At 45.6% G+C, this 143554-nt stretch overlaps 6 protein-coding genes and 2 pseudogenes across 6 annotated transcripts; 5 read left to right on the forward strand and 3 right to left on the reverse strand.

Moving 5' to 3' along the window:
• The first annotated feature begins 10984 nt into the window (after nt 1–10984).
• On the forward strand, nt 10985–37346 carry LOC144134295 (neprilysin-3-like). The gene is made up of 11 exons (XM_077667240.1): nt 10985–11303; nt 13353–13523; nt 18147–18378; nt 20752–20893; nt 23723–23872; nt 31194–31454; nt 31701–31985; nt 33023–33310; nt 35335–35342; nt 36126–36462; nt 37128–37346. Exons 1-11 carry the CDS (start codon nt 10985–10987, stop codon nt 37344–37346), a joined length of 2412 nt encoding a protein of 803 aa, XP_077523366.1.
• A 7236-nt stretch (nt 37347–44582) lies between these two features.
• On the forward strand, nt 44583–59239 carry LOC144134296 (iris-like). Its single transcript, XM_077667242.1, has 4 exons — nt 44583–44594; nt 54877–55164; nt 58788–58928; nt 58970–59239. The coding sequence occupies exons 1-4, from the start codon at nt 44583–44585 to the stop codon at nt 59237–59239; spliced, it is 711 nt and encodes a 236-aa protein (XP_077523368.1).
• A 1415-nt stretch (nt 59240–60654) lies between these two features.
• LOC144132885 (iris pseudogene) lies at nt 60655–61320 on the forward strand (annotated as a pseudogene).
• Nucleotides 61321–62790: 1470 nt separating this feature from the next.
• Nucleotides 62791–63934, reverse strand: LOC144132883 (iris pseudogene; annotated as a pseudogene).
• Nucleotides 63935–65182: 1248 nt separating this feature from the next.
• On the forward strand, nt 65183–80942 carry LOC144132884 (uncharacterized). Its single transcript, XM_077665600.1, has 8 exons — nt 65183–65457; nt 65563–65651; nt 65959–66308; nt 68047–68105; nt 69795–69895; nt 75404–75458; nt 78073–78254; nt 80870–80942. Exons 1-8 carry the CDS (start codon nt 65352–65354, stop codon nt 80921–80923), a joined length of 996 nt encoding a protein of 331 aa, XP_077521726.1. The 5' UTR covers nt 65183–65351; the 3' UTR covers nt 80924–80942.
• Nucleotides 80943–89134: 8192 nt separating this feature from the next.
• mRpL4 (mitochondrial ribosomal protein L4) lies at nt 89135–106787 on the reverse strand. Its single transcript, XM_077665601.1, has 10 exons — nt 106704–106787; nt 106395–106491; nt 105963–106134; nt 104195–104246; nt 103519–103636; nt 99286–99392; nt 97400–97450; nt 94065–94123; nt 91912–91985; nt 89135–89356 (listed from the first exon to the last, which is right to left on the reverse strand). The coding sequence occupies exons 1-10, from the start codon at nt 106749–106751 to the stop codon at nt 89205–89207; spliced, it is 930 nt and encodes a 309-aa protein (XP_077521727.1). The 5' UTR covers nt 106752–106787; the 3' UTR covers nt 89135–89204.
• Nucleotides 106788–111285: 4498 nt separating this feature from the next.
• On the forward strand, nt 111286–113283 carry LOC144134297 (neprilysin-1-like). Its single transcript, XM_077667243.1, has one exon. It carries the CDS (start codon nt 111286–111288, stop codon nt 113281–113283), a length of 1998 nt encoding a protein of 665 aa, XP_077523369.1.
• A 12812-nt stretch (nt 113284–126095) lies between these two features.
• Nucleotides 126096–130561, reverse strand: LOC144135214 (uncharacterized). Its single transcript, XM_077667955.1, has 3 exons — nt 130175–130561; nt 128942–129187; nt 126096–126572 (listed from the first exon to the last, which is right to left on the reverse strand). Exons 1-3 carry the CDS (start codon nt 130394–130396, stop codon nt 126357–126359), a joined length of 684 nt encoding a protein of 227 aa, XP_077524081.1. The 5' UTR covers nt 130397–130561; the 3' UTR covers nt 126096–126356.
• Nucleotides 130562–143554: the final 12993 nt, after the last annotated feature.

The raw sequence follows: 143554 nt of genomic DNA on the forward strand, positions 1-143554 counted from the left end.
TGGGAAAATCTATCACTGCAGACAACGATGAAGAAGAATCTATAAGGGCTTGTGGCATATCAGTAGCTAGCTTCCTTGAATTACTGTCATTTTTTGTAAAGGCTACATACATTGAATGGGAAGGTAAACTTTTCACGCAAAAAGCGGGTGTTTGCATTGGTTTCAGGGTGGCACCGGTATTAAGTGGCATCTTTTTATCCTTCGTAGATCGGGGTATTCAAGAAAACTTGGCCGGGATAGCGTCGCGGATTTTTCGTTACGTTGACGACGTCTTAATCTACGTTGATAAAACTAACTTTTCCAGACATATCACTGATGTTCTGAAAGTGTTTGAATAAAATGCTCAAGGTCTGCAATTCACCACAGAGGTCACGGCCGACAACAAGCTGCAGTTTTTAGATATGAGCCTGGAAGTTCAGACAGGACATATTTGTTGGGAATACTTGCCAAGAGCCGGCAAGCCGTTGTTGAACTTCAAGTCACTTCATTCTAAAACAGTAAAAACCGGAATTGTTGTCTCAACGTTGTTTTCTGCTTTGTCCAAATCTTGTGACCATTTGATTAATAAGAGCTTCAATGAACAGGCTAAAAGATTAAGAGAAGCGGGTTACCGGAATGATGCCATCTTGTTGGGCTGCAGCAAGATCGCCAAAAAAACTTCGGCAAAAAGACTTCGTCTGCTGTGCCTGGGTCATACAGAGTGAAGGAAGGGAATGAGGTTACAGTTCTCCCGTATGTACACCGCCTTTCGCGCAACCCGAAAAAAGTGGCGAACAGGTACAAAATAGGGGTTGTCTTTTCAGCTCATAAAAGACATAAAAGGTTGTGTGCTATGGTGGAAAGACAGGCTGAGAAACAAAATGAATCCCAAAGTATCTGTAGAAATAAACATAAAGCTAAGTATGTTCCTTGCTCTGAAGGAGTTGTTAACAAAATTCCTTTTATACCGAGACAGACAAGTCGTTGTAATAACACGCCCATAACTGAGCATGCTAGTACATTGGAGGCTAATAAACCTACTAATCGAATCGGTCATGTTAGAGGCTGCAAATCTTGCATCCCTACTTTTCATCACAGTGATGTACTGTACAGTCACCCAACGCAGTTAACTAGGAAGATTGTGGAGGCTTTCTACATAAATAAAAAATCTAGATTGTGCGTTAAAAGCCCGTCGGTTTGCCTGCATGACAGTGAAGTTCATTTCCTCGATTCCACGTAGCTACACGTTTGTTTGCTTTGTTATCTTGTTTGTTTGCACTCTTTATATTCCTTGCTTCCTGTGAATAAACCTTCAGTTGTGAGATAGCACTGGTCCTGCTGTTTTCCTTCCTTGTGCTCGTCTTTAGCGCTATTTTTGCTTAAATATGTAACGATCTTGATAGGATTCGAACCTAAGCTATGGATAACATACAGGGACCCTGCTCTTGTCTAATAGAATTATTTGCACCTTAATGAAAGTGGAGTGACTTGTTATCAGTGGTGCTTCCGACTGCTACGAGAGTCTCGATTCAGAAAAACTGCAGCTTTTTGTTAAGTCTCGGGTAAGTGTATCGAATCATTAATGTAGAGCGCCGTTGGTGCTTCGACGCGATTCGTGGCGAAGTTGACCTCGCCGTAAAAGACGAAGCGGTAGCCAGAACTACTCCTTGGCCAATCCCCCCGCGTGGGTATGTGCCATATACCTAGGGTTAAGAAGAAGAAGAAGAAGAAGAAGAAGAAGAAGAAGAAGAAGAAGAAGAAGAAGAAGAAGAAGAAGAAGAAGAAGAAGAAGAAGAAGAAGAAGAAGAAGAAGAAGAAGAAGAAGAAGAAGAAGGTGCACAGTCCGGCTCTCGCTACGCAAAAGAGAAGTTTCAGCTTTGGTCACTCTTGATGTAGCAAAGGCCTATGACAGTGTAGAACATACTATTTTACTTAACAGACTTGCTCAGTTACATCCTCCAACCTACATTTATGCGTGGATATCTGAATTTCTGAAGGACAGATTCTTTTACTGCGTCGAGGGAACCCTATGTTCAAATACATATTATCAATCAAGAGGTGTGTCGCAAGGATCGGTGCTATCCCCTCTGCTTTTTAATATTTTGGTCAGTGGCATCCCCATTCGTCCTGATATAACAGTTTTTGCGTATGCAGATGACATAGCTTTTTTCGCCTCGGCCAGGGATATCCACTTCCTTTACCACATTCTGCAGGGATATTTGGATGCTCTTGGAGTATGGTTGCAGGGTATTAATTTATCCCTGAATGTAGACAAATGCGGAGTTTTGGTATTTCCTCCAGACAGGCCTTTGCACATTTCATTAGTCCATCGCTCTCTCCAGATTCCACAAGTGGAATCCGTGAAATATCTGGGTGTTACTTATCACCCAGCATTAGATTGGAGCCTTCATATAAAGAACAATGCGTTTAAAGGAGAACGCGCTCTAGGCCGGCTGACAAGAATCGCCAATAAAAAGTTTGGGATGCGCCGCGACACGTTATTGTTACTATACAAAGCCTACGTAAGACCTATACTTAAATTTGGTTGCATTCTGTTCTCTGGTAGCGCAAGCTACAAGGTTCAACCCTTAATCTTTCTGGAAAAGCGCGCTCTCCGGCTCAGCTTTGGTCTCCCAAAATCAGTTTCAAACGCCCTGCTTTATCTGGAAGCCCGTATCCCTGATCTAACTTCCCGTTTTCAAATACTCACGGTGCGAACTTTCCTCAGGTCGATGGACCCAGTGACTGATGTCAGTACTCCTATTTTTGTGTCTCAGCCGGCCTTATTCTTTTCTCATCATTAGCCACGGTATCAAATGCCACAAATTTTGGTAACGCAGAACCTTTTAACACCGATTGGTGTTGACCTCAGTTCTTTGCAGTGGGTTGATGACACGCCGGCATCAGTGGAATTCCATTTCGACCACATTTTCCCATCTCATGCGAAACACATGCCAGCAAACATTTTAAACGGTATTCTCTCGGATCACATAGAGAAATACCCCCATCATACGGTGCTTGCTACCGATGCCTCCGTCAACTGCCAAAAAGCTGCAGTTGGCATCTTTTCGCAGGATTTGGCATGGAGCTATTCCGTCCGCATCCCAGATTATATTCCTATTTTCTTTGCGGAATTTTTGGCTATTGGTATGGCCCTTCGCAAAATTTCATGCCATGTGTCTCATGTTATTATTCTCGCTGATTGTTTGTCAGTGTTAGTCTCTCTTGACACTTCACAAGAAGATTTTTTGAGCCGTATCCTGCGATTTTTGTCCCATGCACTTTGAAGGTGGTCCGTTTTGTCTGGTTCCCTGGCCATGCAGGTATTCATTCAAATGAGGTGGCTGATTACTTAGCAAGGTCGGCTCTTGACGGGTCAGTGACACATCCCGTCCCGAATTTCAGCCTGCTGGCGATTTCCAGGTTTCATCGGTTCCAACATATATCAGCCAGGTTACGAGATCCCTTACTAAATACCACTGACTATCAGCACTTAGCATATAATTGGAACGTCCGTTCGTGTAAATCCAGGCTTTGTGAGGTAACAATGACGCGGTTGCGGTGCAGGATTCCAAGTTTGAATTTATATCTATGCAGGTGTAGGTTGACACCGACGAACCTATGTGACGCATGTGGGAAAGTTGAATCTTTAGACCATTTTCTCCTCTACTGTCCAAAGTTCGCACTTCAGAGAAAGATTTACCTGGAAGCCCCTCTCTCCAGGTCAGGGCTCCCTTTATCTTTGCCAGTATTGTTATCGTTTGGTGCGAACGCCAAGGGATTTGCATTGGGTTCTATTTGTGGGTTTCTCCACGAATACATAATTTCAACTGGTAGGTTGATGTGCTAATTCTTTTCAAGTTCTACGAGCCCTTCTTTTTCTCCAAAATGCTGTCTGTTATTTAACTGTCAATATTGTTCTCTTGTTTTTATTCATTGATTTTTCAATACTCAGGATTGGTGCTACATTTTTGTCATCATCTTCCATGGAAACTTCTTTGTTTATTCAACTACACCTTGGCCAATCCCCCCGCGCGGGTATGTGTCATATACCTGGGGTGAAGAAGAAGAAAAAGAAAAAGAAAAAGAAGAAGAAGAAGAAGAAAAAGAAGAAGAAGAAGAAGAAGAAGAAGAGAAAGAAGAAAAGGAAGAAAAGGAAGAAAAGGAAGAAAAAGAAGGAAAAGAAGGAAAAGGAGAAAAAGAAGGAAAAGAAGAAAAAGAAGACGAAAAAGAAGAAGAAAAGAAAAAGAAGAAGAAAAAGAAAAAGGAGAAGAAGAAGAAGAAAAAAAGAAGAAGAAAAAGAAGAAGAAGAAGAAAAAGAAGGAAAAGAAGAAAAAGAAGAAGAAGAAGAAGTGGAAACACCGGTTCAGAGCTGTATTTACCCGCGCGAATTTTGTCCGAACCAGGCGGCGATTGCCAGCATTCAAATCTAATAATCTAATTGTAACGCTGGTCTAAAAAGAGTCCAAACTGTTGGTTAGAACCTCTGTAAAACAGGGTAATAGTTGTCCTCTAACAGCTATACCCAGTTTTTCATGGCACTTTAAAGCACAGAAAGTTCTTAACTGAGTTGGATGATGCTGGTAGGCAGGTCGTGAGTAGCCGCCTCTCTGCGCTCACGAATGAAGGTAGCGAGATGCTTCGGCCAGTCCAAATACATTGTCAAATGCGACCCGATTTATATTTTCTCATTGTCGAATACTGCGCGTAACAGAACGCATAGAATCAGTGATCTTTCGTCGGCCGGGTATTAAGATGATCTGGGACAGGGAAGAGACTTTACTGAATGGACAGCACTTGAGCGCTGATAGTACCGTGGGTTCCAGACTCATTGTCTCATTGATCCGAGGCATTCAGATGCACCAAAATGTATCAATGCAGGAGATTTGTTTGTTCGGTGGTGCCAGAATAATCTTTTTCTTCTTTTCTTCCCGCAAGTTTGTCGGCCGAACCTGCTGTTCTGGAATATTGGAAAAGAGGAAAATTAGCAGCAGGGTCGGCCTGGCGCTCAGCACGAGAAGCCTCTGCAATGTGGCGCATGTGTAAGCCGACCCGCATGGGTGACGTCGGTTGCGGAGAGGGCGGACGAATGCTGTGAAGCATGGAAATCAATTTAATATTTGAAATCTGCCGCTGGGAAACACTACATGCCAAGGGCTACGCCCATTAGAAAATAATGGTAGAAAAGGTGATAGCTCACACTGCTGGGCCACTCAGTGAACGATCATTTCAAAGAAACAATTGCGCAAAGCAGAGAGGCTGCGCTAGTCTGTGTTTTTTTTTCCTATGTGCAATCTGTTGTGTGCGAACTTTTCCTTGAACAGGTAGGAAAAAGGAACAAACTGAAAATATAGGTCCGAAAGCGGACACGTAACCCTGCTGTGCACCCCATGTGGCGTTGTCAGCCATTGTAAGCAAATTTCTTATCGAAGCGCCTTAAGCTAAAAATTCGTTACAGGCACTAAGATATCTCTTAACTGCGGGAAGGCGATAGCCGTTTGCGACTCATTGCACTGATTTGAATTTGCTGCGCTTGAATTCATTCCGCGACAGAGAAGAGCATCTGGCGCGAACAATGCAGAGGAAGTGGTGACGTCACGCTACGCATGCGCAGTGAGTCGCCAGTTTTAGCTTGGCGGCGTATCACACTTCTTCGTCTGATGTGACGTCATCATCGACGTTTCCTCGTTTTTGAGCAATTTTTACTCAAATTATAGATCTTTCGGTGTTCTTAAGGTCACGTGACTTGAAGATCACGTGGCATGACAATGTCACGTGACCTAGCTGGCGATGTAACAGACAGACAGACGGTCACCGCGAGTATGAGCCATTAAAGGCTATCGCCTTAATATACTTGGCGCAGTGAAGAACTGTGAACGTATAGGACTAGACAAGTTGAGGACTGAGTTAAACTGAAGTTATGTGCTCTACGTAGGATCATTCTTCGACAGTAAAACCCTACTAGGAAAAGTGTCCCCTCGGCATAACCGTTGAAGACAGGAACGCATGGCAAATAGAGATATCCAAGTGCCTTCAGGCTTACTTTTTCCCTCTTCTTGTCCCGGACACATGCATAAAATATTGCCTACTACAAGAACCGTGAACCTTCACCGTGGAAGTTGAATATATGTTTCACATAATTCCACACAATTCCGCGTTTTGGAGGCGACGAAACGCAGTACACACCCGTATTCCGTGCGAACTCGCAGCCCGTTAAATATCCCCAGATGGTCGAAATTATTCCGCAGGCCTCCAATACGGCACCTCTTTCTTCCTTTCTTCTTTCACTCACTCCTTCATCCCTTCTCTTACGGCGCGGTTGATGTGTTTGTCGAGATATGTGAGACTGTTAGTGCGTCAGCTCCTTTCCTCAAAAACCGCCAATGGCATAATAAGCACACATGCATCAGTCGCCATTATTTCATTGGAATGAGATACGCCAAAGACAGGATAAATCACAAAGGAGTCAGAAAAGCCCCTCCTCCCGTCGTTATGAAGTCTAGAAAGCACGCAACGTCGACATCACAAGAGTCTTTTTGAAAATGGCTAGATTTCTAGATTGGAAGGGACGGAGCACTTGCGGCAAATATGACGCTAGCCCTGTGCTCAACAAACACCTTCTTATCTAGCACATATAAAGGGGTTATATCTCAGGACATACTGGTCGGCTAATTGGTTACACATACCAACTGATTCCCGGCGCACAAAAAAGGCACGAATACTGACAGAAAACACCACAAAGCGTATGTGGTATGTGTATCCAACTAGCCCATCAGTTCGTACTGAGCAAATTCGTTACTAATTCTGCGAGCACAGCGGTTTGTTGGTAAACGGTTACAAGAATTAAGCCAACGGAATGGAGTCAGACAGAGTGAGAGCACAGGACGACGCGTCGTCCTGTAAAAGAATAGAGACCTTTCGGGTAATTGCAAAATTTGAGGCAGCATCTCATGGGCTGTCAAGGTGGAGGAACGTCAACGAATATGTGACAGACCAACGCCGTTTCCTGATATGCTGAAGAATCGAGGGCGTCTCACTTCCTGCTTTTCCTGGGGGAATGAAGGCACGGTATTTTCACAGTGATGACTAATTGGCAGGGATGTACACAACAAAGGTGATTGCTTCATGCGCTCTGCGTTGATTGAGGATCGATCAACAAAACGAGAAAACAGTGGCATCTCCTTATCGCCATTGACTTGAAGTGGCAGCGGTGGCGTGTGGAAGAGACATCATGTGCCGCGCGTACGCTAAAAAACATCGCTAATGAACACGTACAATGGGTCTTGCGATGGTCATATGACGAGATGTTTAAACCAACGTGGCGCAGTAAATTTTAATGCGGTAGCACTATGATGTTCAGGGAGGCGAAAACTGTCTGGTGTCGGTGTCTGTGGGAAGCCCCCACCTTCCAACTATGGCAGCTGGAAGGTGAAGAAAAGGAAACAGTGGCTCAGCAAAAATGAAAATTAAGAGGAAGAAGTGGTCTTGTGCAGAGCATGTAATGCGAAGGCAAGGTAATCTGTGCTCCTTAACGGTAACAGTCTGGATTCCAAGAGAACGCAAGCGTAGCAGGGGCCGGCAGAAGGTTGGGTGGGCGCATGACATTAAGAAGTTTGCGGGAATAGGGTGGCCGCAGTTGGCACTGGACAGGATTACTTGGTGAGATATGGGAGAGGCTTTTGCTCTGCACTTGGTGTAGTCAGGTTCATGATGATGATGAACTCAGCAAAAATGAATAAAAGAAGTGATTACGAATAGAAATAGATAAGGATAAAATCTGAAATTTAATCGAATCGCAGTAGAATCAGAGCTGGAAGAGATTAGCAAGGCAAAATATATGCTAGCGTATTTCCTCTGGGTCAAAGCAATTGGTCACAACTAATTTTTTTTAATGCTCTAAAGCTCTGAAACACGAACGTAGGCGCTCGCGACGCGCGAGAACAGGAAGCGAAAGCAGAAGAAGAGGAGGAATCCTGCGATCTAGTACGCCACGCTTTTCTTGCCTTGCTTCCCAGAGACGTGAATCACCACTGGTCAAGACAGACTTCAAGCCGCGGCTATCCTCGGGGCGAGCTTGCAGCCATTCCCGCCTAGACACGTGAGTGAATCGATTCTCAGTGGAGCTCTGCTTGCCAGCGCAGAGTCTCGTCCTGCACACAGTTCTGGGGCCCACCAGGGTTTTGTGTCGGTTGCCTGGTCTCGGCTTGTGTTACAGTTCTTAGTGTTTTTCTGAAATTCTATCTCGGTCACTGTTCTTTCTCTGTTTCCAACGTGCGTTTAAACAGTTACTTCAAAGGAACGAGACTTAGTGTTTTTTTCCTGAAATTCTAAGTCGCACCGCTTGGTCTAAGAACTGCCGGCTGAGAGAGAGAAACCTTTAATGAAACAAAAAACTGAGATTTTAGCCGGTGCTTAAAAATCATTGGCAGATTACTCTGCCTGGGGAAGGGAAGTTGGGAGATAAAGACGGAAGGGGAGTGGTGCGGTAAAGGCAAAATAAAATAAATAAAAGAGTGAGAAAATTAAATGTGGCCATTAAATGCGTACTAAGGTGTATCGCCGAGTAATAACGTAAGATATGAAATAATAAAGTGCATGGTCCGACACATCGACCGGCAAAGTTCACTGCGGGAAGAGTGCTTGAGGACAGCACGCAAAGTGAAATTAAAGCTTGTTAAGATGTTCAGTGTCATTTCAATATGCAAACAAATATGCCTTCACATGTCTGCGGCGTAAGACAGGCTAAGAGACCTCGAACACTGTTCATAGTTAGAAGCACCAGGGAGAGCTTCTCCATGCAATGTTCATCGTACGTACGCTCGTCAGCATACGCTGGACACTCACGCAGGATATCTTCCACAGTTTCGATCGAGTCGCAGCTGTCACAAAGCGTACTGTTCATTTGACCGAGAAAGTCTACGAAGAAAGTACGCGGCCATTTTCTTAACTTCACCGTACACGGCATACTTACGAGGAATAAAAATTCAGTGCTTCGAGCTTACCCCTACCATCTTGCAGATTCACAATGAGTTTCAATGAGCATTACTGATTTCTTGTAAAACCTATCATCATTCAGCATAAAATGTTTGGCATACGAGTCACCTTATTACGTTTTACCCAAAGAAATAATTTGATACCTTTTTGTGACATTTTCATACCCGGATACACTGAAATGGATCAGTTGAATTTCATTCGTAACTTGGGGCCAATTTGTTAAGTACGCTTAATAAAAATAGTGATTCTATTAATTCTCATTTGCTCTATTGCACAAGGTCACCTCTGTTTTTCCTCCCTTCGTCACTAAAAGCATTTATTGTCTTAGCGTATTTAAGTAAAGGCAGAATAATGGAACTTGTACGCTATTTCCAGGCTCTTTGACAACCGGTAACGGACTCTACTTAAGCCAATTAGCATGTGCAGCCTTCTGTTAGGAATAAATATTGGTCATTTACGCGACCTGAGAGTTCCATCACACATAGGATTTGTAACTACATTGCTGCATAGCCGCTGAATGCGGTTCGCAGCGGTTGTGGTAAGCAATGCCACTCGCTGAAAATTTCCAGGTCCCATGAAAACGATTGAACGAGGCAGCCGGAATACCGAGGTAGCCGAATGTGTGCATGATTTCCTAACCCGACGTCACAAAACTAATTAACGTAATGTTGCAGAGATGTGTGATATGAGGCCTACGTGTAAGATCAGGAAGGTGTATGATCATGTACATGGACAGAGCAATAATTGCGTACAGATTTATTTTTTTCAACGAGAAGTTCTTCGCGCCCAATGAAGCAGTTATATCTACTGAACGTTCGAGTCGGGAGAATGCCACCGCGCTACCGCGAAAACCTGGCAGCCATACTGTGTACCATTGCCGCTCTCCTGAGGAACGTTTTAGAGTGGTGTTATATAAAAGGCCAAATATATGAGGATCGTGAATTATAGAGCAGTTGCCTTGCTTCCTTTTGACAGAAACATCACAAAGTTGGCGGCTGAAAGAGGTCAGCCACTTTTCTGCACGAGACTTTAGCAGCCTAGGAACTTCCACCAGCAGAGATCAGCGGAGGCTGACGGAAAAGATACGTGCCTCTGGGATGTGGCTATCACCTGCCTTTGGACAAATTTTGTTTATGTACCCTGTGTCGTTACTTGGGCATGGTGAATCGCCACTGCGGTCTGCGGCGAGATCGATCGCCATTTCCATGTTAGCTGTAGCTTGGCAGCAAGGTCTGAGTTTGCAGATGTCTGCCCAACACAATCTATTCATTGTAAATGCCTGTGAGTTTCTGTGTAATCCTAAATTATAAATATGCGATCATCTCGCACCAGCGACCTTTACAAGCCTCCCACGCATTGCAACGCAGTATCAACAAGGTCAAGCTCTGGGCAGCGGAAGCAGCACCAACACTGCGGTGCCAAAGGCGGGGCATCCCAGTTCAGAGGCTGGAGGCAAGGGTCCAGCATCTGGAATCCTAGTACAGTCGCTAGTACAATGTCTTCATCCGCAACTCCTGGGACCAGCGTGGCTAAGTCAAAGGCAGTCTCGTCAAAACCGAAATCCGGCGTTCGTAGTCCGAAATCTGGAGTGCCGACTCCTACGGTCAGAATCGCGAGTCCTAAGACCGGAGCCGTAAGTCCAAGAACCGCCACCGCAAACTCTAAAACAAACCTGCCGAAGACGAAAGTTAGTGTTCCTAGTCCCAAACACGATGACTCGAGTCCCAGGGCCCACATCGCGAACCCTGAGACGGGAACCGTCAGTCCAAGAGACAGCACCGCGAAGTCTAAAACAAACTTGCCGAAGAAAAAATCCGGCGCCCTGAGTCCGAAACCTGACGACTCCAGTGCTGGGTTCGGGACCGCGAGTCCAAAGACCAGAGTGGCAAGTCCAAAGTCCGGCGCCGTGAGTCCGCGAAGTGGTGCCGCTAGTCCACGCGCTGGGATTGCTAGAAAAGGCGCAGGAGCCTCAAGCACGAAGGCCGCCATCGCCAGCCCCAAGTCCGGCGCCATGAGTCCAAAGGCCGGCGCCCGGAGTCCCATGTCTGGCACAGCGGGCACAAAAAGCCCTGACCGCGGTGCTGCTAGCCCCATCAAGGCTTCACCCACTGGCTCAGTCTCTCCCAAGATCAAGAAGGTCGCCAGTAAGGTGAAAATCGGGTCTCCATCCCGGTCTCCGGCCGCTGCCGGCGCCAAAGCCAAAGACGGGAAGAATGGCGAAGAGCCGCCCAAGGTCGCCAAGAGCCGTCCCCTTGATGCCGTCGGCCGGCGCAAGTCGTCCACTGCTGCGGCCATGTTCAAGATGGTCCGCAAGTCTCTCAGGCCTCAGTGTGAGTCTCACTCACAATTTGTCCCTGCTGCGAGGCTTCAGGAACGCTCATAGTGCTGGTGCCCTTACTGCGGGTGGGGGACCTCTCGTTAGCGATGAAAAGAACCTCATTGGGCTCGCTCCGCAGATAATAAAACTATACGTGCAACTGCCAGCGAACTTTTGTTAACGTTAGCTTGCCTGTATAGAGGCAGCAGTCCAACACGCAAAGGTCGCAGTCTTTGCGCAAACAGCCCAGCCCATTCCTTATCGGCAAGTTTGCCAGTGCGGCAGTGTTTGGATCCAAGTCTAAAGGGATTCATCTTCCTACTTAGACGAAGGAGTGTATCCTCTCCGTCCATCCATACATCAGACATTTAGTGAAAGAGCGAGGCTGATACTCTCGAACTGATACCTCGCATACAGCGCCCGAAACATCTGCAATACGCGAGCTAGCTTCCACAAAACTTGTCTATCCTTTCTTTAGAATTCACTACCATTTCACAGTGCTGTATTCTTTTCAATTTCATTGTTTTTGATATAAACGTATCTTCATACTTATACACTGAGGTTCTCACTGGCCATGATTAAAATAATTTATTTATAAGATTTTTTGCAGGAAGTCCTCTAAACCGTTAACGTTGGGTCCTTCTCCCGCAGTAGCATTATACCCAAACACGTTTCTGTCAGAGCATTCAATAAAACGGAAGGTTAAACAAAGTTATACAAGGTAGTCATTTGTGCGTGTTTGAGTTTCCAAGAATACGCTTACTAATTCCGTAAAAGCTATTCATGCCTAGACTATGTCTTCTGCGGCGCTGTAATAGGAAGTGATGTTCCTTTCTTCCGTTACGACATATATTTCGTGCGTCATTCAGGGGATGAAAACACACCTGACCCTAATGGTGATGCCGATATCCCTAGAAACTCCATGATCTTTGCCCAGGACTGCGTGACGGTTAGGTCTAACTTCGGAGATCCTCATGAGAAAAAAAAAACATAATCGGAGCTTAAGCTGTATTTCAGTATTTACTCTCAACGAATTTGCAAAAACTCTCTTTTGAGTGAAAGCAGCATATCTCATTAGAACGCGGTAATCGATGGATATAGGCCATCTTCAAGCTCCTTTAAAACGCTCGTTCATCTAGAGCAGCTGGGCTTCCTTCTTAAATAGGTATGACCTAAAGCGCTTAATTCTGGCACCAAACTTACATTTTCACGTTGCAATGATTGCGGCATGCTTGGCTTCTTCCTCAATTGGTCGGCTAGACATGCAATAAAGGGTACGACGCTCAAAAGTTACGACTGCGGCGCCGGACTTGGGTCTCTGGATTACAGGAGTGACTGGACTCGGACGTCACTGCCCGGGGAGCACTATTCCGGAATGCCCTCACCCATTTTTAGCAGTCTGCTGCTTGTCGAAGGCGTTAGATCGATAGTTGGCTCTAAGCACGAGCCGTGTATGCTAGACGTCTTAAGTATTCCCAGCAGCCTCGAATAGCATAATTTATGCATGCAACAGATACTTCCGCACCACAGTGACGGACCCCCAAAGGAAACGCACACTTTGCGATGCACAGGAATACGTGCAGCTGAACGAATTTGCCATAACAAGCGAGAAAGGAACAACAAAATAACCTTCTTGCGGGTTAGTTGGCTCATCTAAATAAAAGGTAGAACTACGCGAATAAGAGGGTACGACACATATATATATCAAAACGACACCATGGGCGTATTTATACAATTAAGCGCAGGAAAACACAATAACAGGACATGTCGCTTTTCTTTAAGAGTGCACGTTGTTGGTCGAGTCGGTCGTACATACTTAAACAAGAGAAATGTGCGAAAAAAAAAGCACGGACGATAAGGGCGCCCGTCCTTGTATGAGCGTGATCCGACATCTTTCAGAAGTGTTCTATTCCCACGGGACAATGATGCACTCCTGGATGCTGTATTACCTTCGCCCTCGTGGCCTCTGGTCCAACGCATGAAGTAGTGAAATGGAGTGGACAGTGTCCGCACTCTCAACTCTGACTTGTTCACGTCTTTCGCTTTGCCTCCTCTTCCTAAGCTGCCGCGGAAGGCAACACCGGGGAGAGCTCGTTGAGCAGTAAGGACCAGATGTCCCTGGTCATGGTGGTCACGATGGCCGGGTTCCTGTTCGTTTTTGTGATCACCGTCACCTTCTTCTACCTTATCAGCGGAGAGAGCATCCCGGAAGGCGTCGCCTGCATCACCGAAGGTGGGTTTGGGCGTTGCGTTTTCCAAGCGCTTGCCACGTTATCTGCGTGATTAAGGATAGTACTGTTTTGTTTTGGGTTGTTTCGTTTCGTTTCGTTTTAAGGGGGCTTAACGTCCCAAAGCGACTCAGGCTATGAGAGACGCCGTAGTGAAGGGCTCCGGAAATTTCGACCATCTGGGGTTCTTTAACGTGGCCTGACCTCGCACAGCACACGGGCCTCTAGAATTTCGCCTCCATCGAAATTCGACCACCGCGGCCGGGATCGAACCCTCGTCTTTCGGGCCAGCAGCCGAGCGCCATAACCACTAAGCCACCGCGGCGGCTTTTTGGGTTGTGGTACAAAAAAAGTAACCATTTACCAACGGGAATTCGCGGAAGCTTTTACAGCGATGACTTTCTGTGGTCGCCGTACCCGTCGTATTTCGAAACCAAAAACTTTAAAATGCTGTCCAAGGCCGCAACGAACTTGTGGTCTGGGCAGCGAGGGCCCCTTAGAATGTACCGATTTTGATCGCGTGGTCCGGAAAGGCTTTGAGACATGTAATATCCGTGCCACGCGAACAAAGAAATGACAGGTCCGCATTTAATGTTATCAAACAAAAGACACGATGATGATAACGCTTGCAAAGCAGTAAAAAGTTTCACACAAACTTAAATTCTGCTAGTAAGCACAATATCTCGTAAATGTTGTTTAAATGTAGTTTAAGATTATATTGCAGAAAATACCGGGTTTTTTCTTGACAATTTGTCTTAATAGCTATACATTCGCGTGTCAGCACACAAGCCGAGAGTACCGATCGGTCACAAGTGCTGGCAAAAATGGCCCTCTTCGCTTCAAAAATGCAGAAGAGGTGCCTCATCTGACTGAAAGTGATGAATTAACCATTTCCTACTGGTTAGGAAGTTCTTACTTACAAAGTTGCATTCGTTTCTGCGTGTAGAATGGGGACAAGAGTACTCATTGCTCGGGCGAAGGACTTGTGGCGAACTCAGTAGGTCGCGAATGGCAGTAAGGCTCATGCCATTAAATTTATGCGTGTGGCACTGCGTGAATGCCATTAAAACGTAAGGTAATAAACACTTAACTGCACTGAATTTGCCCGTGGGGCTCGGGTGTTATACTTTCTTCGGCAAATCATTTTCTTCGTTATTGTTATATTCAATTCATCTCAGCGCAAAACACACACCAGACAAAAGAAAGGACTTGAGTAAGAATGGCAAGCTGGACGAGTTGGACTATCACGGAGGCCAATGACGAGCTGAAGGTCAGAAGTGCTTCGGGGCCTTCCGTTGAAGCGTTTTTAGAGATTTTGACTTTTTATTTGAAATCGACCTTTGTGCGCTGAGGTGGTGCTGTTTATTTGCAGAGCTCGAGCGTGCGGATAGGCTCATGTGTCGCCCCATCCTGAGCAAAATTTTTCTTGCTAAGGTTGACCGCGCTCTTCAAAGTGGTCTCGATGGATTGGTTGCTCATATGTAAAGGCTTGTGGATGACTACTTGGTTCTTGTCAAAGATCAGAATGTGTCCTAAGCAGCGGAAAATGTGCTGAAGGCTTTCGAAGAAAGGGAATTGGGCCTTTAAGGTTCACTACGAAATTTCCAGAGGCTGGTGCGCTCCAGTACCTCGATGTCAGTCTGTTTTTTCATAATATCCACTTCTGATGGCGTTACAATTCCAGGTCAGTTAATCAAATGTTAAATTTTGAGGCCGGCCATACCAAATTGGTGAAGAGGGCAATAGCAGCGTGCTGCCTAGGCGCTTCCCTTTCGAGGTCATGCGCACATGAAATGAACAGTTTAATTAGGCAAGCATCTCGTCTCCGCCAAGCTGGTTTACCTGACCTGCTCCTACCGTCTGTTGGTTTGGTTTGGTTTATATGGGTTTAACGTCCCAAAGCGACTCAGGCTATGAGAGACGCCGTAGTGAAGGGCTCCGGAAATTTCGAGCACCTGGGGTTCTTTAACGTGCACTGACATCGCACAGTACACGGGCCTCTAGAATTTCGCCTCCATTGAAATTCCACCGCCGCGGCCGGGATCGAACCCGCGTCTTTCGGGCCAGCAGCCGAGCGCCATAACCACTCAGCGACCGCGGCGGCTGCTCCTACCGTCTGTGTGCCATTCCTTGGTAAGTAATTGTAAGAAGCCACACGTGGACAGTCAACAAAGCCATTTCCTACTGGTTAGGAAGTTCTTACTTACAAAGTTGCATTCGTTTCTGCGTGTAGAATGGGGACAAGAGTACTCATTGCTCGGGCGAAGGACTTGTGGCGAACTCAGTAGGTCGCGAATGGCAGTAAGGCTCATGCCATTAAATTTATGCGTGTGGCACTGCGTGAATGCCATTAAAACGTAAGGTAATAAACACTTAACTGCACTGAATTTGCCCGTGGGGCTCGGGTGTTATACTTTCTTCGGCAAATCATTTTCTTCGTTATTGTTATATTCAATTCATCTCAGCGCAAAACACACACCAGACAAAAGAAAGGACTTGAGTAAGAATGGCAAGCTGGACGAGTTGGACTATCACGGAGGCCAATGACGAGCTGAAGGTCAGAAGTGCTTCGGGGCCTTCCGTTGAAGCGTTTTTAGAGATTTTGACTTTTTATTTGAAATCGACCTTTGTGCGCTGAGGTGGTGCTGTTTATTTGCAGAGCTCGAGCGTGCGGATAGGCTCATGTGTCGCCCCATCCTGAGCAAAATTTTTCTTGCTAAGGTTGACCGCGCTCTTCAAAGTGGTCTCGATGGATTGGTTGCTCATATGTAAAGGCTTGTGGATGACTACTTGGTTCTTGTCAAAGATCAGAATGTGTCCTAAGCAGCGGAAAATGTGCTGAAGGCTTTCGAAGAAAGGGAATTGGGCCTTTAAGGTTCACTACGAAATTTCCAGAGGCTGGTGCGCTCCAGTACCTCGATGTCAGTCTGTTTTTCCATAATATCCACTTCTGATGGCGTTACAATTCCAGGTCAGTTAATCCAATGTTAAATTTTGAGGCCGGCCATACCAAATTGGTGAAGAGGGCAATAGCAGCGTGCTGCCTAGGCGCTTCCCTTTCGAGGTCATGCGCACATGAAATGAACAGTTTAATTAGGCAAGCATCTCGTCTCCGCCAAGCTGGTTTACCTGACCTGCTCCTACCGTCTGTTGGTTTGGTTTGGTTTATATGGGTTTAACGTCCCAAAGCGACTCAGGCTATGAGAGACGCCGTAGTGAAGGGCTCCGGAAATTTCGAGCACCTGGGGTTCTTTAACGTGCACTGACATCGCACAGTACACGGGCCTCTAGAATTTCGCCTCCATTGAAATTCCACCGCCGCGGCCGGGATCGAACCCGCGTCTTTCGGGCCAGCAGCCGAGCGCCATAACCACTCAGCGACCGCGGCGGCTGCTCCTACCGTCTGTGTGCCATTCCTTGGTTAGTAATTGTAAGAAGCCACACGTGGACAGTCAACAAAGCGAGAGAGTTTCTCTGGAAAAGTAATTGGCTGTTGTTCCGTACGTAGATATGTTCGCGCCTGGGCTTAAAATGTTGACTCTGGGCTTCATGTTAGGCTCCTTTTCAGCACTCCTAATAAATTCTAACATGTTTGCTCGATTGTACAAAGAAAAGCGCAAAATGAAGGCGCTAGATAATCTGGTTGCGGTGTAAGGCACAAACACATACTTGCCAAGTGCAAGGTTGGCGTTGTGTACATCATTCCGTTGTCTTGGATAAGGGTGTACCTGCTCAAATCTGCCAGTGCTTGAATGTGCGCTTACGAGAACATGAGAGGTGCATGAAAAATGGGTATGGGTCAAAATTGGTAGAATATTCTCGAGGATGTGAAGTGCCGAGCGATTTCTCACCAAGACTGCAAGACTCGCGTGTTGTTTTCAAGCACCGTGATAAGGTGTCTCGCGAAATTGTGGAAGCATTTCACATCGCGAAGTTAGACGACCAATGTGTGAGTAAGCCTTCTATTTTGCTGCATGAGAAGGAAATCACGTATCCTCTGGCATATCAGTTAAGTTTCGTCATTCCCATGTGCGGGTGTGTGTTCTGGTGTCTGTGAGTGTATCACGCCTGGGTGTGCGCAGAAAAAAAACGTTTTGTTTCTTCGATTCCTTTCCACCTTATGAACTTACAGCTGCAAGTCAGCACTTGTCCTGATATGTCTCCCTTGTCACTGTCTTTCGTGCTGTTCACTAGCCCTAGTAGTAAAAGAAAGAAACACAAAGGACAAAATACGCGCGCCTGCGCAGGTCAGCGCATATATACATGATTTGATCTTTCTTGGAATAAATCAATTGCGAGTAGCATCCATGTTTCGTCTTGTGTGCTCTTTTGCTTTGTCTGGTGTCGTATTCTGCGCTAAATGAGATGCATATAATAGGTGAAAACCAACAAGATCAACAGGTAATTCCTCTGAAGTACATTTTCCTCTCTTTCCAAGGTCACTTAAATAACTTGGGTAACATACCCCTTCCCCTACACTTGCATGTTCATTGTACGCTCACAAAGACGGGAGGTGTCTGTGCTGCATAATTTGCCTAGGGTGTTGGTTGCTACGTGGCTAACCTTCGGAGGGCGGGTTGCAGCGACGTGTTGGCTCATAACACTCTGAGCGAAAATCTTGCTTGCAGAGTGCCTAAAGGCCCGGAAGTACCTGGACGGGCTCCTGAACGAGACCAAGGACCCGTGCGTCGACTTCTACGGTTACGTGTGCGACTCGTGGCATCAAACGGGCATCAGTTTCCACACCGCGTCGGTGCTCAGTCAGCTGTTCCGGCTAAACCTCACGCTTTTCCACAAGCGGGAAGAATTCCGCAAGGACGAGCAACGTCAGGGCATGCACATACTGGGGCCCGTCTACAGGCAAGTCCCGTCCGTTTCATCCGGCCACGTTGAGGCGTCGAGTGCTCACCGGGCCGTTGGTCAAAAGGGGGAACTTCGAAAGCGCGCTCTACAATCACCATTTGAGACGGACTAGGCTGGCTCATTTCAGTCTCAAGCTACCGCGGCTGTTTAATGGTTATGGTGAACTGGTGATGATCGACTTTTATGGCGCAAAGGCATCTGTGGTCAAAGAGCGCCATGACACAAGGTATTCTTCTTCTACTCAAGGTGAGGTCGAAGACCCATTTTCCAAGCATTTAGCTCTAAATACGCAGAGCACTATACCAGGGAAAGCTTGTACTCATTGTATCACCGGTTGGTACCCGGCGGCACTGGGGATCGAACCCCGCACCTCCCGCATGAGGCGGATGCTCAGACCACTGGGCCGCCGCTGTGGTCAGGTTATGGTGAACTAAAAGACGCGGTTTCGATCGCGGCCGTGGCGGTCGCAATTCTATGGAGGCGACAGATAGAAGTGCGTGCACTGTTCGAAGTCAGTGCACGTTAAAGAACCTCACGTGCTAAAAATTATCCGGAGCTCTTCATTACGACATCTATTATGGCACGAGTCGATTTGGGGTGTTAAACCCGATGCCCCAAACAAAGCCATCATTTCAGCAACAACATTTATATTAACGCTGCTTACTGGAGTTAGCTGGCTTAACATCATCTTCGTGCCCACTGCTTCAAAGTAACAGAGAACTTACAATGCTTACGCCTGTTTTGTAGATTAACTGATTAATGAATACCTAGCGAGAAAATTGCAATATTCATGCGAAAGCATTATATGAGCCACAAGCAAAGAAATTGGGCGTTGTTGTCGTTTACCGCAAAAGTGGTCCAAAGAATCTTAGATGACGTATCCATGGAATCAGGTACAATTAAAATAGTTTCCTCACGACTGTTGGATGATGAGTGCGTGTGTCTTTAAAAGGTAAATAGAAATGAAAAAGTTAGTTAGGGTTTAACCATGGTTATAACCAAAGATCAAGCGATACCATTTTGGCAATGATTCGGGCCAAATTTGGAGGTCGTCGTCGTGTCTGGTGTGCTCAGTTGAGATTTACCATCGCTTTTGGTCCAAATCGGCCGAGGTCAAATATCGAAAGTGGCCCGGGCCATATTTTGCAATGACCTGGAACAACTATGGAGGTAGCATAACGTTCTTGCAGGCTACTCGGTTCACTTTGAATTGAAGGAAGGACTGTGGGACAGAAGACAGAAACGATGCCACCGCGGTGGCTCAGTGGTTATGGCGCTCATGCTGCTGACCCAGAAGTCGTGGGTTCGATCCCGGCCGTGGTGGTAGAATTTCGATGCAGGAGGCCAAATTCTAGAGGCCCGTGTACTGTGCGCTGTCAGTGCACGTTAAAGAACCCCAGGTGGTCGAAAGTTCTGGTGCCCTCCACTACGGCGTCCCTCATAGCCTGACTCGTCTTAAAAAGTTAAACCATCACAAATCAAATCAAATCAGAAAACACAAACGAAAACGACACCACGGGCGCAGACATCCAACTTTTTATTGATGTGGGAAAGTACATGCCTTCATGAGCGCGCAACCGAGGCTTCCAACCAACTTTCACAGTTTGCATACGTACTGATATAAGATAGCAGAGTAATCATATTTTTCTTTATTAGGCAAAACAGGGGTCAATAAACAAAATCGCGTCATTGGGGGGGGGGCCAGATGAAACAAGTGGGCAAGCCGACGTCAAGTCTCATAGAGCTTGATGCCAAAGCAAATGAAATAAGAGCCGACAGTACCAATCCGCAGGTAGAAAGGTGAGGAGAAAAAATACGACAGGAGGTGTCATTGTAGATGGCAGATGAAAAATAACAACACAAGCAAAGGCGATGATGGATAAAACATTCTATGAAGTATATAAATACAATCAGGACAGTATGGAAACAACAAGGAAGAAGTCTATGCGTTAACATTAAACCCAGATAAAAGAAGGCATTTGCGCGCCTCAAAAACAGTTGACATCCAAACATCGCGGTGGTGATAGGATATGAAGAAGGAAGAATTCGATGTAATATATCGAGCGATATGGCAGTCAAAACCTTGTTTAGAGCATTTGCAGGGTGCTCAAGCTTTTTTACCCTACCGGAAGAGGCCTGTAGTTCAAGTTCTTGTGGCTTTCGCTACGAGCTTTACAAAGATTCGAATAGTACAGTGTTACAGGTATTCGTCTTGACCAGGTCAGCGTATCTTTACATTTTGCTGATTTGGCCCCAGGTTCCTTGCCAGCAAGGTAGGCCAGCTTTTCATGATAGACCAGCCGTTGGTCGCCATGAATAAAAAGTTCCCTTCAATTGCTTCCGCCAACGCCTTTCCGCCTGTGCGTGCAGATCATGTTACCGGTACATGAGCACTCCAGTGGCACTGAAGGATGCCCTGCTCGAGGCGCAGACAGTGCTTCTCATTCAACAACTGATGCATGCTGCCACCTTCTTCGACGTGGTGCGCTACCTGGTGCGGCAGTCTCTGCAGGTATGCGTGCTGTTCTCACTACGTCGCCCTTGAGATGTGCAAATGACCTGGGATTTTTACGGCAGTGGTGTGTTAGAATCTTTGCTGGGGTAAACGATGCCCGCCGATGCAAATAAAATTTTTCAATGACAGCTAATATTGGCACTTCTCCTGCCACGCCAATCGGTCAACCTGCAGTGGCGTCAATAGTATGTCACTTCAATACTCTAAGGCAGCACGCTTCGCGAAGTGTCAGAACAACGCGACGTCAGGAGTGATAACAGAGTGACATAATAATAATAATAAAAATAATAATAATAATAATAATAATAATATTAATAATAATAATAATAATAATAATAATAATAACATGCTTATTTCCATCAATGATGGGGGAGACGGCGCATAAAAGCCGCTTGACAACAAGCGACTTGACTGAAGCCCGCAGCCTCCCTACAAAGCAGGCAGCGATAGGACAACAACAAAAAAAAAACTCGCAGAAAGCACAATATTCAAAATTAATGCACGCACACTTGATAGTCACATAATGCACGCCCTTCTAAAGAAAAAGACAAGTAACAAGGAATAAAGGATACTGTTTTCACCGCTGAAAATGGCTCTAGCTGAATCTTGCTTTACAGAGCGGTAACCGTACTATGAGATTTTTTTAGGAGGGTACAGAATGGAGGAGCCATTGCCTCACTCTTGTACGCCTGTGCCCATCATCATCAACATCATCATCATCAGCCTGACTACGCCCCCTGCAGGGCAGAGGCCTCTGCCAAGCCTCTCTAATTAACCCTGTCCTTCGCAATCGTAGATTGTATGGGCCTACGCCCATCGGGCCGCACTGACTGGGTGAACCCCTCAAGTGCGGAGAAGACTTTTTCATGACCGCAGTTTACCCTGGCTTTTCTTCTAAGTCACCTGGGCTCAGTCTCCACTTGCGGTCGCTTTACTAACTTCAATGGAAAAGTGAATGTGTAATACGCTTGTGTGCTAATAATTACAGAAGATTTAGCTTAAACGGTTTGAAACCACGAACAGGTGACATTGATTTTTTTTACTGAACAAACGCGATTAGAGACTGCGTTGGCGGAGGCAGCTTTTCGGTGTTCAGAACAAGAGAGTGCTCGCAGTTCTAATCGCGATCATTCAGGCATATTTACTCTGTTGACAGTCATTTAATTCATGGTTCTGACTGAGTTCAATAATTTTAGTCAAATTGCATAGTACGTGATCCACAGTCTTGCACTTCGCTGTTCTTTATAGTGTCCCTATGTCACAGAAGGCTTCCCGAACCATTATTCCGGTGCTTTTCTTTGACTTCAAGATGCGATGGTAGCTGGTCATTCTGTTAAAGGAAGTAGCGACGCTAAGAATTTACCTTTGTCTTCTTTCTTCGGAATGTTGTGCAAAACATTATTAAATACCGATCATCCCTGCCGCACAAATTATTTATACCGGATGTTCCCTTAAAATGACGCGCAGTTCTTAAAAAATAGGTTTTTTGAGCTAAAGGAGCTCTTTTTTGGATCTAGCGTTCTCCGGCAATGTAACGCGTCAGAATAAAGCTGGAGCATGCTACTTATTCCGCTGGTGAACTAATGCTGAATAGCTAACTTTTTAACTATTGCTGGTAGTCGTTTTATTTGTTGAAAGGCGTGTAGTTTACCGTAACTACAACTATATCTGTTTCTAGAATTTCGAAAATGCAGTAAACCTCGGCGCTGTGCCACAACGAATTTTGACTACATAGCGCCACAACGCGTCAGCTTTCGAGAAGCTTGAAGATAAAGAAACCCCTCCAGTGCACGTAACTAGTCCAAATGGTCAAAGTTTGTTGAGCCACAGCACCGAGGGTAACAGTGCCTGGTAATCATGTTTTTATTATTAAGCTCTGGCGTGGTAGTCTTTTGTTGCAACTTTACTCAGAATAAGCTTTTCGTTGTCCGGTGTGCTGTGCTTTCTGCCAGCTGCTGATAAGGTGTGATCCCTATCACCGGTCAGCGGTCGAAATCTTCCTTTTGCGCGAGGTGTGGAATAGTTTTTCACTCCGCCCTCTCTGAACTTACGAAGTGCACATCGATGGGAGGTTGGCCAGATTAATTACGGCAGTGTCTCTTCTACAGGTATCTCGGATATTTTTAAGGCTGAAATTCTCCTGGCACTCGAGTCTGTTTCGCTAATATGGCATTTTGAAAAGTTTGCTAAGTTATTCACAGCCCCGATTGTCCCTGCGCGGTTCATTTTTGACGCTGCCGGGGAAGCACCAGACTTATCTGGCTGTTGCCAGTGACCGGATGCAGCATGCTCGCAGCACCTCTGTTATAACCATAATGTTAGCACCATAATGGGTTCTGCCTCGACAGGGGGACGAACAATCAGCGTCAAATGAAACGCGAACACAAAAAACTGAAATGTGAACGCAGCAACTGGGAAGTATTAAGCGCTGCAGAAGAAAGGCGGGCTCGCTTCATAAACACTCCCGTGCAACGGCCATTAGGCAATCAAAGTGGAATGTAAGCGTAGTTGTTACGTCTGCTTAAACCTTCTCATTTTCTGTTTTCCTTTTCACTGCCTTGTCCGCGTTTATTCTGACGTCCTGTCTACATCCTTTTTGAGAATCAAGACTAATGGGTTTGATTCTGGACAATGATGTGCAACCTCTGGGAGGAAAAGAGAACTTTGTCGTAGCCCCTCAAAAACTTAAGACCTCGATGTATGCTGCAAAGACCCCAACTACACTGCTTAGAAGCGAATTCTTTGGGCATTAATTAGAGTTAATCACAAGGGCTGCATTCTGCCCCCTTATCCCAGTACTTCTTTCTCTCTTCCCATACATCGCAGCTTGGAGTCTACACGCTGTTCCACCTCAGGTTCATTTACGAAGCCGGTCGTCCCATGCTGTATATGCACGAAGGCTACACACTGGAGGGGAAACTAGGCCAATCCTTCGACACCGCAGACGCCCTCAATAACTTCGAGAACGTCCTACAGGTATGCCCGGCTTCCATTAAATGGGCGATGACACTGATGCATAGCGCGTATGAGCTTTAATGTATGTATACGGAGCTACTCATTCGACGCCAACAGCCGCGCTGCAAACGGTGCCATAGTTTGCGCCGTTGCAGTAGTAACCACTGGAAAACTGGTCTCTAGAGCTATGCACGCTCACACAACTGCACTTTGGACGAGAAAGGGTAGTAACAAAATTCACGGGCGATCAACACAACTCACCCGTACGCAATGCGTCAGCATGGGGGTTCAGATTTCAGGTGTGCTTTGTGTGGACGAACTAAATTCGTTCACACCAATTTTCACACACCATTTCACGTTATTTGTTGCTCCGCTCATAATCGTCATCATCAGCCTGACTACACCCAGTACAGGGCGAAGGCCTCTCGCATGTCTCTCCAATTAACCCTGTCCTTTGCCAGCTGCCCCCACCCTACGCCTGCAAACTTCCTAACCTCATCCGCCCACCTAACCTTCTGCCTCCCCTTGCTACGCTTGCCTTCTCTAGGAATCGACTACGTTGCCCTGAAGGAACAGCCGTTATCTTGCCTTGCCAGTATATGCCATACCCAAGCCCACTTCTTCCTCTTGGTTTCGACTAGGATGTCATTAACCCGCGTTTGTTCCCTCACCACTCTGCCCACTTGAGGTCTCTCACCATTACACCTATCATTTTCCTTTCCATGGCTCGCTGTCTTGTCCTTAACTTAATGCTGAACCCTTTTCTTTAGCATCCACGTTTCTGCCCCGTAGGTGAGTACCTGTAAGATACAGCTGTCGTGCACTTTTCTCTTGAGGGATATTGGCAAACTGCTATTCACGATCTGAGAGAACCTGCCACATACGCTCGACCCCAATCTTATCCTTCTTTTTACTTCCCTCTCATGATCCGGATCAGCTGTCACTACCTGCAATAAGTAGACGTATTCTTTTAACACTTCCAGCACCACGTTGCCAGTTGTGAACTGATGTTACCTTGCTAGAATGTTGAAGATTACTTTGCTTTTCTGCATGCTAATTTTTAGACCCACCGTACTGCTCTGTCTAACTCACTGATGATGATTTGCAGTTCATCTCCTGAGTGACTCAGCAAGGCAATGTCATGAACGAATCGCAGATTATTTAGGTATTCTTCATTAACTCTTATCCCCCAACTGTTCCCAATTCAGCCCTCGGAATACCTTCTGTAAACAGGCGGTGAATGGCATTAGCGAGATCGTGTCTCCTTGCCTGACGCTATTCCTTATTGCAATTTTATTGCTGAGTTTATGGAGGACTATGGTAGCTGTACAGTCCCTATATATATATATATATATATATATATATATATATATATTTAAGAGAAGTGGGCACTTCTACAAAGACACTTTTATTTATCAACGTTTCGACCGCGGTGCGGTCTTCTTCAGGACTGTAGTGGTCTCGCGTCAGATGGACGTTTTAAGTTTGTGAGCTCAAGAGGGAGAAAGGAGTGTAACACGCAAATAGCAACAACAGTTCAAAAATTTGAAAAAAAAATAAAAAATAAAGATGGGGTGCGGGGAGCAGACCGGGACAATATTGGGGGGAGGAAGCAAAAAAATAGAAATAAAAGAAAAAAGGGGAGAAACTAGTATAGTAAGGAAGGGTGGGGTACAAAAGGAGATGGCGAAACGAGAGAAAGGGAGAGGAAGACGGTGCGGGGGACATGGGCAGCACGGCAACCACAGGCGTAAGAAAGCAAAACGTCCAAACAAAACACACAAACAAAATGCACAAACACAAAGGGCGCCGCTGCAGATGCGTGGCCAAAGAGGAGCCGCTGCGCAAATGACACTGGCAGTTACGAACAGGCCAAACCAGGCGCCTTTTGGGGTCTCACTAATTTCCGTTGAGCCGAGGGCTACAACGTTAAGGAAGGAGTGGGCTACGTTAACGAGCACATGTGTAAGAACTTACTCACGGGGTCTGGGTTTCACTGAACGGTGCACCCCTCTCCCTGGGCGGGTCGTTGAACCGACCTCGCCGGGAATACTTGTTTGTAGGGGAGGAGGGCTGGGCTAGCTGTGTGCAAAGATTTCAAATTGTCGAAAAATGTAAGGAAAGAATGTCAAAAGCTTATCAATACTGCACGAGGCAGGATAGTGTAAGTAAGGAGGGGTATGATTGCCTGGGATATACACTAGGAGTTATGAAAGGTATATCTGAGTTAGCCAATTAACGAGAAGTGTAGTATTATTTTGTTTTGAGGTCGTGAATAAAAGAAAGGGTACCAGGCTTTTCGTTAAGACCTTCTTGAATAGTATTAAACTTGTGGATAAAATAGGATTCACGTTGTTCACGTTCTCGCCTGTTTTTGAAGCCCCCTTGAATAATTGTTACTTTTAGTTGGTCGAATGGGTGTCCTTCTGCGTTTACATGCTTGGATAGGGGAAGGTTTGGGAGAGACGGCGTGTGCGCGGTGATTGTTAAATCGAATGCGGAATGCAGTGTTTGTCTGTCCTATGTATTGCTGGTTACACACAGTGCATTCAAGAAGGTAAATAATGTTTGATGAGTCGCAGTCAAAGTTACCGTTGATTGAATGCTGGAAAACTGACCTCGTACTAGTTGCGGAACACGTAGTCTGCATGTGCTTGCAAACTTTGCAGCGACCTTTACCACAGGGCTGGCACCCATATTTTGGGGTTTTGTGTTCCTTGGAGTGGACTAGATGGTTCTGAATGTTTTTGGCACGCCTGTAAATCACGCGGGGTGCGCATGTAAATATTTTCGATAGTCGTAGACTTTGCTGGAGAATGTTAATGTGCTTATTAAGAATTCTGTTTATGTTCGGTGCGTTACTGTTAAATGTGAGGATAAGGTTTGTAGTGTAATCATTTCGGTTATCTATTCGGTGCCCCTGGAGTATTTGACTACGGTTAAGATTTGAAGCTCTGCTTATGGCGTCATCAATAAGCGCTGTGATAAGAGCACGTTGCGCATGTGTTCGGAGTTTTCATGAAAGTCTAGGTCGTTAGAGCAGATTCTTCGAAAACGATGAGCCTGCGAATAAGGGATGCTGGTTTTGCAGTGACGGGGATGGACGCTTTGAAAATGTAGATATTTTTGTGAGTCGGTTGGTTTTCTATAAACGGTTGTACGAACTGACCCCTTGTCCACCAGAATGTCAACATCAAGAAAATTGATTTGACTGGCTGAGTAGGTGTGCGTAAACTTTATGTTTGGGTGCACGGAGTTGAAACTGTCAATGAAATGGATAAGTTGTTGTTCTGTGTTTGTCAATATTATAAAAATATCATCCAAATAGCGCTTGTAAAAGTACGGCTGAATTGGATAAGAAGAAAGAAATTTTGACTCTATATGATGCCCTTACGGCGCGGTTCAGGTGTCCAACGATATATGAGACAGATACTGCGCCATTTCCTTTCCACCAAAAACCAATTATTATTATTATTATATGATACATGAAGATATTGGCATAATTTGGGGCCATTCTTGTTCCCATAGCGTTGCCACTTACTTGCAGATAATATTATCTGCAACAATACTATTCAAGAAGAAGAAGGTCTTAACGAAAAGCCTGGTACCCTTTCTTTTATTCACGACCTCCAAACAAAATAATACTACACTTCTCGTTAATTGGCTAACTCAGATATACCTTTTATAACTCCTAGTGTATATCCCAGGCCATCGTACCCCTCCTTACTTACACTATCCTGCCTCGTGCAGTATTGATAAGCTTTTGACGTTCTTTCCTTACATTTTTCGACAATTTGAAATCTTTGCACACAGCTAGCCCAGCCCTCCTCCTCTACAAACAAGTATTCCCGGCGAGGTCGGTTCAACGACCCTCCCAGGGAGAGGGGTGCACCGTTCAGTGAAACCCAGACCCCGTGAGTGAGTTCTTAGACATGTGCTCGTTAACGTAGCCCACTCCTTCCTTAACGTTCTAGCCCTCGGCTCACCGGAAATTAGTGAGACCCCCAAAAGGCGCCTGGTTTGGCCTGCTCGTCACTGCCAGTGTCATTTGCGCAGCGGCTCCTCTTTGGCCACGCATCTGCAGCGGCGCCCTTTGTGTTTGTGCATTTTGTTTGTGTGTTTTGTTTGGACGTTTTGCTTTCTTACGCCTGTGGTTGCCGTGCTGCCCATGTCCCCCGCACCGTCTTCCTCTCCCTTTCTCTCGTTTCGCCATCTCCTTTTGTACCCCACCCTTCCTTACTATACTAGTTTCCCCCCCCCCTTTTTTCTTTTATTTCTATTTTTTTGCTTCCTCCCCCCAATATTGTCCCGGTCTGCTCCCCGCACCCCATCTTTATTTTTTATTTTTTTTTTCAAATTTTTGAACTGTTGTTGCTATTTGCGTGTTACACTCCTTTCTCCCTCTTGAGCTCACAAACTTAAAGCGTCCATCTGACGCGAGACCACTACAGTCCTGAAGAAGACCGCACCGCGGTCGAAACGTTGATAAATAAAAGTGTCTTTGTAGAAGTGCCCACTTCTCTTAAATCTTTATTCTGCGGAGCCAACGCAACCTATATATATATATTCCAGTATTTTCACATGAGGCTCCTCTACAGCCAGAAATTCTTGGCACCCTCCGCTGCTTCTCACGACTGACCGCCGCTTTGGTCAGTTGCTTCGCAGCTTTTGGGGACTGAGGGCCGGGGGTTAATTGGTTTGTTCATGGAAGGTTTTGGCTAAGTACTGCACCAGGGTGGCCAAATCCGGTTCAAGTGAGGAAGAATTGCGCAGCACTGGGATTCGAACCCCGGTCTTCTTGCACACGAGGCGGACGCTGTACCTCAACGCCATCGCTGCACCTGCTGCGCTGCGGTGGTTCAAATCTCCTACCATTTTGTGCGGATTCCACTGTTCTCGTCATATGGCTCTGGCGGTTCAGATCTCCCGGCATGCCGTGTAACTTGATGCATGCTGCGTTTAAGCGCATTAATGCTTATTAAGACGATGATATCCAAGTCACAACGCAATAGGCTAGCGGAATATCATGCGGGCCGGATGGATGCACTGATGGCCGAATGGTTTAAAGCAGAGGTCGGCGAAGCTGATCTGACCACGCCGCTGCAGGTTCGAATCCTGTCTGAGGTCTTAAATTTATCTGATTCCTCGGAAGTTAGTCACTGACAGACAGCCACTGCAGGCTCTACAGCGAAAGCATTACTTAACGAGGCCTAACCGGCTCACCGAGCTTGTGTGACGGTGCACCTTGAGGGTGACCTTGGCCAGACCTAGTATAGCAACAGCCTATGAAGAAATCAAAACATACTGCCGCTACTGGTATTCGGTCCCGCGGCGGCACGACCAGATCCGCTTCCCTGGCCACTGTTCGAAAGCACTACGCTACTGCCGTAGCTGACCTCGCTTCGTGTTAAACAGCAACACACTGTCCCGCTGTGCATTTCACATCGTCGCCTTCATCAACTAATACGACTGTCGAACTAATATCGTCGCCAGACGAGCCGACGACCAAGCAAAGCAAGAACATGAGCCAATTAGGCTTAACACACGATTTCGCACGTCTACTCGGTTTAACTATGTTAAAACTCTACCACTTTTTTCGTTCCCATTAGGGCTATAATGCTAACGCATTAATGAGATAGCAACTATAGCCATTAACATCCACCCAAGCCAGGCCATACCGATACAGAAGAAAACTATGCAGCGTTCACAGAAACTTCGCAGTTAAATAAAAATTTATCCTCTTCCGGGGCTCGAGCCCGGAACCAACTCCTGCCCGGGGCAGTCGCTGTGTCAAAAGCGCTAACTGTATACGACGGCTAGCAGTTCGTAGGGCGAGTGCGAATTGATCAGTAACTAGAATTGGGAACCGAGTTAGTCAAATGTTTTGGAGGAATCCCCCACAGGTGGAGTAGGTTTGAATTACAAGAATAGTTTATCAGTGCTCTTATTATTACAATTATATTTTACTAACATATTTACTCTTACTACTAATCTACTGCACCTTGGAAGATTCCCCTAAAACACTGGACCGAAAATATGATCTTACAGATGACAGCACACTCAAAGCATGCGGAAAACGCACGTCTAGGCATTGTTTGACTAGCATACCAGAAAACACTACGTTCCTGCCAGTGTGCTTTTCAAGCGCGAGAAGAAAAGTCCTGACAACCACACTCCGAACTAGATATGGCTAAACTCGGGATAAATGCGTGGTCATAGCGCATGGAGAGATTAAAAACGTGACTGACGTCATTTTGCAATGAACTTCTAAAGAAGCAAAATCTGTTTACAGGGACTGCCGGCCGCTGCAGCATACTGGCAAACGCTTTTGAGCGGAAGAGTCCGTGGACGCGGGTTTGAATGCGCGCTTCGAGACCCGCATTATGCAAAAACGCCCGTCCGCTATGGGGTTCCAGCACAAGTTAAAGAACCACAAATGGTCGTAAATAATCCGCAGCCCAGCGTCTACGGCGTCTCTTATAGTTCATGAGTAGATTTGGGGCGTTGATCTCTCAGACACCGTACCATGTCATATCATACCGAACCATATTTTAAAAGACAACTGGTTCCGGCAACGCAAACCCATTAGCCCTTTCAGTCATATCGGGCTAAACTGATGGTATACCAACTTTGTCATACTGTGTTTCAGATTGGCAATTGTCGGAGACACTGACACAAAGGCAATGCTGAGCCCTGAGGATGTTGTTATTAACGCGATAGCGTTAAGGGGCTCGTGTCGCCCAAAATCTTGCGCCGGCGTCGTCCGGTTCGTTGATCGTTAGCGAAAAATCTTAGAAAAATCCTGAGAGAACCAACCTACGAGCCAGGTGGGCCACTTAGGCCACTTGATCATGTGGCATCATCACAACCTGCCCACCTGATTGCGAGCAAACTGCCCACTGTGGCAGCTAGCAGTTAAATTAATGGTTGGTCGTTCGGGGAGTGCATCCTGGGTCGCACAAGACAGGCGCACCGATTGTAGCGCGTGGCTCCTTTCTTAACCGCTGAAACATTGCGCCAAAAGTGGTGTGAGGACTCCCAGGGATCTATGAATGCAGAGAGTGACCAATTCTTTATATATTTTACGGTACGCAGTCGCGAAGCGAACAAGGACAATGTTCTGTCGCTGGGCAGTTGACAACGACGAGGACGCTGCAGTTAGTGCTTGAGTGACCTGGTTTTTGGTGTGTCTTCTGTGTGCATCGTTCCTGCTGCTTAATTAACACCGTAATATTTGGTTGAGGTGCTGGGTAACTAAGCCACTACGCTATCGTGCCATGCCCATAAGGCGGAGCTCAAGCACCCCGTCCATTTTTTTGTTGTTTAATTTTTCTCCGCGCAGCTTTGGTTGGAGCGCGACAACGTGTCAGATGCCTTGCAACTGCTTGTGGACATAGATGCCGCCGTCAAGAAGTTCTTCGCTGGAAAGGAACCCATTGAAAAGCAGCAAACGCTGCTGGCAACAGTGAACGACATGGTGGTTAACGTGACAGCGAACGACTGGGTGGCCGCCGTAAGCGACTCGCACCGCCACACACTCGTCCTTGTGCCCACAGACGAGATCGTAGTCAAAGGTGCCGAAATCTTCAGGCCAGCCATGCAGGTGAGCGAACTAAGATGATCTTCCGGCCGAGCATGCTGGGGATCGACCATTTTTTGCGATCAACCATGACAACGTCGGGCTTGGTTGCTATAGTGAGCCATATAATATGTTCGCATTAAAAAGAGTTGAGGTTATATTTACCAATCTTGTAACACGAAGCTCAAAGCTATTTTTCAATTAACTATGAAAAAGCAGCTGTTCCATTTCTGCCGCTCTGCATTGATATGCGACTTAACATGCTCGCAGCTTGTGGTGAAACACGGCCTCGATGTCGCTACCTTCTACCTGGCCACCGTCTTCGAGGCGGACGTGGTGTACATACTGTCCAGCCGTGAGAGGATCGCTCAGAGCGAGGTTTACAAGGGGATGTACTGCCTCAGCTTCGCGCACAAGACGCTGGCTCTCACATGGGCTTACCTGGCCGCGCGACACCTCTCCCCGGCCGGCAGCACGGGCGTCATCTACAACATGCTCTCGTTCATGAAGAAAATGGCCGCGAAGGAAGGAAGTGAAGTCCTCGGCTGGATGTTGGTACGGCCAGTTGGGGACCAGTTGGGAACGATTGTTTTCAGGCGCCTCTATGTGCACACGCCGCAAAGGCTGCTTAGACCGAGGACAAGGTGTCAAATCATGGCACGGACCGGCCGTGATCATGGCCGCGGAGGCCTCGTTCGGATGGGGGCAAAGTGTAAAAGGCGTCCTGTGCTGTGCGATTTTTTATTATCATTGGTTCTTAGACAAAGGAAATGGCACAGTAACTGTCTCAGTTCGCGAAGGAAACCTCAAACACGTAGTGAGAGAAGGAAGGAAGCTGAGGTTCAAAGAAGAAAGAGAGGAAAAGTTGCCATAATGGATGACTTCGGAGCAATTTCGATCACTTGGCGATCTTTAAAGTGCACTGGCATCGCACAGTACACGAGAGCCTTGTGCGTTTCGCCTGCATTGCAACGCACATGTCGGGGCCCCAAGAGAAGGGAATTATTCAGGAGCCCTCCTCTATAGGCCCTCTTTCTCTGTTATTTCCTTCACTCCCTCTTGTGTCCGCTTCCTCCAGCTATAGCCGGAGTATCTGGGTCTGGACCTGGCTGCAGCGACCGTTTTGTGACAGAGCCGAAGCGCAAAAAGCGCCCGTGTGCTGTAGGATGTCAGTGGAGTTTAAAGATACTCATGTGACCGAAATCATTCCGGTGCCCTCCACTTCGGCACCTCTTTCTCTCTTTTACTCCTGCCTTTGTTCCTTCCCTTGCGGTGCGGTTGAGAGTAGAGTAGTCCTCAGGAAGGCGAGCTTCTTGTCGAAACGTTGATGCTAATGATCACGTACCAGTCACCCTTAGTGAGAGTATTCCCCAATGATCATTAACCATTCAACGAACTGTAATGTGGCCTTTGTTTGAAGCACGAATTTACGCTGCGGTTGTTAGCCACACCAAAAACGGGGCAAGACACGGACGGAGCGCGCTTCGTCCATGTTGACTCCCTTCATGCCTTCCCGTACGGTGATAAGTTTCTTACGTAATGCTTGATTCCACTTGTCAAAACAGCGTGGTCGTATTTTTTGGCGCGTGTAGGATACCACGCGGTCACAAGCGACCGAAACGATCTCCAAGACGGCACTTGACGTAATAGCGGGCGAGGCTTTCAATGTCTCCCGCGTCGACTACACGGGCCCGGAACCACCGCTGGACGAGTCGGCCTCATTCCTGAATATGCTCGCCACGGCGCTGCGTCACCACCACAACGTCATGGCCGCGAACCCACCCACGCGCATGGAGATGCACATCTCAGATCTCGAGTTCGGAAACACCCTTTCGTACATCTCCGCCAGGAGGACCATACTCGTTCCCACGGTGTATCAGGTGTGTATGTGTAAAGAAAAGTGTACAACATTTGTATCTTACCGCTACTTACATACGGAGCAGAAACGGGGAGGCTAACGAAAAGAATTCCGCTTAAGTTCAGGACAACGCAGCAAGTCATGGAAAGAAAAATGATAGGTGTAACGTTAAAAGACCGCAAAGTAGGTAAGGGAACAAACGCGTGTTAATGACATCCTAGTAGAAATCAAGAGGAAGAAATGGGCTTGGGCAGGGCATGTAATGCGAAGGCAAGACAACCGCTGGTCCTTAAGGGTAACGGAGTCGATCCCAAGAGAAGGCAAGCGTAGCAAGGGGTGGCAGAAGGTCAGGTGGGCGGATGAGATTAGGAAGTTTTCGGGCATAGGGTGGGCGCAGCTGGTAAATGACAGGGTTAATTGGAGAGACATGGAAGAGGCATTTGCCCTGCACTGGGTGTAGTCAGACTGATGATGATGATGATGATGATGATGATGATGATGATGATGATGATGATGATGTGTATATCTTTGTCATTAGGGTGAAGTAACCGTAATAGTTGTAAAAACCGGGTTGTACTCTACGTCTTCCCGAAACCCCGTTTCTGGACTCTAAAGCTCTTGAATGCAGACTGTGGTAGGTACAATCTTTACCGAAATTAACCGGACTGATATGACCGCGGCGGGAAAGGGCTCGCGAGGTTGCGGCGGCACTGTGGTCGCCAGCCCTCTGCGGCTGCGAGCGTAACATCTTGTTACGTGAACTGGTGCATTGGCTGTCGTCCTATGAATAATAAGTCTACCGAGAGTATGAGAAGCGGTAACGGCAGCCTGGTTACTTTCGGAAAACACAGCACCGCCCAAGGATAAAAACAAGTAAGGCGTGAAGTCTGCCTTACGTAGAAAAGCCAGCGAAAACTCAACGAACCAACCTTGCTGATATACCTTGAGCTATGGTTGAGGATTGACATCAGCCTTCCAGCGGCCGACTCTGTCGGCCCGGCGCGTTTTGCCAGCTTCCCGACGTGTAGGAGCCTATCCACAACCGAGCACGAACTTTAATTGTTTGATAAGTGGCCTGAGATCATGTGCCAGTGCCATCCAATAACTTTGAGACCTCTGTCCAAACATCCACCGTCACTGCGCCGTTAACATATTGCAAGCTATAGCAATGCAGTTTTCTCTTGTGTCCCTTTCCTTTGTTTTCTCTTATACTCCGCCGAGCTTCGCGGGGACTATTAAGCAGTTTCTACGCCCCCTCGTCCAATGGCCTGCAGCTAGCACATTGCCTTTTCGATATTGATTGAATGAAGTGATTTAATCACCCTGTATACTTTAATAAAATAAGAGGGCAATGATTTCGTGTTTAGTTAGCTCATGGCGGGCATAGAATATTTGTAAATAAGCTTTTTGTGAACACAAGCGATCTCTTTCCTTGCATCCATCAGACCGAATTAAACTGGCACGCGTGTCACAACTGAAAAGTAAACGAGAAAAACAAATGCTTGCAAAGAGATCCCGATACCAGGCGATGATGGAAGCCAAAAAGGCAATACTCACTACGTCAACGCTGGATGCTTACAGGGGACGTAGGAAACAAGATAATAAACGTTTCTTCAGCAACAATATAACTACCGTTGTGCCCCGCAAATACATTAGATGAAAACATTGAACAGCACGAGTGCTTTTCTGCAGTCTGGCAATCTATGCGTAGCACGAATTAGAGCGGTAGTTCTTGACGCAGAAATACTTTTACAAGCTACGTTTCCGTATCTTTTCAATTTTATGTTCTTTTTTTCTTTGCGTTTAGCTCCTTTCTGCTTCACAGCATCGGTAATGATACAATGTAGAAATACAATGTCTTTGCAATGCTGCCTGCCACTTCCGGCCGGCTCAAACCTATGCCGCCACTAAGCAAGGGGAGGTGGAAGGGGCGCGCGCTGAAGTCAACATGGCAGAACCTCTTTACAAACGGTTGTGAAAAGCAACCACCGCGTATCGCCCGAAGTCGTGTTGATGGTACCGTATTCTTATTTTGCTTTACGACAGTGCCTGGCGTAAGCACGCGATGAAAGAAGAAAACCGTGGCTACGTTTTTTATTGAAGAAGCGTGAATGCACACAATGCGGCTGTTTTCAAACAATAAAGCATTAGAATGAGATATTATTAGACTGCACTCAGCTCTCTTCGAAAGCTTTCCTTGTTCACTCTCGTCATGTTCTGCAGTCTGATGTCGGCTAACAAGCATATATGTTAGCCCACGCTGCAGTTGAGTTGAGTTGAGTTGAGTGGTTGTAAACTATCGGTGCGATTAGCCTTGCAGTTGCTGCCGGCAATTGCTCCACCTTAGCGACACTTAAATAGAAATCACAGAAACACTGTCCGCAAAAACCCAAATAGACACTCCTGAGGTCACCATGAGGGATGCTTCTCGCCTTCTTCTACTTTACCTGCAGGACACGGATTTAGCCCACGCTGCACACAGGACGCGTTGTATGCGATCCAAACGTGCACTATGCAATTCGCGCACTCGAAGCTATAGCCAAATACCTGAACACAGACTGCCTGGCAGAACTGCGATGGTGCACAAAAGGGGAGACTAAACAATAATTATCGCTGGTTTTGTGCTCAAACCATATGACTACGGGTGTGCCATCAGATTTAAACGAAACATGAACACAAAATCGCCGAAATTTTAAATGTTGCAGAAGCCGTGCAGGTGAGGTATATTAACATTTTGGAAGAGTTATCTTCACGCCTCCGAAGGGAACTTCAAATGTGGTAGTATTGTCTCCCTCAGCTAAGGTCTTTGTGTTGCTTTTTTGGCTTTATGTATTTAGGCTGATTGTGTACGAACAAACTATGCAGAACGACCCGTACCTGTACCCTTTCCGGGTGCCGGATTACTTCAACTACGGCACCCTGGGCGCATTTATCGCGGTCAAACTGGCCGAGGTCGTGGGGATCGGTGTCAAGCACCCGAGTCAGTCCAGCTGGGACCAAGACACGCAGGCAAACCACGCCAAGCTGCTTAGCTGTCTGGCAGAGCGACGCAAGAACATGGGCTTCGGGGACCTCGACTCCGGCACGGCTGGCGCGCAGCAGACGCTCATGGTGACCCTCTCGCTCGGCGTCCGACTGGCCTACATTTCCCTTACGGATGCCTTCCGAAAGAAGGTGTGTCTAAGGCCCCGCAGAGCGCTAAAGATGCTGCAAATCCTCTTGCTGCACGTGTTTTTGGCGCCTTTACTGACTCTAAGCCGCTCTTCTCACCGGAATAGAAGTGCTTGTGGCATTGAGCTGCAGCCATCAAGACGCGATAACCCCAGACAAGGGTTGTATGGAGGCATTGCCTGGAAACAGTGAGATTGTAATATGACAGATTCCTCCGTAGAACGCCTCTGTGGCCTAAACAGACGGAAAGCATGCCATGCGGGTGGAAACGACATGGCATGAGATATAACGCAAATTAGAGAAGTCATGAGCTTACAAAAACTGGGCAAGGCATAACAGGGCAAGGCAAAATAGGGCAAGGCAGGGCAAAGCAAATTAGAGAACTCATGAGCTTAACAAAGCTGGGCAAGGCATAATATGGCAAGCAGGCCTGCCCTCTACTCTGCAGTAGATGGATTATCGATAGATCACGGTTCTGGTCAATAGGGAACGTAAAAGGCTTTGACAGCGAATCAAAAACAACGCGCTTGTCAGACCAGCGCAAGGCCTTCTTCGGCCATCGTAATGTATTTGCATATTCGTAAAGTACGATTGATGAAGAGGCTGTTTCGAATGTTTGTTGCTGCGTTGCCTGTTTTGTTGTGTCAGCTTCGTGCAATTGTGTGCAGGCCGGAACGAGGAAGGTGTTCAACGACTACCTGCCCGAGGCGCAGCACGTGTTTTTCTCGCGTTTCTGCCTGCTCTGGTGCAATGCCGCTGAAACCCCCGGCACTCTCACTGCACGCGAAAAGTGCATGCTGCCGCTGTACAACATGGAGGAGTTTGCCGAACGCTACAACTGCAAAGGCCACGCCAACTTCACCACCGCCGCGTTCTGCCAGGCTTGACTTTCCGGACAGTATGATCACTGCGAGCACACGGTGCTGCGCGATAATATGCTAATCTATGCGGCGCTATTCGTATACCCGGCTACACTAGACACTTCTATTTGACATTGCCATTCAACTTTACAGCCATTAGATATTAGTAGCAATATCGAATAGGTGCTATACACCACTGCAATATGAAGAGCATATTGTCTACACTGTACTTGACACCTACACTACAGTAAGCTACACTGTGTAATTACACTCAAAATTACTTGATTTGTACACTGAACTTGGCCTTTGCATTATTACACTAGACTAATTCATACTGTTCACATCTACACTGCACTAAAATATGCACTATGCACAGCCGAGATACAATACTAAGCGAACACAAGTTAAACCATGCGACACTGCCCAAGCACCAGATCAGACTTCGCTACTTCAGGACTAGTAGTGACTAGTGGCAGTAGTGATTAGTCATTATTAACAAAAACCGTCAGAAACTGAAATGATGTGCATTAGAGAAAGGTATCTATGTTAATTGATGTCTACGCAACACACGACACCGGCACAGCTTGAGCCACGATATTGTTAATTTGTGTATTGCACTGAACAGAGCAAAATGCATCTCACTGTCGTGGCATGAGTTTCCAGAGAATTCTGAAGCCTGCAATTATATGTTTATAGCTTCCGGTAGAGACATGACGCCTGATGTTTCATCCTTTCTTGTCTGATGTGCCGTATCTACTGTGGCTAATGGGCTATGCTTCGCCGTCACCGCTGGTGTAATTGACTGTTATCAGTATTGTGTTTCGGATCAAATAGCGAAGACAGGCTAAAGTTGAATGTGATCTTATTCGTAGCCTGTTAAGTTCATGCGATCGCACTGTTGTTTCCAAAAAGTGGCGACATTGCAGTATGCATTCATAGTTACATCGTTACGATTTCTAATTAAACCTGTATACCGTGTTCTAACGTGCAAGATCTTCACATGAACAAACTTTGCAATAACATCAAACAAGAGTGCAGCGCCGGTACCACGTACACATTGGAAGGCCCACGCGCATGATATGTCCAAACACAGTGTGTTAGTGTCTTCTTAAGGTGAAAAAGGTCATTGAGCTGCAATTATATCTGAAGTACCAAACTTGCCCAAAAACTAAGTTGAAAGAAACTCTGAAGTTCGATTTTGCTGAATACAATGCCATGCATCAGTCTCGGTTAAGTTCCTGCGGTTCTACTATGCCAAGCATCTGCCGGTCATCTACCCTAATAAGGGCTGCGCTAACACTAATCCATTTATGCAGGCAGGAAAACTGTGCCGAAGCGTGTGATTACGGTACTGGAACGTTCCTCATGTGCGTAACGACAGCGCTCTAATGAACTGTGATGCGGTGCATTTCTCAAGTATTTAGTTGCAATTAGCAAAGTTCACTCAGTACAACTTAAAGCTGGAAGCAAGCGGCACGTCTTCAAAAGGAGATTAAGCAACTTTAACCTTGTTGTTTGATATGGCTAGGAAATACATCACGTGTTCGCACATGACTTGAGTTTGAGGACCAGTCATTTCCCTAACAAAAACGAGTGCATTGCTCTAAGTTTTTTTTGTTCAGTTAGTGTAAACGCTTTATTCACGCACGTTGAGAAAAGCAATCATTAATAATCTAGCATGCGGAGCAGGCATTACAACAAGGATGCGTCCCATTGGAGACAACTCAGCCTACATTTAACTGCCTTTTCAAAGTCAACTTCCGGTAGGCAGTCCTAATTGCTTACGAATGTTGCTGAAAAATTGTGCACGCATCGCCTAGGTTGAGCAGTGTTGGTCGCCCTTCCAGCCACACGAAGGCATGGTGACGTCAAATTAAAGAAGGCACTGCGATCATTCAGTAGTCTATACTACAGAATGTGCATAGATGGGAGTTCTTCTTTATCAACGCTTCTCGGGAAAAAAAATCATTGCCCGCGGCGCATCTAAGCCAACCCCGCGCTGTTATGCACAGCGGGTGTTCAGCGCTTTTGCAACGTTTATTAGTCGACCAGGGCCGAGACTCTTATGTTCACGAGGAACTTACCTGCCCCACCATCTCTGCCCCGAAATTCTGTCATAAATAACACGATGAATCGGATCGGAAATTCAGCTGTCCGCCTAAGCCAGCATCAGTGCCTTGGACATATTTAAGTGTATTAGCACCCCCTTAATCTAAATAACCATCAGGACTTTGGTTCTTTCTGTTTGCTTTTTCAGTATGTGTGCTGTGTATGTGTCTTATAAAGTGCGCCAATTTCCTGACTGTAGTCCTTACTCGGTATATATTCCGCAAGGCTGAATTTGAGCTATGAAGCCCGATTCTTTTGATTGTCCGCACACACTACAGAGCCTACAGGCTGCGTGTGTCACGACTGCCAGCCCATGCAGGCGCTGAACAATTCATGAATTTCCACGCGTTTCTATGGACTTCCTTCGACTGTACATTCGTTTTAAAACACTACACAAAATTAAACACTTCCAGAATCCATCGTAACCAGCATTGCCCAGGCTGTTGCAGCAGAAAGGTCTATTATTTTTATATAAAAAAAAACTGGTCTTCACTGTCGACTCAGCATCCTTGGAAACAAAGGACAATAATACCTGCTGCAAACTTGTCCGGCTTACCTCGATGTCGAGACCCTTAAGGCATATTATCCGTATTATTTACGCCAAAAAATATCGGCAGTGCATAATTTGAAGGACGTAATGGTTAAATGAATTCAAATATTTGTTTCTTGATATTTTTTGCTAAAAGCCGCGGGCACCCGGCCGTGTCACTTTCATTTTTTTTATTTTTTTTGGGGGGGGGGAGGTGATTGCAGCAACCAAATAGCATTGCACTTCGATGCTCAAGATCGGCAACGGGGTGTAGGCGCCTTATCACAAAAGATTGTACTCGCGTTTAATATTAGTGTGGCACCGCCATGCTGGCTCAATGGTTAGAGTGCTCGGCTGCTGACCCGAAACACGCGGGTTCGATACCGGCCACAGAGTCCGCATTTTGATGGAGGCGAACTCCTGGAGGCCCAACACACTGTGTGAAGTCAGAGCACGTGAAAGAACGCCATGTGGTCCAAATTATCTGTAGCCCTCTATTAAGGCGTCCCTCATATCCTGAGTTGCATTAATAAAAAATGAATAATTTATTTGCATAGGAATAAAAATGACTTTGGGACATCAAACCCCATAAAACCGAAAATAAGTACTGTCTCGACCGACCAAGATTCTTTAATTCGTCGAGCGCCTATATAACACACCTTCCGGTATCCTCACTATTTATAGTTCAGTCAATTACTACTCCTCGAGTTTGACACAAGGCCGGCTCTCTTCCATGCTAACGGCCTGCGTGAACCACTATACGTCACAGTACTTCTACGAGCGTTTTTGTCTCTGTGTTAAGACTGCGTTTAGAGGCGCGCCGCTCGATCGTTTTTACGAGCAGTCGCCTAAACAGGCAGAGGGAAGCAAAGCAGTGAAGCAGACATTTCTGTTTCTTAGCTCGTCGATATCTGCCGACACAAGAGGTTGCAATTTTTAATACATAATTTCCTGCTGTCTATCAACTGCAAGCACACTTCTTCCCGATGGCAGCAAAGAATAAGAAGGTTTTGAGACGCGATCACCAGTATTATAGCACCGGACAGCTGACCAATCTCTGTAGTTTTGTGCTAACAATGCACGTCTGCATAACACGCTACGCTAGTGTCGCGTATAAAAATTGAACGATGATTTGGGAGATAAAAGCAGTGGAGGTCGCTTGGGTGAAGTTCTGTCCTGTGTATACACATTGCCAACCGAAGCAGTGGAATTGTGGTTGAGCATCCGTCTTGTATTCGGGAGGTAGTAGTAGTTGTTGTAAGTGGTTTTTATGGTTGAGCGTCCGACTTGTATTAAGGAGGTCTTGAGTTTGATTCCTGGACCACCAGTAACCCGGCCGGTTTACTTTGAAGGGTGCGGGCTTCCCTTTGGAATGGTGCTATACCAATAAACGGTGAAAGATTAGACAGTACACCATTGTAGGCAGGGAAGAAGGTATCTGTGAAAGATGGACTCCGATCTCTAGTCATTTCAACAACAAATTCCGCAAATCAAACAGATGCAGTGGTGTAGCACTGCCGCTTCCTTAGCTGATGGGGAAGATCTTTGTACGAATTATCTGGAGGACAACACGGTCTGCGCGGACTAGGACACCACACATACTGAAGATCTTTGCGCCCATCTGTCTGTACCTCTTCTTCCATCCTCATTCCTTTCCTTCAAAACTCACTGATTACGCATTGCCGGCTCAGGAAGAGTTGGAATGTCGATCATAATGCGTGTCGAAGATATGACGAACGTCCCTCTGCTGGCTGTCGCTTAGAGAGGCGTCTATTTTTGATGAAACGTTATCTCAGCGATCCATCGAACACAAATGCTTCTGCTGGGCGCAGCATGCCGAAATTTGTTAATTGCAGAGTATTTCTTTATAATGCTTCACCTATAGCTTCTTGACGAGAAACCCGCATCAATGAGCATTTATTCACGGGAAATTTCCTCTCCAATTATACTGGGATTCTATGCAGTTTGATCTTAATGTACACCGATGCATCCATGTGATCTCATGAATAACGCAAAATCGTTACTTTAGGCAAGGGCACAAACTTTACAGTCTATCAGGATCCTCGTTATTCTTATTAGAATGTGCATCAACTTGTAAGGCGTCGTGGTCACATTGGAGAAGCACCTTTCAAGAAAAAATAAGCGCCGTTCAATAATTTTTGTGGAATAATATAATCCACCACGAGTCGATTTCCCAGCGCCATGTTTCTTCGGAACATATGATATATGTACCAAGATATAATGCAGTCTGTCTTTTGCAGTGCAACACGCATGCATTGCTTGATGCTCCATCACTATCACAGCGTTGCGGTGTTTTTTTGCAGAGAGGACAGCAAAAAACGCTAGATTATTGGTAAGGATGTAAATCCATGTTTACAGCAGCTTCTTTGTTAATCTTAATTACAAAATCAATATAACGACGTTTGAAAAGGCTGTCAGGATCTCCTTGAGGCATGTGCTCTACGCCGTGGCCACCATTACGAGAGATGTCTACCTTACCGTGGTTGCATTTACCCTCGGCAAACACCGACTCCGCCGATATCCCTTTTAACTGCGTGTTGATTGCTCCACTGCATTTGCTAATGCTGCAGCCATTTTTTCAGTAAATATCTGCAAGAAAAAATTTATTGTCAAAAGGTGTGACCTACAGCCAACGTTGCATTTGGGACTTGAGAGCTTTCAATCAAAGCGTAACATCAATTTTGGATATTTTGGGAAGGGAAGCTGTTGCTGTAAACAATGAAGTACGGTCCTAAATAAACAGGAACATGGTATGACCTGGTAAACTGAGGATGGTGTGCTGCATTGATCTGTTATGATAGGAATAACTTTATTAAAATGCCAGCAATCAAAGGTTTAACGCAACAGAAAAAATAACGGACCATCAGCACGCCAGAAGAAAGTCCTTTCTTCTCAGAAGGGTAGATACTTGGGCTTGTTGGCTCATTTTAAGGGTAGAATTCATAGCGACTGCTTCTCTTCGTCTGCATGGTCTGTCCCCTTGGTTCTATGTGCCATTCTCCAAAACCAGAAAAACATCTGACTTCTCACTGCTCGCTGCGCACTGTGAGAATACCTAGTTCTCTATCACAGTGCCTTAGCGTGATTACTTCAATTGAGATTGCCTTTTAAAGCCCTACACCTGAATGTACTCATTCATAGAATCGTTTAAAGAAGCTTGTGCGTGGGACACAGAGCTGTTGTGTTTTACGTTCGTGGGTTTCAGACTTTATGCTGTTAGTTTTTATAGGTATTCTTTACTTAACGTTTGCATTCTGCTAAGTCACAAAAAGAAAACCTGTATTTGCTGTACCTGCGATGAATGGAGCTTTGTGGCTAAGTCCTGAAGAGTGCGCGGGTAACACGAAATTTTCTATAGCGTATAGCATTTGAGGATAAACGGAGCTTCTAAAATAAAGAAAATGATTCTAAAGCTTAACGTCGGACTTACAGTCGTTATCTTCCTTTAGCATGCAAACAGGGCTTTCTTTTATATTCATAAATACATACGGAGCATTCTTTACCAGTATCCTTATTCATACGAGGGGCGTTTCATGTTTTTCTACTGTTCGCAGTTACCGTTTCTGACCCTTTAATGTAAAGCAATATTTGGCCAAATCTGCCAGAAGAGCGTGTTAAGCTTACCCGTACGCGTGTCACCTGGACTGAATGCAGTAAATCAGCAGCCTTTGCTCTTACCCATCCTCAAATATTCGCCATTAGCAACTGCACATTTACGCATGGAAAACTGCGCGGAAATGCACTAGCCATATATTGACCCCAATAACTCTTGCTAATAGTGGAGTATTACCGCGTTCTTGCTTTATACCTGCTCCTCGGTATATTTACGGGAGTCCCAAAAAACGTTCGGGCAGTGTATCAAGGCTGCGGCTCTGATAGTCCATTACCTCAGTTGTTCTCAAATGTGCACAAGCTTTCGTTCGGCGAAAAGCTGGCTTTCTGATAATAAAATCATTTGTTCAGAACAAAAGACCGATAACGGAAGCGAAACGCCGCTATAACCGATCCCATTGCCAAAAAAAGTTTATGGACTCCCTGCCGAAACGGGTGCCATTGTGCATAGATAAGAATTCTACTAGGTAAAAGACTGATTTTCCTTTTTTATTCAGTCAACTAAATTCAATATTATGTAAAATTTTGTAAAACATACGTTTATAAATGTTTCTGTCAGCCCGCTTACTCAAGTGGGCCTATCAATAAGGGCTTCACAACCATATCTTATAGCTGTTCCAAATATTATGCTCTGCGCTAGATTTGTATTAATATTGTCATCAGTTTTGTTTATTTCGTAGATCCAAAACGACTAAACAAATATAAAAAAGAAACAGCCATGAGGCAGGCGGTACATGACCTTTTAGCTGCATTAAGATATTCATATTGATTGTCTGGAGCAACAGGCTTGTCAAGCCACAAGCACTTTTTGTTTTGGCAGTCAGGTTGTCATGAAACACATCTTCCGCATGTTGCTTAAGGCCGCCACGTTTAGCCATCCAGTATGTTTTGCTTGATTTTTCTCGAAGATGATTACTACAGCAGAGCGGAGAACTTCCCAACCGGAGGATCATTACGGTAGGAGGATCATTGCATTATGGGAAGAGCGTGAGATGGCGCAACTGGTACGTGGTTGCCATAGAAACCAACCAGAGGCTAGTACCCCATGAATGAGAAAGACGATTGTCTTGGAAGGAGGGCACGGCGAGAGGAGGAGGTTATGGAGAAAGTAGAGGAACGCGTACCACGGTACCCATCTGGAACGCGGTTACCTGCGAAACGCGCCGCCTGAGGAGAGAGGGGAAGAGAGAGAGAGAGAGAGATATGAATGGACCCTAGGATAGGATCGGCTGCGCTGTGCTTCTAGAGCGGTGAACTGGAGAGCAGACCTTGACGAAAGACTGTGTGGAAGACAAAAAATTTCTCCAGAACTGTATAGAAGTCATGTCGCTCTCGTGTTCTCTAACACAACATATCGTAAAGTACAAATACCTTAGCAGCTGCCGCTCAGACTCTAACCAATGTAAACCGTAATGTCTATGTTATTTTTGCATTCCAGACGATGAATCTTTTCCGGGAAGGCATTGTCGGCACCATAAAACATTGGGGCCTTGAACACTGACCTGCTGAAGGAGACAAACCACAGCAATCGTATCAACGTCGTTTTATCGAGGTTTCATCACTCGACCAACGAAGACTACCATCATATAAGCAGTCCGATCATTTGTCCTCTGGACAAATTACTCCATTTTTAATTTGTTTTTTCACACTAACAAAATTTTTAGTCTGTGCTCTAAAGTCCCATTAGCGGTTACACTACACGCTGAAAGTTTCTCACGACTGCCACGACGTACTTTATTAGCAGAACTCGAGGTAAACACTGTACAGTACCCTTGAACAAAACGTTACATCTTCTACAGCAGACGTCAACAACTTCTCTTGATATAATTTCCTGAGCAATACAAAACCAAGCCTCTTGTGAAACTGAGTTTTGTAATCAGTGTTGTTTTTTTCTGAAGTGCAATCTCTTTCTTGCAAAATAGGACCACTGTTATCAACTTTTAATTCGAGCTAGTTAGATTCCTGTGATCTTCACCAAGACATAACTGCACTTGACGCAAACAAATTGGGTTCTATTTTTGATGCACAAACAGTATTCTAGAGACAAGACACATGCAAAAATGTTCAGCGCGTGTTAAAGTTTGTGCGTGGATTTTTCTGCACAAAATCTGAACAGGCAGCGGTTTGCAGAGGTTTCGAGTGTTCGACATCTGACGCATAAAAACGGCGAGATTTAAAAAGTGGCAGGAGCAACAACCAAAAAGCCCTATGACGAAGCTTCAGGCTTGGATATGTATGCTAGTGGTCATAGTCGTGCCAGTCAACACACAAGATGCAGCGAATAAGTCGTGGCGCGGACACCATCTTCAGCCGCACTTCTCCATACAACTCGCTAGAAAGGCCTCCACATTTCTCGAGGGAATGATCCGCCCTAATGACGTGGTTGCTTTTCTTACGTGTGGGAAACGGACTACTGCTTTAGACGATTATTTGATGCGCGCCTTTCCGAAAAAGGCTACACGGTGGTCTCAATACGGGAAAGGATTCGCAGATGCTATTCGGAGGAACAGATTTTTGAACGTGCGAAGCCTCGTTGTGGTTGTGGGCACCCACACGGGGAAGGCGTCGTGCGTTCGACGATATCTGGCCGACTTTTTGTCAGCTTATCTGACAGAATGGGTCGTGTTTCACAAGGGTCCCGATTTTCTAAATGCCAAAGGAATAGACGCTCTGAATTCTGGCTTCTCCCTGTGCGCTGGGAGTGCACGCTACTTGAGCTCAGTAGGTTGGAAAAGAAGCCGTCAAGCCGGGTGGGCAGCGTCTGTGTTCTATCGAATGTGTTCTCTCCGAGGCAGCAGAAGGGGGAGACGTTTTAGGCTCCCGCTTGAATTGAAAGAGATCAGGTTGTCCTGTTACCCAGTTGAAAATTATCGAGGAGTCACAACAAACTCGTGCCAATTACAGAAGTACGACATCTTATACACGGCGCTTCGAGCTAAAAACGCTACGATACGGTACAAGATGTATCCAGATGTTCGTGCCACAGTCAGAGGAATACATCGTGGCGAAGCTGATGCTGTAATGGCACTATTGTCAGCTACAGAAAATGCCTTCACTGACTACTATTTTTCGCCTGTTCTGGAGCACAGCCGCGAGTTGTTCTACACGTGGGGAGGCTCGTACAACCACTGAATTTCTTTCTTTGGCGTCTTGACAAACTCACGCTGGCTCTTTATGCTAATTTCCGCCAGTATGCTTGCCTCGTTGCTTGTCACGATCAGCGGCAATTTGTTCGAATCTGGCGAGAACTCTTTCGACCTCTGACTCGGTGCTCTTTCTCGTAGCCTCGTTTCTTTCCACGTCTGCGCCGATTGATAACGGCCGCCGAGGAAGGACTCTGCGCCGCACGTGGTCATCTCGGAAAGCGTTTCTAGCTGTTTGGCTCTTAACAATAATGCCCGTTTCTGTTTTTCTCCGGGGAGAACTGACCTCTCGCCTGACGGCTGTCATGCCGCCAGATTTTATAGACACTTTGGACCAGCTGGAAACTGCACTGGACGACGATCAACTCACGCCTTGCCTTTACTTGGACAACCTCGTGTATCTGGGCTATCACAGAAACGTCACGATCTTTCGCCACTCTATATACATGAAACTTTTCAATACATTCATAACCGGGAACCATTACCACCCGCGTCTTATATTTGGTACCTTTGCGGATTGTTTGCAATGTGCACGACGGCCGGGCTTCGCGTGTTTTATTCCGGGACTGGACGAATGCATGCGCGCACGCTACAGGCGAGAGTACGTAGAATCCCGCGAGCCGATGAGTCTCGTGATGGAGGTAGTAGGAATCCGCAAAGATTACGCCTACGCAGCAGACTACAATTATATTTTACTTCGCTTGCTCGAGACTTCTCTGTACCCTCCTCACACGTTGTGGAAGAATTGCCCCTTTCGCAAAGAACTTATTGAAAATCCGGCGGAAGATTACCTGAAGTCGGATTTGACCCATATTCACGAACTGTCTGTATTTCTCGCTTGCTTTAGCGGTCTCCTTGCGCTCTCTTTTGCTGTGTTTTTCGTGGAGCTGAAATTAGAAAGGCACGGCCCCGGCGCGTCTGAAATTTGTCTTTAAAATTAATTGGAATACAAATTATTTGTTTGATTCACTCGAGTAGAAAAAGATACATTGTCAAGCACTTCTGAACTTGACTTCTCAGCTCGACATGGACCCATGCACTGAGCTCAAACATTAATTATATTTGCCTCCTATAATAGGAAATATGTTCACTTTATATACAACAGTTCTACGACAGGTACAAAGAGGAGAGCAGTAGTGCAGTATATGAAAGTAAAAAAATTGGCGGTGATTTAGCTCTAGTTAAACCTGGAGTGACGCGATAGCTACAGGTGGCCGAGTGTAACTTGGTCACGTGACCAACCACGTGACGGACCACGTGATCAGCCACGCCGCCGGCAGCTGCTCCGCACCACGTGAACAACCACGTGACAGCGTTGCGGCACCGCCACAGGGTGGCAGCGCCGCCACGCTGAAGGCTCGAAATGCTACCGTAATGTAGCTATCGCTACAAAACATCGGTACATGAAGCTGACGCGTTGCGTGCACTTTGGTACAGCTCTTTAATGTACGGATATAGAAAAGCCGGTTTTTAGGCTTAAAAGTAGCGCGGTCGAAGTTATAGCAGTGTGCAACTTCTTCACCAAGGTATTTTCCAGAAAAATTTGCATCATCTGAAGTTTTGAAATGCGTTTTTTTTGCAAATTACATTTTAATGACAAATAAAAAGCTGCTGCCATTTGATTTTATTATTGATAACGCTTGCACCTGCAGCTGGAAGTTTTGATTTGATTGTTGCAGTGAATCATAAATAAAAAAATAAACGCTCAAGCCTAACTTGTATGACAACATAACTCTCGAATCTGCGCTTTGATGTGCACAGATATTTACGCTGAACATAGAGCACCTGGCTAATGTTTAATGTTTGCGATAGTTTGGCCTGTATGTACGCGTAAGACGGCGATAAAACAGTGCTGAAATGTGACGTTATTCTATATAAATGTATATAATTGAAAAAATGTTATCCGCTTATATTTCAGTTTGCTTTAGGGAGTATGAAAGTGTGCTGCTTTAGACATAACAGAGAAGGTGTATGTGCATGAGTGAGGGTGATAATCGGACGGATTGATGCCCATCTGCGATCAAGACAAACTGTAAGTTCATTTCAAAGAGGCTTTTCTATTTGTCCGTGTAAAGTACAATCCCCTCAAGCAACTGCTCAATTAATGAGAGCTGAAATTTGGGCTCTTGCTGGTTTCTGTGGGCAAAAGAGGCATTTCTCAGCGCAAAAAGTAGTCAAAAAATGAACAGATGACAAGGACACAAACGCTGATCATCGATTAAGTTTTGGTGAATGCACGTCGGTAGGCTTGAAAAGTGCATGAGCTGACATTGTTTCTTCGTTACTTTTCGAGTGTAAAGTTGTAAATCAGTGACACTCGTGAACACAAAACTTGGCGTTTTTAACGCACTAAGACGTGTCATTATTTTTTTTCCTGATTTCGCACTTCTTTTTGTTTAGATTTATATATAGGTATCAAAGCCGTGTTCAAGTAAGAATCGCCGATGTGGTAAATGACGAAAACTTTCAACATTTCACGCTTAGCGTCTTGTCAGAACCTTTTAGTCACGGTTTATTGCTGCAATCCTGTCTCAGAATGATGTCACCGACAATTGTATAGTACAGATGTCCTCCTACGTTTGTAAAAAAAAAAGAAAGAAAAACTGCCCTGAATTGGGGCCTGTCGTGATGCTGCATGTGCACAACGCGTCACACAGCGTGAGAGAAGCATAGGAAAGCCGTGATGTTCGCGTGGTATTCACAGCCCCTGGTAAACTGTCCCGCATGTGCCCTGCTGCGGACAGACAACGTAAAACACTACAATTTGAAAAAAGAAACGCCACAAGTCTTGTCGAATGTACTTCGGGCGTTCTCTACAGTATCCCGTTGAGCTGCAGGAGACGCTATAGGGATACAGGACGGTACTTCAATGACTGATTTGAAGAGCATCATGTTGTGATTAGGGCTAGAGTTGAGGAGGACATCTGGCTAATAGCTGCAGGCGACAAGATTGTAAGCTAGTCTTTGATAATTCAAATGTGATAAGAATGTTCAGGAAAATTATCACATGAAAATCTTCGAAACTTTCTGCATTGACGTTTTGGGTAATTCCTGAGAAAGCACTGTTATATGGTTTCGAATCATAAGTCGAGTTACAAGAGAATGTCCGTACACATGTGCATTTCTTGAGATAAAAGGTAATCTGTGCACTCGTATTGCTTGCAAAGGAACGTGTTTCCTAATTTTGGTACTGAAACTTATGTTGGTATTTGTAAATTATAGCTCTGTTACTTATAACATGTCAGGTGGCTAAAATTGTTCTTCAGTTGTTAATGGCATTGCGCTCTGTAGTAAATTAAACATATAGAATACGCTGAGTGAATAAGTTCGTACATGTTTCGGCGTCATACCGAAACCTTGCCCAGATGATAATGATGATAGCAAAGAGAAAACGCATGCGCATTCTCTCGCAGTCCTGCAAGCACCCACAAGGGAATGACAAGAATGGCGGGTTTCTTTAACTGCTCCCAATCGTTGTTCACCGGCGGGTCATATTGTGAATTCCTGCTGCGTAGCACGTAAACTGAATGGTGCTATAAAGTCGTGGGAGAGCTCTGATTTTTCAGAGCCTTCAAAAACAGGCATGCCAGGTTCCAATTGTGATCTCTTATCGCTTTAAACAAGTTGACTTCGGCGGAAGCGCACTGGTGGGTGACGCCACGCACAAGAAAATCTTTCGATAGCCCATTGGTGGGTCATGGCTCAAAACGATTAGGACCGAAAATCACTGTAAAACACGCGTAAGGCCCACTAAGAAAAGGATTTGGGTCTTATTTCTCTTTTTTAGATGTGAACAGACATAACAAATGGGTCAAAGATGACGACGCTTTCCTCCACCTAACAAAACTTATCCTCTCTTGTAAAAACCCGGAGGAGGAGTTCTGATCGACTACAACCGCTTAGGACAACACAGAGCATTATGAAGCAATAAGTGCAAAGGTAAATAAAAATAAAACTCGTACAGGGTGCTTGGTTGTTGTCGGTTCCTCATGCTGCTCAGTGTTCATATCATTGCATAACAAGGTCGTCATTCTGGCTGTTCTACTTTTGCATGTGTTCGGGTTTTTGAGTGAGTGAGGGATGCAAACAAAAGAACATTAAAGGACTCAAGCGCAGCCTCTACTACTTATCTTCCTCCAGTCAAGATTACTTCTGTATATATAAGAACAGAGAGAATAAAAAATTTATGTTAAAACACCTGACTAGTCAGTTCGTACATGCCTTCGATTCTGAAGTTTATAACTAGGTTTCAGTTTAATGAAGGATTAGACATGCGGTTTTGAACAATGGTGTCAATTTGGCTCGATAGGCTGGTTCGCTAGAATTCGTAGCGACGATTTGTTGTGAAGCTCTCTTGCAATACCTCAAATGCACATGCATGGCTGACACGCGTGGATTTGCAATGCACTGATTCGTGAGTGCCCTTTTGTAGTGCATTGATGAAGCAGCTCGTGTTCTCATGTTTACACTGTATATCATGCAGCACACTGTTTATTGCGTGTGGAAAGTAAGACTGCTTTCCAATGAGCTGCATGTCTAAATTGAATATTTCTTCATTTAACGGGCAGAATTTTGCAATTCTTTTTTGTTATTGGCATTATTGTTCTTGTTGTGCAGCTACATTCAATAAACGTTCTCTTTGGATGTACTGTGTGCCGTCGGTTCTGAATCTCTTCCTTCTGCAAATATACGTAGAGAGGTCCTTGCCCAACCTACGCTCAGGTAGGTGTTCCCTTCTGTAATCTATACAGCATAGAAATATTTCACGTTTTCAAACAAACAGCTTCTTTAGACGGAAGATTACTAGTTGAAGGTAAATTTATTTTGTAAAAATGTTCGAATGGCTCCTAGCGGTTGTCACCATTGCACAGACATAGCAGTGAGTTTTTTTTTTTTTGCCTTCTCCGGTGGACATGAAGCCTATCTCTATTTTTGGCCCGTTGACGTTAAAACCTTTAAAAGCATATACGCAAATTGCGTGAGAATAGAATTGGCTGGATTCAGTGTATGCCAGGTGCTGCAGGGAAGATTTTGAGTAATTTCCAAAAATGCCCAGGTGGCCGAAATTACTATGGAGCCCTCCAATACAGCACCACTTTCTACATTCCTTCCCTCCTTTATCTCTTCCCTCACTGCGCGATTGAAGTGCCCACCGAGATGTGAAACCATTACTACGCCATTTCCTTTTTTGAAAAACCACACATTTCCAATTAGATTGGACCGCTCGGTTAATCGCGCGCAGACTGTTCATTTCCACTGCACGACTCGCCAGCAAGAAGGCCATACGGCCTTCGGTAATTCCTAACCTCTGGGTTCCAGAATCGAAGCTCGGATAGTGGTCGCTGAAAGCAGAGCTTCTGCGAAACTGGAGGGCCGCATAAGAGAAGCATGCGCCAATGCAAGCGTTGAGCAAAGGACACCTCTCTCGAGCGAGCTATAGTTTGAGCAGTATCACTTAAGAGAGCTCGTCGGCTGGACAGCGCTCAAACACGAGGTCAGGCGAGTACAGTACCTTAGCAGTATCGCTACGGGAGGCGACGGCAAGTAAGCCGAAACAGAAACAGAAAGATGACAGTGAGCCGCTGTCTCTGTTGTTGTCGACACCTTGCCCCGTCTTTCGCAAGACCAAACCAAACGCCTATAGGGTCGTCGATCATCTCAGCAGGCAGCAGTTTTAGCGAATGCCTAATGAACACTTAGCACCGGGGCAAAGCGCCCTGTTCTGTGTTGAATTCTGATTTGCATAGCCACCGTGCCTCCGTAGGGGGGGGGACACACGTGGTGTGCGCTACTGGGAGCTCGTAGTTGGCGACCTAGACGTGAACGGAGGTTCAAAGTCCTCAGGTGCTAGTAACAACCCCCAAGAGGAAACTAACCTGCGACCAACCTTCATCGTTACGCCTATCCTAACCTATACTATTTAAAAACCTTACACCCAACACCTTACGAAGACAAATGTCCATGGTGTGGCGACACCCCAACCTTAACACATATCACATGTACATGTCCCCACAAACCTCACCATCTAAAGCCGCATAATGCGACTCCGGATCTGTGTGAGGTGTAGCTGACGATCGCACGCCTCAGTGACCAGGCACCGCTCCTTGTCATCGCAGGAAGGTCGGCAGAAGCCTCAGGAGCACTGGACTCAGGGCCATCTGCATGCGTTCAAGCCACCATCCTCTTCAATAAACGTTTATTCACTCACTCGTTACGTCTGTTTCTCGACCAGCGAGGAACGCGAAAACGCAGTTACCCACGCACATCAGGAAACCTCTTTTGATTAAGCCCCTACCCAAGAACATGCACCCCGCGCACTACGAAGGCCGACGCACCTCGAGGGCTCGCGTTCTACACATCAAATACGGCCGAAATGACAACGTGGCGTACGTGAACGCAGCCGAATACCGGCAAACCCCGAGAAAAGCGTTTGCACTGGTCGCGGTGAACGGGAACGGCGCCCCGTTGGCGGCCGCGTAGACAGAAACCACCACCTCCGAGACGGCGGAGGAAGCGGCAATAGCCTTAGCTATAGCAAACACGCGTGCTGATATTATATTCAGAGACTCCAAAACAACCATTCGCAATTTCGCGAGGGGACAACGTATCACATCTACCTCACTCCGCATCCTTCAAGACACCCCCCCCCCCCCCCCCCTTCCGATTACAGAAGTTGAATTGATCTGTGTCCAGGCCCACTCGTCTGATCCAGGGAACGAGGCGGCTCACGCACAAGCCCGAGGTTTCGTCGACCGGGCGGTTAGCGCGCCCTCCGACCCGAATTTCACGAGGGGCGAGTTGATCTCATTTCATGACATCACCCATAACTTTAGGCTGGAGAGGCGCGCATATCCCCCTCCCCACAAATCGTTAACAAAAGCACAGGAAGTTACCTGGCGCCGACTGCAAACACGCTCCCTTCCGAATCTGGCAGTGCTTGCCCTCATGTACCCTGGCCAGTACGGCCCAAACTGCCATAAATGTGGTGAAAGGGCCACATACCACCAGATTCTCTGGAACTGCGCAAATGATTCGCCTCCAGTGGAGTTGATACAGCTCCCTCCTCCCGAGCGGTGGGAGGCCGTGCTGGCCAGCTGGGACACTAAGATTCAAGGACGGGCAATCTAGCGGGCCACTAAGGTCGCCGCCAGCCATGGTCTAGCGGCCGTCTAGTATGTGTCTCCTGCAATCTGCTCTCGACGCAATAAATGTTTTACAATCAATCACTCGACCAGCTCGCGCCGCGCCATACTGCGGGCGTTCGTTTACTACTGTACGGCAATCGTGCGCAGCTGCTAATGGCCGAATATTCGATGCACGCCGGTCCCAAGCTGCAGTCTGAACGCAACACGCCAAGAAAAAACATGATTGCGATGCAGGAGTTCTGCTGCACGCACCGCAAGCATAGCGGCCGGCGCGGCTGTGCGTCAATACATGCACGTCTTATAGACTAGCGTATTCACTGCCTGTGAATACGCATCGTCTCAGTGCGCAGCGCACGTGCATCTGCCAGCAACCCGCACGTGCCAATTCGAACGGGGAAGAAGATAATAATAATAATAATGAGTTTATTTTTTCCCTCGGTACAAGGAAAAGGAGCAGCCGCAAAAAGCTGCTGCGAATAGCAGCTTGACGGGGCAAACTGCAAAAAAAAAAAAAACGGAACGAAATAGTCCAGACAAATTCAAGGCAATCCTACAGAGAAACATTGAAAGAAAACAGTGTACACTTGACAGGACTTCTCATAGGACGGAATGAAGATTTTCATTGATAATACGGCATCTAATACATCATCAATAAGGTTGGGAGGGTGTTATTGTTCTTGTGGAATAGTGTGAGTAGTAATTTATGATTGTAATAGTCAGAAAGTATAAAACCGGCGCAAAAGCACCGAGAAAACATGCGTTTATATTCACAGAAACATTTCGCGGATAGCTTTGAAGGAAAGTGAGAAAGCTTGACCACTATAGAATGTGTGTTGGTTTAGTAGAATGGGAAGTCTGAAGCGAAGCATCTGGTGGCCATAGTTAGTACGGCAGCCAGTAACGTGCCAGATGAAGTAGAACGCCGGCAGTGTCGCCATTCACGTTCGCTCAAATCTACAAAATGAGTCATTTTCGCGCTAGTATCTCGGCCGAACCAGAATCCGCCGGCCCATGGCCAGCCATCCGCTTCTCCCGACTACTCCCAGCTGTCGACCGGGACCCCTGGTGCAGCCGGCGTGCATTCGCACTCGCTGGGCAACTGCCTTATCTGCTTCGCCGTGGACCTCTTCAAGCAGCTGGCACCGGCCTGCACCGTCAAAGACGGCAGCCTGGGCGCCAGCTCCGGAACCAGCTGTGCTGCTCGGGGCAACCTGGTGTTTTCGCCGTTCGGTGTTGCCGCTGCCCTACCAATGACCTTGGCCGGTGCCCTCAGCGATACGGCTGGGGTATGCCCTTGACGTCGTGTTTGGGTGCTGTCTAGCCCTCTAAAGTAATACTGCTGGTTTAGCAGGTTTGTGATGTTTTGTTAAAAGCAGTACAGGCGAGGTTTAGGAACAGTGCTAGAAGTTTCTGCCCCGCCGCGGTGGCTCGATGGATGGGCGCTCTGCTGATGAGCCTGAGGCAGTGTTGCCTCATTGGCCAGTTGGTTTTTCTCAGTTGTCAACGAAAAATTTCCCATTTTTTCCCACAAATGTATTTTTTCAAAATATAGTCATTTTAGAGTGAATAGAGCCAAGGTAATAAATATAAGAATGAGTGAAATAAAATAAATACAAAGCCCATTAATAATGAACATCCGGGCTGGGTTGTTCTTGATCACATCAACGTCAATCACCACTTCGTTTTTATTAGTTTCATAGGGACGTGGACTAGCTCGGCTACTTCCATTTCCTTTCTAGCCTCTCCTGTATAGACCGTAGAAATTTTCGGGAATCCCTTTACAACAACATGCGTACATACTGTAATTAATGGAAAGGTCACTACCACTACAGCTGGAAGAAATCCAAGGACGCAGCACTCGAAGCCTGAATGGGCCAGGGCTCTGTATCCAAGGCTAGACAGCAAATTAAAAGGAAACATCGTCAAATTTCTTCTCGCGACACTAGTTAGGCAGCCATGATAACAGCATTTTCCCTTCATCTCTGTACGTTTCCCGAGAAAGCACATTTAGAACACCGGTCTTTAGCGAAACCAAAATTTCCCACATTTTCAATGGGTTATTAAACAAAATTCTCTTTTTGCCTCAGTGGCTTGATTTTCCCACGATATGGGAAATTTCCCACGATTCGGCAACATTGGCCTGAGGACGCGGTTTCTATCCAGGCCGTTGGGGCCGCGTTTCGATGGAGGCGAAACACAAAGCACCCGTGTACTGTGTGGTGACTATGCGCACTAAAAGGGACCATGAAATTATTTTGATGGTCATATTCTAATGCCACAAATCTGTACTGGTGGTCTTTGTCATCATCATCATTGGCCGGACTAAGCCCACTACACGGCAAAGGCCTTTCCCTATCTATCCAGTTAACCCTGTCCTTTGCCAGTTGCGGCTATCGTATCCCCGCAAAGCGCCTTAATCTCATCCGCCTACCTAACTTTCTGTCTGCCGCACCCTGCTATGCTTGCATATGGAATTTGGCCACGACCTTATGGAAGAAACCAATTAACTCTAGGTCTTTGTGACTATTTGAGTCAAACTGAAAGGCTCTGCATGGACTCTGTAACTTAAAAATAACTTTTTAAAGCTGCTGTTCGTCACCGATTAGGACTACACCTCGCCGCGCGTTCACTGCCGCCCCTTGTTGTGCCCGCGCTTCCTTCCTGCTGTGGAGTTCGGCGAAGTTGGGCATGGGGAGAATTCCCTGAGGACCTCCGCGAGGGTGGGTGAGCCCTCTGGGGGATACGTGGCTGCAGGAATGCCGGAAGCAGCAACGACAATAGCGTCCCCACGTGTTCGAACAGGAATGCCGGAAGCAGCAACGACCATAAGCGTATTCGTTCCGGTCCTCAGACGACGAAGTGCGGTATCAGTGTGGTCCCCTTCAGTCACGCTGGGGTTGAACAATTGCCCGAGTGCCGCACCTTCGACAGAGCTTCCGCGTTCCGGTCACCAGTACAAGATCTTTCAACCCCTGCTGGGAGACAGCCTGCATTCCTGTGTCATGCAGGCGCCTTACGGGTCAACATGGGCGCGGTCCGGACACACGTGCGCGCCCACCTGGAGGCAGCGTGGACGACAACGTGACCGGGTCCTGTTCCCTTTCCCTCGACCGAGCTGCGAGGAAACATCAGGACCGCCCTGCCGTGGGTGGTACCATCAGTGCCACCGTGTGGTTGGACATCATTCTTCGAACTGGGGAATACGAAGACTATTAAGGAGTTGCTGGTTTGGTACCAGAAGAGAGCCCCCTTCTTGAGAGATACCAGAGACTCCCGACTGCTAAGAAGCTCTCTTTACTGAGAAGCACTCTCAATTGCCCAACTTGTACATTATGTAAATAGTCCTTGCATAAAGATTTCCAAGTTTTCTTCCTCCGATCGTCCTCGTCTCTTCTCCGGCCCAGTCACGCTACCTGAATCCCAACACCCTGCACTGAGAAGCAAGACTTTTTATCGGGCGTGCCTAAATGAATCGAATAGAATGGGGCGCAGCAAGGTGCAGCTCGTTTAAAATGTTTGCGATATAGGGACGGATGCTGGCATATCGATAATTCAAGCGATTTTCTTAACCTCTGTAAATACCATTTTATGATCCCTTTATTGAACACTAGTTGGTTGAAATTAATCTGAAGCCCTCCACTACGGCGTCTCTCATAGCCCATGTCGCTTCTGGATGGTAAACTCCATCTACCATACCGATCCAGGGGTGTTCTTTGTTCTGCGCTGGCACTGGTCTTTTTGGTATGTCCACTCCACGGCCCAACAAGATGCGGTGCGTTCCGACAGGACTGGATTACGTAAACGGAAATCGTGCCCTTCCAGCTGGACACCATCCAATTCCAGCCGGAATGTCTACGGTTTTCAGCTGGAAAAGGGCAATTGAAGCTATGGCCTACTGTGATTGAATGTGTGCGTAGATGGTGTCTTCCGGAATGGACTACGTTATACTGCGAGTGAATGTGTGTATCGATCGTGGCACTACAATGGCCTATGTTCTACTGTGACTGAATATTTACATAGATGGTAACTTCTGGTGTGGACTGTGATGTGGACCGTGTGAATTGATTGTGTACATAGATTGTGACTGCGGGAGAGAATGTGTGCTATTATAAGAGACTGCGCATAGCGGGGTAGATGCGACAGGCTTTAGGACATTGTTAATACAGAAGGGACGCTACGGTGGAGCAATTGCCGGCAGATAAAGCAAGGCTAACCCCACCTGTAGCATTCAACACCTCAACTCAAGCAGGATTATGGAGCCGGAAGTTGCGTTCAGCTGGTATGTTGCTTGCTTTCAGCAGGAAAGTTTCCACTACCAGTTAGCTCCAGCAGGAAAATTTGCACTTCCAGCAAGGTGCACCTGGAATATCTTCCACTTCCAGTTAGAAGTGGAAATGAAACTGCCATTTCCAGCCACTCCCGCTTAAAAAGCAGCTGGAACAGTGCTTTCAAGCTGGAATTGGGGTCTCCATTTTTATTTTGGATGTTTGCCCTTACAAAAATTTCTTTAGACAGTCTTTAGACTGTACATAGACTTCTGTCTATAATGTCTATAGACTGTCTATAGACTAATCCTGGAGAATAGTCTATAGGCAATACAAATCCCATAGTTTACAGACAATCTATAGATTTATGGCCATACACTTTAGTGGACTTTTTTCTGTAGACAAAAAAAAATATCTACAGAAAGGGAACAGAGTTGATATGAGGTCTATAGACTGTCTACAGGCCATTTTTTATAAGGGTGGTACCGTATAGGATGCAGTTTCCGTCTGAAATAATAATTATAAAATCATTTATGTGTTTTAATGCAACACTTGGTAATGAAGGGTTAACAATTTTTTTGCTGAATTCCACGTAGACTGTGCACGAAGTAGCCGTGCCCTCAGCCTGAACACGCACCACGCAGGAGCTGGCGTCGGCGCTGCACTTTTGCGAAGGCAGCCAGATCCACGACCAGTTCACAGCCGAGTTGGCGCACATCGTGAGCGGGGTGCTGCGGGTAACCTTCGGGTTGAGCAACCGGCTGTACAGCGACCAGCGGTTTTCGGTAAACGAGGCCTACCTGTCCTTCCTGCGTGGCACATAAAGCGAAGATGCGATGCCGTGCGCGCGGTCGACTTTGCCGGCGGCCACGAGGCGGTACGCGCCGAGGCCAACCAGTGCGTGGAGCGCGAGACGGCCGACAGGGTGCGCGACCTGCTGAAAGAAGTCAGCGTGGGCCCCGCCATAGTTCTGGCACTCGTGAGTGCCGCCTATACTTCCTGGGATCGTGGGAGTCGCGCTGCAGGCATGCACCCTGTAATCGTGACAGACTCGCACACGCACATCATGGCCGCCCTGTTCCAAGACCACATGTAGCCATGGTCAAAATTCTTAAGGCCACAGCGTTCAGCTGCAGCGAAATGAGTGTTCCTCCGTGTAGCGAATCGTTCAGTACACAAGTCAAGCAGGAAGCTTCTCTACCGCAAGAAGAAACCTTCTGCCAGCATTTCAAGGTAATTTGGTTTTTAATAGTTTCCGTAATGGCTCTGTTATGCGGCTTAAGCGAAAGTCCTTCGGCATTAAGGCTTTTGAACAAGAGTGTACGTTGAATCACCTTTTGGAGCTAGAAGAGCGCTTTTTTCGGCACAGAATTGTGTCACCAGTGTAATGAATCACAACACAGCTAGACGTATAACTAGCAGGCTGGTTAACTGATATTGAATTGTCAACTTTCTAACTTTTACTCTTAATCTCCTTATTTAATGAGAGTGCTGTAGGCCACCGCAAGTGACAATGCAAGACAAGATACACACTCCTTATTAAAAGGCTACTCCTTAGCGCTCCACCCATTTATGGACTTGGCATGGTCGCCTTGTATCGGATATTTTCCCGCGTTTACAAACAATGACTGCATAATGCGGTTTGAGCATATACCAGCTAGGTGTTTCAGGGATGGTGATCACTCGTGTTTAAAAATAGGGTTTTTGAGGTAAACAGAAGCTTTTCCCGGCACAGTAATGCCAGCGTTGCCGGACGTCAGAAAACTGGCGAATCATCTTAACTAGCTAAGTGATGAACTAAATTTTAATAGTTAACTTTTTAACTATTACCAATAGGCACCTGATTGCAATTAAAGATTTGTAGCCGGCCGTTAATAATAGCCTTATAGGTTTTTAAAATTTCGAAAACGCCATTACTCCCGCCGCTGTGGCACGACAAAATTTGGCTGCATCGTGCTAAAATGCATGCACTTTCGAAAAGTAATCAGGCAAAACAACCCTTCCAGTGGTCGTAACTAGTCGAAATAGCCAAATTTTGTCGTGCCACAGAGGCGGGAGTAATGGCGTTTTCGAAATTCTAAAAACTAATATGGCTATTACTAATGAACGGCTACAAATATCTAATTGCAATCAGGTGCCTATTTGTATTAGTTAAAGAGTTAACTATTAGAATTTAGTTAATTACTTAGCTAGTTAAGACGATTCGCCTGTTTTTTGACATCCGCCAACACCTATATTACTATACCACAAATTGCTTCTCATTTATATAATAATGATAAACCTTATTTCAAAAATTAGTGATCACTTTCCCTGAAGCACCTGGTATATATAAGCCTTTATAACTCGCATCAGGAGGAAGAAAACAACGCGCTAAACGCCGGCGAGTAATAGAAGTTGATGCGAGCGGCAGGGATTTCGGTGAAGTGAAACTGCTTAAAGGTCCACAGCTGGGCGCGTTGGGCCATAAGGCGAGTACTGAAAGTGTCATTTGCCCTGCACAGGATACCGTTTAATGATGATTATAATGAGGGACAGACAAATAAACCCGTTCTCACGATGGACGCGCAGCCGGCCTTTACGAGGCCCGAAGAGTTCCATGTGGACGGCCAGACGGTGGTCATCGAGGACATGATGACCCAGATGCGGATCTTCACGCACGGGCCACAGCACCGAACTGCAGGCCACGGCCCTCGAGATGTCGCACGAGGGTGGGAAGACCTGCATGGTCGTGCTCCTGCCTGACGAGATGGGCGGACTGCCGCTGCTAGAGTAGAGGCTGACCACCAGGACCAGGAGGCTCTCAGACCTACTGCACAGTTAGCGCGAGAAGCCCAACGTCATGCTCAAGCTTCCCAAGTTCGTCATGCAGCAACGCTTCCGACTGCGCAAAGCCCTCAATACATTGGGCGTCCGCCATCTGTTCACGCCGCGGGCTAACCTGTCGGGGATCTTCGAGACCAGTAGCCCTGACCAGCAGACCTCTTTCATGGCGCCTTCCAGGAGGTCAAAGAGGAAGGCGCAGAGCCCGCTGTCCCTCTGGCTGATGACGTGGCCGGCGGTGGCCCCGGGATTGGGGACATCACGCGCTTTGTGGTGAACCGGCCCTTCATGTTCCTCGTCGGGCACTGCCGGTCGAACGCCGTCTTCCTGATGGGCTCCGTGCGAAGACCCTGAGCGCGTGTGCTTCCTCGTTCAGACGCTTGCGCTCCGCGGTACATAGAGAGGCTGCATTCGCCGACGTCTTCTTCGTCATTTCAAAAACCGAAAGACAACTTCTTGTGCTGAAAAAAATACACACGGTTTAACTCTGTTAATCACGGAATATCGTGCAGATAGCGCTTCCTTTTTACATGGTTATGCTTGATGTGTCCCAATGATTAAACATTGACCTAAGTTTCCAGGTCGCATTGATGTCATAGTGTTACACACACACACACAGCACAGAAACTTCAATGGCTTTTCCACAAACTCACGGGTGAAGATTTTCTTGCTCCAGCAATTTCAGAGATGTTCCTCCGATTTTCGCTTCCGGTAAGCAGCCATCTCATCCAGTCGCAACTGCCGTTCTTCATCAGTTTCTTGCTGACGTCTTCTCTGCACTTTCTGCCTGTGTGTACTGCGTTTGCAGTTCTTTCTCTTACTGTGGTAAGAGTGCGGGCTAGATAATAATCCATGATTAAAAGTACAGAGCGCAGCTTAAAACAGACAAGCACAAAGACGAGAGTGCTCGTGTGGCTGCTCTCGTCTTAGTGCTTGTCTGTTTTAAGCTGCGCTCTATATTTTTAATATTTCTCTTAGCCACGGCGTATGCTTCCGTTGATTCCCGCTGCCGCTGTAGTCTCGGCCGCAGTTGTTCCTGTCTTTGAACACGACGGCACTCTTCGACAGGCAACCCGGACGGCCCCTGTTAAGCCTCACGCTCACCCGAGAAGCAGCACCACGACAGAACGTGTTCATAACGCCTAGCTGCGAATGTGAAGCCAGGCGACATTTCTCTGTTTTGGGAATTTTGTGAGATTGCCGTCTACCCCTGGCGAGACAGCTGCGCTGAAGCAGCCTGTGACATCACCTGTGGGGCGAGTGCTCCGATTGGCTGCGCCGCCTGCGACGTCATGTATGGCGCGCCTCCTATTGACTCCTTCGTGCCGCAACTCTGCTCTTCCTCCTCTCTCCTGGTGGTGCGCGCAAGTGTGCAAGAGGCTTCAGGGACGTATATACGTAAGCCCGAAATTCGTAAAGTGGGGCTAGTAGTGCTACTGCACTAAATATTGAGTGGGCACACGTCTGGTGGTGAAAATGGCACTTACCATAACAGCGAAAGCCAGTTTGCCACTGGAACCGCTGTGCATATACATCTCTAATTACAATGCACGCTGTGGAATGAACCTATTGCTTCACTGGATCATTTCGGCCCAGCATGGATCAATCTTTAATGTTAAAAATATAGAAATGGGTCACCGATTTTACGAGTACAACAAAATGCGAGGTTTTGCACACAGATCGGAGTTCGTGGTGTGCGTTAATGGAATTTCGCAGGAGAAAAACAAGTCGCCGTTTACGACGAAGTTCATTACTTTATTAGTTTTTGCAGTAACTGCATATGGGCATGGTTCCACGTAACCGATAAAAAAAATTTAAACGAAAATATCATGGACGGCGCACTGAGCCAATGAACAAGACCACGTCGGACTTGCTCTTCAGAACAAGCAGCATGAACGGGTGGTCAACTAGGAACTCCGTCGTCTGCGCGGCTTCTGGTCCTGCAGGTGCGCTCGCCTCTCCAGCCGTCGCTGGGCCGGGCTCCGTTCCTCCTTCGTCGATCTGCAGGAACACCCTGTGGACCAGCTCGAAAACGGAGGGCCTGCCTGTCTTGAACATGCCGGAAAGGTCGCAGCTGGTCGAAAATAGGTCATTCAACCCCATGGCTGTCAATGTGCTCTTCAGGCTCAGGCCCTGCTGAAAGGAAAGCTTGGGCAAGCTGACCTGGACGTTCGGCGTCTCTTTGAGGTCCGCCAGGATTGTCGACAGCTTACAATGCGACAGGTGGTGCTCCAGGTGCGACAGCCCGTCGATGTCATCCGGGAGAAGTATGACCATGGAGGCCTTGCCGCCCTTGTAGGGCATCTCGATGGCCCTGGCCTTGAGCTCGTCGCTGCGAGCGATGGCGAATTCCTGCTTCTGGTGCATCATGTCGACCTCCACCTTGGTCTTGGAGTTCACGTTGAACTCGTGGCGGGACGTCGAACTCGTCGGGAAGGGCAACTCCCAAAGGCCCCTGAAGTAGATTGCGCTGACCAGAATCGCACCGGTGGAAGCGGTGACGATTCCGGGGCCGAGCATATCCACAATCTTGGACTCGGTCGTGACCTTGACCCAGTCGTTGATCTCGGCGCGAACACTCTCACTCTTTTCAAACTCAACGGACAGGATGGTCGAGACGTACGACGAATTCAGGAAGGCCACATAGTTCTCCACGACCGGGAACTTCTGGTCGCTGTAGATCCGGTTGGCCAGGTGGAACTGAAGCTTGTGGGAATGACTCGAGAGCTTTGGCAGAAACGCGGCGAAGTTCTCATGCACCTTGTCATCCTTGACGCGGAGCACACTCAAGAGTTCTTCGGCGGTTTTGCCACGCGCTCCAGCCAGCGTCATGGAAAGGACAGCCGCTATGCTGAATGGCGAAGAGATCACGGTATCTAGCTTCTCCTGCCTGGAGTGTAGCAGTTCTCTGTGGAGGTCCACGGCGAAATGCACGATCATGCGACCGAGAGACTTCGGCATGACAAGACGTTGATATCTGCGCATATAACAAGAAGATATGGTGTGGTTACTGTGGCTACACTACTGGTGCAATTGCTGACTCTGCTGAACAGAAGAATGCGCATACAGTGCGGAACCTAAGTTCAGGTATATCTTCACCGGCGTGTAATGCATTCTCGTGAAAATAAGCGAAGAGCTGAAAGCCTTGAGACTAGCGGGGACCTGTAGGTGCATGGCCGGAAGATTTATGCTACAATGTGACAGCATTTTGTCCTAATTGTTGTCATAGTTGTTGAGGTGTGAGACATACGGTAAGTGAAAATTAACCCACTCACGTGCATAGTCTGTAGGAAATATTCACGCGATGTCACGGGCGCCATTTTGTTGTCCAGGGTGCGGTGGCCGGAGCAGGACCGGAGGCGATAATCTCATTAGACACGCGCGCAGCAGTTCTTCAGAGGCAACAAAATGGCGGATGCTGTGACGTTACATGAGCGTGTTATATCCCTTCATTGTGAGAAGACTTAGAGCCATGTGCACATGATTAAGTCGGCATGCCTCATGTCAACTGTGAGGAGACCAAGTGCGGAAAGAAGCCGACGCCGTTTCTTAAACGCGCAATGCCATGTAACTCAGCCAGCTCTGTAGTGAATGCGTAATTCCCCCTAGCGTCCCAGAAAAAGTCGTCAGAGACTGTGCGCAAACGGAGCGCGAACAGGTCCCGTAATGATTACTTTTCTGACTGGTCAATACTGCGTTCTAAAAGCGCTACAAATCCTCCAGAAGCGGCATAGGGGAACACGAATATATCGTTAGCTTAACGCGACGTGCCCGGTGCGTAGGATTCTCGGTCCCTTTCCCAGCGCTCCCTACGTGTTAAAATGGGCAAAAATATTGCGGTTTTCGCTTTGAACGTACGTACAGGTTCAACTCAACCGATATTCGTTGACCTCTGAGGCTTTCGCACTTTTTTCACTTCGATCTCTGCACGTGCACGCTTCGTGCTCTCGCGTGCTTGTTACTTTTGCTTTTTATACAAGCATACACGCACACCTTTTACACGGAGTGCGCTGTTAGGTGTAAAAATTTAAGACTGACAGATAATATAATGGTGATTCTTTTTAAAGATACCCGCTCATCCAGCGCCTCCTCTATTTTTACAATAGAGGAGGCACTGGCTCAACCTAGCGTAACCGTAAAGTCGCGACTCCCGTGGGAATACCATTTCGTCAAACACAGCGCACTGTGTATGGAGCGGAGTGGAGTGTCTGGCCACAAAGGTGGCGGCTGTTTAAAAATGGACCCCTGTGCTGGCTGTTGGAGCCTTAGCGGTTACTACGGAATTTCTTTGGCTCTACAGTCTTTTGCTACATTCTGTAGGCTTGTAGGGCATTTCCAGTAACGACTAAGAAGCATACGTGTATTTCAACTGGCTCGAACAGGTCGTAATGTTCGAAGAAAGCGTCTACTTGTCCGACGACGAAGTCAGGAGCGAACTGCGAAAGCAAGGTTACGGCGAAGTTTCCTACTCTGTGCTCCAGCATTTCAAACGGGGTATGAGATGTTACGTTTTTACTTTTGCGATAAGAGTATTTGTGCGCGTTCGTGGCCTGGCCGACTGAATGAGAACGCTCGTGCTCTTTTTTTTTTGTTTATCAGATTTTCAAAAGCGCATCCGTGAAGAAATCGGCAAGAGAATCAACGTCACCACATCGACGCCTTTAGCCAGCAGTGAACAAAGCACCAGCGTAAGGGTACAACACATTGTCTTAGCCTAGAAATGGCTTGCATGTCGATGATTTTGCTGATTGAAGGTATTTAGCGAACCGTCATTTAATTTCATGCAGTGGCTGCGTTAACGTGTCGTAATGTTTCTGCAGTCGTAGCAGTGCTTTGAGATATGTAGTCGTCATCACTTACCAGCGGTTAGGGGTGACAGGTAGAGAAGCACAGTGCTGACGACAGTTGCAAGGCACAAAGCTTGGTGTGCCCACGAAAAAGCATTTCCGCACTTTTTAGGTCTGAATCCATCTTTTATTTGTGTTTTATATTTAGGTGCAAACAAATGCCTCCTATTTGAACGCAAAGCACCAACGCCTAGACTCATCATCGCTTCTCGAAGATGCAACTTATTCGTCCTGCTACTCCTCGCTGTACATTGAACACAAGCAAGCCGATGGTGGCAATAATTTGGCAAAGGATGATGACTTTGGCACAGCCAAGCCACCCAGAAAATTTGCTCCTGCTCCGCGAAATATCGCTAAACACGAGCCAAGTTCCTCCTGCTACTCCACACCATCCTGCTCCTCCTCCTCCTCTGAACGAGAAGCAACAAACGCCACCAAGAACAGCAGTCTTTCCACAGATGGCCTTGCTCCTCGGGTACTCCATCGAAAAGTGCTGAGGTAAGTTGTTATAGTAGAATACACATTGAAAAAAAAAAAAACAGCATTTGTTAACGTAGGCACGGACCGCGGCGCCCTGTATTACTCTTCTGACCATTCACAACAGTGAACAAAACCAGATTTTCAATGTTTGACTGTATCAAACAAGCCAGAGGACATCAAAATTCTGGAGCTTATAATTTTGTCTAGTGGTTAGCTTCTTTTTTAGGTAGCAAGGAATGCTTTAACAACAGCCTAATTTCAGTTGCAGAGGAACTCTGTTTGAAAATCCTGAATGTGGGCGGAGCTTCGCTGCATCCTTTAGTTGTATCCTAACCCTTTGTTTGGCTCATCATAGCCTTTGTTGCTTTTCTGCCATAAAACCCAGTTTAACTAACTAGCAAACTTAGTTGTATCCGACTATAGACAGCACGCAGAAAACTACGCCTCCCATAATTGTATTTGCATACGTGTTTGTTGTTTGCTTTAATTCTGTTTTAGCTGTTCCTTTGTATCCGACTATAGACAGCACGCAGAAAACTACGCCTCCCATAATTGTATTTGCATACGTGTTTGTTGTTTGCTTTAATTCTGTTTTAGCTGTTCCTTTGCAAGCCTCTTTCTGTGCACACATATTGAATCTTGCTGGCTGAGTGGATAAACTAGATTAGCCCATTTTTAATTGTTTATTCATGAATGAGAATAAAAACTAGGTCTACCTTGCACCAAGTTCTACTCTAGGATATGACCGCGGGGCACTGCTGTAATGCTACCCTGCACGAGGGTGACTGCAAAGACTACGTCTGTGCAATGTACAGTCTTTGAGCAAAAGTGAACCAGGCTGTATGGTTTGATTCGAGCTCACGTAGTGAAGCAATTATGCCATATGCCACTCCTCAAGCTGCAAGTCTCTGTGATACCTGGTAAGGAGAACCCTTGTCCTCACCTTTCATGACCTTTTGATCTTCAGCGAGGCTGGAAGGGCTCCACTGTTCATGTGAGAAGTAAATCATGCAGGTGGTTACTTTTGACAAGGACGATGCATGCACACAAGTGTTTTTTTTTTTGTGTTTGATAACCGCAAGTGCTGCTTATTGCAGTTCACAAAGCTGTGGAGAATTGATGCATCTGAATAGGTATAAATGATGTTCAGCGCAGCGTTTCACGGTGACATTACACAAGAGAAGAAGATGATATGGGAGCTGCATTCAAAGTGTTTTAAATTGATGCCCGCATCTGTGTGGTCCTTCTTTGCTTGTCTCGTGTGCAACATTGCACCAGAGCATTTTGCTGCACGATCACCAGCTTACCCAGTCTTGAGTACTGTTGAGAAATTGTCTTTCTTTGCTTAATTCAAGGTGGGACTTTGGTGTGGGGCTTGACCGACATCATCCGTTTATTCTGCATTTTTGTGTTTCTTGCCACTGTTGGTACAGGAATTTGAAATATTTTAGAAATGATGCACTTAGTTGCATGCCAAAGACACCATTTTCTTCTCTGGCTGTTTGTGTTATTTTACTGCGTCTTGTTATTGCTAAACTAGTGAAAAAATATTAACCTGCTACAAAGAGTACCTTTTCGACTGGAATTTCTGCTTGCACTATTCATGGACTCAGTTCGTCCTGTAGGTTTACAAATTTCTCTATCTTTTAATGAGCTTGTTAGGAGCAGTTGCGTTATTGATTCCATTATTTGGAAGATATTCTTGGGTTTTATTATGCTGATTCATGTCAATGTGAATTTCACTCGTCATCATCAGGTGCTGCAATGGTCACGCCTACATCACAGAGCGGTCGACTTTGAGCACCGACTCCCAAGGTTAGTGGCACTCGTCAGTGTGTGATTTTGTGAGATGGTGCTTTGTGTTTTTTGAGTGTTTTGCAGTGCCACATGTTACACTGGGTTTGCAATCATATCAGTTGATTATTTAGCAGCACAGAAAGACATGCACCACAGAAGACAGGATGACAAAGGAGCTGTCTTGCAACTTGGACACTGAGGGATTATCTTGTCAATGCTACTTTCATTGAAAACAGAGCTCTTATAAACTAAAAATAAACTTAAAGAAATGAAGTATAGGTGCTGCCATTGCCGGCAAATTTCCCAAGTAAGTTGCGTGCGTTGCCACGGTTTTTTTGGGGGGCTATCCTAAAGGCTAGGGCCCCCATGGGGGCTGATTGATTGTGGTGCTCGGCTGCTGACCCGAAAAGCATGAGTTTGATCCCGGCCGAGGCTGTCGCATTTCGATGGAGGCGAAGTGCTAGAGGCCCGCTTACTGTACAACGTTAGTGCTAGTTAAAGAACCCGAGGTAGTCGAAATTATCGGGAGCCTTCCCCCGCAATGTCCCTCATAGCCCGAGTCACTTCAGAATGTTAAAACCGTTATCCCAAATCAACCAAACCGAAAGGCTGGGCTGCACCACTGTTCTCTTCAACACTGTGTAGATGTCAGTAGTTTGAATAGAGCAGTGGGGAAGTCTTTGAGTGCAGTTTTCTCAGTAGTAAATGTATGTTTTTCATGCCAGACAAGCATCGTGCCCCAAGGAGCCATAAAATCAACCTTTACTGAGGGCAAGAATTGAATGGAGCTGTGTCCAGTGACCCGTCGAAGTTTATTGGAAAAATGTGGAATATATACAATGAAAGGTCGTCTACATATTTTTGTGCTGCTCAAGAGCGAACAGATTTACAACTTGCCCAACTCATGTTATTTTTGCAGCAATATACGTAACGGCTGCCTTCTGTCACTTGTTTTTGATTCACTTGCAAATTTTATCGTTAAATGTGTTTTGTTTCATATTCTGGGTGGACACCACCTCAGCTCTAGTGTCTTGTTTGGTTTGCACTGACTAAACAGTCAATTATGAAATGAGGCGTACTGGCTCGTATACCATTCCCAATTGAGTCATCCTGCTGAGTATCGGAAGGCGTTCAACTACCACACATTCCCTTCTTGCTGGCACTCTCAAGATTCAAAATAATCATGGAAGTGCCGTACCTGTTATGTGTCCTCCATTACTAGTGAATGTCCAGAGACGAAAAAAAAGAGCTGCAATATGAGAAGCTCTGAATATTGTTCCCAATATTCACTTTACTAATGAATATTACTTAATCCTTGCTTACATGATCTGTAAAAGACAGTCTATCAGGTTATGTATGGTGTTAATGGTGACACGACTTGCTGTTGCTTCAAAAGGCATTAAAGACATGTTAGCAGAACAAGTTGGACCATGTACAGTCATGGACAAAAGTTTGCAGCATGCTCATTCACGGAAAAAAATTTATTGCGGAGGAGTAAGGCACAACAGGTCAATGGAAAGTATAGAAGTGTGAGTAGGCATGCATGTTTCATCTGGTAGAAGAGTACCATCAGAATGGCCAGCGAGGCAACACAGAAATTAATTTTTTTCCGCGAATTTACATCCCGCAAACATCTGTCCATGACTGTACAGGTGACCAAGTGAAATATAGGTTCCTCAATTTTTCTTTCTTTGCATCTGCCGCAAGAACTCGCCGACAGTGTGCTAGACAGCTTCAAGGAGAACCCCAGTAACCTGGATGATACTGTGCCAAGGAAACCGAGGGTGGGCCCTTTACCTCCGTTCAAGGTATGTTGCAGCTGAAATAACTTCTTTCGGGGTTATTAACAGATAAAACGTTGATTGCATTGCCCTGAAATAACTGTGAGGCCTTTGTGTTAACTTGTGTCAAACAGAAACAGTACCGAACATGAACAATCCAGAGACTACAGCAGGGGTTTTCAATCTTTTTAGCCTTAGAGAAAACCCCAAGAGCCCTGAATAGGTGCTGAGAAACCTGTGTGTCTCGGCTTCCATCCCTCCCCTCCTGACATTTCTGCAAAAATGAGTGAAGACACGTGGCCTCTCAGAATTTGCCTAAAGTCATTTTATAATGACTGGCTGCAGAGTTTACCAGTCTGCTATGCACAATTAGAGTGTGGTCAGTCCCGAAACAAAAGTGGGTGAAGGAAAGGTGGGGGGGGGCTGAACATGCATGGATTAAGGTGCTTGGGGAAACCTAAAGGAAGCTTTCCCAAGGAACCCAAGGGTTCCATAGAACCGAGTTTGAAAGCCCCAGGTCTACTGAAAAAGAGCAGTTTTTAAGAACAGTCGGGATTAAGCGAGAAGAGACAAAGGCAGCTTCAGAAAAAAGAAGTGGGTGTTTTAAAGAAGGGTGCAGAGGTGAGTGTACTGCTTCACAGCAAAGTCATGTGTGCTACCGCAGAATGTCTCTAGAGAATTTTGTGCCACATCAACACGGTTGACCCCATCATTATACAGCTTGGGTGCCCCAAATTGTTGCTTGTATCGAAATTTTAAAATATCCTATTGTAAAAGCAGCTAGCTGGGGTGGCTAAAATGATTCAGGTGTGAAAAGCCGCTGCCAGAAGGTGCTCCCAAAGTTGCTCCGATGGCGTGGCCCGGTCAGAGTGAGCAACGCCCGCATCTTGCCTGTTTTACGTTAAACCTTGCTGACACTGTTCTGTGCCTATCGATTTTCGTAAAAAGGTTTTTACCTTTCATCTTTGCACTTTAAATAATGACCTAGCGGTTTGAGCATCAGCTGGTTCAATCCCCAGTGCAGCCGGGTACCCACCGGTGGTACATTGGGTACAAGCTTTGCCCTGGCCTTGTGCCTGGCTTCATTAGGGTGCAATACTTCACTTGAGTGGACAAAAACACGTTGTGCATGGCGCTCTTTGGCCACAGATGCCATTGTGCCATAAAAATTCACCATCGTGGATTTGTGGCGCTTGTGCTCAACACTAGGCTCTGTTTCACCCGTCTTTTGCATTCGAATTTCTTGAAGTGTGCGTGGGCTGCAGCGGATATAAGCAGTGCATGTGTGTCTAAGAAGAACTTCATTTTGAATTTAAAGCCTTTGTTACAAACAATTAAAACTTGCACTGCTACTACAGAGAAAATTTTGAAATGTGTAATAAATGCACCTGATTTTTTAGTTGCACTCCGATGAATACTTATGATCTTAATCTACTGCACTGTGTCATTCGGAACATTGTACTGTAACTCTCATAATAATAATGATAATAATAATAATAATGAGTTCTTATGACACTGTGAAAGAGGCTGTAAGGCGTGCCGTGGTGAAGGGCTTTTAGTTAATTTCAACTACTCGGATTGTGTAGCTCACATTAAAATCTCGATGAATGGGAAAACTGCAGGATGTACATGCGTCATGGTGGTCTGTGAAAAAAAAAAAATTTATATGCAAGTATCAATTTGTAAGTGCAGTGTAAAACACTGGAACTGGTTTTCTCTGGGCCGTGCCAGTTCTGTCTGTGAGATTCATTAATCTGAGTTTGGGCAAATATTACACAGAAAGGGTAGATATTTGAATGGCTCCCCGAGCATGAAAAAAAAAGGAAGATGGGGAACATCGCAGGGAGCAGCTAAGCATCACAGTTTATCTCATGTGAATGCGTCTTTGTTAAAGGGACTATGCAATGAATAAAAAGTCGCTTGTAAATGTTTTCAATGCTTAGAAATGATGCTAAGAAGCATTCACACCAAGTATGAGTCTTCTAAACTGAGCCTGCAATTTATTATGAATTTTTAAAAACCGCGTTTTTTATAATTCGCGGGCCGATTGGTGTGCTCGTAATGACTGATTTTGAAACTAAAATCGTGAAAAAAGACGTCACTATACCTATGACGTCGCCAGGCCACCACACGCTGTCACTCGCTGGAGCCACGGCAGCCACTACGTCACGGGCACACTTCCGGTAGCCGTGAAAATTGTCTGCTCGTGCCGCCGCGCAACCCTCTCGGGCAAGCGCGAGCTAGGGCATTGCCTTCGCGCATATGATTTCAATTTTCCTCTGCCGCCTCCTTCTGTCGGGAGTTCCGGAGCCACTCGCAGTGGCTCGCCGAGTCGCTACTGTCGTCGCTGGTGTTGAGCCGGTACGGCGTGAACGTATAGGGCTCGATGCCCATCGCGGCCGTAAGAGCGATCAGTCGCGCCTCGTGGTCCGGGTCCATTACTGCTAACTACAACAGACGACAAGCAAAGCAACCCGACGCGCGCCGCAATCACGCCGCTGCTGGGTGCTAGGAGCGACAACCGGAAGTTGCAAAAGGAACGTCAGCGGATGACGTATTCATGGGCGGGGCCCAGTTTCAGAGCTGTTTTCTTTATTTTTGTCTGGTGCCCCGCGTGTACGAGTTGAGCGGGGAGAGGAGGAGCGCAATTTTTAATCGTCTATATCTTCGTTGTTATTGATGCTAGCTTAAAAATTCTTGCATTGGGGTGACGAATGATGAAATGCATATCTCTCGTCTGCTTTACGTAATATCAATTAATTTATTGCATAGTCCCTTTCATATTACTAGTGTGAAGGGCTACCTGGAATCACGTGCAAGGTAGATTCTTGAAGCTTTCGTAATGAAGAAATTAAAAAAGGGCTCCTTTAATAGTGTTATTGGGATGCTAGCACAGGTCAAGAACCAGACCGAGAGCTGTGGCTGAGAGTGAGTTTATTCGTCTCCGCTTCTTGCACCTGGGGCCTCCTTGCCCTCCCTCGCGATGAGAGAGAGACACACACGCCGCCTGTGCAGCGGACGGACTTCGCCGCCCTATTACTACCCAAGCATGCCTTTTACCTTTTGTTGAGCGTCATGGCAGGAAGAAATTTCTTCATGGCAACAGATGTCTTGCCCCTCCCCTTCCTTCCTAATCTTCCAGCCTCTCGTACTTTCTGCACTGCCCCCTGTTTCCATTCCTTGTTTATGCCTATTCCTTGTTTATGTCTATTCGTTGTTTATGCCTGTTCCTTGTTTACCATGTGTTAAAAATGTTTCTTACTGTAGCCAGTGTGCTGTAGTCAGCATTGTTGACTGCATGTTAGCGAGCAGGAGTCTTCGCACAATTGGTGGTAAAAGGGGGCCTTTTACTACGGTTTGAAGCTTTGTGTTTTACACCAGTTTCACTGTTTGCATACTTTAAGGACCCCGCCGCGGTGGCTCAGTGGTTAGGGCGCTCGACTACTGATCCGGAGTTCCCGGGTTCGAGCCCGACCGCGGCGGCTGCGTTTTTATGGAGGAAAAACGCTAAGGCGCCCGTGTGCTGTGCGATGTCAGTGCATGTTAAAGATCTCCAGGTGGTCGAAATTATTCCGGAGCCCTCCACTACGGCACCTCTATCTTCCTTTCTTCTTTCACTCCCTCCTTTACCCTTCCCTTACTGGGCAGTTCAGGTGTCCAATGATATATGAGACAGATACAGTGCCATTTCCTTTCCCTAAAAACCAATTATTATTATTATACTTTAAGGAAAGGATGCCCCTGTGGCAGAGCAAAATATAGAGCCAATTTTATTTCTCTGCTTCGTCCTCATTTACTCATTTGAACTGATAGTACATAAACCCGTGTCAGTAGTAAATTTTAGATTTGCTGAGGGTGGCTCTACTTTCGCTCCCCATTATTGCCAGTGCATCGTTCATGTATTACTCGAGGCACATTAAAGCAGATACTCAGGTGTGGGGCAAAAGAAAAAGTGTATTGCACCTTCTATTGGGGCTAGAACATGCCATGACACAAATACGTCCTTCACATTTAAATTACAGTAGGCATTTGATGCCCCACCAAATAATCCTTGCGGAAGAATCATATAAAAGCCATGATATGAGCTGCTACATGATGAGGGATATGCAGCTTTGAATGCAAACGCACAATTCGGACCGGACGAGTGCGACTGCACCCTCAAATAATAAAAAAAGAAAAGGGAAACACAATGGGCATAATTTATTCTCGCAAATGGCAGCATTCTCCGGCAAGTGATTGCAGTCTCCCCTCGGGAGGGCACGGTCTCGCTCGTTGAACAACTCTCTTGAAACTGGAGCTCAGAATTCTGTCCAATAACGATGCACCACCACTGGGGCTTTTCTTTTTCCCTTGGCGGCGCACTCAAAATAAAGCGCAGCTTAGAAATGACGCATCTAAACATGGTTTATGCACTTTGCACCCTGTGCAAACGATGATGGTGTGCCCTAGCATCAGCGCCTCTTACGGCATCGGCACACAGAGGGGCCACATTGAAGGGAAACACGCTGTACTAGTCACACCTCTACCATTTCAGCCGTCCTGGTGCAGCAGTGTTAGCGAGCATCAATCCTGCACTGAACTCACAGCCATGGCTCATCTGATCTGCAGAACTGTGCAATACGACTGTAGTTGGATACAACTCAAGAATGAAGCGGCTTTTCCCCCAACAAATGGATACAACTCAAGCATGAAGCGGCTTTTCCCCCGACAAGGACCCCCTTCCAGCCTGTGGCATTGGACAATTCTCATGAACCTGCTAGCGTTACAACGCGAGGAGGGGACTATCCTTGACCATGTAGGGAGGGGGCTATACCCTTTCATCTAGTACCACTCGTTGCATTGTCACGCCTTAGCAGGCTCATCAGAATCGGCCGACGCCATTGGTTGGAAGAGGGTCTTTTGACGGCGAAAAGCCGCTTCGTTCTTAAGTTGTATTCTATAGAGTAGGAAAAAACGTGCTTCTTCTGAATGCTTTTGTTGTGCATTTGGAATTTGTTTTCGATCAGTGTTTGCCTCAAAGGGCATTTAGTTTGGTTGGGATATTTTTGCGTTGTCGCGATTTTGAAGTGAGTTTTTTTCTTTCTTTTCATCTTGCTTTTATATGAAAGAATAGCGGGCTGTGGTGAATTCCAATGCAAGAAATAACTACTTAGACATTTTTGTGTACCGAAAAAGAGAAAAAAAGGAGCTGCTTAAATTCAAGAAGCAGTTTGTTTTTGACAGCATGCCTTTTTCTCTATGAGACAGTAGTGTGCAGCTGCAGTGGCATCACATGGATTTTTTTATGCATAACAGGACATCTGTTGCCAGTGTGCTCCACTTCATGTATGCAACATATCTTATCTGCGGACCTTCAATAATGCAGTGGTGCGGTACTCGCATAAACATTCCACTTATATTGCTGGATGAACTTGAGGTCTCAGATATAATTGCTTCTTGTAAAACCCTACTAGAGTGATGTGGAAGTCTGTTGCGAGCAGGAAAAGAAGACACAGGTGTTATTAAATTATGTTTACCTTTGGGTACTGTTCACAGGGGGAGCCTATTCAGAAAGATCTCATCAAGCCAGCAAATGCATCCATGCATTCACGTATGTATATTTCTTCTGTTCTCGCATCTTACAAATTCCTTACGGTTCTGGAATAAATGCTTTAGGTTTTAATTATATCTTTCCTTACACACTAGAAGAATGGAACTGATTGCCACACCATTTAGCAAGTAGCATCAATTCGATTCAATTAACTGAATCTTGACAACCTTAGACTGACCTGCTGTGATGTGGCTGCATTGAGTAATATTTCTGCATGTTTGAATTAAGAAAATTTTCTTCTTTTTCTCTTTCCCTATTTGTTACCCAGTGCTGTTATGATTGATTTGATTATTTTACAGTGTGATTTTGTTATTCTGCTCCTCCTGCTAGAGCCTGTCTGTGAGCCTGCAGTGTATTGTAAATAAACAAAATCTACTTGTTGTAACTATGTGCTGTGCACATGTGTAAAACTGTTCCAGGAAATTTGAATGGGGCTGTTTTATTGCATTGATGGCATACAGTTTCATTTTTTAAGCAGGGACACTCATAGAAATGAAGCAATGCGAGCTTCTTGGGCACAGGCTGGAAAGTGTTATATTGCATTGAGATGGTTATAATATAAAAACTTCCCATGTTGGCATAATGAGCACAGTTGTAAGTGCTGTGCATGTTGTTTGGTTGCCACTCACATATTCACATATTCACTCACATATTCAAGGCCATGGTTGTTTGTGTTTTTGCAGTTGCTTGTTTTCTGCGCCATGTTTTCATTACTGTTGCAGCTCTTGTTCAAGTGGATCAAAAATCAAGAAAAACCACAAGCTTGTATCGAATTAGGAAGACAGTTCAAGAAAGTTAAATTAGCTACACAGTTATGGAGCTAAGTTATAATTAATCATCTGTAATTTTTATTTTACTTTTTATTTGCAGATACTGCGGACCATACATATACATAGTCCACACAATAGGGGCATGTGTGGCAAAATGTAAATTGGTACATAGCAAGCATATGACTATAAATAGAACAGATTGCATACAAGTCAGTGGAGAGGAAGGGAAAAGAAAGACGAGAAATTACATAATGACCGAAATACAATCAAGAACAAAAGAATTGATGCTTCAGTTCTTCCATTTTTTTTTCATTGCATTAATGTTTGACTTGAACGGCTGTTCTGTTCAAAATTTTCACTAGAATCTGCAGTTTGCAAGTGGCTTAAAAGTAGGAAGTAAATGAGCTTTGTTTATTGCCATATGGCATATCCATATGCCATAAGGTTTCATTCTGCAATGATAACCTTGCCTTTGACCCTGGCTGTAGTCAGATACGAATCAAGAATGAAGCGGCAAACGCTTCTCAAGGGAGACCCTCCAGCCATAGGTGCTGGCCTGCTTTAATGCTGTCGTGGTCACCCATCTTGCACCTGCTAGCATGGCATTGAAGGTGGCTATCAGGTGCAAGGCACTTGATTTCAATGCCATGACGACAGGTTGACGCTATTGGCTGAAGGACGTTCTTTGAGGGGCATTCGCCACTTTGTTCCTGAGTTCCATCCGACTGTAGCCATCATCTTTTAATGGATACGGATGTACAGGGAGTAAAGTTGTGAAACTAACCAGAAAGAAAGCTATTGGGATCTGCTTGCCCTTGTAAAGTGCACCTGATGGCAGCTGATGATGAACATATTATTTTCCAAGCATATTCTCTGTTAACTGAATTTATGCATAAATGTGGGTTGCTTGGTACAGGACAGAGGCGGAGAACAGTGCACATTCCATTCGTCAATACTCATATGTAGACTATGGAGAAGGATAGACGGCACACAGCTGGAAATATATTTTCTAAGGGTGCACGAATAGTACATACTTCAAAATTGAACCGAATGCGAATAATCTACATTTGGTACCGAATCGAATATGAATAGAATATTTTTATGCATATTCGCTACTTGTGCGAGCATTCATACCAAGCAAATGATAATGCAGAATAGTGAAGCACTGGCAGCGGCACAACAGTACGGCACCCATCTTATTGAGTACTTAGCTTATTGAGCGAAGTCAGTACAATAATCCTCTGACTATGGTATTTTACTTGCAGGAAGATTACCTTTTTGGTAGTGATGACGACAGCGAATAAACTATCCCAGTACGTGAGAGGGACATGAGCTGCGTTATATGCCGTGGCTTCTGTGATGGGGCATCAGGCAAGGTTTGCTAAACATGCCTGAGCTGTGCTGTATCGCCCAGTCTTAGAGGCCATGTTTTAGCATTATGAAAGCTGCCATACAAATCCATCCTATGTGGACCAATCGTAGCAGCATGTGATAGTGTGGAAGTAAAGTGGGCCCTGTTTTTGAAGCATTCCTTGAAGAACGCTAAGGCGAGCCCTATACGAACTTTGCGACAATGGAAACTTGGATATATTTGAAAATTTGAAATAACTTTATACCTTCATTATTCAGGAAATCAAATGACAGGATATTTGATGTGGTACTAAAAAGTTTCAAATAGCATTTATAAACCTGTAACATTTTGTGCGTTTTCCAGGCCAGTGCTCTGTATTGTCTAGTTTTCATGGTAGTTGCCCATTTATTGCATTGTTAGGCACTCTCTGTTGGCTACAGCTCCACAGTTTGCCAATGCACTTGCCTTGGTTCACTCCCTCTGTTTGCTGCAGTGCTGAAGGTGTCGGGAACCAAGGTGAAATGGAAGAGGGGGCCGGGTAAGTGCGACCCAGTCACCCGCTACCACGAGTACAAGGCCTTCTGGGAACGGCACAAGGCACCGGGCGAGAAGGCCCACAAGCAGCTCCGCTGGAACATGCGGGCACAGATGCTACGGCGGGATGATGTCATTGCAGTAAGCTCTGTTCTGTGCTTTGAAGTACTTTCAAAGATGCCTAAAGGCCTCTCGGTGATCCTTTCTCATACCTTTTGTTTTTTAACATTTTGGCTTATTTTGTGGGCACTGTCACTGCAATTTTTACTGCACCGCAGAATGTGAAATGCCACTGGTGGCCAGTTTCCTCACATGAAATAAGAGGAGAATGTGTTGATTCACAAGAAATATATATACTATATTGTGAAAAAATACACAGCATGATAGGCTGTGGTTAAAATAATATGATATGTACGTACTGTATTTACACAATTGTAAGTCGACTCCCCCAAATCACATGTTTAAGCTTGGCCTTGAACAGTTGAACGCGATAGCATTATCCAGCAGCCGCCTTATCGCCAGCCGCTATCGGCTGCCGCGCACAGGCGTGCCCGTGGCGCCTAAACGGAAATGTTTTAGTCACTGAACTACTCGTCCACACTTGCGCCATTGTCCTCACTAGCACTGCCGTGTGATCGCTGCTGTGGTCCCACAGCACGTCGTTCTAATGCCGTCGTCCAGCGAAATCCTGCACTTCGCAAACAGCCACATCACGACATCACGTGGAACAGCTGAAAATTTTCCTCGCTGCAGCTGCCACACTTGTATCACCCGTTGCGAATGTCGAACTTGCGGCCCGGCGCACGGCTGTTCGTTTCTTCAGCGAAGAAAATGGCAGCCGTCTTGAATGTAGCCGTGAACGAGCACCGGTCGCTTGCCGGACCTGGAGCACAAATGATGACTGACGAAGCACTACATTGAAAACTTGTGAAACGCGGCCGGTAGTAGTCAAATGCGTCAGAGCCAAAGAGAAACTACTCGTGAATGGCGTCGGCTCTTCCGTTGACTACTGACACTCCCCGGCACCGCTGACATTCCGAGTGGGGGTGCCGCCTCGATTGGAACAGCGGCCCTTCCATCAACTATCAATGCTCCCTTGAGCGCCCAGCGCGCATTTCCAAGTAAAAAGAAAACTTGTTGGATGCTTGAGCTTCCCGTGAACGCGATTGCGTTACTGGGCCGCCGCCGCCACTTATCAGCAACCGCATTCAGTAGCCACGTGTGAGGTGCCAGTTTGCTGCTTATCGACAGCCGCCATCGGCCGCCGCCCGCGCGTGCAGGGAGGGTATACGCCATTCCTGCGCGTTGGCATAGCTGCGCAAGGCCAGCACCAAGAGCGATGCGATGGAGCCGCGGAGCAAAAATGCAACCACGCTGTAGCACGCCCAATATCTCGTTTGTCTCGCCTTTACTGATAGTGCGATGTTTTTGTTTCGATTGTAAGTCTACTCCCCACTTCGGATTTTCAAATTTTAAAAAATAGGTCGACTTGCAATCGTGTATATACATATAACATATTAAGGGGTGTTCCAATGATAGGTATAACATATTAGGGGGTTGGGGCACTGGTCTTAAGTCTATTTTTCTTGTTTTCAGTCCAATCCTAATGAAACTACATCACCTTCTTCAGTTTTTATGCGGGTTCCGAATCTTAAATTGCTAAATTGCTTTCTTCATAAATTAGTCAGTTCATAATATAATTTAGTCATTGATTTGTACCTCGATGAAAAAAATAGTCAGTAAAAAATAATCTCTACTGCACGGCTACATAGTCTGAGTAAAATGTGCAGTAATCAAAGCAATTTTTCTACTTTACCCTTACTGGTAATCTTGCAGCACTTCGAATAGCAGCATTCAAGGTGTCAGCGTCACGCATTGATAAACTTTGAGAAGTCACGAATTTTTGAGGCGTGATTGAACAATTATGCCTTCATTATTGAAAACGCTGCATCTTCGATTTCCTTTAGCATGCAAAATGACATATTTGTTCTAGATGCTGAGATATCGACATACTAAGACAGCTAGGTGTCCAAAATTTTCATGTTCTTAATTAGTCCGCTGTTGTGCAAATTTGGCCCACATGATAATAAAAATTTAATATGGCCAAAATACTGATTTCCAAAAGGAAAAAATTGGTAGAGTTGAAGAATAATGGCTGTGGATTTCAAAAATGTCATTTTTAGAAAATAGATTTTTGAGTCATTTTTTTTTTTGTCCCAAAAAATAGTGTCTTCCCTTAAGGGACAGAATAGCAGTTCCTTGCTGCTGCTGTTCTGTCATGGGCGGGGCATTTAATGTAGAGTGGTGACAACTGGTGGTTCTAGCAGGGTGTTGGAGTGGACACAGAAATAAGGAACATGTAAACAAAGGCAGCCAAGGATCAGATGGAGTGACGAGATAGGGTAGCTGACTGCAGTTGGCGTAAACAGGAATTATCAGGAACATTGAAAATGCTGCTCTCAGTGTGCTAACGGCGCCAGCAAAAGAGAAAAAGCCCTCTGTGCATTTGTCGTTGTCATCATGGGCCTAGCTGCATCCAGTGCAAGACAAAGGCCCCTCCTATATCCCTCCAATTAGCCCTGTCTTGTTCCAGCTGCAGCCACCTTATCCCTGTGAAACTTCCAGATTGCAAGCATGTATGTAGGTGTGCTTTGTTTTCTTGTGTCCAAATCTTTGGATGTAGCTATGTTGAGTTAAAAGTACCATGCTGCATATGTCTGTCATTGAACATGTTGTGACTCCCTGCTGTTTTGCAGGGTTCCTGGCAGCCTGTTATTGGAAAAGAACCACCTCCACCACGGCCCAAATAAATTGCATTTTACAGGGTATCACGATAGTGTACAAAAACATGCAATTCCCTTCCCTTTCAAAGGCATACAGTGTTCAGAGGCTTCACCTGGTGCATCAAAAGCTTGTTAGGTAATTCAACATGCGTTGATCTGTCTGTTCTGCATGGCTGCATCATTTCTTTCTACAGGCTTGTGCTTTAACTCAGCAGTAGCTAAACATTCAATGGTGAATTTGAGGCTGAGGCACACAGCACGTGACATGGCACGTGTGCACATCTCATGATCAGCAGCAGGGTTTAGATCTCCAAATAAATCCATGTTCATACCCCTAGCGTCCTCACCTGACATTTACCATGTGTTGTCGACATTGTGGCTTGCCTGTTAAGTCCCCTCTGAATTTTTTTAGGCTAGCACATGGACCAGACACGAGACTTCCACGGCAAACAGTATGTTGAGTTAGGCGGGTTGGTAAAGGTTCACACTGAATAAACGGCGCAAAAAACAGGCAAACAAACCGCTTGTCCTGCGTTTACCTTTCTTCTTGTCCATTGGTTTTTGCTTTGTTCACTGAGTACAGACTGCAAGCAGTGTGCTGAAGTTACCATTTTGCTAAGTACTTAGCCATAAAATGAAAATCAACAGGTCCATCAAAAATATTGAGTCCAGCATCGGTTCGTTCCCAATTAAAGAGCCATTATCAAGCACTGGTCATCACAAACTGCGGGCAGGCCAACTCTGAAGTCGTGGATGCAACGGAATATACAGATGGCCATGATGGCAGTTTTGACAAGCCCTACGCGTATGACGATGCTTTTCAAAGCATGCACGCGTGATTGGAGTGATCATTTCTATTCCTCGATCGGTGGTAGAAGATGAAACCATTCTGAAATGTCTTCTTGCTTCGGATAACAAGTACACTGTCTGGTAGCACTGCTAGGCCTTTGAGACCAAGTAAAGCTGCATAATCTTCTGTTCCAGATCTGTTGTGACATTCTTGACAGGGTGTTCGTGCCATAAGTTATTTAACTTAGCTGTGGAAGATGAGCATTGCCGCAGGACCACTCAAACATGCAGCAAACCCGAGTGACCTTTCTGCAGTAAATTAGAAACCTTGGTTGCCTGACTTTGTGATAATTCGAAGGTTTTGGCTAGCCATGTGGCGCTGGAATTAAACCTATTGTTTATCATATAGCTCGTAATAGACATAGATGTAGAATGTAGGTCAGCTTGCCAATGTTTTGAAAACAGTTGAAATTTAAATTAGGCGAAGGGGCAAACTGTAGTGATTTTAAATCTTGCAGCACCAATTCTCTGCTTTCTTGATTTATAAAACCATATGCAACCTACCAAGAAAGCAAGGGTGTGTGTCATGAGAATAATGTGCAATTGAGTGACATGATGGCATACAACCTGGCAAACTGTATGGAGCCGCAAGCAGCCGACCGATTTTTTGGTCTTCGAAAATCTGTGCTTTGCTGGGGAACCGTTATACAGTTCTGAAAGGTGTATATATCCTCCATTGGTGTATCTGACAGTAATCCCCTAAAGACCATTTTTTTTTCCAGGCTAAACGTGTTGCGAGTAGGCATTGTTGCCGCAGTTGAGCTGGTTCTTTATCGCCGAGGAATGCTTTCTTTTTGCGGCACGATTGCAGTGACAATGCGACAGCGCGAGAATCTGTCTCGGCTTAGACGCCGAGGGGTGGGTCTTCGGAGCCTTCTGGTTCCCGCATGTCCCCTTACCCTCCCATTTTTGCTCTGGAGACAGGATCTGCCCTTGCTTTACGTGATGCGTGTCTGCGTAAATTGCGTGGAGTTTGTGTATGCAGAGCAGCAGCAAGGGGGGTGCTTTGCGGCGCGGTAGCGCAAAGTTGGTTGTACATTCATGGCATGGTCCACATCATACCTTGAAGGCCACACAAGTGGCATCAGTAATGTGCGGTTAGTCAAGTGCAGTCCGGACATGATGGAAACATTGCAATAGTATAAGCTGACAATCGCTTGTGGCCAGAATGTGGAAGAAAGCACATTGGGGACTTTTTAAAGCTCATGTTATATCAGTAAAGTGATTTTTTCAAGTTGACTGATTGTTTTGACTGTTCAATAATTCGGACCATTTTTTGGGTAATGTTGAGCCCAAAAATTAGTCGGCGAATGTAACTGGTATGCTACCAACATCAGAACACCAAGGATATAAGGCACACTAATTGGGAAAAGAATATATACAAAATGTCTCTCGGTCTTATCATCAAACGTCATCAGAGATGGTAAAAATTTGTGACGACATAAAAGCACTTTCTGAATGTGCTGTCAGGAATATCGTGTTTTCTGGATGTAAACACATGCAAGAAACTTGCATGTTGGTGCCAGCATGGAGGAAGGAAAAAACTAGAATAGGATGTCCCATGACAACTTTTGAAAACCTAATGTGTAAATCCTAGATGGGAGAACTCTGCTTGCACATAGCCACATGTAGTCTTAACTCTGCTCTGCTGTGCTATTGCTGGGCATGTGAATGTCTACTAAATCTTACTATGACCCAACATAAGAGGTCATGTCTCTGGTGGTGTCAAGAACAGGAGTTGATTTAAAGGGATACAGAGGACAAACTGAGGTTTGCCTGCAACTGTAGACTACAATGTTTCACTCACAGAGTTCGCTTTCACTGAGAACTGAGCTTTCAGAAGTCAGGAAAGGTCAAAAAATGAAATACAGGTGTTGCCCCAACTGGTTGTTCTCACAAGCAAAATTTGGTGCATCAAGACTGTTTTCTAAGAGCGTATCCCTGACGCTAGGCTGCACAGTCATCCAGTTTGCAAGCTGTGATCATGGAGTCCGTTTTGTTGTAGCCATCATGAGTTTGAACAAAGTGACTGGAATATTTTAAAATGCAATTTTCTCAACGTAGCCAACAAAGGCTAATGCAATCGATTTCTCCATGAAGAAATATTGGACGCAGTACTACTCACTGTCCCTTTAACTAAACTTAGCTTTCGAAGGCTGACTGTGACTCCTCGCTTTTTCTTCTTCAATAGTTGCCGCTACAGGCAGAGAAATCCGACAGCCATGTAACGTGCGGTGATAGCACACCTATCGCAATCTGTGCAAACACCTATATAGAAATATCGTAGTGATTAAAGGATGAGCATGTTTCTGGACTTGAGCATGTAATGCCACTAAATAGTGGTTTTTCAGAAAGTATGTTTGATGGCGTGGTTCTGCAAACCTTTACGGGTTTCAAAAAGATAGTCAACCATCAAACGAGCTGTCACGAATGCTTGTACTTGAGCTGGTGTAATCTCTCTGTCTTCCGCAATACTGGAGAAATTGCTCATGAAATTGGAAAGTCATATCCTGCCTCGTTTATGGTGTACAATGCATAATTAAGTCAAATTTCATGTTACAACAGCAGGTCCGTCAAGATGCAGTATTTCCTCTCTAGCTAGTTTCCTAATCGGAAGCGTACTCAGGTGGAGCAAAATTCCTATGAAATGTATGTGAGAGAGGATGAAAGCACTAGTCTTATTCCTTATGTTCATTTTCCTTTCTACTCCTGGGAAACCTCCACAATTAAAGGATTTTTCTATTTCTAGTGGAATGCGCATTGTTTTCCGTTTTTTGTCACTCTTAAAGAGATACTGTGGACGAATCAAATTGCCCTACATCAACTGGTTACCGCTTTAAAACTACAAAGATGCTATTTTAGCTGAAAATAGAGCTTTCATTAGCTAGTAAGGTTCATAAAACAAAATAAAGTGTCGCCACCACTGGCTGTTTTCACAGGCAATATGCAGTGTATAAAGACACTTTTCTAAGCAGAGATTAGGTTTAAAACAGTGACTAAGGAGCCCTTTTTTTGGTGCAGACCTTACAAGTTAAAATCAAAAGGAGGGAAAATTTTGAAATGAAATTTCAAATCGACATACCTACAGAGAGCCATATAATAAATTTTTCTGAGAAAAATTGGATAAAGTTGTCTTCAGTGGACATCCCTTCAAAACAGAGAAGCCCCTGGAATTTCTGCCTCTAGGGCCAGCCTCTCCACATATAACCTGACAGTACAACATCTGCTTTTTACTATGTCAGAGTTGCTGCTAGGAACCCACGAGTTCCTCTCACGGACAGCTGTGCTCCCTGACCGCGTGCACGACCTCCCTGAAGGTGAAACACTGAGGTCATGTGATCAAAAACAACGGGCTTACACATCTGAGTCGTGCTAAAGCATACAGTACATCTACAGTGCCTATGAGCTGAACACAGTAGTTCTTTAGTACCATTAGTCAGAGAATGGTCAAGTAATGACAATGGCGGTGTAATTTGGTTTCAGGTTACAAGTTGACTCTAGATAATATAAACTGGAAGGGCATTGAAATTTTGTTCAAAACACGCGCAGTCCTATATACTAAGCAGAAATTTTTTGATACACTTGCTGTTGACGGTAGCAGAACTTGAGTTTGAATTAAGAGCTTTTCACGTAATGAGAGTGCTATACTCTGATGATGTAAACTTCAGAAAGACTCTTTAATACAGCTGCCACTCAGGCACTTACTACTACCAGAGAGCGAGAGTGAAAAATAAAAAGTGGCTGTGGCTTAACTGTGCCCAAGCCTGGATATGCAAACGAAAGCTTTCATTATGCTGTGGTTAAGCTTCCTTAATCACAGCTGCAAGACTATTGTTGACAGAGGGTTAGATACAGTCGTTGAGCTATGGTATCGCACTTTATTTTTGCTCCTTTATTGCTACGAACACTTCCCGATGGTCGGTGAAGTAGTTTTGTCGGCTGGATGATCAGACTCTGCCTGCGTGCACTGCACGCAGCCTCCTCGGCTTTCTCCCCCATGGCGCCTGTGCTCGCATGCCCCGGCGTGCCAGCTCGCCCTTCCTCATTCTCTGATGCTAGCTTCACGCGCCTGGCATTCCGGACTCTCTCAAGTGAAGCAGCTCACTGGGCGATATCCGCGGGGTGGTCAGACGCCGCTTTCCGACGACAGCTCAAAGCCTCCCATTCCCGGCTCAAAGATGGCCTGGCCTCGCTGTCATGCATGGACAAGCTCGCACTGACTAGGTCAGCGCGGCGCTCCTCTTAGCCAGGCACGCGGCGAGGCACGTATTCAGGTGGCGACCCAGCTGACCCAGCTGCGGAGAGTGCATGCGCCAAGCCGGTGGTGGCGGCGCAGGGATCCGGTCTAATGAAGGTCAAACTGCAGCCCACGGCGATACTGGCAACGCTATGCCACAGGCTTTAAAAAAGTCTTTGATGGAATACCACGTGTGGTCTTATCAAAGTAGGATGTCCTAATAAATTTAATCATAGTAGCTTCCTAGTATGTGCGGGAACACTGGTGTGTGGGTGAGCCAGCTCACCTATGAAGTAGGGCGAAAAATCAGTGAATAAAATTTGGGAAACATTTAAGCTTCATCCTAGGGGTATGACGGGGCAGCTTTGTAGATTTAGCAGGCATCAAGATTTTGTGGTGTAATTAAGAATGCAAATAAAACGCAGGTCTAAAACATTAAATTATAGTACTCAGAGTGCAAGGCGTACACAAATAATGCGCGGCAAACGCAGGCCACGGCTGGCTGTGATGCTGCTAGGAGAGAAAACTGATTCGTTCTGTCAAGGCCACTGCACACGCTCGGCACGAACGTGGAGAGCCGAGCAGCGGCTCTCTCTCATCTTTTATTGCTTTGTTGTGAGCAATGGTGCTGCTGCAGCTTTGGCGTAGCGGCGGGTCTTAGTTTTGGTGGCTGCCACATGCCAGCTACACTACACCAATCAGTTGTGCCAAGCTGCCATGCCAGCCAACTAATCCGGAATTTAAACCGATAGCTTTAGCTTTATCGCTCACAGCCAATGCAGGGCCAACACGGACAATGCCAGGTTTTCTGCCTAATGGGGCCCTTAAAGCTACTGCTTCAAAACGTGATGTTCAATATCGTAGCCCATTATATTCCTTTCATTATACAAAGGGGGGAAAATATTAAAATTTTCAGGTTTTATTGAGCAACATACCTAGACTGCATTTGCTATGTAGAAGAAAATCAGCATGTTTGAAGCATTCTAAAACACTCATCCTTGCAAAACAAGGAAGAAAATGCACAGCGACCAGAGCCATTCAATAGCAATTATGAAATGTGGCGGTGTCGTCCTTAAAAATGATTTTTTGCGTTCATTTTGCATGCTCGGCTTGAATTTGTTCTGCAGACAATTTAGCACATTTCAGCACATTAATACTAGGTGTTTCACATCAGACATTCTGCAATTTTTAAAAATAGGCTTTTTGAGTTAGTAGAGCGCTTTTTTTGGCATAGCATTGCCAGCGTTGTAGCATTTCAAAACACAGCTAAGACTTGCTAATTGGTTGGCCTTGTTAACTAATATTGAGTACTCTTTTTAATTATTATTGCTAGTTTCCTTATTTGAATTTATTGGGCCACAATGCTGAGGGTAACTGCATTTTCGGAGTGCTAAGAATTGGCAAAGGTTTCTCTTCTAATCCTAGTTAAGGCAGAGCGAAAGCTATGCTTGCTTAGATACTTGAAACGCTACAATGCTGAGGGTAACTGCATTTTCGGAGTTCTAAAAATTGGCAGTGGTTTCTCTTCTAAACCCAGTTAACCAGAGGGAAAGCTCCATTACACTGAGCTACGCTTGCTTAGATACTTGAAACGCCTCGCAGGCGTTTCAAGCGCAATGCCTCGCAGGTACTGTCAGCCGTGCTCTCATCCATGGTGAAACTTCATGCAAGAGCGGCGTCACCTCCTTAATCCAATGCCAAGCCACGTGCGTAATCACATGACCACATCTGGCGAAGCAGCGGCGCGGCAAGTCACGTGGTCAGACATCACCACCACACCTCCAGCGCTCCTCCTGCTGAAGGTCAAACTGCAACACCTGATGACCTTGGCGAAACATGGTGTAGTGGAGCGCGCACTCCAAAAAGTGACATGGGTATTACTTATGATGGGCTACACGCCTCTCATTAAATAAGGAAACTAGCAGTTGTAGCTAAAAATTTTACTATTCATATTAGTTAACCAAAGCACTAGATAGCATATCTAGGCTTTATTCTGATGCGCTGCACCACTGACAAAGCTATGCCAAAAAAAGCGTTCGTTGAACTCAAAAGCTTATTTTTAAAAATTGCATAAAAGCATAACATCTTTGGTGAAGCACCTGCCCACATTTGAGCACATTGCATCTTCTACACAGGAATTTCGCAGTCTCCAGGCACAGTGCCTGTAGTGGATATAAATTTTAAATATTTAATTGTACTCCTGTTTTCTACGGTCCTACGCTGTTTTGCAGACAAATTGTTTGAGTGTATCAAAATAAGAAGTGCTTCTATATGCTTTGCCAATGTTCTTTTCACATGCAAAAGTATACGTTTCTTCTTTTAGCACTGCATTCTGTTGCAGTCTGTTCCAAGTAATGGAATTCACTCTTGGGAGTGGTTGCTTGCAAAATCTGTGAGCTGCAGTTTTATTATGATGCATCTGACATGCAATATAGCAGTAATTCCGCCACAAGTTCTTTTGCACAGCATGTTTAACAATGCCAGTCACAGTTTAGACCAGTAGTGCTTGTTCGATATCCACTGCCTCGGATCTACGCAGAGGATTCATGTGGTGTTAATTTGTTTTGTACAGTGCCACAGTTAGCTATACCACCTTCCTGTTTTGTCCAATGCAGATAAAAGTTTTCATTAAAAACAATCTTAGGCCAAGAGTCAAATCGAAAGTGCAGTCTGCTGTTATGGCAACCAAACACTTACTACCATCTCACTTCTTTTGGTGCACATTTCGCTACGATACTGCATAAAACGGCATGGTTTCATATATTTTACGTGAGAATAGTAATCTGTTTAAAAATTGTTCTGGTTGAAGCCTATGAAATTTCATGTTTGCAAGAACTCAGCACTAACCACACAGCTCTTTAGGAGGTAGTTCGATTTATGGTTGGTTTATGGGGGCTTAACGTTCCAAAGTGGCTCGGGCTATGAGGGTTCCAGAAATTTTCGACCACCTGGGGTTCTTTAACATGCACTGAGAATTCACAGTACACGGGCCTCTAAAATTTTTGCCTCCATTGAAATTCGGCCGCCGCAGCTGGGATCGAACCTGCATCTTTCGGGTCAGCAGCTGTGTGCCATAACCACTGGGCCACTATGGCAGCTGTTTATAAAAACACTTGCAGGCTACTATTAGAATGCAAAAGAAAAATCCAGCACGAGTTTGAAGACTTCTATTTATTAACAAGTAATCAGTTTTCAATATTTCTACAAAGTTTGAAACGTGATTTACAAGTAGGGTCTATGGTGGTCCCGATTCTTTGCGACCTCCCAGCCGTCTGTGCGGTTCATTTGGTAGAGCAGCTTGTTTTCAATCTCCTCGACGGCGGACAGCGTCAGAACGAGCGTGTCATGCTTCAGCATGCTGAACACGTTGAGTCCTGCAAGGACAAGCCACATTGACGCACACATTTCACATGCTGGCACCAGCCACAAAAAAAAATCAGTGAAGGTTTAGGTTCTGTGGTTTTGGCCAGCGTTTTGGAATAAACTATTACCACTACAGTACTAGAATTCACCTATAGCAAAAGTCACTCAGACCGGCAACAAATCTTTACTCAGTAGAACCCCTCTATAGTAGAGTGACTTGGACCAGCAAAAATCTTTACTATATCAGGGTCTTCTCTATATCAGTTGTTGGTGATGGATGGCTCTGAGGATGCTATCTAGTAATCATTGGCTACTTACTACACACAGTGCTGGTTCATAAAATAAAACGCCTTACATTCTGCTCTTATTGTTCCTTTATGTGATAATTATTTATTTTCAGTTATCACATCTCATGTTATCAAGTTTTCGATTCTGTTTACGTCTTGCGCACTTGCACAAATGCAATGCGGCTACGAATATAAAGACAGTTTGATTCTGATGCGAAAAACCGAAGTTTTGCATGAACATGACGCCATTTTCCGCAGCCTCAACATTGTTTTAGAGGCAATAGCCAAGGAACGCACGCAACACAGTCTAGGCACTGTGTTAGCAGTGCTGCCGTGCTGCTAACGTTCGCTTTTTTCTTCCTTCCTTACTCCTCACTGCACCTTTACTGCCTTTACTTTCTCAGCGACCAAGGCCGCCTTATTTCTGCGTTCGCAGCCAGCTTTAACTTTTTTTTCATGCGTGCCGCGCACTTTGCCCCACGACCTCAAGGGCTCCCATAAGTTGGCTTCTTTTCACAGCTTCCAAGCGTGGTGGTGAACCTATCTCAAAGAGCACTGTTTCATCGTCCAGTATCCGTTTGCCTCTGAACGTTGGCCTCGCGCGTGCTGCGCTGTCATCATTCCGTGGGAAGTATGTTGCCACGACCAGACGCTGTTTACTATAGACGTTTCTTTGAAAGAGAAAAACAACTTAATATAAACCAAAAAAAAAGTTTATGGAAGGCGAAATGGGCCCGCAGCTTCACTTTACTATATCCGAGTTTACTATAGCGGGGTTCTACTGTATCAGTTTTTCGTGGCATGGTTCTGGAAATTAACTGCTATTTGCTAAACACACAGTGCTGGTTTATAATAGAAAAAAAAAAACATTATCGTCCATCCTGCTCTTGTTGTCCCTTTATGTGATAATTTTGTTTTCAGTTATGTCATTCAACCCTATCACGTTTTAGATATCGTCTAGTTTTTGTGGAACTGCATTGATACGAATGCAGTGTGGCTACGAATACAATGCACTTGATTCCATATGAAAACCAAAGCTTTGTGTGAACATGGCACCATCTTCCGTGGCCTCATTTGTCATTTAGGAGGTAATGAAGTAATGTGTGTGACAAAATTGAGCACAGCAAAACCACCCAGGCAGTGCCACCACGCATCCACTTCTTGCCATCGTCGTGCTTCGCGCTACCTGGTGCTGCAGAGGTTCACCATTTTCTTCGCTTCCCCACTCCTCGCTACATTTTTATTGTTTTTTTTTTTCTTAGCTGCCCGCGCCACCTTCTTTCCAATGTTTGTAGCCAACTTTACTCCCCCCTCGTGCGAGCCGCATGCTTTGTCTCGTGGCTCGAAGGACATTAAAAGGTTGGCTTCGCAGCTCATGAGCTTGGTAGTTATCTCTTTCTGTACCGCGCCCACTGACCATCATTCGCCGCTAACGATGGAAGCGAACGCCAATTTCAAATGCTTCCATGCCACTCTTGAACACAGAGGACCGATTTGCCTTGAAGCGGGTAAACTGCAGTTTAATTTTCTCTTTAGTTTGCCTTTACATTTGTGTAGAAGTGATTTCTGAACCCCTTGTTAAAGCAGTGAGCGTAATAGTTGAGAATGGCCACATCCACAGTAAAACCTCGATCATACAAATCTCACAAGGTCACGAAAAATATTTGTATAATCTCAAAACGAACAAAATTCGTATGCAGAATTTATGCAAATCTGTTTTCGCTGACCGTGTTTTTTATGGTCGCATGCCAACGCTCACCCGTAACGTTGACACTGCGCTGCTTGCACGCCGCTGCTCAATCACTGCTCGCGGCACATACCGCGCAACTGGTGATCACAGCATAGGCGATGTACAACATCCAAATTACTGCCTCTTGCAAGCAGTGCAGCCTGGCCAGTGCATTTTATGAATTTGCATCATCCCGAAATTTGTATCAACCGGGATTGTATCATCGAGATTCTACTGTAGCGATGTAACTTCTCAATTGTAGGGTTTCCACATCATCTAGGCACGATGATTGCTCGTAAACTGCTGCGACGGAGAAAATCAAACTTCATTGGGTCTACTCTTTAACACTCTGGAAACTAACACCTAACGTTATGTTATAGCTGTTTACATGAATAGAACAGCAAAAAGATGCTGGTTTCATTTTGAAGTTGGGTACATGCACTTGCCTTCTATCCACAAGCTGTAATTTCTAGATCTACGAATCCATTTTAACCACCGACAGTTATCCGACCAGTGTCTGCTAGCTTGTGATAAACAGGCAGGTGCTCACCATAGACGGGCATAATGTTGAAGTGCTTCACTTCATCACAAATGATGGCTATGTTTTCAGAGACGTAGTCCGTGCTGAAACAAAAAGTAAAGCGACATGTAGCTTTGTGATTGGGAATTGATACCTGTGGTTTTTTTCAGCAATTATTAATTCTGCTTCACAACATTGGGATTTTTAGCCACTTCGTTTTCTCCTTTCCAGTAGTGTTTTCTTCTTGGGCATTTAAATGCATTCTAGCTCGAAGATATAATTGCAATTATATACTGTGGGATGCGAATGGTGCACATAAGTGACAGCCAGAAAGATGACCATGCAGATTAGTTAAAATTTCAACAATACGCAAGTATACCCTCTCACAGATGGGCTATGCCTGCAGGTCAGCTCAGGCAAAAGTTGTCTGGCTTTGAATGCAAGCTAACAAGCACAGGTTCCACGCTCACATCAGGTGCAAAGGCAGCTTCAGCGCTATGTCTTGGAGGCCTCATCAGCAAGAACAGCACGTTGTAGCGTGCTCAATTTTGCCAACGAGTATCCAGAGCATGTAACTTGTTTCTTGCAGCATTGTCCTCAGGTTCTACTGTTCTAACCTCCTATTACTGCTCCACAAGTGTACCGATTGACAGCTGTCTGCATAATGCGCCAGCTTAATTTCCTCGGCGGCAACTGGTAGCAGCAAATTGATGATGTGGTACAAACAGTATTCCTAGCATAAAAATCAGAGCTGGACATTTTTTGCCTTTTACTCTCGTATGACGGAATTCTAAACTTTACTCATAATCAACGCATTCATTGCAGCTCCAAAACTGAGAAAAAAAGCCCGAGGGCTTCCATGAAAGTTCTGCAGGGCCAAAAGTTACGAGGAACTTGTTCTGAAGCTCGCTCTACTGAGGATAGCACTGTAACACACATCCTAGCAGCTTAATGGATGCTGTTATAAGGAAGATGTGAAAAACAGTTTTTGAAAGGGGCATGCAACAATTTTCTCAACTCGAGACACAAGTAGCCGATGCACGCTACTACTATGGCATGTTAGTGTGTCTGCAGCACTACACAAAGTGCTCGTTCATTCTTTATGTTAATGGCTACCCAGAACAGTTGATCCACCGTGACAACAATCCATTCTAAATATTTGTCCAGCAATGCACAGAGCATCCTGATTCAAACAGAACAACATGGCTGTTGCTCTCACTGAGATTATCCATCCCTAAATTTACCGTACTACCGTATTTACTCGAATCTAGGCCGGCCACGATTCTAAGCCGAGACCCGAAAGTTGAAGGCCACAGAAAAAAAAAAACTTACCTCCATTGTAAGCCGGCCGAAAAAACAACACTGTTTATACCTCATTATCACAATTATTTTTATGACGCGACACGACTGTTCTTACGTCGCCGCGCACGTGAAAGTGCGTGGCGCGAAACGACTGCACCATGTGTCTGCGCATAGGCGACTTGGTGTAGAGAGAGGAACTCGAGTGAGACACAGCGGGAAGCATCGTGCCTGCATGCTCTGCCGAAGCGTGATTGATGGCCCCGAGAGGGACCGTTGAAAAAAAAATGCTGCCAAAGGAGCTTTGAGAGAAGAGGAGGAGGAGAGGCGGCGTTGGGCTGCCAAAATGGCAGCCAGTGCTCATGTGTGCTTTGATCAGTATCGGCTACGGATAGCAACGGCTACGGATAGCAACGGCTACAGTGCTGTATTTCGTTGGCGTTTTGTGGGGGGCGCCACCTGCGTGCTACATTTATTCGTATTTTACGAATACGAAACCTCGAAACGAAATCCTCGAATCTAAGCCGACATAAGAGTTCTACATCTCGTTTTTTTGAAAAAACTATCGGCCTAGATTCGAATAAATACGGTACCTTTCACAGAATGAACAAGGCGACGCTACATCAGTACGGATTCGACATTCAGAGAACATCACCATGCCGAAAAGTGCTTCAAAAGGGTTCCAGAAGACATTTGGCAAATAGTGGCTGATCTACTGGCAGTGTTGCATCGGCTCTGAAGGGGCCATGCTTGTACTCTATGGACAATCGCAGCATATAAAATCAAATTTTGTTTCACCAACTTTTTTGCAGATATATTCGGTACCTTTCTGATACCAAACTGAAACACTTTCAGGAGTAGCCACTTCATCGTGGAGCACTTACTTGTCCACAAAGAGTACTGAAGGCCCCCAGAACCTCTCATCGACCAAGTTCTCCAGGTACTGAAAGGTAACGGGTAGATCAGTGTCGAGCGCCCAGCCGTATATCACTCCAATGCAGTCACACTTCAGTTGCAAAGGTCCATTTCGCATGAAAAGCACCATCCACCAATGCAATTTTCAAAATTCCCCATGGTATTTTTCTCTGAGAAAAACTGCTCGGAGTTTAAGCAGAAAAAAACTGTTCTCACCACTCGGCTGTCATTTGTAGACACAACTCAAAAGCAGAAATGGCTAGTACTATTAGTTCCACTGGGATTTCAACTATTGTTAGCGTATACTGGTTAAAATAATAACAGTCATTTCTGAGGAAAGGCTATGGCACAGTAACTCTCTCACTTCTCGGTTCTCCCTGGACACATCACTGCCCCTTGAGGGAAGATAGAAAGGTGGGACTGAAAGGAGAAAGAAAGAGGTGCTGTGGTGGAAGGCTCCGGAAAATTTTTCGACCACCTTGGGATTTTTAACATGCACTGACATCGCACAGCACATGGGCGCCTCTTGCGTTTTGCCTCCATCGAAACGCAGCTGCCACGACTGGGTTAAAACCTGGGAACTCTGGCTCAGCAGCAGAGCACCTGAACCACTGAGCCACCATGGCGGGTATGCTCCGAAAAATGAGTGGTCTAAAGCTACATGAAGTCTTCGCCAGTTTTCATGTGATAAGTTTTGACATAATGTTCCAGCAGCCATCTCCACGGTGCAAGAGCCCTCAAAGCGATGCTTTCACAGTAGACTTGTACTGATGTTAAAAACACTTTAAAATTTTCCTCCGCAAAATTGTAGAGGCAGTTAAAAGGTAACGATCACGTCCAGGTTTCAGCCATGCTCTTTCTAAGTTTCCATATTTCATCCGCAGCTACCACTGACTGCCGTCTAGTCAACATCACTTCACTGTGCAAACAAGTGCAAGCTGGAGCTCAAGCTTTGCTACAGAGAAAAAAAAAAAAGCTGTTGAAATGAAACCCATAGAGGCAGATGTCGGAATACTGAAACTGCACATCATTCTCAGAAACTCTAAAGTGCCAGCGGGCACCAGCGGGCTCCAACAGGCAGACCTCACTATCATTGCAAGGTCTGTGCTGATTGCGTCAGCTCAGAACACGACACATTCCAAGTATACCACCTGCCATGCCACAGACAACCTTTCTCTCTCTCTCTCTCACAAACACAAGTATGCACGCACGCATAAAAGAATGGAGATCTACACCAGTGCAGCATGGAACTCCAGGAGATTTCATTGGGAAGTTCCTCGAGAGGGAAAGATAGCAGCCATGCCATCTACTAAAACCATTTATCATCCCTCATAAGAACTGGCTAGAGTCGCTAAATAAAGACTTAGAGTATTGGCACTCTTTTCTCCTATTGTTCTGTGCCGCCGCCACGATCATTGGTCAGTTTGCATCACGTGATATTTGTTTACACTGCGACGGTTCATGGGGGCTGCCATTTTGTGGCTTATGCGTTTTCAGTCGGGCAACTGTGGTAGTCCTAGTGCTGCGAGTGCTGCCGGTGACCGACTCAGTGACCAGGGATTCCGCGCCTCGCAGCATTTCAGCTGCACAAGAGCATACGAGGATGCCGTTTTGCTGCGTTGTTGGCTGTTTCAACTCGCAGAATGATGGAAAACGCTTACCGTTTGCATCTGAACGGCTCCATGCCGAACGGCTACGATCCCCGCCGCAGCGCAGGGTGGCTAACAGCGTTGTTTACAAAATGGCCGGGCCAAAGTTAGTGGCGAGGTCGCCGAAGCGGCAATCTGGCAACAATGATAAACAACAAAATGGCCGCCCCTGCTTACCGCCGTGCTGCAGTGACGGTACTCTAAGTCTTTATTTAGTGACTCTAGAACTGACCACTGGCGCACTGTTGGCTGTCGGGACTGGCTAATGCACATGTGCTGTTCTTGGCAGCAAACGACATAACGTCTTAAGATATGCTCCAACCATCACTAAAACGGAACCTGAACCCCATTTTGCAGACAGGCTCTTTGCATGCAGCCACAGTACCAGATAGGGGTTATGAAACATACTGTTATTGCATATTTGTATGCAAGGTCATCGATTTCTACCGCAAGCACAACAGCCGCAATAAAGCACTGTGAGAAAACAAGGATTTACTTTGATGCTAATTTTGAGCATGTCCTTTATTGTGAACTTCATTGCATCCTAAATGATTACACAAATCATATTGAAGCCATATTAATCAGTGGCGAGTACAGCAAAACCTAATTAATTTAACTCCTATTAATTCAGAGATCTGGATAATTTTGACTGCCAACATGGTCCTAGCCAATGCCTACGTATGCCTATAGCATTGGATGCTTGTCAATTTGGACACAGCTAGGCTCCTACTGGTTAATTCGGATCAGCTTCGGACGGGGGACTGTGTCGTGGTGTGACCGGTATACCAAGTGATCATACAAATATCCCCTGCTGAAGTGAGAATTCCACAGTGCGGTGTGAGCCAGAAAGCTCTGGCATGGACACAATGGCAGGCATGACAACAATCGGAGGGCCATGTTGCCTAAAACTACAACTGCATAGTTTTGGATCCTGTTTCTTGAGCTTCGCCCCATGCCTGCTGCACATCGGCAAGCTAGGTGGGTACAGTTTTGCACATTTTGAGACGTTAGTTGGCGTGTCGCTGATCTTTTCGTTTTATCATCAGAAGCCGCCTGACTGGCTGTGTTTCCTTCACTTCCGTCTCTCTGGTTCTCCCGTTCTACTGAACCTGCAAGCTTGTAAAGTACTGTTTGCCACTTGTGCAGTGGAGCCTCTTCACATGATGCGTCGATGCCCGTGAGGAGGCTCCTGTGCTGCTGCATCACACCGTGAACGACACCACGGAGGACTTCACTATTTTGAGCAGTTCTGCATCAACATTTCTGACAGCGTGCACGCAGTAGAGCACCTGACGCAACTGCGAAAAATCAATGTTGCCTCACAGCTTTCATTTCAAAGCTAAATGACCACTGCCCAGGTCTGTCAGCAAAACAAAAAATTATGTTTGGCAGCTTTTGGGGGCGTTAATTTGTACCTTTGGATAATTCAGACATTTAACTTGTTTTCTTGTAGTCCGAATTAATGACGTTTTCCTGCATGTTTAATATGCATTATTTATTCTTTCTTTCTCCTTTTCAACAATTTACAATGAATGTAACATAGAAGAACACGTCATGAAAACTCATTACAAATTGTGGAGCATGAAATAAGACACACATGCAAAACACACAAAAAAAGCGAGCAGCAGACTAGACTACACCAGAGCAAGACCAACCTTTGAGTCGTTGGTTGGAAGGTCGAGGCTGTCAACAATCTTCAGGTCATCCTGAAAAATAAGAGGAGGGCATAAAGCTATTCCTCTGGTGCAAAGGTATGGCGAAGAAAAAAGAGAGCAACAAAGTGAGATAGGCAACAGAAACAAGAGTTAGACAAGAGGTACCGGGACTACAGTGAACCAAAGAGAAAAGTGCAAAATGCAAGCTAAACCAGAGATGTTGACATAATGCAGAAGGAACACCTTCCAGAGATGAAGTGTGAAAGATGCTGTCCCATGTCCTGCCTCTACTACATCATCACTATGCACCTTGTACTCATACAGAAGCTTTCAGTACATCACACTCTATGCTACCGCATTATCTTTGAATACTCCCACTGTTATGTGCATCACTGTTTGTGTTCATTTCAAGCAGTTCCTCTCTATGCTGTGTCGTTCTGCAGTTCTGCCGAAGTTAAACCCGCATAGCTTGCAAACACAGGCTTACGGTCAACGTCATCAGAACCCTTACAGTGCAATAATGGCACATTTATGTTATTGTCCTTATTATAGGATGGCTGGACACACTAAATGTTCCAGCTGCGTCGTGAAGTGTTTCAAAGTGACACTGTGCAGGCCTTGAGGTCCAATCTCTTACGAAATCGAAGCAAAATTCACAGGAAAAATCTAGAAATGTCTATCCGTAGGGTCACTACAGCAGTGCTAAATAGTTTTGAGAATGGTGACCTGTTTCCCAGGTAAAGAACTCCAGAGTCCGCACCTCTTGTGGTGTCATAGAGATGAGCCAACCAAGAGGCAACAGCAATGTCTCCCCTTCGCTTGTGGAAAGGAGGGGTGCATTCCGCACTTAACTGACAAAGCAATTACGGTGATGGAAACATAACAACCCTCAACTACATCGGCCTGACTGCTTCAGTGGGGGCACAAAGCATCCGAAGGAGAACTGTGGCATATCGAAAGAGACATTCCATTCCCACAGCGCACTACGGTCCGAAGACAGTGACCTTTAGAGCAGTGGTGATTTACTCTTCCCAATGACCTTGGTCAACAACTAGACCTCGAGCTTGGCCTGTCATACCTCCAGTCTTCCCCCTCTCAATCGTAAGAGCGGCAGTGACATTTCATGCAGATGAGGCCTAACGAACTGGTTCGCTGTCCACAGGACACTGATCAAAGAGACAGATCCCCCAGCTAGGCATCTGGGGATCATGAAACTTCTCTAACAACCTAGACAGAACATTTTCTTCTGCCTGTCATTTTACGGTCCTCTCACATGCTTTTCTCATTGCTGTAAATGTGTGAAACTTCTCCATATACCGCATCGCAGGCCTCCTGCTCTCACTATCCCGACGTCAACTCATCTCTCCGGACCTGTGGACCTGAATGTGTTGGGCGACCCAAAGGGCCCCACATCTCTAACGGTAGCTAGCAGAGACACAAGACTGACAACTGAGGAAGTGGGAAGTGGATACGTCACACTGCTGTGTTTTGGAGGAACAGGCCTCCAGGAGCCCTGACAGTATAGGGGCAACAGTACACATGATGTGATCAAGAATTTTCGTATAGCTTCAAGAGCACCAGTGTAACACTTCAAACATTTCGTGGATATGGTTAGTTCTACTGACATGAGAGAAATCACAAAATCTTTCAGTGAGAGCAGACAGCCTCTGCACATTTTTTTTTAAATGAGCCGACAACAGCACAGATTTGACTCTGCACTTTTGTTTCTTTCACAGCTTCAAGAAATGGCTTGTACCAAAACTGGGCCTCATCCTGACCATGGATGGATAATTGATGGAACCAGAGAATTAATGGTCCGCGCAGAACCTGTATTCCCCACCAAACGTATTGCATCTATTTAGTTTGATCTTTCATGAAGAACTCGCCTGCGCAAACTTGATGGAAAGTGCGGTGGTCAGCCCTTGAACTCGCCGAAAGAAAGGCAACATGTAGTAGTACGTCCTGGGCCCACGGGGTCCATGGGCTATGCCCCCTGGGGATGCCAAGAAATGGAACAGAAGCATTTCTTTCATTCTGAACAGCTAAAGGCTGCACATGTTACACTATGCAGAAAATTTAGGTGTAGTCCAGGCTTCAATGCAATACAGCAGAAGCCTGCTAAAGTAAACTCTGTTATAGTAAAAACTCGGATATAGTAAAGTGAAGCTGCAGTCCCATTTCGCCTTCCACAGATGACTGTACATTTTCTTTTTCGGATATAGTAGTAACAAATTTTTTTTGAGTAAACGGCTATAGTAAAGAGCACTTGGCTGTGGCGATGTACTTCCCCCGGAATAATGACATCGCGGCACGCGCAAAGTTTAGGATCGCGAGAAACTGATAGATACTGAATATGGTAGATGCTGAATATGATAAAACAGGGCTCTCTGAGGTGGTTTCACCACCACGCTAGAGCCTCGAGAAGAAGCCACCTTTTCAAAGGCCGTGAGGCAAAGCGGTGGCGTGCGGGGAAAAATAAAGCTGGCTATCGGTGTGGGTCGCTGACAAAAGGAAGCCAGTAAAAAAGCAGTGAGGAGTAGAAAACGGAGGAAAAGGGCATGCGTTCGTAGCACGGGGAAGCAGCGGCAAGAAGCAGCAACAAGCAGAGGCATGGCAGCACTGCGTAGGCGGTTTTGCCGTGCTTGACTGAGGCGCACGTATTTAATAAAACTGTTGTTCCTTAAACGACGCCGAGGCCATAAAAAACTGCGCCGTGATCATGCTAAGCTTTGGTTTTTCACATGGAATCAAACTCGCTTTATTTTTATACGCACGTTGTATTCATGCAAATGTGGTAAGATGTAAACAAACTCGAAAACGTGATAACATGTGATAACCGAAAATAAATTATCACATAAAGGGGCAGTAAGAGCAGTATGTAAGGTATTTCTGAGCGTTTATTTTATAAACGAACACTTAGTGCTTAGTAGGCAGGCTGAGAGCTAGTCAGAGCCATGCTATCATCAACAAATGATAAAGTGAAGACACTGATATAGTAAAGATTTTTGCTGGTCTGAGCTACTTTAGTATCAAGGGCTTCTACTGTAATGTTAAGAGCTATCACAACAATCATCATCATCAAGCAAATTGAGTGCAGTGCAATGACATATTCCTTTCTCATGCCAGGTGTGGCTATTCTGTCTCAGCTAATTTCCTGAACACGTCGTTCCTTCTGAATCCCTGGTGCCACGGATTGCGTTTTCCCTCTTTTGAAAAAAGCCCATTCACTCCATCGCTCTTATATTCGTTCTTGAATGTGAGCCATGTGTTTTGTGTACGCACAGCATACGTATCATATATTCTGTCTGCATGAATGCACAAGTACATGACTTATAAAGTTCCTCCACTGGGCTCTTCACTTCCCTGCTACAATTTTCTACATTCATTACAATGCAGTTCCAATCACTTTGACCAATTCAATCAGTGTCGGTGATTACTAGGGAAGAAATGATTTTGATTCCTGGCATTTTTACCATACCTCTTGCCTTGTTTACTGGATTCTGTACAAAAGCATTCACTGCCTCGTTCTTTCACATTTATGAACAAAATTTCACTTATATATTGAATCTGTTTTATTAACATCAGTAAAAAAAAAGATGCCAGTGCAGTCTACTGGGTACTAATTGGATTTCATCGAAATAAACTTCCTACCTGTGCAGGTATGAGAGGATGACTTAATTTCACAATAAATTCGCATAAAATAAAAGCAACAAAGATGAAAAAGCATCCAGTGGTGGCACTTAGTAGCAAGAAATGTGAGTGGCGGAAAATCTTCAAGCGCCGACCAATCGTTAAAAAGATGACGTTTCGGCCCCGGCTTACGGGGGCCTTGTTCACAATGAAAGAAAGACAGGAGTGAAGGTGAGTTATATAGGTTTCATGGTATGACGCAAGCAGCGGGAGGCAATCTATCCCCGATATACTCCCGCTGCTTGCGTCATACCATGAAACCTATATAACTCACCTTCACTCCTGTCTTTCTTTCATTGTGAACAAGGCCCCCGTAAGCCAGGGCCGAAACGTCATCTTTTTAACGATTGGTCGGCGCTTGAAGATTTTCCGCCATGAACATACCCGACCAGACGGGTTTCCGTCGAACCCTGGATTTCAAGAAATGTGAGTCTACAACACTGTACTTTGGTGAAGCGATAAGAAGATTAGCCGCTGTGCTTTACTCTCAACAAGGACCCTAAGTCGGCTAGTTGGCCTTGATCTTGGCTTTGGTAAGTGCAGCACTGCATAATTTTTATGTCAACGTAGACATACACAGATGACACACATAGTTCAATAGAGTAAACTGCTGGGCTAGTTGGTTCACAATGTGCAATGATGGAACCAGCGAAATGGACGCAGGACATGAGGAAGTAGGCACACACACAACAACGCTGGACTTACAACTGATTTATTGCGAGGAATTCAGCCACATTTATACATGCTTCCTGCGCACGTGTGCACTTTGACTAGGCGAGAGAAACTTTATGATGATAAGAATTGAAACTCTTTTTCAGTGATTAAGAGTGACGGGTCGCTTACGCACATCTGCTCATTCATTTTTCCTGATTAAGAAAGATTCCAGCAGCTCGCGCTCACGTCTTGATTTCACCCCAACCGATAATGCTGGCCAGGTGAAACCGAGGGGAACAGTGGCAGTCCTTGACATGCACGGCTAAATTGCTTCCCGTGCCCGTGCCCAAAGTTGTTCGGTGCTGCCTTAAACGTTCATTTAAGCACGCTCCAGTTTGCCCAATATATATTTTGCTGCAGGACAATGGGATGAGCAAACCACCCCCACTGCACACGTGGTGAACTTCGTCTGGTGCTTAGTGGTGCAAGCGCCAGTCTGCTGCTGGCCACCAGAGATTTGGGCACACAAACCGGAAAGCTTTTGCGGGGCAGAAAAAACCAAAGTGATGCCAAATTTTTGAGCGACTTTTTTCAGCCCATGTGACGCCTTGTGGAAGTAGGGGAACACTTCAGTCTTCTTCCTATCCTCTTCCACTGGGCATGCGGGCTTTTAAGAACTCTTTTTCATTTTTTTTCCTTAAGTTATCGCACACCGCCAGCAAAACCGATGGGGGAATTGTAAGTGCAGCGTTGTTGTGTGTGTGCCTACTTCCTCTTGTCCTGCGTCCATTTCGCTGGTTCCACCATTGCGCATGACACACGTACTTCGTGCGTAATCTTGACGTCAGTCTGCTGGATTATTTTTGCATTGCTGAAGGCACATATAGAAAGGAAACGAATGAAATGCATGCTCATATATATCTCTAATGTGTGACTGATGATAGGGTCCTTGCACTGCACTGTCTACCGACGTCATGGTTATGCATGATGCGCTGTGTGCGTGAGTGCTGCAGAATTTCCTTTCTATATGTGTGTCTGCTGATGTAAAGAACCTTGCAGGTTTACCAAAGAGTATGTCACATGCAATTGTGTGCGTGTGTTCCCAATTTCCCTTCTGCGTGTGTCTACATAGACGAAAAAAATCCTCCAGCATACTGCTTACCAAAGCTAAGGTCAAGCAAGAATGTTGTGTGTGCCGTCCCTTTCTTTTCTATATGCGTCTTTGACTGTAAGAAGCTTGCAATGCACAGTTTACCAAAGTCAAGATGCTTTAATGTTACTCAGTAAGTTGAGGAATATTACTTAATGTCTCAAAGTGACAGACAACTCTAAAAGACATAAAGCCTAGCTCCGAGGTGCTCGCCGCATTCTTAACTCTACTGCACTGCATTGTCCAAGTCATATTAGGCTAAGACTTGCATTCTGGTCCACATGAGGCACCACTCAGCCCGAGCAGGTATCACCAGACTTTGAGGAGAAAATAACTTGGCCAATGCTGACATTTAATTTAAAAGTACCTCTTGCTTCACATTTCCATTACGTATCTGTCTGCCATTTTGATGTTTCTTTTTTTACTGCTACTGCAATCCCTCTCACTTTTCTATTTGTCACACCAAGCATCCAGACCGTTAAGCTGATCCCTCAGCCTTCAGTCCTTATTCTCCCAAGAAAAAAGAAATTGAACAACCAGAGAGAGAAAGAGAAATTCTTAGTGTGTACACAAAACTAAGTTAGCCGAATTATCATATATAATGAAAGACAAGGTTGGCACTCGCCTCCTTTCCAAAGGGGTGACCGGATACTTCCATGCCGAGCTCGGCCAGTGCCTTTCTGTGGCCACGGTTTGCGGCCGCCACCTCGGCGTTCCGCACGTGTCTGTGCTGTTGTCCAGTCCTGCAAAAGCCCATTGCGCATGGCGTTACTGATGAGTAGCAGCCCACAAGATGGTTTACTGAACTAGTCAAGACGTTAAGCCTAAGCTCCTAGCCTTTTCCTGCTTCATTCAAGCACTGTGGGAACTAGATGCTACTGTCAGCTAATCAGGGATCACCCACCAAGACAGTTTTGGAGTGGCTGAACCATGCATGTGCCAAGCATCAGATATCCACGGGTGTCTCCAGTGCGTAAAGTATTTTGCATATCCACACTCAGATGGGCTGGTCCCAGCTCCTCGTTAGCACAGTGCAGCACAGTTTTAGCGTGACATAGCACAGGTTAGGATGCTACCCTTCTACAACTACATGAGATTTTCACAACTTTCATGCCAGTTTGAAAAGTGAGACTGATAGCTTGGACATAACACTGTATGGCAGTGCAACCAGAGTATATGACCAAGGGAAGAAAATTGAAAGGACTTTCACTTGGAAAGCAAAATTTGGGGTATATATAGACTGCACACGCACATTTACTTCCAGCAGCAAGATACCAGAAAAAACTTTCAGAGACACGCACCACTTTCTGGTAGTTGAGCTGCCAGTTCACATTCCAGTGCAGCGTGTCGATCCTGCAAGTGTTAAAAAAAACAGCCACAAACAAGAAAATTTGCACTTTTTTTCCTCTCCTTCGGGGCTAAGAAGTGATCGCGGCAACTCTATTCAGTGCAGCATTTATACATTTTCATACAGTTAGAAAGAACCTGTGCATACTGGTCAGTGTGCTTGAGCATAATCATGGCACCAAAATCAAGCACCAAAAGAAACAAATTTTGAAGCAGCAGAAGCTAAAAGTCAATAAGCAAAGGTGAATCAATGATGGGGTAATACAACGATGTTCATGCAGACTTAAGCCAAAGTGAATGAAAGCTTCAAAGTAGGAAAGACGGAAGAACTCTATACATAGCTTGCACGTGACGTCCCTTCCGCCCCCGTAAAGCTATGGCGGCCATGCTGCCGAACCATTCGTCCGTCCCCGCCCCATCCGCTCAGCAGCCTCACCGCTTCTGGGATGCTTTCGATTACTTTCTTATCATTTCGGGTGCGACGCCTACTTCACAGAGGAATGAGCCATTCATTGCAGGCTACTACTCTGATATTATTCTATTGGCGCTCGTACGCTACGAAGACAAATTGAAAATTTGCGACGATATGGGTCGGTCCGTACGCACTGCGTCCCGGAGTCGACACGATGATGGCGTTGATGTATTCCCTGAAGTGACCCACGGGGATATCGTGTACTCTTCCAGCTTTGTGACCTCGGAAGAAATGAAAGCCTTGAAATCGTTGGAGGCGCACAAGGATTTCTTTAGCAGGTGAGTGAGAAGCCCGTCTGCGTTACGCCTACGAGACGAAAAGCTCGGCCTCGGCACGCCGCTTTCTCTGCACCGTCGTTGTCCGCTGCGGTGGTAGCGATCTGAACCGACGTGCTTAGGGCCGTAGCCAAGATGTAGCGACGCAGACATAGTCTGTGTTTGTGTTGTCAAACAAATCGGATATGGCGTCAATCAAAACCGGAACATTCACTTCAGTATGTAGTCCTTGATTCCCACGTTTTCGCAAACATTTAGTTCACGGCACAGGCCCCTTACCTGGCACAAATTGCGCTCAGCACACAAATAAATTGGTGTTTCTCGGGGTCCAAATCGTCGCGCTTAATGCGAGCCAGCCACAGCTCGCACCGGTTTGTGTCGAGAGTCTTGGAGCGCTAACACTTGCATGCCTATACGATTATCTTACGAATGCGGAAGATGTTCGTGTTAATGAGATTCTTCTTTCGCCTGGAGCTGTCGCTACGGTTGGAGCTGCCAAGGGTGAAACACAAAACCATACTGAAGCTACGGATGGACGAGAACCAACACGAAGCGAGCTAACAGAGGCGGAGGTAGGCTAGAGGCGGTCTGGCGGTGGTTCGGCAGCATGGCCGACTGGCATCCCATGGTCACCGGATGTGACATCGGTGCAAGCTATGTATACCCAAGATAAATGTAGGCACCTTTTACGAGGTGCATAGAAAGGCCCAAATCGTTGTTGGTTCACAGTTCACCTCGCAAGCTGATTTTTTTTGTCAGCGATAAAATCTACCCATAAATTGATTTGTGTTTGCCAAAATCCCGGATCGGGTGCGCAAGTCCATCATATAAAACTGACAAGTCATGAAGTATATTTTCTCGGAAGTTCGCGTGTAACAAGATGTTCAGAATGCTCGACAAGAAAACAAACATCAGAAAACTGTGCACACATCGTCAATGTGATCACGACGGGGTCTACAAATAACAACCGCTCACCTCGGAAACACTCCGAAGACTTTCGGGTGAAGAGGAACCAAGCCGAGCTTCTCGGATTCAATGGTGTCCAGGTTTTCGACCCATGCCTCCCGGTTTGGCGTGAACTTCGAAGGGTAGGCGAGCTCGCGCTTCGTAATAAGTGGCAAAGGTGGCCGCGACGGGACGGTAGGCGCTGATGACACAGATACAAAAAAAGGAATATCATAACAGATACGCAATTGGCTGTACTGTACAAATTCCACCTGTAACGCACAGTTTGCTCATCGTATCGAGAGTCAAGAATCTGGCATCAAAGCGGCGAAATCTAACAGTTTGAGGGCGTTGAGGAGCGACCGAGGGGGTGCATGCAGCGTAATATTGCATTTGCGCGAGCTTCTAATATGCATTCACGTATTTCACTTTATCTCGCGGATTCAGCAAATGTTCACCTACCGACGCTGTCAGCTACAGGAAGTGGCTCTGCTCCCGTACCAGACACGGGACCCTGGCTGCATAATCTCTGGCACACCACACCCGATGAGCCAGAATTCTAAAGAAAAAAAGAAACCAGAGAATCTGTAGTGAAGCAAGGTATCCATCATCACACTGCACCGCTCTGATGGGCGACGTAAAAAACGATCACTGCGATCGGCGTCTATGAGAAAGCAGGAAAAGAGGTGCACGTCACAACGCTCGTGCATTTTTGGTCTAAATTTTTACAAGAGGAGACATAGAAATGGCAGGATAATAAAGAAAACTCACTTTAAACAGTTGGAGGCTCACAAACGCACTCCGCATGGCAGCAGCCATTATGCGCTAGCCAGATAGGCTTGGCCGGTCTTGGTTATGGCTTGTCAAAGGATTACAACTGATTTTGTTTCGTTTTGGTTTCTGCTCCGTTTTCGGTTGATATAGCGCGCTTGTAAAGGTTTTTAGGTGCGTTTTTACGTACAGCCATGTATTGCATAAAAAAAACAAGAAAAATACGCACACTAACTTCGGTTTCAGAATTACTGCGCAGCATGTAGCAACGCTCAAGTTTACTGACCTTACATCCTTCGTAGGGCGCTGCATGACATCATATTCACATTAGCGCGTGGCAGAGCGTCTTCTTTGTCTTGAAACAGCGAATCCTCCCTCCAGTAAACAGCTGTGCTGTCCTGTTCCATTTGTGCTACGTTTGTCGGCGACAATATGCTTGACTCTGGACAAATTTGCCCATGGTATTCAGCCTCATAACGAAGCTCTGAAACCTTTTTTCACAGAGTTGTGGCCTGAAAAAATGCAACGGTTCGGGACAGCGAACTTGCAGTTTTATTTCTTAGTTTCACCTGTTTACAAGAAATGAAAAACGAAGTCTAAAAATTTATCTCTAAGCGCTTTCAGGACTAGCTGACAGCTCCACACAGGCGCCGCCGTCCTGCTATTCGAATGCTACAATTAAGCTTGTCAACAACGTTTCGAAGTGATCTAACGGGTGCCACCAATGACTGACATATATACCTGCGCTCGTTGACTTACACCGAAAGTCGACCGACAACACGCAAGTCATGATTCGCACAAGGCAGATGTGCTTCACATGGGCATCAGAAACATTTTGTGAAGATGTTACGCAGTATTTGTACTGATTTCATGGAAGCATGTTAAGCTTCGTCGACGAGTCATTGTACAGAGACCGAATTTCGGTTGCATGTTGTCTTCTTTGCAAATGATGCCTAAGACACTACTATATACATGGATCATATCACGTGGCACTCTCATACGACCACTTAATAATTTATAATTGAATTTCTTTTCCCAATTGTTTCGGTTTCGGTTTCAACAGCCAAGCGATTGCTATGAGGTCAAATATCTGGATGTTACGTGAAATGTGAGAAACTGTGACGCAATCGCTGCTGCTTCACTCATTATGTTCTAGCTCTTCAGGCGGGCTAGCTTAGCGTTTTAATGAATTAAAAAAACGAAGCCGTGATTATATCGCAGTTTTTCTCATGCCTCACGTGACCTACACGGACATTTGACGTCGTTGCCATCTCTCGGCTCAAACCGAAACGATATGGATGAGAGGAGAAATTAGATTATAAATTATTGAGGGGGTCATTGGCGAATGCCTCGTGGTGATCCGTGTATAGTAATCTCTTACAAGTGGTCCTGTTTGATGGGAAAATTTTGTGTGCAGGGCATGCAACTGTCTTAGAGTAACCTCTCACGCATCACCAAGAATAGGAAAACACTCAACGAAACCTTAGACGTCTATACTCCTTTAATATATACTGGGTGTTTCACCTGAGACTTTCCACAATATAAAAAAAATAGGCCTCTTGAGTTAGAAGTGCGCTTTTCGGCATAGCATTGTCAGCAGTTTAGTGCATGTGGATACAGTTAAGACGTGCAAAGTAGCAGGCTTGTTAACTGATATTGAACAGTTAACGGTTTAGCTATACCTATTAGGCTCCTTAATAAGTGAGCTCTGAGCGTGTAGCCCACCGTAAGTAATACACATATCAGTTTCCAGAATTTCAAAAAAGTGGTTACCCTCGGCGCTGTGGCCCAACAAATTTCGACTATATTTCGACGCGTTACGTGCACTAGAAAGGTTGCTTTGCCTGCAAGCTTCTCGAATGCGCATATATTTTGGCGCGATGTAGCCAAAATTTGTTGGGCCGCAGCGCCGAGGGTAACCGCGTTTTCGAAATTCTAGGAAACTGACATGGATAGTACTCACGGTGCGCTACATGTCTCTCAATAATTATGGAGCCTAAAAGTAATGGTACAAAGTTCCCTATTCAATATGGTTAACCAGCCTTCTAGTTAGCGCATCTTAGCTGTATCATGATGTACTACGACGCTGACAATGCTATGCCGAAAAAAGCGCTCCAACTCAAAAAGGGTATTTTTGAAAATTGTGGAAAGTTTTAGATGAAACACCCTGTATGAAGCCCTTTTCTACCGACCTCTTGCGGTACTTACACGCCAAAGGCGACCCACCTAGCTGCTGCTCTCTCTCTCTCTCTGCTCCCTTTGATATCAAGCTTACGTATAGAGAAAACTTGAAAGGCTAGTTTGCAAGTAAAAATTGTGATGGAAATGACACGTAGACCTCCGCCATACAATGGGGCAAATGGCAATGCCAGGGGCGAATAAAGTGAAACATTGCAGAAGAAATAACACGGCAAAACTATTTTTGTTCAATATGTTTGCACATTAATTGTTCAGTATATTGGCCCGGGCATATGCAAATTCTTCCATCAGCCAGCCAACCTCACCCACGGGATGTGGGATTTCTTTGATTCCCAAACAGGCATAGCAGTATCGAAGATATAGAGCAGTGGGAAGCATTGATGTGTCACTCAGATCCAGACGTCTAAACGATCGACGGTCTGTAAACGGGATGTGGAAATTACCGGGGCACAAAGTATAGGGCTCCCGTCCCGTCTGACTCGATCACCCTTCCGCTTTTAATTTATTAATAATAAAATTTCCAACGACATAACAACAACTCAAAGAGCTGCTCTAAAACCTACCTTTCCTACTTCTGTACAGTCTTTCCTTTACTCATAACCATGATCAATTATTGAGGATGCCTACCTCGTCTACTGAGCCGGAGTACCGGAGTGCGAACCCGGCTGAGCCGGCCGCGTTTCAATGGAGGCGAAACGCAAAAGGTGCCCGTGTGTAGGGCTCGGGTATAGTTTCGACCACCTGGGGATCTTTAAAATAACGTGCACTGACATCGCACTGCACACGGACGCCTTTTGCGCTTCGCCATAGCGTACGTGTGATCTGAGAAAGGGGGTGCTGGAAGCAGAAGGCAGCGAGCGTGTCGGTGAGCTGCTTCTTTGTCGCTAGGAATAGCTGATTATCTGGTGGCCCGGGGTTCAGATCACAAGTGCTCAATCCGTTGGAGTTGCGCAAAGGATGCAGAGGCCGATTGGACCTATTTTTCGATGCATATAGTCGCGGCTTGCTGCTTAGCATTCTGTCAGGATGATGGCTTTCGGGTTGGTGTGCACTGGAAAACGTTGGAGAGTGCGCATGCGCTGATAGTACTGCCATTAAGATTCTCTATGTCATCATTGCCTACATTGCACGAGCGCAAGCTCACGTTCTCGCTCTGACACGAGCAGAAGAAGCAGAAGAAGAAAGGAGCGAGCGCTGGCGTCCACATCTAGCTCCCAGTCCTCGGCCATTCAACGTTTTCGACGATGAGAACTAGGCTCAGGGCGCCACCGGTGAGCAGATGCAGAGTCTGCGCAGTCCTATGGAGCAGCTAGTGCGGATCTGCGGCACTTTGATGGCTATAGCTAGAGCGTAGGCATGGGGGCCTTAACATAGGAGATACGTTGCCATCCGGCTTCTTAATCATCAGCTGCGGAGAAAAGCTGCAAGAATAATTTGGCTAAGCGGATACTGGATCGTTAACCAGCAGCAGGAAAGGACATACACTTATTGAGCACCACATCGGCTGCTAGTTTAGCATTTCTTTCTCTGCATATCTAATTACGGTCACAGGGTACATTGCGAAGATCCTTGGTACAATTCTTCGAGAATCCGATTCATAGAACTGCGGTGTTATGGACTGGGCGGTGTGAGGTCTTTGGGTGGAGCTAAAACGCCCAAGCGTTGCAGCCGCAACTCGTGAGGACCCAAATTTCTTCTACATCAAGTTATCACCAGTGGCGGACATCTGAAACCAGCTAAGATGTGTCAATTAGTCAGCTGTTCAGCACAAATTTAACAGTTAACCTTTAAAATTAATGCAGTTGGGCGCCACAACGCCGCAGAAAATTTTTGGCTAGCCATTACAAATAGCCACATTGCGGTCAAGACGTCCGAAACATTAGTTCTCGTCTGCGCTGAAAAGCTGTAGAAGGTCTGGATCTCGGGGTACTAAAAATCGAGTCCTGATTACCGGAGCTTCATCAATGAAGCCATGTTCATTAATGGCGTGCGTCTCACATGCATTTTCTTCGAAAAAGGGCACTGTATTAATGTCGCAGTGTTCGTGATTTAACAGCCATTTTCTTAACCAACCTTCGTCTTCATGTACAAACGCACTCAGTAGGACTTGCAACCTGCAAAATGTGATCAGAACTTCCTTCACCTAGCTGTGCGAGCCCGTTGGTGGATAAAGCTATGCATCCAGCCACCACTCGAAAGAGTAAACGTGTGCATTGCGGCGCATATTGAATTCAGGTACCGTTTTCTGCAGTAGGATCGCTGCTGTCTGGTTTCAAGTCATATTGAGGAGGATTGTATCTGCGTTGCAAATACCATTTTGAGAATAGTTTTATTTTACTTCCAGCGGTCGCAGTTTTCGCCATCCACACCCGCCACCGAAGACATGACCCCCACACCTTGCCCGAGGTGCTTGGTGTGCGGCCTCGTCTTCGGGTGCGCCGCCTTCGTGGCCGGGACGTTCGCGGCTATCGTCTATTTCTCCGCCATAGCAGGACGCGCGACGACGCTCGTGAGCGCCCCGGACGATCCCGTGAGCCTCTCGTGCCACACCACCGACTGCGTCAAATACGAAGCGCTGCTCAGAGCCACCCTCAACACGAGCGTCGACCCGTGCCACGACTTCAAGGCATACGTGACGTCCAGCTGGGTGGCCGACCCAAGGACCCTGCCGGAGCAGCACTGGAATTACGCGTGGGACGTCAAGTACCTCTGGATGCAGAAAATGGCTGCCGAAATCCGAAACCGCCATTCCTACACGCCCCTGGGTAGCCTGGTGGCCACGTCCTTCGATGTGTGCGAGAACCGCATCGATGAGAAGGCCGACGAAACGCGCAGGGTGTTTAAGCAGCTGATGCACAACCTGAGCGTACCGTGGCCCGAAATGCCACCACAAAACGTAGACCCATTCGAGGCCCACCTCAACCTATGCGTTCGGTGGAACATGCCACTCTGGTTCGACCTTAGACTGCTCCCGGGTAGGCCTCTTGACGGCCGGAAGGCTATCTACGTCTATCCGAGCGCCTACGCCAAGTTTTGGAGGAACCAATACCTGTCCATGAACAGCGAGGCCACAGAGCGTCAGTACGTCGATAACTACCTGGTGTACTTCGCGGATCACGGAAAAATGCTGAACAAAACCAGCGCCAAAGCAGTCAACCGCGACGAGGTGTTCAATTTCACGCGAGACGTAGTTTTCCAGCTTGCCGCGGTCCAAAAGGACAAGCGGCCCGTAGTCCTCGAGTTGGACTCCTTGGCTCGCGGCTTTGGCCAGCGTACAGAGAGAGTGGTATCGCTGATGGCGCAGAGCTTTCCGACGAACGATTCTTTTAAGCCAGAAGACAAGATCATCGTGAAGGGGAAAGGTAGCATCGATGTTGTCCGCCATATCGTCGCCGACCATGAACCCACGCTCGTCTTGAGCCATCTAGGCTGGTGGATGCTTCAGGTCTACGCGCCGATCGCGGACAACCATTTTTTCGTTCAAAAGTACGGTACTTCAGAGATGGCCAACCTGCTTCGTCCCCTTTTCTGCGAGACTCAGGTTGAAAGCTCTTTCAAGCTGATCGTCCTCGCCAACCACATCGCCTTGAACTTTCCTTACCATGTTCGACAAAATATCAACGAACTCTTGGACAACGTCAGGGAATCGGCGATAGCCACGTACGAAAGATCGAATTTGCCGCCGTATACTAAGATAACGTTACTGCGTAAGCTGAAAGAGATGCAGATCAACATGTGGCCGAAGGCGGAGTACCGATCTACCAGTCGGCTCCGGAAGATCTACTCCTTCGAGTATACGAGTACAAGAACGATGCTGGACTACTGGATCTCGGAGCGTCAAGCCAATGGTCGGCTCGTCGGGAGCGATGCCTACTTTGAGGACAAGCGACTTCCGCATGGCAATTCCAAGGATAGCTTCACCTACGACACACTGCTCAACACGGTTACTATGTCAATGCTGGTGGCTCATTCGCCCTTCTACTACCCTGATGGCGACAACGCTATCAACTACGGTGGACTCGGTGCTGCGTTTGCGAAAACCTTGTTAGAAGGCCTCGAAAGTGACCCCGACTTTCACAATGTAACGGGTCAAATCGCTGCCACCAAAGGCAGTCCCGTAATAGGCGACAACTTGACCGCGGTCCACGGCTTGAAGCTTGGTGGCCACGTCATCCTGCCAGCGTTTCGTGCCCTTGTGACGGTTAGGAACGGCAGCGTTAACAACGGCCGTGGATTTTCGCCGGAGAAGCTGTTCTTCATCAGCTATTGCCACAGCCAGACTCGGCTATCCAAAGCCTACGACTGCAACGGAGTGCTTCAAGGAGTGCCGAGTTTTGTGTCCGCGTTTAACTGCCGCCCAGGCAGCCGCATGAACCCCTAAGGCGCGGCTAGGGACCTAGCGCTTTCTAATTTTTATATGATAGCGTTTTCGTAGTGAAACTGTCTGTTTTAAAATTGTGGTTTTCCCATTTGCTTGAGAGACATTTAGGGAATTATTGTTTCACAGTATAGTGTGCCTCTAGCGTATTGTGTGTCAAATTAATTTCAAATGAAGTCAAAGCGCTGCGAAGTCTTGACACATTGAAGCTTCCGACGGAAACTTAAGCGTGTTATTCGTGGAAGCAGCTAGCGCGGCGGCACTGAGTCGCTCAACTGGTTCTCTAAGGCACTACCTTGCTATCTAGTGGAATGAAATTTAAGCTTTTACGATAGTTCGTAGTGTGCTCACTTCTGCACGTGGTGCACTAGTTGAACAAATAGTGAGTGGCTGCTGGCTTTGCATTTTAACGCGATAGTGTTAGAGCGAACGCTTCAAGTACACCCCGATGTGCTGTGATGAAAATGCCGATTTTCGACAGGATCATGACGTAAAAGTTACATGACCTTGCCCGGGTGATTTACACACCGCACAACTATCACACAGTGCAACAGCGATGACGTCACTACACGAATCTGAAATTGATTAAGACTTAAAATAAATTGCAAGGTTGCAACACTACTCGAGTGTCATCATAACATGTTAGAATGTTGTATTAACTGCGCTGTAAAGTCGGGCTAAGATGGTATATCTCCGGACCCTTTGGTTGCGAGTCACACCTGCTTCCTCTAGAGCACTGAGGCACGTCCGATAGACTGACTTGGTTAAAGGGAAACCTTGCGCATTTTATAGTGAATACAGAAAACTTTGAGAACTACTAAGTAAACGCTTTGCAAGTAGAATGCAGTAAAAGTAAACACAAAAATAATGAGAACACTGATGTGCTCGCGTCTACTCAAATGGTGTATATATGTCGTGTTGCTTTGAAGGTCGCTAACGCTATCGCTTTCTGCTTACTAAGGGTTCCCTCTTTGAGCTATTTTCTGAAGGTTGTATTCAGGTGTCCGTCCCGTGTGCGGCGTTTACAGCGCCTTGCCTTTTCGCATTCCCGCCAGCGGTGGCTAAGCGTTCGGCAGTTGAGCGCGCAGACGCCGTATTAAACCTTGTCCATGGCTACTGTTTTAATGGAGGCAAAGTGCAGAAAACGCCCCTGTGCTGTCCTGTGTCCCTGAACGTTAGCCAATACCAGGTGGCCGAAAGTCCCAGAGCCCATCACTCCGACTACTGTCTGTCTCTGCCTACTTCCAGTCATGCCCATGAGCGCATTTTCTGACAAACTGGAGTGGGAAATCCGAAAAATAATTAAGAATAACATGTCTTCACTGATTTCAATGCACAGGGAAATACTAGGTCGGGACCAGAACAATAAAGGGTGCAAGAAAACTTTGGGTGTAAGAAAACTGTCCTACACCGATTGTACCAATGCACTGACCTACCTTACAAGGGACAGAAAAACGAAAATGTTATTGTTCTGGCCGCAGTGAGCTGGCTTCATACTCTTGGCAGATCGTCCTTTGTGGGCGTGTGACATTAAAAGCTTGGACGACGACGAACACAGTCGGAAGATATAGCAAACCCAGTGGCCCTTTCACCGTTCTCTAACCTAACTGGGGCACAATAACCTTCCAGGATTTTCCTCCTCCAAATCTGTAATTTGTTGAAAATCGTTAATATTTCAGGGGAAAAAATAGCGCCCTGCCAGCGCGGATTGCGTCGATATTCATTGGTTGGGGCTCACAAAAGAAATAAAAAATAACCAAGCTTGTGCTTTGAGGTAGCGGGAAAACATGAGGTATGTGCCCATTAAGCACATCAGAAGCGTGGTAAACAGAACGATCGTGAAATGCGATCCAGCCTATGAAACTGCAAAGCGACGCCAGGGGTAAGCTAGAGGTATAGTCTTTGTCAAAAGTTATACAGCCCAAGGGGTTTGCTTCCAAGCCGTGTAGCGGGGAATTTAAGCACATTTGATAGTCCTAACCTTGGGAGGATTGAGGAGTTAAGTTCCTCCCGCCTTCGTGACTGTAAGGTCTCTGAGTATGCAAGAAGAGTCGCGCTTCAGGGCTCAGAAGCAAACCCCTTGGGCTGTGTACTTTTGATAAAGACTACGTGGCTGTGGAAACGATGCTCGTACGTTCAGTCGTGAATTCATCGATAACTCGTTTGGCTTCTCCCATTTCTTTCGCGACAGCCATTGTACGCGGACCCGATACCGCTCCCCCCCCCCCCCCCCCCCGAGCATCGCAGAACTGCACGACCGCGGTCCTATAGAGACAGGTGAACCAAGATGGTGGAGATTTTTTTCTTTAGAATCCGCCACATTGATTTATTGAGGTAATACACAGTTCTTGCTCTTGAGGCAGTGCAAAAGGAGGGAACACATCCTCCTGACTAGGCCCTGGCCTCAGCGGGCATCGACGATGCAGCAACAGTGACGCGTCAGCAGTCGCTCCTCACAACAACAGTTATGGAAGAACAAGCAACATTATCAAGAACATTGTACTGTGACAAAATGTACTTATGAAAACACAATGTAATAGCGCTGTGCACAAAGCAAAAGGAAAGTAAAAAAAAAGTTGGTCAGTAAATGTAAAGACAAGCAGTGAAGAGAATGCTGTCTTAAGGGTGGGAGTAAGAAGTAAAAAGAAAAAAAGGAAGAAGATGGCAAGACCGCGCATTACAAAATTACGCAGACAGTGAATAAAATTCTAGCATTCACGCTTAAATTTGCGAGCCGTTTTACATTTCTTTGCAATATCAATCAATTTACGGTGAGCATTACAGATTAGCATGATTTGATATTCCAGCTTCCTTTCCATAAATGGCACGAAGATGCTCTACTACAACTGAGGTTTTCCGAAAAAAGTAAGTTGAATCTCTGCTAAGGTATTGGTTATAGAAGCTATTGTAGTTCTATGTTATTTTTGTGTATCCCAGAAGGCATAATCTGATAGTGTAGGAGATTGTAACAAGTGGTATAGCAAGCTGCTTCGTTTGTTCACCTGCGTTGATGTAGGTTCTGGAGGGCATCAATAATCGAACTGCCTTACGTTGGAGCGCTAACAATTTTTCCATTTCAGTTCGTCCGCAGGTGTCCCAAACTAATAATCAGTAGTTAAAATATGAATGAACAAGTGAATACATTTTTTTCTTGAACCAGGTGGGTAGAAGATAACGAAGCCTATATATCATGTCAATAGACTGTGCTGTTTTTACACGAACCTTGTTTATGTGATCAGACCAGCTTAAATTTCTTTGAAAGTGACTCCAAGAAATGAATGGCTGTCCACTTGTTCTAGTGTAGTCGACGCGTAGCACAGAGTGATATCATAATCAGTCAGCTTATTTTTGGCACGGAGAATAGATTTTGTTTTCTTTGCATTCAGCTGAAGTTTGTTTAAATACAACCACGTATTTAGTTCTCGTAGCCAAACGTTTGCCTTAACTTCTATTCTTTAATGTTAGCGCCAGAGAGAAAACAAAAAAAACAAAACATTAGTGTCGTCGACACATAACACAATCTGTTGAGTCAGTGGAATGTTAACAATGTCATTTATTTATAGTATAAACAACAAGGAACCTACTATTTATCCTTGTGGCACGCCGTATTTAATAAGTTGCATGTCAGATTGAGAACCACGTTATACACAAAACTGAAATCTTGAGCTGAGGTAGTTACGAATAAGGTATAGGGCTATTTCCATAATACCATATACATCAAGCTTCTTAATCAATATGTGATGCTTAATACAGTCGAACGCTTTACTGAAGTCTAAGAAAATCCCAACTGTATAAAGTTTCTCTTCGATATTTTTGATAATTTTACCTTTCGTTTCTAACAGCGCCTTTTCCGTCGATTTTGCTTTCTGAAAACCGTACTGCTGCTCTGAAATTACATGATTCAAGAGAAAGAAGTCATTTAAATATTTGTATATGATTCGCTCCGCTACTTTAGAGAGAAGCGGCAGGACCGAAATGGGTCTATAGTTATATAGGTCATTATATGTACCTCCCTTGTGAATTAGAGCAACATGAGCTATTTTCATCTTGTCAGTGAAGATACCAGATTCAAGCATGCGGTTACAGATATATGCCAATGGTTTAGATAATATATGCGAAGCGGCCTTTACCGGCGCGGCTTCTATTCCATCATAGCCGGCGGCTGATCTATTGTCGAGTATGCATAGTATAGCATTTACTTCTTCGGGAGAGGTAGGGGCAAGAAAAATTGAATCAGGGATATGCATGCTCATATGCTCTCCTAAAGTACTACAGAGACACGAAGGAGTTGCAGAGTTTCCTGCGCCTGCTTCCACAAAATGTGTGTTGAACATATCTGCTAATGGTTTACCGCAATAGCGTGTGCCATCTATTTCTAATTCAGGTTGTATGCCAGTAGCGTTATTTCCCGTCAGCTCATGAAACGTTTGCCAAGCTCTCTGAGGGTAGCACAAAGAGTTGTCAAATTTGCTTTGGTAATAAGATTTTTCCTCCTTTAGGTCCCCCACTCAATCTATTTCGAAATGTCTTCAATTCTTGTAATATCTGAATGTCTCTTGTTCGTAGGAACTGGTTAAATAACCAATCCTTGTATTTTATACGTTTGTAGAGATGAGTTGTAATCCACGGCTTCCTCGCCTTTTTATGCTTAGTGATAGGGATCTGTGGAAACGCGGCATTTTAATTGGTTTGTACCTTGTCAATAAGCTTAACATAAGAACAAGAAGGATTTGGTTCCGCATAAACATCGGTCCACTGGGCATTTTCGAGTAATAAAAGGAACAAACCTATGCCCTTTCTTTTGATGAGTTGTTTGGTATATATAGGCTGGTGTTTCGACATGTCTGTGGGCTGGAAATGCAGCAAATATTGGAAAATGATCACTAAAATGTGAACCGAGCGCCCCAGAGCACGTATTAAACTTCGGAAAATTGGTAAAACAAAGGTCAGTCATCGTCTTTGATATTAAAGATATTCTTGTAGGCTGCTCAATAAGATTTTTGCAGTCATTCGAAAGCATGGCTTCTAATAATTGAACGGTTGCATTATTACTGGAGAGAAAATCTATGTTAAAATCTCCTAATATTACTATATGCTTTCTGTGCACGTGTGCAAAATGTAGGACGTAATCAATGTAATAAAAAAAGCTTGTAAGGGTGCCCTGGGGTGGTCTGTATACAGCCACATTTACAATGTTCTTATGCATGAGTGCCGAAGACTCAAAATCGCCAATAAAGGCCGAGTTTCGGCGAGTTGGTTTACCATGCTGAACGTAAAAGCGCAAAAAACAAGGACGAGAATAAGACACACAACACGAGCGCTCGTGTTGTGTGTCTTATTCTCGTCCTTGTTTTTTGCGCTTTTACGTTCAGCAAAATCACCTCACATGCATGTAAGGTCAGTTTGACACTCAAAGGAACAACAATCCCGGATGTAGACAGATACGCCTCCACTACGCTTATGTGCGTGATAGATACATTTATGCGCGTACCCTGCTAAATACTGAACATTGCACTGTTGGTGAACCAGGTTTCCGTAAACGCTAGAGAATAAAACTGATAATTCAGCTCGGAAAGCAGGCTTTCAGCCTGTTCTAGTCTATTCTTTAGACTTCTTGTGTTCATATAAGTATAGAAACTCATTTTGCTAAAAACAATTTGTTAGTGCAAACCAAATTTGTGAACGCCTGTATGGTATGACAGGACATTTTGCTTGAGGAACAAACCCATACTCACACTAGGAAAGTGCACAAATTGATACAATGTTGTCCAGATCACTTTCTGTTGCAATGCGGATGGCATGTACGCGAGGCTGCTTACGAGCCAAGATCTTGCCACCAGAGCTCCACACAAACTGGTAGCAGTTTTCTTTGGCCCTTTCTTTTGCAAGGCGCCGCAACCTTCTGTTCATCGGTGTCAAGTTCATAAAACCGAACTGTCATATCTGTATCTTCAAGTTGCTTTCGCGCCTTGAGCCATTTTGCCTGTAGGTTCTGTGTAGCAAATCTAATACCTGAGCTACACGGGTACGTTGAACTGACATTCGAGTCGAACGGCATTCGAAACTTCGAATGGCATTCTGACTGGACGGGCCCGCACGGTGCTACACGACTATTCCAAAAGCTTTCGAAATCTTTAGTATCCTGCCGCCAAGCTACAGGGGCGCTGCTGCCATCAAGTTTTGTTTTAAACAAATATAGTAGCAACAATTAATTTGTATAGCTACAGTCCGCTATAAAATTGCTACTTTTAAAAGTAATATGTCATTTCTAATACATTTTACTATTTATTCATTACTAAACACCTCTGTTCTAACAGAGGCCCAAGCCCATAGCCCTGCCATTTTTTGTGTGCGGTCTGTTGGCTACATTGGACTCTATCTCCTTCGTGTGTCGCAAAAAACGAAAAAGTGCAATAAACTTCACTGAATAAAAAAAATCTCACTTAAAATGTACACACAGACGAACACAGCACACAAAATAAAACGACAAAACACAGCAAAAGCAACAGCACAAAGTGAAAAAACTGGCACCGGGCCAAAATGGCTGCCTTTATTTCCTACGATGGGTTCCAGAGTATGCGGTAAATATTTGCTTGCTAACAAAACTTCTGGAAAAGATCCGTGTAGTGTATATAACACCCACTTGATACATCGAAGTGGGTGTGCTCAGCTTGCTTAACGCTGAAGTCACAGGATTCACAAAAGTCTGATTCAGATAATGGCGGAAAAAAGGAGGAACCGACCAGGAGCCAGCTGCTGCGCGCTCTCCGTGTGCTCAATAGTAAACTGTCTGAAATAAGTTTGCATGTGGACCAAATTGACAAAAGTATATTCACTATCAATCTGCAAAGAATGATTCTGTATTAGAGAAGATTGACAAACAAGGGAAAATCATTGAGGGCGTTGAAGCGTCAATTGACCTTCTTTCGTCAAACTACGAAGAAATTAAGAGATCGCTGGTCACCCAGAACACTCAGGTTGCATAATTAAAAAAGCACTGTATTGAACAAGCTGAGAGTCTGGCGGAGAAATCCATTGTAATAAATGAACTAAGAGCCACAGTGAACAATTTAGAAGCCTACTCTCGCCGACGGAATATTGAGGTGCATGTAATTGAGAAGACTGACAACGAGGACCATGTAGCTCAATTGAAGTCGCTTGCGAGTGAGTTGGAAATCCCAGAAAAAATAGATGAATGTATAGATGCTGTGCATATATGCACAGAATCTATAGACTGCCGGCCAGAGTTGGCAAAGTTTCAGTAATTCCTGTAAAATTCAAGTCGATGAGCCACCGCGAACTCTGGCTCCGGAAGCGCTATCCACTGAGCAATAACAACATTTACATAAATGAGAATTTAACATCCTACACAAATAAACTACGGTGGCTAGCTAAAAATGCTGCAAAGGCAAAGTCGTACAAATATGCTTGGGCAAAAAATGGACATGTTTTCGTGAGGAAAATGGAGGGCTCTGCTGTTTTTAAGATTCAAAATGAGAATGATATTAGCAAACTCCCATAACACTGAATGATCAGTTTGACTCGTTTGCTGAATGGAATGGACACAGAGATGGCTTCCTCACGACATCACGCTCAAAACCTGTTCTAGACCTCGTACATGTAAATATCAGAAGCATTAGAAGGCATTGGGATTCTCTAAACGTCCACTCATGCAAGTCATTAAAAAATCTAGACGCCGTAATGTTAGCTAAAATAAATGTAAATGAGCTCGTGTCTCATGGGTTTGTATTGCAGGGATTTCAGTCTTTCTCGCTCTGTCGGTCCTCTGGCAGAGGTGGCGGAGTCTTAGTGTTTGTTAGAAATTCGTGGTTTGTCGAGAAATTGACTTGTACATTAACGGCTGCAGAGGTTGTTGCACTTTCTGTTAGTAACCACGCTGAGACATTTTTGCTTATCGCAGTTTATCGTCCACCTAGTTCTGACCTGCAACGATTTTTTACTGAGCTTTCCTGTTTCCTAAGCAAACATTCTCATTGTAATATTATACTAGCGGGGGATCTTAACATTAACATTCTGCAACCAAAGAAAAGTGGTGTGGAGGGTTATCTTGATTTACTAGCAGGGTATGGCATTGATAATGTTATTCGTAGTTACACTCGGGAGGAATTTGCTGGTGCCTTGCTTACACAGTCTTGTATTGATCCCATTGCTACAAGATGTCCAACATTATATGCAATGGCTGCAGTGGTACGAGAAAAATGTAGCTGATCATTATTTCCAGGCTCTTTGTATGACTAGTAATGAACCTGAAACGCCGAAGCCACCTCTGCGTACAATAACCATTCTAGACGACCGACACGTAGACGACTTGATCCAGATCTTTGACTGGGAAAGCCTAACAATGCGTGATCATACTGAAGCATATGACTTACTTGTTAAAAAATTCAATGAGATTTACTCTCGTTCCATGCGACGAGTGAAACAAAAAATTATAAACCCCGAAAAGAAAAGGATAACAAATGATGTCATAGCATTATCGTTTGAAAAAAGTAAGCTATGACAACTGTATAAGTCTAATCCCTCTGACGTTGAGTTACGAAAGCAGTATCGTGCACTTAAGAATAAACTTACATCAAAATTGAGATTAGAGAAGCGGCGGTTTTTCTCGGCTGAATTTGTAAAATATCGCGGTAATATGAAAAAGACGTGGGGACTTCTTCATGACATGATGGGGAAAACAAAGAGCAGAAATCTAGATGATGAACTAACTCGTATCTTTGGTAGCGAAAACCGTCGATCAACAGCGAACTCGTTCAGTCAGCAGTTCGCTACATCCGTGAAGGAATTAAAATCGCAGCCCCTGGCTCCGTTTACACCGTATATAGGTCCAAGCATTCCAAACTCTGCTTCCTTACCGACACTGGGTGACACTGAGTTATGGGATACTATTAAGGTCCTCCCATTGAACAAACCTCCAGGATATGATAAGATCAGATTACGTGATCTAAAGAATAATTATAACAAGCTAAAAAGCGTGCTTTTGCATATTCTCAATGGTTACTTTTCAACAGGAGATATACCGCAAGGAATGAAAATATCGGTTATACGACCAATCTATAAAACTTGGAAAAAATCTGATAAAAGAAACTACCGACCGATCGCAATATTGCCGAGTATTACTGTTTTAATGGAGAAAATTGTATATCGAAATATGGTGTCGTTCTGTGAGCGATTTTCTATAATCAATAACAAAGTATGGATTCAGGCGTAATATGAGCACTGTAGATCTTCTTGAACATTGCTGCGATCACATTAACTTGCATATAGATAGAAACGAGGTTGTCCTTGGATTATTTTTAGTCTTATCCAAAGCTTTTGACACTGTTGACTACGGGATTTTGTTACAGAAACTAGACAGAATTGGCTTTCGCGGGCCTTATCAGCTTTTTTTCAATAGCTACCTCTCCAATCGTGCTCAGGTTGTGAGAGTCAAAGATGACTTCAGCCATTTCAAACCAATTCTATATGGCGTGCCACAAGGTTCCGTTTTAGGACCTTTCCTTTTTAATATTTATGTCAATGATTTAGCACATCTAGGTGTGAATTCATTACTCTACCAACACGCCGATGACACGTCGTTGCTTGTTTCGCACGAGTCATACAATAGGGCTGCAGAGCTGCTACAGTCGGATGTTAAAAAAGTGTGCGACTGGTTTTCAGGTAATCAGATTTACATAAATAAGCAAAAAACAACTTTGGTTTGTTTCAGAAATTCACATAAAAAAGTTATATTAAATGAATCTGTTATTCTGCATGGTATTAATGTTTGCTTTAGTTGCCAGTGTGTTCCTTTACCCTTCTCTGAAACAGTCAAATATCTGGGCATTCATTTTAAAGCCACCATGACCTGGATAGCCCATGTTGATCATCTCATCAAACGTCTCCGTGTAATTTCTATGCATCTGTACAGGATAAAATTCAATACTTCTGTCAGACTGCGTCAACTGGTGTTTAAGGCCCTAGGGGAGTCCGTTTTAAGGTATGGCGTCACTATTTATGGTTCGTGTGCATCGTCAAGAATCAGTCAAATCGATAGAATACTGAGCAGAATTTCCGCTAACGTTTTGTATGGCACGTCAATGGAGGCCCTTGAAAGCAGCAAACGGATGCTCGTTGCTGATATATTCTGCATTGAAGATCTATTCACGCATGTAGTAATTATCAGAAACTATTTGTTAAATAAATTTAAACACCCTGAAAACAAGCTCAAGGTATTAAGAAAAATAAATGCTTTCAAACTTTCCAAGGTATATACTAACTACGGGAAAAGGTGCCGAATGTTCTACATCCCATTTCATTGTAACCAGCTTCCAACTGAAATGCTATCATTACAATCGCTTAAAGAGGTAAAATGTAGAATGAAGTCCTGGCTTAATATGTCAAAAGCCCTGTAAGCTTGCATTAAAAGAATGCTCTAAATACTTGAGTTTGCCATCCCATGCGAATCTAGGTTGTTTGAGTTGTTTTTGAACCTGTGTAAATAAGTGTCTTAATTTGGCAGTGTGCATTAGTGATATTGTTCTTTTTTGTATTTAGGAATATTATGTGTCTTATTGCAATAAGCTTTGTTGTGTAGTATTTGTTTTGTTTCTACATACAGGAAACTATGTTTTTTTTCGTCAATACTGAGCCTGTACTTCGTTTGATTGCCGTGACCCGCCCACAAGCGCACTTGCGCTTCCGCGGGCACACTTATTTCAACTTGTAATTGTGACAAATAAATATGTATGTATGTATGTATTTATTTAGAATTTCATCGTTTAACGAACGTATTGGCTCTCCAAATTTATGCTGCCACCTATGGCGCGAAGACACTGCGGTAGAGAGTAGTCGCGCTTGCGCCTCGAAGGCATTCCAAAATCTCGAATCTCTCCGCGGAGCTCCGTCGACTCGAATGTCATGTGAACCGAATGCCGTTCAAAAACGTCGTGTAGGAGCGCAGGTTTGGCAGTCGAGTCGAATGTCATTCGTTTGGAAGCCATTCGAAACGCCCGTGTAGCACAGGTATAACAACGATAACAGATGTGTAGCCATCGTTCTCAGGCAAGCGGTGTAGTTGTTCAACAGAGTCAGCAGTTAACTCAGGCAGGTTCACCTGTTTGGCAATGTTATTTAGTTCGGCCATTAAGTTCTCATTTTCACGAAAAAGAAGGCCCATGAATTTCAAGACTCTGCCGTCAGCTGTACTGTTGTAGCTCATTTATGTCCTGTTTAAGTTTTTGGACATTCGCCTATTTAATGTAATGTTCGACAGCTTCTACACAACGGTGCAGGTCGCCAATTTCCTTTTCTTGTCTGGTTAAGGTGTTCTTAAGTTTATCGTAATCGTCAGATAAATGCTGAACAGATTTTTCAGCGCTGAGCACGGTTTTCTGCAAGTACATCAGCTTCTCTAGTTTGGAATTTAAGACAAGAATGTGGGACAATTTTTTGTGTATCTGTTCCAATCCGGTCTGAAAGTTTTCTTCAGTCATGGCCGGCGAGCCTGATGCATCTGAGGAAAGCGAAGCCAACTTAGAGTCCACACATTTACAACTTTTTAGTATTCTCTTTCATCTTTCCGAATGATCGTGCGCTGGCGCCACTGCATTTTCCAATGTGGAATTTGCAATCACACTCAGCGCACGTCATGAGAGTGTCTTTGTCTGCAATATATTCACCGCATGACGAACATTTTACAGTCGGAGCCATTTCAATATAGCACCAAGTGGTAGGAACACAACATAAAGAATGTAAATACCAACAGCAGCAGCAGTTGCGACAAATATGTATGCATAAACTAACAATAAACTGTAAGCACTAACCTGCAAAAGTTTGAGGGTCAATTTTAGGCGAAAGGCGGCAGAGAAGTTGCCACCACTACTGGTGCACGTAGAATGAAGTCAGGAGCCGTCGTCGTCAGGAGCCGTTCGAACCTGGCCAGGTTCGATTTTTCGGTCCCGTGTTTGGTTTACGACAGAATATCAAGGATGCCTCTATTTCTTTGGTAGGCGTACGCGTGACCGCCAGCGCCATCAGCATTATCACAGTGAGGCAGGGTTGGACGCCCTGTAATTACCTTTTCTCGCGGCCTCTTTAACTTGCGGTATAATCATGGACCACCACTGACTAAGCTGAAGGAAATACGCGGAGCCTCACAAAGAACTAACAAGACAAGAAAACCTCACAAAAAGCCAGTGCGGTAGAACAAAACCTAGCGAAAACAATACCCGACGAATGCAGGCGCAACCTGCGGGGAGGTCTTTGACGTTATCGACATGGTATGGAACCGCCCCTAACAACTCAGAGAACACGACAGCAAGGAAATCAGCCATTAACAGTCAGAAATTAGGCTGGCTCACACAGAGCACAGAGCACACAGAGCGACAGGTGATTGACCAAGCCTGGAGTGCAGTCTACAACAATGGTTTCCTTCACCTGGGCGAACCACCCGAGTAATCACAATGCATAAATACAGTTTGTTCGCTCTCTCTCTCTCTCTGACCTTTATTTTTATTGGTAACCCCTTCAGTGAACGACGAGCTGAGCTCGTTGACGAATAACTTTAATTTTCTTGCAGTTCCATGCACATGCTTAGTTTGTTTTGTAAGTTAAGCCATCCTTCGGTAGCTGGAAGTTCTACCACATTACATGGGACAGCGCGAAAATGAGCCAGTTTATTCTTGCGGACAATTTATTGCAACGTTATTTTTGACCATAGTAAAAAAAAAAGCCATTTTCGTTCAGAAGTCGAGATAGCAGAATGTCACAGAATGGGTTAATCGCGATGCTTTGGTTTGAGTGAACCTTCCGAACACGGCGAAAATAGCTCAGAAGACAGCCGCCTTGCAACATTGAGTGTGGGGGGTTGAAAGTCCTCTCGATCTTGGCTTATCTTGATGAACTTCTGGAACCTGATTGGGCTCCACTGAGAAACTCGAGTATGTAGCTGCAGCGCTTGTGACATCAGAGACTTTTTTATTTTACGCCTAAATTTGGAAACAAAATAACGCAACTATACGCGCTTCCGCGGCGTCTGCTGTGATACACTTCAGGCCTGTGCACAGAGCAGATGTCTAGCCCCTGGTACGATCTCGCAAAAGTCCAGATTCTTCAGGTGGAGCTGGTTCTTGCAACTCCGGCTGTAGCGCTACCATGTTTGCTGTTCTGAAGAGTTTTATGGCACTGATGATGCTGATGAGGAGCACTGGTCCGTACCAGAAAGTCCACGCCAACAGCGAGTACAGGTCGTTGCCCAGGGCCCCGTCCGTGGTGGGTCTACGCCTCGGAAGCTGCTGAGAGTCAAGGGACGTGAGCTCATGTATGGTACAGACAGGGAGTAATTTTAGTCACTCTTAATTACAAAAAATTAATAATGCTAAATGTGATCGCACTTCTTCCAAAAGTGAAATCACTGTGCGGTTGCAGCGTTTTTGCGAACTGTGGTCCAAGCGGAATACCCACCCATATCCAACATATTGCACAAAGGTTGATGAAGGACACGTTCTCTTTTTCGTTAAGAATGGAAAGAGGTGTTATGAAGCTAATTACAGCGCAGCGTTGTCAATACGAAGACGCAGAGGACGAAGACCCAGAGAAAAATGTTGATTTGGTGCAGTGTAGTGAAAAAGAAAGGAGCCTAAAAGCCACCACACAATAGACCGCTTAATATGACATACAGCTTCACCACATATAGAGGTCACGACATCTCTGACATTTGCCTCTTCCATCGCTGTGTGGTGGGCAAATTTTTTGAAACAAGTACATTACGTATTTTATATTTCTCCTTTATCCACAGTCATCTCTCATACTGTCTGGAATCATGGGGATGGCCCTACAATAGTTATTTCCAGCCAATCAGAAAATTGAACAAACGATCATTACGAATCATAACGCATTTTAAGCAGGATCACCCCAGCAACCCATTATTCCACGACCTACGGATATTACCCTTCGATTCACTACGCCTCCTAAAAACGGCAGCTGTCGTAAACAGTATCGTAAGAAACAACCACCCCTTCCATATGTCCCTCTTTCATACGTCATCGCGTACTACCCGAAATGTAGCATTAGGCAAGTTTAATCTACCGCCCACGCACAACGTTTATGGAGAACGACGGCTCTCATTCATTGGTGTTCAGATATGGAATACTCTTCCACAAGAAATAAAATACGCTCAAAATTTTCCACTTATAGGTAAAAAATTCTTTCAGCGCACGCATTAAATATCGTAAAGGACATCTATCTGCTGTTCGCATCCCATTTATTATTGTAATTGAACATACACGATGGTTTTGAATTGAAGCGACTGTTCCTTGTTATGCTTTTATTGTCATTTGTTACATGTATATATCCCTCTCTCCGCTCTTCCAAGTTTTTGTTGCGCATGTGACAAAGTGTCTGCTTTATATAATTTCAATTTTTTGACCTATAACTAGCCTACGGCTACGGGTACAAACAGTGCTGGACACACTTTTATTGTGTTTTCATGAATAAATAAAGAATTTGAATTTGAAGACGAACTCCTCAGCACCTGTGGTTTAACGAACTAGATGCCTACACAACAAGTGAGGTCACTTTCAATGAATAAAAGCTGCGTGACCAGTTTGCGAACGCTCGTTTCAGGAAGAAAGTGGCTACCGTTTACTTGATAGAACTTCTTGAGGTTGGGGCTCGGTCTGGAACCATGGCGATTTTGGCCAGCCAGGATTAACAGAGGTCGTGGAATCCACCTTCAGTGACTGCAGCAAAGACTCTAGGCAAGAGAGAGCTGCATATCTGGGTTCTATTGGGGTCGTTTACACTAAGCGGACGAACATTGTGAAAGTGCCTCTTAGCTTACAAAGGAATCTGGGGGCTATTTTTCCGGGACGTTTGATTGGTGCAGAACGGGAGCAAAGGGTGAGTTTGTCGCTGTATCTGAGCCATGCTTTTAGAAGCAAGAGCAAATCGTTTCACGACGTATTCGCCTGCATTCACGCGCGCTTCGACATCACAAAAGAACTGTGCTCGAGGATTTTGCTGCTTTTAATATAGACCGGACAAGACAGCTGTGGCGATGAAGAACGATTCTTTTAAACATTTAACCTGATTTCTCGCGATACGAAGGACAGCAGAACGTAACGTATGTAAAGAAATGCAAGAGACGCCTAGGAGAGGTTGAAAGTGGCTGATATCAATTGATTGCTGAGTCCTTCCGTCGAAAACGCTGCTTCTCCTGAAAGCGAAGCAGTAAGAAGTTATTAATGACCAGATGAATTTAATACAGCCACTGTCACCACAGGTGGAGTTCACAAGGCAACTGTTTAACGTCAAGAGGTTTCGGTGTTCGCAGAACTCTCAGCCTAGACCACACCCCTATCCCATTGAAATCTGTGATTACAGAATCAATAACTCGCTAGACGTCATTATTAACACGACCAAGTTGAATCGGGCGGTGAGAAACAAGATTCCCTTTAAGAAGTTTCTCATTATGTCCTCAGCTGCCAAATGAATGTGAACATAGCCACAAAAAAGCCGAACAATGAAATTTTACAAAAGCCATAACTTGGAAGGAGATATCCTCGGTGTTCCTTTAAGATGTTGGGAAAGCGGGGCGCCCTTGGAAGCTTTCGACTCGCCACACGATGCGGCTGTAAAGAATAGTGTCGCCGGTGCTCACCGGCTTGTCTGTGGCGTCCGGACCGAAGCAGGGCGTGGGCAGGAGCAAGGGCAGGAAGACGAAGGGGGCCACGAGGATGGCGCAGACGACGAAGAAGCACTTGTTTTGCCGCATAAAGCCCAGGGACTCAGGCAAGGTGAGAAACAGCGCGGGGATGACAATGGCGGGGTACCACAGCTTCAGCTGGGAGAGGACTTGCGTGGGCAGTGCGCTGTCTCCGTCCCTCCGGGACTCCAGGGACCTCTCCTGCACTCGTGGGTCCAAAAAGAAACGATACCCAGTACGATGAAGTGTTTTTCAGGCAGGTAAGTATACGAGACGACGAGAACGCCTCTACATCGAAACCTTGCCGCTGTGCCACGAGGGCTGGTTCGCAGGGCCCGCACTGCGCTGCAAGCCAATGGGCTTCCGGAACAGGCAGACCAGCCAATACTCTGAGTATAAACAAATAAATAAATAAACAAATAATTAAATAAATAAATAAATAAATAAATAAATAAATAAACCTACCGACCCCCATAACCGCTCTTCTAACGATTGGAGAGGGCACAGTCGACTCATCCCCGTCTTTAACAGTGAGCTCCCAGAATATTAATGCCCTTCTGAGGTCTAAGCCTCTCATTCTTAAATTTGCTGACAGAAAGCCAGCATGAACGTTAAGTGAATAGGAGAAACAACGACACTTTAATATTCTTAGGAGTTATTATCAGAGGATACCATGCTTTAAGTTAACAGCTGGCGTGAAACGGAATCTGTTTTCACACGAAGAAAGTTGCCTTTTTTTTGAAGCGCAGTCTTCACTACGCTAGGTTTTCAAGAGGGCAGCGTCAGTGCTGTCACCTGACAGGTGTCAAGTGCTGTCACGTGGCAGGCCATGTGACCTACTCATGTCATCACAATCTGCCCACCGTGGCAGATGTCATCGGGCATCGCGCATTTCATCGATCCTTTACACGCAATCCGTTCGGCAGTGTGTGTGTGCGCTATTTGAAAAGCCCACTAAAGCTACGTCAAAAAATATACAAGCGCAGCCAAAGCGTGCCTGCATTCGGTCATATAAAATCTCCTAGTTGTTCCTCCTCTTCCCCCACTGCTTTCCCGTATCTACATGGCTCCGCAACCCGTAGTTCTCTAAGCCTCCTGCACACCACATCCCCAACACCGGGGCGCGCACTCGTCCTCCAAAGTTGTGGATCCTAAATCAACTCCTGGTTTGAAATCAGGCGCACTCACCACCCCATAAAAGGCGAGTATACAGGAGATGCTGATGATCAGAGTCGAGATCACCTGGCAGATCTGGTAAGAGATCGTCTTAATCTCGTTCCGCATCTCATCTTCGATGCCATCCTCGTCCTCGTACTCATCATCGTCTCCTTCTGGCCAGTTTTCCTCTTCACTCGTGTCCATCTCCGGGTTCGCAACGTCTATCGGGGCCCCGAAGGCCGGCCCAGCCATCTCCACGCTACTGCTCTTTCCGCTGTGGCCAGTTAGCTGCTCCAGGTCTCTGCGTTGGCCTGGACTTTCTCTTCGGCTGCGCCTTGACGCTTTGCGTTGCCTGGAGTGAAGCTGCAGATCAAGTGAGATTGAGCGAGTGATGGCTTAAAGGGCCGGAGGCGAACACTACCGTCCTACCTTATTCTTTCCTCGTCTTCTTCAACTGGATAGCACCGTTTTCTCATCGTTTGTATTTTCCTGCAGGCCCATAACTTCCTGTTTCTTGAACATCGTGTGCACAAAAAAATGAAATGAAAATGAAAGTTGGTTTGAGGAAAGGAAATGGCGCAATAGCTGTCTCACGTATCTCGGTGGACACCCTAACCACGCCGCAAGGAAAGGGATAAAGGAGTGATTGAAAGAAGAAAGGAAAAAAGAGGTGCCGTAGTGGAGGTCTCCGGAAAAAAATTTCGACCGCCTGGGGATCCTTAACGTGCACTGACATCGCACAGCACACGGGAGCCTTTTTGCGTTTCGTCTCCAACGAAGCGCGGACGCCGCGGTCGTAATTATACTTTAGGGGTATTACTAGAATCATAAAATACCCATGCGAATACAAATTTTATTATGCATGCATCGCAAAGCGCCGTCAAGATTCATGAACAATGAACTATGTTTCGTTTTGTGTTCTTGAATAGGACGGCATCTGTTACGGTCGCTCACGGTGGTGATAAGTCATTTCACTATTTACATGTTTTAGGAAGAAATGAATGTTATTACGTCACTGTGTTACAGTAAGCTATTGTCTATATCATTTTGGCACGTATCTGCATTTCACGGCAATGCAAAGTGTCCACGACTCTCTTGGACTGCAGAATACTACGACGGAATGTTTATTTATGTCGATTGAGGTTCCCTTTGTCGAACCTGTGGGACTCGTGTTATGAAACTGAATCCTTTGAAGACCTGGCCTTACCTTCCTGCCGTTTGCTTCTCGTAGAAGAAACAATTGAAATGCTGCCGTAGTTCAATTAGGACTTACTTTTTCTATGCCGGTTTTCCTCTCTTTTGGTGCAAGCGCCATTTTACATGTCCTGAAACCAGTGGACAAGTTTCTGGATAATTAAATGATTGCGTCAGTATAGATACCTTTATTAGTTAGCAATTTCTAAATTGCATTATATTTAAGTTAAATTCTAATCTCTATGCAGTATTTCTGAAAGCTTTCGAATCCATTCCAGCTTCTTCAGTCATGAACGCTATTGAAAGGCTGCTGCTTCACTTTTTGAGAATTTCACGATATTCAAGGATTGAAATCTCTTTAGGCTGCGGGGATAACATGCCGAGATTTTTTGCGCTATCATTTAAAATGGTGACGTAATCAACAACAAAATCTGAGGCTACTCATCACAATATCGGAAGAGTGCGGAGAAGCTGGGAGATGACGTCACCGACAGGAAGATTTTAAAGTTCCGCTGCTTTCTCCCACAACTAGCCATGCGTCGTCGCATGCCGCGAAACTATCCGCAGGTGCTACCTTCAATGAAGTTTTTATTTCCTTCAAACCAAGTGTTTCTGAGTTGCAAATTACCACTTTAGATGATGTCATCATGCGCCTCCAGCTTGGCGCTTTGAGCCGCGGAGAAGCCTGATCGCTGCTGCTTTTTAATAGGCGATGACGTCACCATTTCTAGCGCTAGCCCAAAAAGACTTTGCATGCTTTGCCTACAGGCTCTACACATTCGACTCCATTAAAGCCGTCGAATTCTGACACCTCTTCAGCTGCCCATGAACCAACGTCATCCTAGCTAAACTAAATGAACGCATATCTCCTGCTTCAATCTGCAACGGCTCCTGGCCAATTCCTCATCGCTGGTATGGGCCATTCTGACACAGCTAATAGTAACGACAATAAGTCACGTGACCTAAGCGCACAAATTTTTAGGCGCCAGTGCTAGTGCTAGGCAGCCGGCAGTTTCGACGTCCCTCAATGGGACCATCGACCAGGCACGGACCCCACCAGCTCCTGCTCCAGTACTGCGGTCCACGGTCTATGGGACGAGTGCCCTGCATCTACACCTCCGCGACTTCAGCGCGGCAGCCTGCTGCTGCTAGAACCCCGTCACCGGAACGCGGACTGCTATCCACCAGAGCCGAGGCATTGCTGAGGTAGCACGTACGGACGGGCCATCAGGGCCTGTGCCGGACGTCTTGTCTCCGCTTCAAGCTTTCACTAATGCGACGCAGTATACCATCACAGCGTCCTCCTCCAACTTCGTGAGCGTTCAATGGTGGGACTTGGCTCCTTTCGCATCATTAAGAAGAACTGGCTGTTATCGTCAGGGCCTTAATACGGTATGTTCTTTGACACGTAGGTGTGTATGCTTCGGATGTGTGCTTCACTTAAAATTTTTTGTCCTCCCTTTTGTCCTTGTAGCTTCAAGGTCTGAACTCTTTGAAGGAATGAATTTATTTAGACTTGCTAACAACAGTGCCACTTTATTCCTAGACCAAAGTGCAACATTCCTCCATTCTCGAAGGTACTAAACATCCTCCGCAGATGTTGGCTATAGTGAATGAATGAACTGACATGAAACAAGAATCACTCAAACATTTCATTTATTGGCTACAACTTTTTTCTGAGCAGAGAGAAGAAATATGCCAGTACACACGACCACATTCTCCAAAGAAGGTCCTCACAATCGTGACCTCTTAAGCACTCCTTTAAGGAGATAGACTTGCATTCATCCGCAGCTGATCATAATGCAATGAAAGATTTTCTCTGACATCATCGTCCAGAAAAGAGAACACAAAATTCCTCTTTACAGTGAAGTAGATTGGTTCACTCCCACCGGGGCAGTGCAAGCTCACACTTGTAATTTTTTTGCGATATTCAAATCGTAGGATGAAGGAGTCATAAAGCGCTACGAAAATTTCGATATTTGCACAACAGGAAAAATAGAGGTCAAGTCACATGTCTATCGTCCACGTTCCAATTAAACATAATTTAAAAGATTTTGGTGAAATTTATCCATAACAACGGTAAACGGTTCACCATTTTCTCTTGCATACGTAACCCTCATTTTCATGCGACTGAGGACTTCTACTCGCACCATCTAAATCAGTCCAAAGCATGCGCTTTTGGCGCTAACAATGGTCGGTATCTTAAATTTTGAGCTCCTTTTTGCTTTTTAGCCCTGATGGAAATGTTTTGAAGGTGTAAACAGGGCAATTGCCTGGACACACTTTTATTTCTTTTCTCTTGCTGGTCGCATGAACTAACTTTTGACAACATCTTAGTTTTGTTTTAAAATTTCTTTGAAGACTCATAACACCAGTCGGTGCTTTCAACCAGCGCAGATATTTCTTGTAGCTTAGAGCCGCACTGCCATTTTCGTTACGTTACGTTAGTACGCTCCTCTGATGCCGAGAAAATTTCACCTAACTTCCAGTGTCTTGCACGGGATCGATATAACCTGTCATGTAGCTCTGGTCTTCAATAACAGTGATTCCTCTCAAGGTCATACTGAAAATGTGCCTGGAAAAGTAATTCAACACACGTGTACCGCATCCTGTATACATCCAATGCTATTTGCTCCGGGTTATCGTGATGTGCCAACACAGTTGGCAGGCACGTGTTTCGCGTAAGAGGCGCGTAAATATTGCAGCTCGAAATGCCCTAAAATGTACATTCCCTCACTGCATGCGTTATTCCAGCAAATATGGTTCATCCCGAGATGGACATTTTAAAGTGACAAAGATGCTAGAAGTGACAAACAGAACTAAGAGGAAAGTTTTGTGTCTTAGCTTGTACCCACAGCGCCAATTTGGCATTGGAGTGGAGAGGATTATGCAGGCATTAATACGAGTATAAAGTACAGGTAAATGACTAGGCAGAACAAAAAATTATAGCACATTTGTATAAAAATACTTCAAGCATGCAATTGTTGATAAGTGCGAGTGCGCTGGACTTGACACATGCAATATCCTTGAGTGCAGCCGTTGCACTGTGACCTTAAATCCTAATTTGTTGTTTCGCTTATTGCGTTGTGTGAAGATAGCTGAGCAAGAAACAGTCGTGCATTACTGAACTTCCTTCGAGTCAGAATATAGGATTCTCAATGTTAATGAGGCGCACACTTAACAATGAAGTCTTGCATGTGGTGAAAGTCGCAACCAAGGATTGATCAAAAGCACATAGCGCATGAAGGTATCAGAAAATTTCTGTCCGCAACGTCAGGTACAACACTTGAAGATAATCGAAAGTAGTACTCGTATCCCGTTATAAAAGAGGGTATCGTGGTCAGAGGATCGCAGCAGTTAGGCCATTTGCTACCCGCACTTCTGAATCACAACGGTGTGCATTATTACATACTAAATCTTCATACTAGACGTTTTGGCATACCGGAGACGTACTAGCGGAGGCATAAAATGGTTCACCGGACCACTCCTGCGTATGCGCAATGGCATTGTTGGGGCAAGGGGGAGCCACCGCGAGTGTGCAGGAGGTGTCCGGTAAACCATTTTATGCCTCCGCTAGTACACCTCCTGTATGCTAAAAACTTCTATTGAAAAAAATCGTAACGTCTGGGAAGCGCTGTACAGTAGCTGTCTTTCATGTCTTTTCAAGTGTCATTGATAGGTCAAATTAAACAAAATAACACGGTTCGCATGTCATCCCCATATTTCACTTCAAGCAGAATGCGTACCCGAGGACCTCTCACTCTCATGCGAGCCCTTGCAGAAGTATTTTCAAACTGGTCGATGCAATGCAGCGGCAATTTAAGTTAAGATTTAAAGCCTAGACATCTCAGTCATTGGAAACCCGTGCTGTGCCAATTGGGAACTCTGCAAAACACGACAAAAGACAGCAGCAAAAGGCCGCTGAAAAAAGCGAAGAATATTGAGAGGCCACGGAGTTGTGTCGGTTCACCTTTTACGTCATCGTCAATCGTGCTTCCCATCAGATCTTTGCTGGGACGGCATTCTTTCCACTGCCACCAGGTACACCGAGGGTAGAGGGCGGTTTCAGGCAGTCGGCGCAAAAGATTTTTGTACAAATCTGCGTGGGCGTAATTCTTCGTGATGCCCTGTATCTGCATTGCCATATTCAATCTCTCTTGTGGCTCGACGTGTTCTGACCGGTAGTGGGCGCTTTGTGACTGGCTCATTACTCCAGCAAAACATGCAAATCCCGGCCGCCGCGAACAGAGCAGGCAGCCTGCTGTCGTCGAAAATGGAAGATGTTCGTTCTTTTTTTTGAAGGCTTGTCTAAGCTTGCTGTAAAGAGGGCGACTGTCGACCATGGTGTTTGCGTATTCGCTTAGAAAGAAGAAATTGTGGAAACAGGGCGTCAGTTCATCGTTGTCCAGAGCTGTTCCGACCTCTTCCATGGTGTCTATAAAATTCGGTGACAGCGTGACGCTTAATCGGGAGATTACCTCTCCCCGCAATTAGACAGACAGAGGCATCGTACCCATCAGCCATAGCGTGAGGAACAATCTGCGGCACGACCATTTGCGAGGAGCGGTCTGTCTTTCTAGTCCGCTATTCATCGGCGTTGAGGTAGAGAGAAATGACGCTTTCGGGAACAGCCCCGACTGTACTAGGTCTGCGTAGGTCCGACCTAAGTGCAAGAGGCTTCCAAAGGCCAAGACGAGCCAGGACGCAAGTACCGTGAATAAACTCAGCGCGAACAGCTAGGGTGAATGTGTCATCACGATGAAGAACGAAATTCGAGAAATGTACGCTTTCTTCCACGTGTAGAACGTGTCCCAGCTGACCTTCAGAAGCGGCGAAATGACAAAGTACGCATGCGCAAATGGCTCCGCTCCGACATTTATCATCAGGATATCAGTGTCACCACGAAGAATGCTCCTAACTGCTTGAGCGAAACTCGAAAATACTATGAATCTTAGGGTTGCGTTCTGATCGCGAAGCGCAATATATCTCTATTGAAAAATGTGTACAGGTTTGAATAGGAGACAAATAGGATTATGGCACATTTCGTTTTACATTATAGGATGAAGCTTCCAAAGCGATTCAGCCTTTGAGTGACTCCTTAGTGGAGGGCTCCGTATAACTACCATTACCCGTGGTTAATTACTGTGCACTTACATCACACAGTGCATGCAAGTCGTGGGTTCGAACCCGCCCACTACGGTAGCACTTCGATTTAGGAAAAGTGTGAAAATTCCGCGTACTGTGCATTGTTAGTGCCCACTAAGAACCCCAGGTGGTCGAAATTATCCGGAGCCCTCCACTACGGCATCCCTCATAGACTGAGCCGCTGTGGGACGTCCATCCTATAAAGCGAAACCAAATGTGCCATAATCCTATTTGCTGACCCGTTTAAACCTATATACATTTTGCAGTAGGGATATGACATACTAATCAAAAAGGTTGCATGTGCATCTCAGGCGTCCGTCGTAGCTGATATCAGAGCTACAGGAGAACTTCATTGTTTTACCTCCGGGTGGAAACGTAAAGCGTGTCCTCTCTCTGGCTTTCCTGGGAAGGCGTATCCTAGAAACTACCGACACTAAACACACGTACGCCAGCCGTTCTTCTTTGCGAGTCTTGTGAGCTCTCGAGCGGCGGACCAGCGCCGCATTTTGACAGACTGGTACTGACCGTGCTTATCTCCTGAACAATTGGCAACATTTGCATTTGACCATCGTGAAAAACGACACATTCAGTAAAATAAGCAATGAAGTAGTCGAAAAAAAAAGTACCGGATGCACGAAGCATCTGTTCTTTGGGACGCCACAAGCACAACCACTGACCACACGTTGCACTCCCTGTTCCGATGAAGGGCATCCTGGAATTCGTTCCCCCAACATGACAACCTCGATGCCTTTCCTGGAAAGGCGCGACAAAGTAAGTCGGCGTAATTCTTGCGGGGCTGTCCAGTGTAACGAAAGATCACCGCGTCCTTAGGGCTGAGCCTGCCCTGAAGAAAAGTGGTGGCATGTCTAACGAGCTCGCCTGGAGGGCTTCGTGGAAAAGGTTCTCCGACCCTCAGCCGTTCAGCGAAAGCTGTTGTGCTTCTCGATACGGCGAGGACTACCAACACAGATGCCAAAGCGCAAACCTTTATCATAGGGTTTTTCTGTGTCTACGTTAGGTGCAGGTGTCTCTGCCTTTTTTAGGGGTAAAAGAAGCTCTATATTAGAAAGGGGAGGCGGGAAAATCACAAGCAGTTGTTCAGATCGGTACCCAACACAGGAGCTGAGGAACATGCAGCGAAAAAGCTGATGGTGCTGCTTCGAATATAGCGTCCATAGTAATGTAGAGAGGTAAGTCTTCTCTTAGATTATCTGAGATATGAAAATAAATTTTTTACAGAGGTGCGAAGAAAGTAGAATCAGATTACCGTGTCTGTAATGTAAGATATGGCTGTATATTTTATATTTTTCGACAGTTTTACTCGTTAAATGTAAAGAATGCGATACCTCAAGGCCTCATATTCTCAAAAAGTTTAAATAGGAGTTTTTGCGAGATAGGAAATTCGAGTACTATGCGTGCAATTCGCGGAAAATGGACAGCTAGGTTCATGAAATTTCAGTAAATTTCTGTGTTTTGCACTACTGACCAATACAGTTTTCATTTATTCGATTTGCTAGCAGGGGTTATGAAATAGCCGAGAACGTGCTAATTTTCTATAAGTTGTGTAATATTTCCGGCGACGTGAAAATATTGAAAAAGTATTTAGTGGTCTTGGTGCAAAATCGGCATCGTGCAGTGGCCTCAACAAGGCTCTGCCTGCAGCTGGCACCTCGTCATCAACCTCCTATTTAATTTATCGTAGAATTTATCGTAGACATTGTATTGCAGTTTTTTCTCTTTTTGTGTTATCCTTGAACCCCCAGTGTTTCAATTTTCACACTTTATTCTTATTTTCATTCGAACTTCAATCCACTACCAATATTGGTGTTTGCGTATTAGTGTGTTTCGTGTGCCCCCCCCCCCCCCCCCCCCCCCCTATGTAATACCCTCTCCCAAGAGGGCCTTTAGGGTATTTGAATAAATAAATATATAAATAAATAAATAAAACTTTTACCATCGGATTTTATCAGCAAACAAAATTACTGAACATCAGCGCCTTACAAAAACCTTAGATCATCCAGGGTACAAACCATTGTAAAGGAAACTACGTACTCTAGCAGTTCTCTTGGTAGTAGGTATATGCAAAATATAGCCGCCGCGGTGGCTCAGTGGTTATGGCGCTGGGCTGCTGACCAGGAAGACGCAGGTTCGATCCCGGCCGAGGAGGTGGAATTTCGATGGAGGCGAAATTCTAGAGGCCCGTGTGCTGTGCGATGTCAGTGCGCGTAAAGAACCCGAGGTGGTCGAAACCTCCTGAGCCCTTCACTACGGCGTTCCTCATAGCCTGAGTCGCTTTGGGACATTAAAACGCCCATAAACCATATGCAAAATGTTCATTTCCAGCGTTAGGTCTTAGAATTGCCTTCAAGTAATCTCTGTTTTTGACGTTCGGTAATAGTTGTGCACTCTGCCGTTAAGAAAGGAAAACGGCCCCTTCGGTGTGGATATGCCTAAATATGGTCATGACGTTTCCACTGCAGAACAGTCTGATACGTCACAAAACCAAGACAGGCACAAGCTGTGTGTATTCACTGCAGCTACAATTTCGTGAGAAGCACAGTCACAGGAGCACAGAAAGAACACTCCAAGAAACAGCGATTCTGTGTGGAATGTGTCAGACAACAACTTAACTCTTGTAGAAATCTGAATTTTTTTCTAACGTGCAGTCGTGCGTGCATGACAACAAAGCAGTCGCGTTGCCTGAATCAGAAAAAAATAGAATAGCGTAGGTATTGTCTGGTGGAGGTGGGAGTTGCCTCTGCACACCATTGCATATTCGTAAGCACCAACCTGCTCATTGCGAGTGTATGCCTGTGCCCAGGCTTGTACGAAATTTCATGTTTATATGAAGCCGTAATGAAGCGGCAAAAGACTTTGTACATTTACATCTTCAAGCGTATAAGGCAAGCGTAGTAGAGGGCAGCAGGAATTAGGTGGCAGATGAAATTAAGAAATATGCCGGGACACGGTGGCCGCAGCTGGCAAAGGACAGGGTTGATTCGAGAGACATGGAAGATGCCTTTGTCCTGCAGTGGGCGTAGTCAGCGAAAGCGCGATTACCGTCGCCGGTGGGGCTCGACAAAATTTGGGGTTTTCGACTACTTGAGCGCACTAGAAGGGTTGCTTTGCCTGCATGCTTTCGAAAGCGCATGTATTTTCGCACAATGCGGCGAAATTTTGTCGAGCCACAATTGCGAGGGGAATGCCCGTGGACTCCGGATTTCCTTGCATTTCCGGAGTTCAGATATTCGGCACAATGTGCATGAAAACGCATTCAGGGCATTGGACCCCGGACTGCGCCTCCGTCTTCCATGTGACATGGCGCGTCGCGAAGCAACATTGCTGTGCCGTCTATGGCTCGGCGTTGCCTTTATAAATCAATGTGCTTTCCGGATCGGGATGGCCGACAGGCCTTTTTGTGTAAACTGTCTGCGAAGAGACAATCAGACATCTCCTGTGTGAGTGCCCTGTATTTGTGAATGAAAGACGTAAGCTGCGTTGTGCTCTGTACCGCACTGATCTTCGCCCTTTCATTGAGGACACGATCCTCGGTCCGCGGCCACAACAGTAGACTGCCATCAAGGCGTACAAGGCACTGTTTTTTTTACGAATGACTGCTTGCCTTGATTGACAGATTGTGACCGTGTTTCCCGTTCCTTCTCTCTTCCCTTTTTAATCCTCTCATCCCCTTCTCCTGTGCGGGCTTGCCAACCGGAAGCCTTTCTGGTTAACATCCCCGCCTTTCCCTCCTCTCCTTATCCATCTATCTTATTTATCAGAAATTTTTCAAGAGGCTAACTAGTTAACACTTCATGTTTTCTGATGTCTGCCAACGAAGGTTTTGTTATTTCTCAAAAGCCGCCTTCATACCACAAAAAGCCTATTCATAAGAATTCTGGTTCAGTTTCGCTGAAACACCTGGCATATGATTGTTCCTAGTCACTTCGTTCCTAGTAAGAATTGAAACGCGTGTTCAGCGATAATGCGGTGCGCGGCGTCTCCCCAGTGCAAACTCTAAGCAAAGCACATGGAAGGAGAACAGCAAAATGCAACCAAAGAACGTGAAGAAAGCTGAGAGTTCGTAAAGCTCCGTAGGTTTCACCTTTACAGCGTCTTCTGCTGTTGGGCTTTCAGTGAATGCTTTCCTGCGGCCGCACTATCTCCTCCCGGTGTAAGTTGGATACAACCCAGTTTCCATCATCCGGCGCAAGAGATTACTGTAGACGTGTACTCGGCCGTAGTCTTTCCGGGCTACTGATGTGGCAAATACGATACTCAGGCGATCGCTTGATTCGATGAACTCGCGTTGAAATTGCGCAAGCAGGCATTCGTCTATTCCTAGCACAATGCAGGCGAAACCCTTCCGTTCTGCGCAGCGAAAACAGTCTTTCGGAGTCCAAAATTCCAGAGGAGTGTCTTTCATCCTGCTTTCAAAGGCGCTCCTCAGCTTAGGATAGATACTGTGCCGAAAGGTCATGGTCTCGTCACGATCCATCGCCAGATTGCGGAAACTATGGGTCACGCAAGGCTAGAACTGCTGACCGTCAAGCGCCGTCTCGAGCTCTTGCATGGTATCATATGAAATTCGGTGGCACCACGACGCTGAGCCGAGAGGTCTGTTCTCCACAGAAGTACACCGATAGAGGCCACATTGCGACAAGCCAAAGAAGCAGGAACAGTTTCCGAAACGACCACCTGCGTAAAGCATGCTGCCTTCTCCGTTCCTTCTCCATAGGCGTCGGCGTGGATATGAAAGAGGATATGAGGAACAATGCCGATTCTAGGTCGGCAGAAGGCTGGCCGAGTTCAAAGAATTTTCCCACATCGAGGACCACCCAGAAAGACGCAAATGAAATCGAGATGAGCAGCAGAACCCTGGGCGAATGCCTCAGCACGCTAAAGAAGGAAATTTCTGATTTGTATGAACCTCTCAATTTGTAGAACGTTTCCGCCCTGTACTCGAGCACCGGCGGAATATGCGTACTGATGAACGAATGTAAATCGACCAGCATAGGGTACAGTAGCACGTCCGCTTCATTGACATTTATGCCATGCAGGGCACGAGGAAGGTACCGGTACGTCTTATACCTCAGCGTGGCATTCTGTGCGAGAAAGGCTGCGAATATTATTTTGTTTTGTAATGTGTGGTATGGCTTCGGTCCGCGGCCATAATATAGACAAGCGAAAGTAACTTCGTTATCTTCAGGTGGCAACGTAAAACTGATTCTCCGTCTGCTTCTCTCGAGATTGCACATTCGGGACACGACGGATGCGCTCCATGGAACCACAGGACTCATTTCCGGGCTTCTCGAGCTCAGCAGAGGAGCGTCTCTGCAGAGTGAGAAACCGGTGTTAAGTGCAGCTATCTCTTCGCTCTGCAGCACGTATCGGTCGTTGTGAAAGAAAATCCATTCGGTGAAATTTGTCGCAACGGGGTCGCCTAGTAAGCTCCGCGCACATGAAACCTTTTCCTTGGGCGTGCCGATGACAACAACCACAGTTCGAACGTTCAAGGCAATGTTCGACACCAAAGCATTTTCAAATACTTTCCCGCAGCACGACCACCGCGTCGCCTTTCTCGAATAGGCCCGCATTAGGGACTCCTCAAAAGGCTCAATGTCGCTCCCACAAGAAAGGAAAGCCGCCGCGTCATTGGGGCGGACCCGTTCTTGGAGAAGCGCGGTGGCGCTCCTGATCAGCTCTCGAGAAATGTGCGGTCCCGGGCGCTGTTCTTTCCCTAAAATTTTGCGACTAGCTGCAATGCTTAACGCCACAACGACAGCTAGCATCACATTTCTGTCAGCACAAGCCATCATCTCTATAAGATTGCATGTGTCTTCGTTATGTTCTTGCTCCTCTTCGTTTTGTGTACGTCACCTGGAAAAGAAAGAGGAAAGGTGTGGATGCTGTTCCAAGATCAGTTTAGAATCCTAATTCAAAGTTCCGCACTGCTCATTCTGCGTTGAAGTGGCTGACTTATACCATATGGTATGGGCATGCCAGAAAAACCAGCTGTACCAAGAATTAATGACTCAACAAGTGAGGACTGGAAGGCGGCGCGGTCCAGCTCATTTTCGGACGAGAAGCTTTCGCTGGTGAACCGGGCAAGAGCCGGCAAAAGACAATGGGCTCCTGGAATGAGGGCCTATCCAAACATTCTATGCATTAAACGTTTTTCTTTCTCTCTCTCTATCTCTCGCAGTGCGCCAATGTGGGCACATAACGGTCGTCCGGGAGAGGAAATCTTGGTTTGCTCAAATTATAGATTTTAAGAAAAGAACCAAACCGCCAACTTTTGCATTAATTTGCCTGAGAAAAGGCACACCGAAATGAGGAAATCTTAGTGAATCCTACGTGCGAATCCTAGGTGCGTTCTAAAAAGAAAAACTCCTTAGCTCTGGCAAGAGAATTCTTAGAAGGTAAACGGCCAATGGAAGAAAAAGTGAACGTTTGGTTTCGAATTCGACCTCATGAGACCTTTTCGCTGAATTCGATGGCCTGTATTCAAGTCAATGTAGGCATCGACTAAATGTTTAGGCACTCACATTAAGTGCCTGCAGCATAAGGACCATTAAGGAAACAGCTCACTTATCAAGGAATGAAATGTTGGTAAAAAGCTGAATTCACATTGCTGAGATGAGAAAATGTCCCAGCTTGTTTAGGTTGCTTTGTTCACGGCGTGTTTTCAATCATTAGAGGCGATTGGATTTGCCTAAATATATTCTGCCCCTTTAAAATACTTCTGGTCCGGAATAGGGGAGCGATTGCGTCAGCGCTGGTGCTACAAAAATGCTTTGGACTATTTGGTTCGGGGTAAAAGCTTGTTGCCTTGAGGCGACACTTCGGCTCAGACAGCTCACTCAGTAAAGATCAATGTTCGCACAAAAGAATACGGATATCGTAAAGACTTGAGGTTCCACCTCAACAGAGATAATATTCTAGGGAGGGAAGTGACGTTCTGTGAGGAACCTGCCAGCCACAGAAGGTGGCAGTTAAACTGATTATTAGTAGAGCTCTTGGGACCATGTGACTTCCGCGCAACAAGCCCGTCAGGTTATGAGTACCCTAGAT

Source organism: Amblyomma americanum, chromosome 5 (genome assembly GCF_052857255.1).
Source record: "Amblyomma americanum isolate KBUSLIRL-KWMA chromosome 5, ASM5285725v1, whole genome shotgun sequence".
NCBI classification, from domain to species: Eukaryota; Metazoa; Arthropoda; class Arachnida; order Ixodida; family Ixodidae; genus Amblyomma; species Amblyomma americanum.

Bases quoted from the DNA above. Each gene is read 5' to 3' on its own strand.
- LOC144134295 (XM_077667240.1), top strand. From the start codon at position 10,985: ATGAGTCCAAAGGCCGGCGCCCGGAGTCCCATGTCTGGCACAGCGGGC. The intron at 23,873-31,193 runs GTATGCCCGGCT...TTCTCCGCGCAG, and splicing joins ACTTCGAGAACGTCCTACAG to CTTTGGTTGGAGCGCGACAA. The intron at 31,455-31,700 runs GTGAGCGAACTA...ACATGCTCGCAG, and splicing joins TCTTCAGGCCAGCCATGCAG to CTTGTGGTGAAACACGGCCT.
- LOC144134296 (XM_077667242.1), top strand. The intron at 55,165-58,787 runs GTATGCCCTTGA...CGCACCACGCAG, and splicing joins CCCTCAGCGATACGGCTGGG to GAGCTGGCGTCGGCGCTGCA. The intron at 58,929-58,969 runs GTAAACGAGGCC...TGGCACATAAAG, and splicing joins ACAGCGACCAGCGGTTTTCG to CGAAGATGCGATGCCGTGCG.
- LOC144132884 (XM_077665600.1), top strand. From the start codon at position 65,352: ATGTTCGAAGAAAGCGTCTACTTGTCCGACGACGAAGTCAGGAGCGAA. The intron at 65,652-65,958 runs GTAAGGGTACAA...TTTTATATTTAG, and splicing joins GCAGTGAACAAAGCACCAGC to GTGCAAACAAATGCCTCCTA. The intron at 75,459-78,072 runs GTATGTATATTT...TGTTTGCTGCAG, and splicing joins AAATGCATCCATGCATTCAC to TGCTGAAGGTGTCGGGAACC.
- mRpL4 (XM_077665601.1), bottom strand. From the start codon at position 106,751: ATGGCTGCTGCCATGCGGAGTGCGTTTGTGAGCCTCCAACTGTTTAAA. The intron at 106,135-106,394 runs GTAGGTGAACAT...CTGTGTCATCAG, and splicing joins TCCTGTAGCTGACAGCGTCG to CGCCTACCGTCCCGTCGCGG. The intron at 89,357-91,911 runs GTGAGCACCTGC...TTGTCCTTGCAG, and splicing joins CAACATTATGCCCGTCTATG to GACTCAACGTGTTCAGCATG.
- LOC144134297 (XM_077667243.1), top strand. From the start codon at position 111,286: ATGACCCCCACACCTTGCCCGAGGTGCTTGGTGTGCGGCCTCGTCTTC.
- LOC144135214 (XM_077667955.1), bottom strand. From the start codon at position 130,396: ATGGCTGGGCCGGCCTTCGGGGCCCCGATAGACGTTGCGAACCCGGAG. The intron at 129,188-130,174 runs GTGAGTGCGCCT...CCACGAGTGCAG, and splicing joins TACTCGCCTTTTATGGGGTG to GAGAGGTCCCTGGAGTCCCG. The intron at 126,573-128,941 runs GTGAGCACCGGC...GACTCTCAGCAG, and splicing joins CGGACGCCACAGACAAGCCG to CTTCCGAGGCGTAGACCCAC.